Genomic DNA, 106627 nt, shown 5'->3' with positions numbered 1-106627 from the left:
TTATTGTGAACTCTTATTTTATTATTTTTTTTCATATCAATAAACTGTCGTCGAAGTACACAAATACACATTAAAATCGTTGTTAATTTTTTACTTACAATAGGTAATTTTCTGATTGGCCTGAATCTCCGATATTCTTCTAGAATTATCTTGTGTAATTTTTTACATTGTTATTTCTAGGCTTAATAATAAGTCTAGATACTATAGAAAGTTTGTTCTTTATTTATTATATATATATATATATACATATTTTTAATTAGAAATTCTCGATACAATTAGTGTGCAAACCATGGGCGCCGCGAGGGGGGTGCACTTGTACCCCCCTGGCTTTACAAAAAATTAAATTAAATTAAAAAAATCGAATGGTATTGAAAATATTTTATCTTGCATAATTATCTACATTATTTCTATTAATTATTATTATACTTATTTTACATAATTGTTTATATATAATATTATTTATATTATGTATTATAATACTTATTTTTTAAATAATAATTGTAAACGTCTAGGGTTTTTTCCAAATTCTTCAATTGAATTTTCAGTGAATTTGGTATTCTCTTCTAGTCTCTTTTTATGTACACTCATCATACACAATCCGGACAATCGGTCATCACTAGGGCCCGGGACTTAAAGCATTTGTTTATTTTTACTGATTGACTTAAAATGTAGCAAAATGCTATGGGAGTGTATGTCATGTTAAAACATGTTCAATTATAAAATTTGAAAGTGATTTTTTTTTTTTTTTGCTTTTTTCAACGATTTTCTATCATATATTGTCAATATATAGGACATTAGGACATGTCAGTTGTCACGTGTATATTTAATATATAAATCGGTCACTTTTATCGCATACGAGTTGTCGTGTAGGATAAAGGCTACTATTGTCATTATCGGGTTTTTTAATCATAGCCACTAGCCCGCGGTACATTGTAGCCGTTGAAAAAAACTAAAATAACTTTGTATTGTCATACAATTTGGAAAAATATTTTTACGTATTTAACTGTTATTATTATTATTATTATTATTATTACTACGTATATAAGCATTATTTAGAAATTAGCGTATACCTACTTGCACGATGCACCCCCCTGATAAAATTCATGGCGGCGCCTATGGTGCAAGCTATTCTTTTATTAAAATGTCAATCCATAAAACCTCCGTAGATTACTAGATTAAATTAATAATAGCCAAATTTATTCTATTAAATATTTAAATAGTTCATATTATGTCATGAATATAATTAATTTGTAATTATTATTTATTAATTTATTATATATAATATATTATAATTGTTATACATTTTTCGTAGGCAATCTTAGTTGTTGATTAATTTATTATCGTAAAGTCAAACCACAGTAAAAATGTATTTGAAAAGTAAAAAAAAAAATATGAAGCAACGTTTTAATACTAGATTAAAATAAACATTGGAATTTTGTTTTATATTGACGGCAGACTAAAGAAACTAAGAAACCGTTCTATAAAAAAAGGTGGGAATGTGTACATATTATTCTTCCACCACCAAACGAACACGTAGTTCTGCAGTGCCTGTTCTGCTGCACACGTCATAGTTTTGTTTTTCGTTATCGTTAGCATAAGATACTTAAGACGTCACGATTTTCTGTTATCACCGTAATAATAGTTGATACTTGATAGTATCCTTCACCCGTTAAAACGAAAAAGTGTATACGTATTTCTTTTTCGTTTATATTTCACGATGTTCGATTTAAACTAAGTGTTTTAGTATAGCCGCTGACGAATTGTATTGTAGACTATAGAAGAATCGCTCGTCCATCAAAATCAGCCAGCCATGCATTCTTTACTGTCCCGAGGCAACTCCGTGCTGGCGTACACGCTGAGCGTACTCGTCACTCTCACGTTCGCGTGTTTCCTTTCCACCATATTGGTTGACTACCGAACCGGTACCGAGATGAAGACTCTAAAAATCGAAGTGTAAGTATATTGATAAGTGACCGACCTAGTGTCTGGCTGCTTCCGTATACTTTTGTACGACAGTGATGTTAACCGATGGATTTGTTTTCAGAAAAAACTTACCGGAGTATGGTGTATCCAAAAAGATTAACGACTTGGGTCACATTACATTCAATCTCGATGCAGATATCCTTTTTTTAAATGTATATAATATTAACATATTGATTAAATCATGTTTTTCGGGTTTATTATGTAGCGCTTAATTCTTTTTAAAATGTGTAGTAGGCACACAATTTTTATTCAACATTTTCTCTTTCTAAACTGCATAGTATAAAAATGTTTTGATATACAATAAACCGATCATATTGTTTTGAAATCAACATAATGAATATATTCCACCATACATTTATACATTGCTCATATTTATCAATGAATTTAATCTTTAAAGAATGTATCAATTTATCCATTTTGCATTCAATATAGATTACAAATTCTACTATTTTGTATTTTCTGGTTTATTTAATTAATTTTTTTCGTCTTATTAATAAATAACACGAATCTCCCTAAAAGTAAGTACAGAGGTGTTGATTTTTTTTAATATTTGAAAGTTATTAATTACATATTAACATAAATATAGTAACTATAATTATTATTTCAATATTTTACTATATTTCCAAATATTGTAAGGTATTATTTACTTAACCATATCTGTGCACATCTCACTAGCCTATTCAATTGGAATGTCAAGCAATTGTTTGTGTACATGACTGCAGAATATGAGACACCTACTAACGCCTTAAATCAAGTAAACCATTTATGTTCATAACTATGTAGCTATATTATTTATTAAATTACTTTCATATTTTGATTCATGTTCTAATATTTTATTTAGGTCATTTTGTGGGACAAGATTATTTTGAGAGGTGAGAATTCCAACTTGCGCCTTAAAAATATGCGAACAAAATATTACTTTTGGGATGATGGTAATGGTTTAAGGTAATTGAATAATATTATGATAATTTCTTACAAAAAAATACATTTGTAGGTATATATATATTTGTTTTTAACATAAAATACTTAGATCTAATTTAACTCTAACAAACAGATAACAAATACATTGTTAAGTATAATCATATTAATATATAATGTAATACGTATTAATCAAAATATAATATTAAATTATGAATTGAATAATACAGATTGGTTTAAAATACTTAATTTTTAGTGGATACAAGTTAATATCATGGAACAGTATGCTATTGTATAATTAAAACTAAAAAAATACATTATAATAGCATACATTACTGACAATAAATACAATTCTTCTTACTTCTTACACATATATTATGAAAGTCATTGCTTAAATTTAATTCATTATTTTTACTATTGTTAATTTATTTTGTTATTATTATTTCTACTAGAAAATGTTCATTTAGATTTGTTCTCTTTATTAATATTACACAAGAAAAAAAATAAAAATAGGTAATTCAGTTATTTTAATGTTTTACAGAGGGAATAAAAATGTGACTCTTACCCTGTCCTACAACATCATACCAAATGTGGGTCGACTGCCAAATGTAGGTGCCATCGGATCTCATACATTTAGTTTTCCTCCACACTATACACGATGATGACACGACATTGTTCCTGATTTGAATATATGAATATAATAATATTATGTAATATGTTAATGTATGTTTTTTTCTTCAAAATTATTTTATGATTATCTTAATTTAAGTCCAAATGATTGTGTTCATTATTTGTTTGTATTTTCTTAATTATTATAATGACACAATTATTAATGGCATTTGAATTTAATATTTCGGGAGTATTTTGACATAGCAATGGTAATGTATTAAGATTACGTAGATTCCAAAATCTTGTCTGGTCCTTTTTCTACAGATAGATCAGTGGATATTTTCAATAGTTTTCTAAGTGTCTGTAAAAAAAATATAAATACATATAATATAATACATATTATCCAACAACCAAACAAAAAGAATATTTAATTTATACAAGATTGTTTTAAATCAAAATTTCCTTTATCATTTCTCATGATTAGAGTTACAACAAAAACAGTATAAACATTTCTAAGTATTTAATTACATGAGATATACACCTTATTTATCTAATTAATTGAATTATAAATATCATTAAATAAAAAATATTTATCATTTCATAAATAACTGACTATTACAACTATAAAATACCCTATTATTTTTATATTTTTATAAAACAACTATAATTCTGATATTACAACTTGGAGAATTATATTTTTTTATATACAAAATTAATAAACATGCTCCATAATATAGTATATATATTTGGGATTATTTTATTTTCTTCAATATTAAAAATGAAAAGAGTGATAACATGTTTTTATTTTTCAAACATTTCAATTTGGTACTCGTCTAATATGCTACCTACCGTAGTTATTTTTATTTTATTACGGGAAAGTACATTTGAGTCATTACGATAAATAACATACAACAATTGTACAAAATTATAGCTTAATAGCCATTATAATAACTTTTAGATACATTATTTTAGTTTATGTTATGTCTGTGTTGTGTTTGGGTAGTTATTCTAAATTAAAAGATGGTGTTATTTGTGGAGGTACGTTGAAAGAATAACAAAAAAAATAATCGTAAAAGGGACTCAAACAGTGATTTATTAAAAACTACTTATTTACGATGTCAAAAAAAAAGGTTGCCAAACTTATCACTCTTTAAGAAAAAAATCCTTTTTTTACATATTACGATAAAAATGGTAAAAGTAATAGCAGTTTAGCATTAAATTAAATTGTTGAATTAGTTTGGTATTGGGTGTATCAAATACCAGTTTCAATGACCGAAAAATTTATAACAAAAACTTGTAATACAATTGTAGATTGGAATAATCTCTATAGAGATGTAGCCGTAGCAAAGTTTGATAAACCTAAAAAAAATGGGTGGTCCAGGGCAAATTTTTCAAATTGATGAGTCACTATTTTAAGGCAAGCATAAATATAATAGAGGATGATTGATGAATGGAGATATAATTAATCGATTTGTTAAATCGACAATTAAAAGAAGAATCGTGGCGGTCCATTAATACGCAACATGATTTATTAGAAGTTTTCTGGGATGATATAAAAATAATATTTAATATATAATGACGTATAAAAATATTATAAAAGTACTTGACAACGATAAATTAATAAATTATTATAATTATTATTTTTTTAGTTGGTATCGTTTAACGGTAGGTAGCATACTATACCAACAAAGTAACGGTAGGTAGTATATTAGACGAGTACTATCAATTTTTATATTCTAAAAATTATACTTGACAACGATAAATTAATAAATTATTATAATTATTATTTTTTTAGTTGGTATCGTTTAACGGTAGGTAGCATACTATACCAACAAAGTAACGGTAGGTAGTATATTAGACGAGTACTATCAATTTTTATATTCTAAAAATTATGATCTCTAATTTATTTTAATAAAAAACATTTGAGATATTTTCAAAAACAACTAGTGAGTATAATTCTTACATAATTTGATGTTATTGAAAGCATTGCAGAAAAGTTAAAGGTCATTTTCATAACTATGATTACATATTTATAATAATTATCACTGTGAATTTATTTTTATTAAACCTAGTACTTAAAAAAATTCCAGAAATAGTTTTGAAATTTAAAACACTATAAAGTTGTCAAACTTTAAATCAAAACTAGTTTAGTGTTGAATGTAAGGTAATATTTAAAATGTAGTATTTTAAATATTGTGTAAAATAATGTACTCATAACTATTTTCAAATTACACTAATAAATTGTAAGTGAAATTTATATTTACTAACAATTTTTACCTGAAAAAAACAATTCAAAAGTAAAAAAAATATAAAAAATTGAGTTAAGTCAAGCATGTTAATAAGAAATGTGTACAAAAATAGTTAAATGAGAAAGTATAAAACTAGTTATAATAGTTGTGGCGATAATTTAAAAATATAAAAAACAGTTGTAACATATTGCTAGCACATCTCTATTACATATGATAATTAAAGCTTGAATAAAGCTTTATTAACAAAGTAGATTTAGATAAAAAAAAAAAATAAGTAACACATACTTGGTTTTCAATTTGTAACCTGCCAATAGTTTCTTCCTTTTTACTTGCTTCTTCAGCCTCTAAACGAGAGGCGAGACTCATGACAGCCATCATTTCTTTGATACGTTCTTCCTGTTGAATGATCAAAACATTTTTCTCTTCTATTGTCTGAAAGACAAGAGAAATTCATTTAGTGAACCTGTTGCTTGAATGTAAAGTAATTTTACCTTAGCTGTGATATTATTAACAAGCTGGTCGGCGCTGCTTTGAGCAACGAGATGTGAAACCTGGGACCGATATTTGCTCATGATCATTTCTAGCGCAGTCTGGTGCTCAGCAACCATTGCTCTTAATATGCGGTTTTCGCGTACAATCTCTTGAAGCTGCCGGCTTTCAGTACGAATAGAGTTAACCAGTTCTTCATGTGGGAGACCTCCTTCTTCCATGTCGTTGAGTTCCGACAAATCGTCCGTATACTAAAAATAGCAACAGTGAAAACATTATAATTATCACTTGACTTGGACACAAAACAACGATTGGTACTCATAGGTGGACTTATTGAGATTTGGAATCTCTACAATGTCTAAACAGTATAATAGCTTTAGTGTGGGCTTATTCTAAATCTATTAAAATAATATTAACTTATGAATTATGAATTTTTATTTTGTACTCTCAGTAGGTAACTTAAGATTATGGGGGAGAAGAAGTTGAAGTTTAAAGCTCCCTCACCAACCCTAAGTCCACATAGGCATGCCTGAACCGATTGTTTGGTACCTATAAAATAATAATATTGTTATTATCTATTTACTTGTTTCATGGCGTCGATCTTCTTGTAGACGAACTGGGCTTGGGACAACAACGCATCGGCCGCTGTGTCGTGCTCTTTGAGTTTGGACGCCAATCGCTTGGCGTCGGACAAAATTTGCTGTACGGTGACGGACATTGCACAGAAGCACGATAGACGACAATACGAAAATAACTACAATATCGTATTGGTATTATGGTCTCGGCGATTGTCGATGGATGTCTACTACGAGACGACGACCAGACGTGCGTACGACAGCTTCTCGAAATGCCATTGACGACGATGTCCGCACTCCACGAAATACACGACTGTGATACAACGATTATGAGTTATGGCCGCGGGGACGTCTGAAACGGATTAGGCGATCGAACGTAGGCAGATCAGGTGGGTGCAGACCCTTAAGGTCTATATAGACCGGAGTGGGAAGGCGATCGGCGGTACCGAAATTTCTAGTCTTGACATAATATTGTTTTTTAATGCTCTCGTCGTGTGCAAACGGACAAACGGACACGAGAATTAATTACAAAATATTACTTGCACACCGAACACTGACGTCCGTACTATATACGTGAATACTACTCGGTATAGTCTGTGCTCGGCAAAGTGCAAATCTGTTACTCTGTTATCTCGTCGTTGTTTTTTTTTCAATATTATTATTACAATTTGCGCACTGCCATTGATAATACAATAACACTAAACATCAGTAGTTGCAGCTGCTGTAAAGTATAAAGATAATAAATATATATAAATAGGTCTTTCACTCTTACAGATGGGTAGCTGTTATCTGTCTTTTATTATCTATACACAATATACACTTATATATATATTTACATAATGAGGACAATCGAACACGCCGTACGGGCTAATGTACATACTATGGTCATATCTCATATATTATAGGGCTGGGGTTTTAATGCCTTAAAAAATCTCAAAAATGCAAAAATGACTCGAAAAATATATTATAAAAATGACTGAATTTATTAAAAAAATATATTACTAGTGATTTTTGTTTTTTTAAATAAGTTTTAGTAGGTAGTATTAGTATAAATTTAAAAAAAAAAATGTACAAAAAGCTAGATCTCATTTTTGGGTTGTAAATAAACCACGTTAGTTATACAGAAGACGTCATCATATAATATATTATTAAAGTTAAGCATGTAGGAGTAGGACACATTATTAATTCAATTATTTTAAATTGACTATACAGCAGAAGAAATTCTCAAATTTTTATAAATTTTTTTAAAAATAATAAGTTGGTTACCGTTCACGTAGAAATTTCAGGAAAATAGGAAATTTTTTAGTCAAAATATTTACTAATAATCTAATAAATTAAGAAAATCTATATGTACACAAGTACACTACAGTACTTTTTGCTAGATATCTTGAACAATATTCTTAAAGGAAAATAATAATATTATTATTTTTATTCATTTTTAGGGAGACTTGTAAAACTCTTGTGTGAAATGGCTCCTCCGCTCATTTCCGCCAATTTAGATCGTAGATAATTATTATTGCAATGTAAATTTATCCGATTCACCTTAGATTATAGTGATTAGGTATCAGTTTAATTATTTTAAATAATATTCTGGTCTGTTGTGATTATATATATATATAGAAAATATTAATAATAATGGGAACGGATTTAAATGCTCTAAAACAACAAGAAAAATGCCAAAAAAATACGATTTAATGCACTCAACAGCAATTTTTTTTAAAAATGCACTAAAAACATTCTCTTAAAATTATTTTTAACATTGAAAAAATTTGTTTAATTATATCAATTTATATTCTTAGGTATTAATTATTCTTACCATTTTCATCATCTTTTTACTCAGAAAATTATTTCCAAAAAATAAATACACAACTTATATAGATATATTCGTTACACATTTATCTTGTTCTTGTATATCATAAATATTCATAATAGCACTGTATAATTTGGTGCAGCTTAATTTTTTATCGAATTTTATCAATTCCTATATAAAAATGCACATAAATTACATTTTTTAATTCCTTGATGTATGAAATGAACCCTGTGCATGGAAAGCAATGTTTTCGGACATTCAGAAAACAATGCTTGAAAAAAAAATTACTGTTATTATGCCCTTTAATTAGTAGGTGAGTAAGATAAAAAAATACAAAATTGTAGGTATATAACTACTAATCAACTAAGGTATACATTCAGAGGGCTTAGATTTCAAAGCCTTCCCCTAGCTTTGTATATAATAATGTGTTTGGTTTATCTAATGAAATATTTTATTTATCTGACATAAGCTATTAAATATTTAATATTCACTTTTTAAGGGATTTAATATAGAAAATTTAAAGACACGTGGATAAAAATTTAAAATCTTGAAGTAGGTAAGTTACTAGTTGTCCTGTGTTAGTACAACTGTGTTTTTTTTGTGCAATCTATTACAATTAGCTTTGTTAAAAAAAAACACTGTTGTTAATCAATTTCGTTCTTAAGCATTACAATAAACAGATAATTGTAAACTTGTAAATATTTATAAATTATAATCATTTAATTGCGTAAATGTGACTATGTTGATTATATTAGAGCTTGATCGTTTATAATATATGGCATACATTGGAAAATTTTTTTTGCTTAACTAGTAATACTATAATTAAAATAATGATGTAAAACCATATAAAGGTATACGGTAAGTACACCTATATGATGTTTGGACAAGGTATGTGAAAAATTTTATACAAGTAAATTCAAAAAAAATAAATACATACCAAGGTACTTTTATTATGATATTATACTTTTTATTATTTGGTTTATTAATATACTGATTATAATAAAAATATGTTGATTATTTTGCTGCTAACATATTAGTTGTGTTGATGTAACTATGTATATTATATAAGATGCACAATATGTAATATATATTTTAACCAAGTTGTTGGCACTATATTATAATACTGTGATTACGATCAAATTTGACAGCGGAGTTGGTTAATCACTTTTTTAATTTACAGAGGCATTGCATTTATATTAAAGTAAAGCTATTAAATGCCTATCATTTAATATTTATGGACACAGCTTGAGCCTATATTATAACATTCCTTTGTCCTATATTGGAATGTTAAAATTGAGTGTTATAAAGTAATGAAATTGTTTTCGGAATGCAACAAAATATTCATTTGATGAGTGAACTTTTTGCTTTTGTGTACTGTTCCAATCTCATTTCTGCATATCTGAAAATGAAAAAGAAATATTAAAATGATGTTTTAAAAAAATTCAAATTAATAGATATATAACTTATGGGTTTTAACTAGTAGATAACATTGAATATGAAATACATAATAAATCATAACAAATTATAGATAAATATTTATATATTTAAACCGCATTTCACCCAGAAGACTTATTGATAATGGTTCCATGATAAACATATACATAACGGATTAAAAGTCAAAAATAGTATAAAAATTGTTAAGTATTGTTACATAAAATAAAGATCGTAATTTTTGTTAAAATATATGATTTTATAAAATGTTGAACTTTAAATATCTATTTCTCATCAATAATTCTGTAACCATGTTATTACCTTAAATAATCGAAATCGATAACCGATATTTCGGTTTGTACGAGTGACCAGAATATCCACAATAAATGCGACGCAATTGTAAACATGTCCACTTGATGCTTAAGCACAGCTATCTTTTGATCATTTTGGTCTAAAGATTCGCCGGTATATTCTTCTAAGTACGACTTCAGCCAGTCCATTTGCAAATCGACATTTGGATACAATGAGAAGTCCGGTTCTTGTACACCTGCGTAATAAAAATGTTAACGTAAATCGACGATAAGAAAAAAAAAATCCTATGTGTAAAATAATAATATTCCCCGGACGTTAGGCTAGGTTAGGAAATTAGCATCTTCAATATTTATATGTATTTTTGTATTGTGATTTCATACTTTATGGTTTATGGTATTATATAGGTTTATATAATACGAAAATTGTTATGCAAGTATATAAAATATTCAATGATGTGTAAATATTATCAGCTTGAAAAAAAATTGAAACACTATAGTTAAGACTGTTAAGAGTTTTAATAAAGCAGAAGAGGTTATTGACTGTATTGTCTGTATTAACCGATTTGTCAATATTTTGTACAATGCAAAATTCAATCAACAAGTTGTTAATATTTCAAACAACAAAATAAGAACCATTAAAATACTAAAGTAGTTTATGGATAGTTAAATCTTATTTTAAATTCTGAGCGAAATGATAAATATATTTGCTTTACAATTATAGTATGTCATCAAAATACAATATCAAATACGAATATACGATAATAGGAAAATCGACTTAGTAGAAAACATCGCTTTGTAGGTACAGTATTATTAATTCTTGTTCTATATTTTTGTAATTATTATTAATTATTATCACATTATCATAAGGTCTGTTTTTTTCAATTTAAACTTCCTAAAGTACCTATACCACATATAGATCCAATGATATTATATAATTTGCTACCTGTTTACAATTAATCTCAAAATTGAAGATTGAAACATTTTCTCTTCTAACACCCAAAAATAAACAAGTATTACTGTAAAATCATTAACCAATACTACATTAACCGCATCACTCAGAATCAAAAAAACTAAAGGCAATCCCCCCCCCTTCATGCCTCAAGTTGAGTTCTATTTCTTTATACCAGATATGTAAGTTTTACATTAAAATCGAAATATTAAATACGATTTAAGAACATGAAGTCTAAAAATAGTTTAGTGAGACACTATAGATAATTGAATTTGCCCCCTCCCCTCTGATTGGAATTCTAGCTACGCTCGTAAAATTCCGTGTACTTATTCTACACAAATGACTATAACATCTAAACTTTATTAATAATGTTTTTTAAATACCAGCAAATTCAATAAAATGATTAGCTATGTCGAACGCCTGATTGTTGAACATGGCGTACTCATAATCGATAAATGCTACGCTGACGGGACGACGACCACTCACAGTGTCATCACTCTGCAAAAGTATGTTGCCCAACAGCAAGTCGTTGTGACAGAAAACAACTGGACTTTCGATATTTTCCAACAATGCTTTCAGTGGTTCAATATCAGCTCGCAGGTTCTCGATGCCTTGGGTGAATATCTTTCGGAATCTATGTATATGAATATCATGCATTATAAATGGAATCAGATGCAGATGGTTTTAAATATAATATATATAATATATTATATATTATAAATAATATTATAGTCACGCGTAAAGAACATGCATCTATATGAAAAATAAAACTATAGCTAAATATTCAGCTATACCTACACAGTGTAAAATTAAAAATAATGGTTTACGTTTAAAAAATATTTTATTTCTTAATGTTATATTTTAGTGTAGTAAATGTAGAAAATAAATATTCCCAAATCTTTCTCTCGAAAATATAACTACTAAATTAGAGTTTTACGTTAAAATAATCAAATTATAGTGTGTATAAGATCGAATATAATAATTAATAAATAATAATTATTAATTAATATTGTATAATGAGTTGCTGTATGAACTAACCGAAGTTCATTAGACGGAGAGCTAAAACGTTTCGGGATGAGATTGGCGAACTGTTCCATTTTATTCCAAAGTTCGGATTTGATCGTTCCATCTCTTGCACTTATGCCATTTGTACCTAACCGGTGAAATCTCGCCATTGTTGTGGCCACTAGCCTGTAAATGCTTGGTTCCCGCACTGTAGAAGTGTTCAACGTTTCTCCTTTAATGTATTTGTACACCATGCCGTTATCGAACGTTGCGTACAAGTCAGGTGCAAGTCCAGCATGGTACAAAAACTGGAAAAACGTATATTATATTGTTGAAATGCTTATGAAATAAAAAATATAACTATATGCTCATCAATTAATTTATAAACATTTGATTATTTCATTTCATCAAATAAATAATAAGACACTTTAATCATATATTTTTCTTATGTTAGGAGAGATTGTAGCTATAGATACTAATTTTATCTCGACGAATATGATTAGGTAGGACGCCACGTGTGTGATGCTAAAATTCCCAGGTCGCCCATCCGGGAACTAGCAACGGAAATCTTATTATATTAATAATACTTACAATAAAATATAAATTAATGTTCTTAAAATGTGTAGTAATCGATTTTATTTGGTACGAGTATAATGGTGCAGTACAGTATATAAGTATACTAAAATTAGTAAAACAATTTTTCGTCTATCCAAAACAATAAATTATATTGAAATAGATAATAATAATAATAAAAAAACATACAATATTGTAATTAAATTTAAATATTTATATTTTTAAAATTATATTCATATATTATATATTTTCACGTTTATATAAATCTATAATATATTAAAAAAATTGCAGAATATGAATTTCAAGTTTCTGGGATTATTAAAAAGTTGTTTAATACCTATTAATGACAATAATGTATACCTAGCTACTATAATAATATTATGATAAAAATTCTTATTTTTTTTTTTTGAAAAAGCACTTAAGAATTTCTTTTCATATTAATGATGATTTGATTTCTTAAATAAATAAACAATCAGTAACTGAATACATTTTTAATGTATTTGTTGAGTTATATTTTAAAATTAAAAAAAAAGTATACTTATAATAAATACTGAAGAATTAAAACCACGTGAAAGAGATTGAAATTTACTAAGATAATAAAAGTTACAGTGTTTACTGTTAAAAAAAATCAATAATCATTTAATAGTACTTAACTACAAACTATTATTAATATAGGTTATAAAATGAATGGTACGTGTAATTAGCCTTGATATAAGTTATACGACTAATGGCAATACAAATTACAGTAATATAAGTTTGCTAGTAGATATGTAATCACCACAGCACTACACCAATACTAATCATTTTATAACTACCAATAATTTTCTACAATATAATGTAGTGTAAATTAATGTAAAATTGTGTGTGTATATATTAGACAGGGTGTAGTGCAAATGGCCGCACACCCAATAAGTTAAAATATAAAAGGTAGTTCAACAAATTCAAAGGCTGACATAAAAAAGTTAATTTAATATTGAGATAGATAAGTATGCGTAATCCTATAAACTACACTTAATATTATATATTTTGGAAATTTGAAAATAATAGTGAATCATGTTATATATGTTAATAAAAAATGAATATAGCATATTATAGCTCAACGAGTTTATAGTGCCTGTAGTAGGATAAAGTTTAATATTTTTAGATAATATAAATGTGCCTATTAAATTTAACAAACAAAAGAAAATAATACTTTTATTATTATTTTTGTTAAAGTATAACTTCTATTAGCTCATAATTATTGGATATTGAACTTAAAAAAAAAATAATTTGTTGATAACTCGCATCGCACTAACACTACAAATCCACATAATAGAACAGTAAACATTCTATACACAAAAGTAGGTATGACTTAAAAATATATATTCAAATTGTTAATTAGATAGTTTTTTTAAAATTTTAAACGCATCTAAACCGAAATAAATTCATTATTAAAAGGAAATATTAATGTTGAGGTTGAATCACCAAGTGACCCAGTATACTATGGGAACAACGAACCTTAAAGTTTTCGAATTCTGCTTTTCTGTCAATGATTTGTTCCGTATTTTTGCCGTAGACACGTACCAGCACGCCATCATCTTCTGGACGCGAATCGTCGAACAAACCAACCAATTTATTAGTAATACCATCTGTGAACAACTAATGTTTTATGCACAATTTCGATGATTAGTTTGATTCCGGATTTTTTGTAAAACATTAAGATAAATAAAACTAAGATATAGCTTAGAATCTTATGATGAGCTTAAATATTTTTTGTGTAAAACATGCGATCTATACAAGCGTTATACAACAATATATATATATGTAAATAAATATGTTTATAACTTTCATTGGTATTTTCTGACCTTGTATCGGATTTTATCCAAATTCCAGTCTGGTCTTATCAGTTTCAATATGATTCGAGATCCTTGTTCGATACCGTCGTCTTCAAGAAAAATGGGCAAGTGAGGAATAGTAGACATTTTATGCGATCGAGAAGCAATTAAAATGTTATAAAATTATTTGCATGTCTAAATTATCGACACAAAACGCACGATGTAGAAGGCGGGACACATGTGATTCCAATCATAAACAAGGAATAAATTGGCTTTTGATTTTGCCGACCACTTTTTCCCTCTTTCAAATCAATATATGTAGTATTATTCGAGTATTATATATTGTTTATTGGCCCAGAGATAAGATAAAGTTACAAATTGTTTTACAGACACGTAATTTAATCTGTAAAATAAATAAAATTAACGTTATTAAATATAATTGATTACCTTATAATTAATTACATTTATAACCAATGGCAGGATTTAAGATTTAGTAGAGCTAGTAGATAATAATAATACTTATAAATATATTATAACATGCTTTATTTAAAAACAAATGCAGTTAAACATAAATATTTTGTATTCTGTGATTACTACGAGTTGTGAGTGACAATATATACCTACCTAATATAACCGAGTTTGTCTAAAAAGGCGAAATATGTGGTATACCGTAAAGTTGCCGAAGGTTGTTTACTAATAGCTACATAATAATGTTTATAGAATCTATGAGACCATCATTTCTGGGAAATTTTGGAATACTTCTATGGAATTTGTATACAAGTTCCAAGTACATTCCATTAACACAAAAATATACCACGCTGTTTGTGATACCTAAAACATAATGTACCTAACTCTTAGCAAGTTTATATTACCTGAATAGTTTTTTGTGCACATTACTCGAGTTGAATAAATATATTATAAATGTGTTCAAATAACACTTATTTTAGTATTGTTTATAAATTATTATGAATATTATGATATTATTCATATAATATATAAATATTAAATCCGTTATTGAGCGTCCAAGCACATTAATGTATTTATCATTTATACGAAATTATAACATTGCATTTTATATATATTATATAATTAATTTACAGTTAATATATTTGGAAATACAATATTTAATACACAATTATATAATAATTATATTGGCAATGTGTACAATGTATATAAAAATATATATATTATCTATAATCGAATAGACTATATTCAAGAGTATATGCAGAATAAGTATGTATTGCCGGTTTTAAAATAAGTTATAGTAATTACAATAACAGTGTTCTACGGCAAGTTAGTTACTTATAAAGTTAAAACTTTATAACTTTATAAGTCAATAACAATAAAATATGATATAAATAAAAAAAACTTGTTTTTAATCTTTTTTTGACTAAAATTAATTCAACCTAGTATACTAATAGAAAAATAAATTGGAAAGTCAAAAGTTTTTAATGGTGTCTTCAATGTTAGTAATACTTTTTTAAATAAAAAAATTTCATCACGATACACTATATTAAAATAATCTATATAATAGTACGACTAAACCTAATATATTATGTAGAAATTATAGGTAGATACTAGATGATACTATAATAGCTTATATACAACTTCAGTACTCAGTAGTTAGCAATTGTAATACAATTATATATGGTGATGTATAACTATATATGGTAGTTCAATTTATGTCATTGCTCTAGTTTAGCTCAATTATTAAAACTGAAAAATTGAAAACATATTGTTTAACATTTTTTAGTAATTTAAGGTTTATGATTTGAGTTCCAAACAATTTTAAATAAACACATAACGTATGAGCTGTCTATCAATCGAAACATAAGCTTTGATTTATAAATTGATATAAAAAATTTCACAGTAAAAATACGTATATATAATTGTTCATAAAATAAATACAATTTATTTAATAATAATCGAATTGCATTATCAATCCGAAATAATAAGTCATCTTTTATACTAAATGATTCTCTTAATATTTAACACTCATATTATGTCCAATTAATGTAAAAAGATATTTTTTAAATGACAATGGGAATTTTAGTTTTATATACGAAAATAAAATTTTGAAAAAGTGATTAAATAATAAATAGTTATATCAACTTAAGTATTTAAGTATTGATGAGCTGAGTTGTAGCAAAACATTATGTGAGATACCTTTATGCAGTGTCATTACAAACTATGCAGATCTTAAATTCTTAACTTTAAATACAGCAAAAAATATTTAGAGATAAATCTTAACTATATAACTATTAAAACTAATAATTCAAAATTCATAAAAATTAAAAACCTTAAAATACGACAAGGAGACAAATATAATTAACTAATATTTGAGGTTAGTATAAGTAGGTAGTTACTATACCGGCTATAGATAGTAAATTTGTTTTTCAAACGTTTATGAGTAATTAATTCAGGTTTAATAAAAATTAATACTAACACATATTATAGGTAGGTACATATTCTTATACCCATACATATATAATAATGAAATAAGTTTAATAAAATTGTGAAAAGTAAAGTTTATAGTTAACTCTTAAGAATAAGAATCAGTTTTATAATTTTTAGGTTAAAACTATCTACATATATTTTTGTTATTTGGTTTTATCTATAGACACAATTTTATTACGTTGATTAGTTTTCTTCTTCAATGATTGTGTATTTTTAGTTGAAGTAATTTTTATTTTTTTTATAACATCTTGTTTAACATTCGAAGACTTTTTAGCATTTTTATTAATTTCTTGGGAGTCAATTTGATTAGTTTTCTCAATATTTGACGGTTTATTGAATTTTTGTATATCTGCGTTATCATTTCTAACAGATTTTATATCGTTTTCTGTCGACTTGATATTCTGATTTTCATTCGATGATATACCTGCATTGATTAATTAACGTAAAGTACTAATAATAAGTTTATTTATTGTAACTTATTATAGAACTTTCCGCTCTGTGTATACTTACTATTAATGTTATTTTCTTTATCTAAAATCGAGGCTAAAATGGAAAACGAGTCCTTATTAATAACATTTTTGTATACTTCATGCAAAGGTGCATTATTCATAGGTCGCCTTAAGGGGGAGAGGTTTTTTTTTAATTTATCACTCACATCCACTCTTGATCTTACGATTTCTAATTTTTTCTTCAGTATTCCTAACTTTTCATTTGGATATAGTAACTCTTCATTGTAATAATCATCAGCAAATAATGTATATTGTAAAGTTGGTGTTTGATTTTTTAATTTCTCTTCTGGAGTGTTTGATTCGGCCATTGTGTTAAAAGTTGTAATATTATTAATACTGTTTGTGTTTAACATATTGTATAAATCAACAAATCAACGTTGCCATGCCCATAAATTCTAATCAAATTAAGAAGTTAAAGAACATATACATATACATGTAATTTAAATATATTTGTTAGAAATTAGGGGAAAACATAATTACTCTTCAATATACATGTTATATGTCCAGGTGACTATAAGTTATGATAGAAGATATTGTATAATATTATATTAAAATATTAATATACCTATCAAGTAATTCGAATAGATACAAAAAAAAATATCTTTTCATGTAGTAAATATATACTTTCTAATAGTTTATATAATTTAGATACTATCATTAAATAATAATAAAGAATAATCGAATAAATAATGTACAGAGTATATAGAGATATTTGGTTTATCAATACTTACATATAATTAATCGCGACTTTAATTTTCGAATTTTTAATCGCGTTTTAATAAGTAAACTTATTAAAATTAACTGGTGACTAACGTAATTTTATTATCAACTCTTTCTTGAGCTCTACAACGAAAAAATTAAGAGATTCGTCCTAATGATTAATAGTTGTAAAATAGACTTCGTATAATTTAACTATAATGGATGACATTGTGTCATTCACTTTAACTGTATTTTCAAAGGGTTTTATCCCGTTTATATATATATATATATATATATATAAACAAATAAATAAATATATTAAATTATTTAAATTTGAATTCAATGATTAATCGTACCATATGAAAAATGATTCTGAATGTAAAGGGTCTAGCCTATATATTTCTAAAATTATATTTTATTATTATGTATTTTTAAATTTGTTATTGCTATTGCCTATCATTAATAGTAAGGTAGGTCGAATGCTAGGTATTATTATATAATACAAAATAATTGTTGATATTATGTTATTTCATGTAATATTACAATTTGTTATTAATTTATATAAATCAATACCGGCGTACTGTTGAAATGTTGATCGTTGAAGACTGAAGTATGTAAACAATAGGTTCATGGTTTGAATAATTTAAAATTTTAAAATTAATCAAAATATATTGAAAATGTAATTGTTTATATAGCAAATATAATAATAATATATTTATTTTCTATTAGAGGCAAAAAGTTTCAAGTTCATACGAATAGTTTTTATTTAAATTACAATAAAAAACTATAATATAATCATATTGTTTTTCGTTTAATTATCGAATTTTATAAACATTTGAACTTAAAAATCCTAAAAAAATATATTGTGTGATAATATAAGACAACATTAAAATCTGTGTTGACTATGGAAAATCGATTTTTATTTTAAAAAATCAACTGAAAAAAAAAATATAATAATAATAAAATATCAAGTATACTATATATCAAGTATCAGAATAAAGCCTTATTACGTCTAGAACGTGTTGTCAAATACGGAGTGGTATGACTATTAAATCAAGGAAACTTGTAGAGTTGTAAAGTGGCTGGTAAAAAATTAAAGGAAAATAAAAACACCTCATTCTGTTAACATAGACATAGAAGAGAGCGGTAAGGAAGCCTTATAGTGTGTTATATTAATGTTTAAAAAATTATAAACAGTTGACGTCCTAGAGCCATGATGTGCGAACCTATATGTTGCGGAAAATAAATGCTCACTGCTCAGTGTACTATAATATTGTGTTTTAAATTATGTTGATGAGGTTTAAGAATTGTTGTTTTCTTTTCTCTAATTAACGATTCAATAAATTCAGTTTTTAAAAAGTTGATAATTTATACAGTTTTATAACATCAAAAGATTGAAGAATTCGCTATGTCGTAGTAGATGATGTCAAGTATACCTCATCAATACATATAAACTGAAGTTACTGTAATAAATGTCATTAACTTAAATTTAAAGATAAATCATTGCATAAGAAAAACAATTCTGAGAAAATGTGCCTAAAGTGTGGCTATTTTTGAATTTTTATATTAGTATTATAATATACTTAATTATATTAAGTATAACTATTATGTTTATACCTGCATAATACGATAGTTTAAATTACATTTGCCAAAAATGTTTTTAATTAATAAATATACAACAATTTTGTTATATAACATAATTTCATATAATACATTAAAAATAATTACATAACTAAAAGAACCAACATACTTAAAGTAAAATGGAGTAATAGATTCGTGGTATTTATAGCTTGAAATTAACCTAAATATTTTGAAAATTTAATTACTTATATATGTAAAGTAAATATAAATTTCTAAGAACAATATTTTTTGAATTACAACAAAAATAATTAAAATTGTTATTCTTCGTTTAAATTTCTAATTTTGTAAATATTTAAATTTGGAGAAATTTTTGTACGTATTTTTGAGATTAAATTAATTTTTATATTATTGATTAAAATATTAATAATTCCTAATAATCGCGATGATTTTAATACAAATTAAAACAGGAACTTGTACACATATAGAATATAAAATAATATTATAATTTTATTTTTATTTAATTTAAGTCGTTCTAGTAAAATGAAATTTAAAAGATAATTAAAAATAAATAATTAATACTTGTTTTATAAGCATAGAATATAAATATTACATATTGTGTGACTACAGAACCTCTACTTATTTAATACTCGCAAAATATAAGAATAATTGAAATTTAAAATGTTAATATTAATATATTTGTAATAGAAAAAGTTTATAAATTTCAAAAATGCAAATAATACAATATATACCTTTGTATCTTGTTATGATATATCCACCCCTGCATCAGTTACGCTACAAATACAATCTTTGTTTCTAAAATGCAAATGTTTATTATAATAAATTTATAACATGTATTAACATTTCAGTATATACTTATCGGTTATCGCGACTACCTACTATCTCAAGTACCAATATTTTTAAATAGTGTACTTATTGTAAAATTGTTAAAATTACAAATACACATATTTTATAGAGCGCAATCGTTAAAATAGTGTTGCGTATTTTTCATATAAAAAGTTAAAGTGGGCGGATTCGTGCTGCATCGATCTTGTCATCTTGATAGTAACATATTATAATTTATAATACTTTTATACCGATATTTTGATAAAAATCAAATTTATTAATTCTAGTACGCTTATTGGTAGAATAAATAACGTTGTTGACACGAAAATACATTTCTTATGTTAAAATCCAATTTTACAGCACACAAAAAAAGTTGAAAAAAACATATTGTCAGTGATCTAAATGATCTGTAAAGAATTAAAGTTTAAAATTTTAGCTTTGTTAAATTTTATTTTGAAAAAAAAACTTAGAATCAAAATTCAATAATTGGCATTCAAGAATTAAGAAGTTGTATCAACTACGTTACACAGGTACGGAAAAGGAGAAGGGAGGCACGTGCAGTCAAAGTAGTTGTAGGCAAATGACACAAACGTTGCAGTGCTGTAAATCGTAATAATATTTATTATAATAAGAGGACGCCACACCCACATGCGTTTTTTCCGTCGTAAAAAACCGTTAAAATACCACTTGAGAAAGCACGGATAATGCCCTTACTTTTAAGTTTGATAATAGTTCAATATTATTAAAGTTTATATATACAGCCATAGGCGGAGATTTGATTGAATTTTAAGGGGGGGGGGCTTAAATCTTTCTTTGCAAAATAATAAACAGTTTTGGTTAAAATTTAGAAATAAATTAGTTTTTAAAAATTACATATCTTTTTTGGGTTATTTCTGGTTTCAATTCATGTTTTTTAATGTGTGTATTTACAACAAATTTTATCGCATTTCACATTTTTTGCAATTATCGTTATTGTAATATGAGTACGATAAATATATTTTCGAAATATTAATACTCAAAACAAACTAAAATTACAAATTTTTTTCATAAATAATAAATATGTCATACATCTTTTATAATTTTTTATTAATATGTAATAATTTTTATAATATGTGTATGTATTATAGCTTATAAAAAATTAAAATTACCTATAGATGAAAGTTCTCCAAAATCATTTGACCAATTAGTTTATTACCATTTTTCGCAAAAGTGCTAGAAAGACTTATACTCAATCGAATACTTCCCATAATTAGTGAAAAAAATATTTTACCTAACTATCAATTCGGTTTTCGTGCACAATATTCAAAAATCCATCAAGCACATAGACTAGTTGACTCGATTTCTTTCGCACTGGAAAAAAAAACGTATTGTTCCTGTGTATTTCTTGACATTCAACAGGCCTTTGACCGTGTATGGCACGAAGGGCTGCTCTACAAGATAAAGACATTTTTGCCCCCAACCTACTATACGCTACTTAAGTCGTAACTAACTGATCGCTATTTTCAAGTTCCTTTTAAATCTGCCTACTCTAATATAGCAAACATCAAAGCTGGTGTTCCACAGGGGAGCAGCATCCTTTCCCTTATACTGTATAACTTATATGCTTCTGATCAACCAACCTCCGCCAACACCATTGTGGCAGACTATGCAGATGACAAACTTATCATATCTATAAATGAAAATCCTATTGTAGCATCGCTTAATCTACAACATCATCTATCTCTTATGGAAACATGGTATAAAAATTGGAGGTTTAAGGTAAACCAAACCAAATCTAACCACACAACTTTTACCCTTAAGCTAGGACACTGTCCACCAGTCACTCTCTATGGCACTCAAATTCCATCTACTCCAAAAGTAAAATATCTTGGCTTAACCCTTGACCGTAGACTAACCTGGGCCCAGCATACACGGGTAAAAAGACTTCAACTAAATCTCCGACTTCGTATGCTTAAATCATTACTAGTCAATAACAAACACACCAACTTTAATATAAAACTGCTAATGTATAAATCCCTTATCAAACTCATTTGGACCTACGGTCTCCAACTCTGGGGAAATGCAAAAACAATCAAATACAAAACGTAATTCAGGCTTTTCAAAATATTGCACTAAAAAAATTAACGAACTCCCCCTCTTATGTTTCTAATCATACTCTTCACACGGACCTGAAAATAAAAACTGTTAAAGAAGAAGCTGTCACTTATTATAAAAAAATCCATAATCGGCTTGTATCTCATCCTTTAATTAAAGCTCTATCAGCAAATATTATTCCGGGTAATTCTCCAAGGCGTTTAAAACGCAACTGGTGTAGAGATATGCTAACTTAATATATATATATATATATAAAAAAAAACTGATATATAAATATATATCCTCTCAATATTAAGCCCCCCCCAATCTCCGCTTATGTAATACAGCACAAAGTTAGAACCGCCGAATACAAATTTGCTACGTATTGTAACTTGTCTTATTTGTCTTAATGTTAAAATAACCGCGATAATAATTAATAATTTCTCAAATTCGTGGTACATTTTACACATGAATTTAACCCCGACGTTGATGTCAATTCAACTACAAGACAGCCTTAACTTAAAATTGACGTTCAAACGTGCATAACATTGACAATAGTTGTAGTTAAATCAATTCTTAATTTCTATGCGTGATAGGTAGTATATAGGTAGTATGATAAAGACAACATAATATACGGGTGTACCAGCGGTGTAGCCAGGGGGTGGCTGAGGGGGCTGCAACTCCCCCCAGAAATATCAAGAAAATTTAAAAAGTATTTTAATTTTTAATGATCTATGTCTCTATGAAAATAGCTACAAAAATCTTAAATTGTACTTTACAAAAATTGATCAACCCTCCCCGAAAAAAAATCCTGGCTACGCCACTGGGGGTGACCGTCCTTATAATTTATAATATAAAATATATTAGGAAGATATTTAATATTTATGTAATTAAATTATAATATATCGTAATATAATGGCTATAGGTAATGATAACGTGCTTACGTGTCGGGTGATCCGTTTCACGGCGGTTCTGCACGTGTCTAATCGGTTTACTCGACCGGCTGCTCAAGCAGAGGTCGCATCCGAACCGTCCAATCGTGTTTACCTTGGTCGTCCCTGAGCGCAGAAAATTTAAATGGTTATAATGAAAAACGGAACACGTAATCGCGTCTCAACGGTTACTGACATACTGACCAATGACCATTACTATATTGACCTAAACTAAATAACTCGATGGTAATGAGTAATGACTAAAGAATGATGTGTAATGTGTATTAACAAATACGTCATATTATCATTGATTAAATAACAAATACTTTAATTAACTCGAATGTTGTATATTAATATTATTGTACGAAACGTTCAATAATTTACTATCATCAATAATCAACAATTTCAACATATTTTATCTTCGCGGCATGTTTATAAATAATGTTATCAATTTATCATTATCATAAACACGGAGAAAACTGATAAGAAGATGAACCTCGTCCAAGCACCGAGAGCTTAATTTAAAAACGTACCAAGAAAAACCACACGCGGCACGCGCTTAGGTCGTATGCGTGGTTCTTGGCCACTTTCTACGGCCGACCATTAAAACGCGTCGAAACGCGGATATTTTGTACGGCCGAGTAAAAATTGAGATGGCAAAACGCGAATACTTGTACGGCACGTAAAACTTTACACTGCAGAACGTGGACACTTTTATAAAGTAAGCTATAAAAAAACTTGTAAATAAACATTATAAAAATAAAAACAAGTCGTTTTAGCATCTGTTCGAAACGAAACTGCCCTTAAGAACAAAAATCCAATGTTGATAACAATAATAAACTATTAAATTTATGTAAAAAAAGAAATAGCTCAAATAACAAAATTTCGAATTTTTAAATTTTTAAATTCCCTATATAATATTATTATACATGATATGTAGTTTTTAAAGATTCTTTTCAATATTATTATTTATTTATATTTATGTAATTGTACACATTTTTAATTTGCTTTAATATAACTTTTGATAATTTGATAATAAATTTGTAATAAATTAAAAAACTGATTATTTTGACACTATACTATGTTTTTTAACGTTTATAATATTGATTTTTTATTTAATTTTTACATTTTAATAATTGACATTATATATACTTACTACTTAGGTATATAACTTTAGTTTATAATATATGCTTGATGTATATAATGGATAGACAATAGTACAAAGTGTCCGCGTCATGCAACGCAGTTTAAGCAACAATATACAGTACAAAGTGACCGTTTTCCCATATGCATAGAAACTCTAAGGTGACCAAATATTTTTGTGGTGAAAATGGGATAAAAAAATTGTGATAAACAAAATTACATACATACTTACATTAGTTTGTTTATACTAAAATTTATTGTTGGAAAAAATTAATTTTAATAAATCAGACAGTGACTTCAGGAACGAGTAAAATTCTGGACAAACCTTAGGTAAAAGATATAATAAAAACAATAATCGGTCAACAAAAATTAATTTTTGTTATATTTTCTTTGCCTACCATATGAAAACGGGAATGTTTCATTCAAAACCATAGTTATACTAGCAACTAGCAAGTAAACCGCACACACTGCAAATGTGCATAAAGGCATTATATATTATATTATATGACACAGGAGTAAATTATATAGTGAGTTTCGCTTAATGTAATCACATTGGTTCAGATTATTTTGATTATATTAACCGGTTGATTCCATGAACATTTTTTTTTATATGATTTTTTTAATTTATACATATTTTGTTGAATATTAAATAAAATTAAAATAAAATAAAGCAAAGAAACTCTATTTTTGATTGTTATTGAGAATTCACTAATTTCATTTTCATATTAGCCTGAAATTAAAATCCACATTCAATTAATATATACACATAATTTTTAATTATTTAAAATTAAATAAATAATAATGAATGTAAATTGTACCTATAACCATTGGAAAAACTGAAAGGTATCGTTTTCGTTATATGTTTGAATAGCTCCTTTTAACTTTTTTAAAACAATTGTTATTTCTTTTAAGTGAAACTTTGAAATACCATTAAAACAATAAGAATGTTCTTAAAAATGATTCAATTATCCGGTACTTTGCGATTTTAATAAAAGTTTAATTTAACATTAGTAACATAAGATTTTCAATTTTGATTCCAATAAAAAGTTGATTCTATAAATCAGTGATTACAGGAATTCACTGTGTCATGTTATTTGTATTTATGAAATTAATTTAAAATATTTTTAATCAAGAATACTGAAGACCCATTGCACATTTGTTGAGCGGTAAAATATCAAATGTATACATTTTGCATACGTGCATCAATGAACCTTATGTACCTATCGTTATTATAAAAAAATGTGTTGTATAATTAAGAAACTGCGTTTGTATTATGATAGGCTGTTGAATTTATATTTATCGTATTTGTTACGATTTCTTCCTGTATAACTCAGATACTACTGTATTAAAATGAATAATTTATTTTAATCATTATCTAGGAATTAGATCTGTTCTGAACTCAATATTTATTGATTTATTGAAGTCTCACTGCAATTTAGTCATTTAAGCAGATATTATTTGTAGACATCTTTGGAAATACTTTTTTGTATGAGATTACAAAAAAATAATGATATGGGATTTTTTTAATTATAAAAATTTAAATAAATTTTAAAGTATAAATGTATTGCAGTGTGTTTTTATTTTATTTAGCAACCATCAGCAATCATGAATGTAAATGGAAAATAAATTGATGATAGCTTATCAAAAATTGGATCTAAATTATTTTTTGAAGTTCTATTTGAATAGGTAATTACATAATATAATTATTAAAATGTTAACAGTTGGTTTAAAAATTGCTATACCTATGTATATATATTTATGAAAGAAAACTTCTATCTATATTACGTATATTAATAAATTTAAATTATTTGAGTAGATTTATTTTTAAGTAGATATCTATAAAACTACTGAATCGTATATTTTTTTTTATATTACCTACCCCTTATTACCATTATTATATTAATCTATTAATATTTATTTTGAAGTACTTAAGAACTCCTTAGATGTAGTATAAGTTGACTGAAAAAGTGAAAAGTATAAGAGTAGAGTTAATATACAATACAAGTACATACAGTTGAACATAGGAAAATAATAAATTATAGCATAGTCATTTAAAAATGTATTATCCAACACTTTATTTTGTTTTAGTGGAACTCTTAATGATTAAAACTTACACATAAAAACAATATATATAATATATAAAATTATATTGGTATAATTTAGTGACATTTTAAATATAAGTAATTTTTGTTGCTTTTACGTATATTATATAAAAACGCTTTACAAATTTGAAAAAAAAAGAAAAAACAAAAAAAAAATATATATAAAAACATAAAACGCACCATTTTTTTACAAAAAAAAAAAAAACAGTAACCAGTATACTTTGATAATACATAAATAAATATATAAGATTATTTACATTAATAACAGTTGTTTTTGCTTAAATTAAAATAATATAAAATTTAAATGCTCGGTATATTATCCGTGTACTAAAATTAAAATAAATAATAATGTGATAGTTACTGTGAAAATTAATTTTTAAAGAATAATTACTGAAATAAAAATTCATTAAATATAATATTTATATTGTATATGTATGTCAGTGGTAATGTGACAAAATAATAATAAAAAAAGTGAAAAAAAAAATTAAATATAATAGTACTTTTTTTACAATATTTCTACCTCAATGTAGTCACAATTTTATTGCACCATTTTTATTTCATCAAAACAATATTGTCAAGAAATTTTAAATATATATTTAATACTTAAAAAAAATTATACCTTTATCATCAAGATTATAAAACAATGTTGATATTTAAAAACATACCAAACTTTTAAAGCATAATAGGGTAATTGACAACCTAGAAATGATAGGGATGAGCACAAGTTTTGAATGATGAAAACATGGGGGGGGGTATATGAGCACATTTAAGCGATAGGACAAATGAGATCAAAACAATTTTTAAAGAAAATACATTTACTGTCAAACGTGTGATTCAAGAGGTACATTCAACAGTTTAGACACAAAGTTTGGGTCGGCCATACTCCTAGGTCTAATACCTCTTTCTTTTATACCATCCACAACACGAGCCCAACTCAAGTCTGGTGAACTGGTTCTTCTATCTTTGCAGCTTTTCTCTAATTCTTCTCTTTCCTTATTGTCCAACCATGTGATTTTATCAAAGTCCTTTGTACCACCCACTGTATGCCGCCTCTTGATGCTGCGATCAGTTGTAACACCGTTTTTACGTTTTTGGCGCGCTTCCTTATCGCGCAATGAACTACAGCGTCTAGACAATCCTTGTTTTCGCTTGTTCATGTTGCACTCGGTCTTCTCCATCTTGGTGAGGGAGTCAGATCGCCGGTGTTTGGAAGCATCACCGTTTTTTGTCAGCATCATTGCCTCAAACTTAGTGTATTTAGAAATATATCTTTCATGTTTATTCAGTGACTCACAGCGGCGTAGTTTTACATGATTCCCATAGTCTGGACGGTTTTCTTTTTGTTTCAATGATTCAGAACGACGCAGACGCACATTTGGGTTGGTGTTAATGTCTTGAAGACACTCAAAATTATCAGTTTTTGAAGAATCTTTTATTGATTCACTGGTTGAATCTTTCATGGTTTCAATTTCCTGTAATTAACAATGATAACATTTATAATTAGGTTATTACAATTATCTTTAACATCAACATACATGTTTTTCAGTTATATGCTGGCTGCGTCTTTCCAAAGATCTATGTAAACTTGGGTCCCTGTAAGTTTGCACATCTGTATGATCATCATTTGATTTAGCCACTGGCTGATTTTCTTCAACATCCACTGAGTCACTGGGTATTGAAAGAGATTTAAGTTTTTTGTCAAAGGCGGAAGTCAGGCTCACCAATAAATCCCCTCCTAGAAAATCAAACACAAAACTTTTGTCATGTAACACAAGAATAATGCTCAATACATATCATGTTCAACAAACCATCCAATTAGAATGTTAGATATTCTATAACATTTTGGTAACACACAATTAAAATAATTATACATAACACTGAAAAAACCATTGGTCAGCCATTATCATAGTTAATATCAAAACCATAAGCTATTAAATAGTTAACATTTTTTTTTTTTTAATATACTCAAATGTTAGAAAATAAACTAAATTTAAAATTAATCTTGAAAATAATTTTAGTTAATTTGTAAATGTGTAAAAATAGAAATCAAACCAAAATTATTTTTATACAGTCAACATATAATAATAATTTATAATAACCACTTAGTACTATAATAGAAGCCATTTCATTGAGAAGAAAAAAATTGAGTGAATATAAATTATAAATTAAGTCATGAATGCAGTTCAAACATAATACGTACTAATACTCAAAACTGGATATTAACAAGCTAAAAAATAATAGTATAGTAATTTTACTTATTTTTTTAAAATAACTTCTAATTTAATTAATTTAATTTTTTTTATGATAAGTAGTTAGCTAACTAAATACTTAATAATTAATTAATTTTAAAGACGTTACGTTAATTTTTTTTTTGTTATAAGCCCTGAAAATTATAAATATAATATTTTGATTATACAATAATTATTTGATTACATTTATTATTTATAAATTCCGATAAGGATCAAAATAAAGTTTATGTATATTTTTTAACAGCGGTGATAATAATTAGGCACTATTTTTATTATTAATAAATGCTACTAAGATTTATAAAAAATTGATTATTACCTGAGCATTATGATCTTTATAAGATGTTCTTTAGATAATGTGATAATAATAGGACAATTTTTAATACAAATTTAATTACAACTGAATTAATCATCATTAAAATTTATTTCCTTATGGTAAACTTAACTATGGCTATAAATACTTGTAAATTATCTTGTTAAGAAAATAATATTGAACATTGGTCTTATCTAAACAAATCTCAGAACAATAATAATATTAGATAAAACTTTTTCAAGTTTAAAAAACTATAGGTGGCTGGTGCTGTGATCTCTTAAAAAATCAACTAACTAAAAATTAACCTAAATAATTTATAACTTATAGTAATAGAGTTCTATTATTGGATAGATACTTCCATTTATGTAAATTTTGTTTAATCAATTACTCTAATATTATTATGTACACATTTTAACATATATTTTTATCTTAAATGTTTAATGTTTATTGTGGTTTGATTTAATATAGATGGTAAATTTAGTTATTATTAGTAAAAAAAAATGTAACAGAGAACAAAAAGAAAAAGAATGAGAAGTGAATTTAATAAAATTAGTTAGCTTTCTTAGCTATTGATTTATATAAAATCTAAATGTTTTTTCTATGTAAATTAATAAATTATATTAGCCCTAATTTTTAAAATTAATAAAATGGGAAGGCCTATTTAAAAGTATTAATAATTGGAAAATTGGTAAATATTAGCAAAATCAAGTGATTTTTGAAACATAGCAAGTAAATAGAAGCAGAAAATTAGTAGGAAAAAAGCAAAACCATGTTAATTGATCAAAAGACATTTGAGCTAAATGTATAAGAACCTTTCAGGTTGGTAGTAGTAGTAATGCGGATACTGGTTAAGGGACGTGCCAAAAACCCATCCTTGTCGTTTGTTACTTAAGTGCTGGTGTATGTTACCATTTGCTGTAAATTTTGCTAATGAATCTCAAACAAAAATGATTGAGCCGGACGTGCAGTGCACGCGATCGGTAAATTAATTTAAGATTACGCAATAGTAAACCTATTACAGAGTATACAAAGCACAACACTTTTTTTTACATAATTTTATTAACTATAATTATTCCCATTTTACTTTTATCAACATACTTTAGTAATAGAATAAAATTTTAAAATACATATTATATGCAATATGAAAACTGCTAATCTTAAACATCTATTTTATAATTATAATTACTATTGCGAACTCTTTAATACTTATCTAATAAAAATTTATTTTTACCTTCGTCTGATGCATGACTTATAGGACGTTCATTGGATATTCTTAAGCCATCACTAATTGAATCTACTGACCATTCATCAGCACTCTCAATACTTGTTTTTAATCGTTTCTGATTATTTTTTAAGTCCGAGTCATTTGATTGTTCAGTAGTCCCATTAGTTGTTCCTTTGGATACTTTGACCATGACTTATGGTAAAAAAATATAAATTCAATAAAATAATAATCAAATATTACTAAAAGACATTTACCTGGAGAATAATCTTTAGCTAGCATTAATGCTTCACTTGATTGAGTTACAGGCTCGTCAAGTCCAAAATACTCTCTTCTTCTTTGACCTCTATTAATTTCTCTTTGAAGCATTGCTTTTGTTTCCTGTTCAAAACGTCGTATTCTTTCTTGAGTAGTTTCAGCTAAATTGACATAAGTCTTAATTGGGGGAGCACCATCGGTATTTTGTGAGGTTGAATCTAAACTTTGATCATTAGTTGTTAAATGTTCAAGACTGTCTTCAGATTCATTAAGACTAGTACTTGAAACAGTCTCTGAACTGGCTTTTGAGCTGTTCAATTTATCTTTGTTAGACACATCCTACCATGGAAAATTACATATTAATAACAATTTTATAAAATTTATTATTTAATTGCCATACATGTTTAATATCAGTTGCACTTGGTAGTATACTAATATTAGGAACTATATTATTGGTTACGTTGGTACGAGACTTTCGTGATACATTTGAATTTTTGCCAGTAGCTCGATGCATTTTACGATTAGCTGCAGCAACAATATTAGTCACAAGATCTTTGGCCATAAATGGTGTGTACTGATTGCCAGAAACTTTGTTAATGTTATCCAAAAGATTTTGATTAGGAGCAGATTGTTCAATTTCTGGAACTTGTCCACAATTTTCAGGTATGGATGCCGTAAGATCTACCACATCACCGTTTCCAAAACACCAATCAGCCTGTTGTATGAAAAAAAAATTATAATAATAACAATAATAATAGGAAATAATAATTCATATTATAGGATATTACTTGTAATATTAGCGATTCCACAATGCGGCACTGATGACTCATATCTGTGACCATAGTTACCATGTTATCATCAGCAGAATGAACTAAGGTAGGGCCAAACACAATAGCCAAGTTACGTGCTTCCATTTTGTTAACCCCACTATGTTGTACAATTTTCTTTAGGTGCATCAGCAAATATCTTAAAGTCTCAAAATGGTGGTCTGGCAGTTTATGAACCTAGAAAAAAAATAAAAATGACTAAATTTTGTTGTAAAATGAAAACACTCTTTTTTACGTACTAGTTCTCGTAATTTCACCATTCGCTGAACAGGATCTTCAATTTTGTCAGCCTCAATGAAATGTGGATACATTTCAGTTGTTAGTAATGCATCGGGAAGTCGCCTAAAGAACGATTTTAATAGGCTAGAGATTACATTCACATCTGTCCACCGGGGATCTCGCTGTAGAAGTTTAATGGCCATATCTGGGGTTTCCATACCACCAGTGTTAACCGCTTCAGTTAATGAAGTAATAGCAGCTGTATTACCAGGTACTCTAAAAGTTAAGACATAATAAAATATTAATAAATGTGCATTCAAATTTTTTTGAGAAAAAAAAATTTCATACCTATAAATGCCAATGATATCCAACCCTTTGTCTTCAACTATTGATGTACATACTTCTACTATTAAAGGCACATACTCAGATTGTGTTGACTGCAGAAAAAACAATTATTAGAAATGTATAATAACATTTTTTCAAAGCATAAAATTACTGGTGCATCTTACCGGTGGGCAAAGTTCCAAAGGTATGCCGATTGCAGTACCCGGCGGTGGTGGTAGTGTGGGCATAATTGGCGATACCGGCGATCCCGATCCTTGTTGTATTTTTTTTAATTGTTTTGCCATTCGATTTTTCCAAGTGTTAGTAGATTTAGGTGATTGTGGCTGTGATCCTTGGCACGGGCTGCGGTCTGGTTTTCGTGTTTTTGTGATTGGAGAATCACCGGTGGGTGAACGATTTCTGAACGCAGCTAACTTACGCATGCCCTTAGTATTGCCAGGTGATATGCTCAAACACTGAAAACAAAATCAATTGGATAAATTTTAGTATATTTGGAAGTCACTAGTATTTTAAATATTAGATGTGAATTGGTATTTAGTAAATACTATTAAATATACTAATAGTATAAGTATTAGCATAGTGGTGACGAAAGTTGACATTGGAGATTACGCTCGTAACGTATTTATCGATATAAGTAAAATTTAAACACTGCCAATTTCAATAATAATATACAATAAAAAAATAAAAAAAAAATCATTTTTTTAAACTATTTAACAACCAGCGAGACTGGCATGGGCGACACTGCACTGCAAGTTTCGAAATCGACTTACTTCTTCTGCGGATAAAGGTGCTTGAGCCTCGAGTGCTTGTTCCTGCAATGCTTTCAACCAACGCACCATCGACGAAGTGTCGTCGGCTTGGAGCAGTAGTTCAGTGCATCCCATGTCGGCGACGCTGGAGCAAAGTCGCATCACGTGCTTCCTCTTGGTGTAGTCGTGAGCCACATCCGTAGTGGACGTTCTTAGGTTGATACGATCACAGGACATGTTCACATCATCCGACTTTTCTAGCGTTGCGGGTGTCTAAAAAAAAAAATAAAAAATAAATTGAAAAAAAATCAAATGTACCTTATTTATAGAAAACATTTTTTTAAATTCTTATACAGTAATAGAACTACGTAATGAAATTCAATGAGAATTATAAGTTCTCATAAATATATATAAGCTTATAGGTGTAAAACGTATGGACATACCCAAGAACCGGTAGACGACCACCGTTTTAATCGAGGATGTTTTGATGCCCGGAACCACATGGGCATACAAGAATACCTAAGACGCCGGTCTGGAGAACAGAATCGACTCATTTTTAATTTTAGAAAAAGCGCGGTATAAGATAATAATTATGTCATGCGCTATATGAAGTACTGTAAGCCACGATGCAACTGTTCAACGTTTGGACGTATAATGTTACCGGTCGGCGGTCAGATCGCGGATGTGGAGGTACTATGGCAGGCGCGTGCCCCTATTGTCATGGGTAGTTGGATACATAATAATGTAATATATTATTCGTGACGACGCGTGTGCACGAACCGCACAAAAAACCGAAAATGCGATGACTGTATCTCTGCTGTTTGACGTTATGAAAGCTCTCACTTAAACAATAACATTCGAAATTTTTGAGAAAGCTTAAGACAAAAATCAAAAGATAAGATCGCGTTATACGTAAATTATTATGTTATATAACACACAATACATCATATGAAGCTGAGAGACGTAGACGTCGAGTTTTCTTCGATTGAGTAAAAAATTCGTAACAATGAGTTCCGCAATAAAAAGTCAAGGTTTTTATGTATACTCACATCGACCGAAATGTTAGGAATTGACTCTCGTTTTTCTTTGTATAGACACAACGTCTGTCCGCGTACAACGGCCCACACCGGTTTCCACGATCGATCGCATGCTTTCTATAAACAGTATAAACACAATATAATATAATATACGACATATTATATACACTATAGCTGTATAATATTATACACATCCTGAATGAACAAAAAAGTATTTTTATATTTTATTTATCGTCTCATCGATTGTAGTATATTTAAAAAATACGTAGACACTTAGTTATAATAATATTTTACAAGACAATATTACCTTGCCGTCGATCTGAATCACTTTGCAAAGCAGCGATCCTTCTTTAACTATGCGGCTGTTGCCAAGATCCTGAAACGGTGGACCATTTTTCTTCGTCCCCAGTATGCTGCTGCTGCTAAACAATTAATGTTTAGTAAATAAATTAGTAAATATAATATGCGGTTTATGTAATAGTTAAATAATATAATACATATGCTTCGTATACGGTCAAAAAAACATTCATAAAAGTAAAAGCAATTAAAATTGTTTTATACAATAACTGCACATACTATATTATTATATCTAGTAATTAACACAAATACATGATTATTGTTATACAATATTATATTACATATTAATATTAAATAATACACACATACTAGTTGATGAACATCATGGTATAATGCAGAAGTATATCGATGTATCATATAATATATATATATATATGTGCATAAATGCACATCCGTTAATTCTTTACTTTTATAGATTCTGTGCATAATAAATTTCATTTTCTAAACATGAAATATATTTTTATTATAATTTATATCGTTTTGAACTATTTTATAAAAATTTGAAATTGTTCACTTTTTTAGATTTATGTTGATACCATTTTTTATAAGTTAAAAAGCTGGCAAATTTAATATAAAGTTGTTCTAGCAACTAAAAAATATCGAAAGTATATACATACATAATATGCATAATTTTTTTTTATAGACATTATTTAAGTTCAATTTTAGACGAAATCCTGTGTTTATAAACAAAAAAGAAAATTAACCGTAGGGTCTTGAAACTTTTCGCCATTACCTACGAAAGTAGGTATATTTTTTCTATAGGTACTCGATTTAATTTTCAAAATATTTAGATTCATTTTAAGACAAGAATTTATTCAAACCGTTATCTATTGTATACACGCTGGTATTAGTTTTATCAAGTTAATAACAAATATGTATATGATATAATATAATACACGTCTTATTATTTATGACAAAAAATAGTGCAATACAGTATTATTACTAATAGACAGAATAAATTCCCAATAGTAAAATAAATATACATATTAAGATATCCTTAGAAATAGTGGCTGACATGCAATGTCTTCGCTCAGAAATGTTTTTCGTATGTAATGATTTATTAATGAATTAAATTTTATCCCATATATTAAAGTCACCTATTCAATGATGGAGGTACACTTGAAACATACTGTAAGTGCCGAAGAGTTTTTCGTTTCTTTTTTTTTTAGTTTACCGTATATACATAATATTATGATACCAAAGGTTAGACACGTTATTAAATATTAATATTCGTTATTAAAACAGCAATTTTAGTGAGGGGTATTTGTTTTTATTGAAAAACATTATAGTTGATATTAAAGTGCAAATATCGCGCTGTCGAGTGTACACGTTTTATATTGCACGTCGTTGTTTACATGTATTAAAAAAAAAAACATGCATGTCGGATGGAAAACAACAAATTGAAAAAATACGTTATTATTCATGAACCAAGTAACAGATGCATAAATAATGATGAAAGTAGTAATACATAATTCATGTAAAATAAATACGGGCTTCTGAACACTACTATCCAATGATAGTCGGTCGCGTGCCCAACATAGGTCATAGGTCATAAGCATAACTATTAATCTAAACATCAATTAAAAATTGGGGGTGGGGCATACATATGCGCGTCAACAGTTTTTAACGCGTTCTGCGGGTACGTACATGCATCTATAATGGCATATTCAGTTTTTAGTTACTTAATTTTAACCGTGCATTAAGATTATTTTTAATTAGGTATATTTTATATTATTTTTATATGGATTTAAATAAAATATTTCAAATTTCTATGCTATATATTTATTGAGTAACACTGCTCTATTGATTTGTTTATTAGTATTTGTGTTTCAATTTCGTTTTTCAATAAAAAATACTGCATACAACTTTCCGAATAACATTTTTTTGGCAATGCGTACCAAAAAAACTAATAAAAGTGATTCAGAAGTGAGTAATTCAGTAGTAGTTTGAAAAAATCGGATTCGGAGTAAGAAAAAATTATTGGCAATGAGTCGGTGACAAACAACTTGTATACATTTTAAACACACAGCACAAGAACATAAAGAAAGAACATTACCAGAGATAATAGCCCATAATGGTTAATACATTAATAGCATATATCTAATATATTATTTATTATTTTTTTTCAACTATCACAGAAGAGTTGAAATAATAATAATAATAATAATGTATTGAATTACACCAATAAGAGCAGAGCTCTTAACATACTGAAAAAATATCCAAAAAATAATAGCTACATGACAAGTCGGTCAAATTCAAAAGGTTTTGAAATACCATGACTACCTGTCTCATACATCGCGTGTTAATAAGACACAAAAATAAAATGTTTATCGATAGAATTCTCTGAATTACATAGGTATAATCTATTATTTATATTTTAGGACTTAAAATTAAGGTTAGGGTAAGTTTTTAATAATATATACGCAAAGAATATTTATGTATCGTACTTATAAGTTATATGGATCGACAAATTTTATAACGACGAAATAATTCATAACAGCTACCTATGAGCATAGGATGAGACTAGGATATAACTTCCAAGTGTACCTACTTCTTAGTTTGTCATTGTAAGGAATGTATTGAATTCGAATTCAACGCTAAACTTTTTTTTTTGTTGGCGTAAAAACAACTAAGATACCTTGTATCGATTATTAAAAAACGTAATTAATTAATTGAAGTCGAAAAGTAATGCTTATAAATAAAAGAGCAAAATTATTTTAAAAATTTCAAGTATCTATATAGAAATTTATTTTATTTTAGTCTATCTTGATTATTTTGAAAAATGTTGGGAATTTTTTATTAAAAAGTTAAAAATTACATCAAATTTGCTAACAGAAACCATCTTCAACATAGAAAATCGAAGCATTTTTTCTGCAGCTATAAAAATTGTCTTTAAAATTTAGGTTCAGTTATACAAACAAAACTATATAATTGTATAACCAATACATTTATTGATTTATTCAAGAGTTCAAAATGTAAATAATACTAAATATAATTATAGTTTAGCCAGTTTAGGAAAATATCTGAAATTATGTAGTATTATGTTAATTCTGTTACATAAACTAGATTTGTCGACTTGAAAACATACAAAATCGATCATGCGTTTTTTTTTGTCAAGGGGGCCCAACAACAAATATGGGATTTATCGTACAATAATATAAATACCAAAACTAATAGAAACCAAGGACTAGCGAATATTAATTACTGTAGTCCTTGACGATGCGTGATTTAAAAAAACTAGGACACTATTATGGTTTTTGTTCTATTTATATAAATTTATATATCAACGTCGACTTACGAAAAATCGAAATATACAATATCTTTGGTTAATGCGCACTGATAGCGATACGAGTCGTCTTTACAATAAAAAAATGTTAAAAAACACATTTTGGCCAGATTTTATAACAATGACTCGATATTCTGATTCTTCTAGAAATATATTTGATGTCTTGTGCAAATAGGATTTCTTTAAAGGCGGTAGTAGATTCTGATGTTGTGTGTTCATGGTAAACGACGAGAATGAAACGTAATAGTTTTAGAAAACTGCAGCTATGACGAATTTAATAGTGGTCGGCGAAGACTCGAGGGTACCAAAACTAACAAAATGGATCGTGTTTCAACAAGCCGGTTTTTGTTACTTATAAAAAAAAAAAAAAAAATTATTTACCAAAAAATTAATTTTTTAACGAAACACAAACGACGATTTATTAGAATCTTTTGTCGAGACAAGTATACAAAACTATATGAATATATAAAATATGTTTATATAAGAGTGTAATAATAATAGATATTTTCATTAAGAAATTCAGAATTATATTAAGGAGAAAATAATTGGGGTGGTAATTGGACCACATTTTATCTATCTGCTTTACATAAAATATTTGCGGTGAAACTCAAAAGCGCAAAAATATTTGCTTACCTTTAATTACTCGGAGATTGGGCCATATATGTATAACACAAAAAACTACAATTATTTTTTTAAATCATATGATACAGATTTTACAAATTCAAATCTATCTTTTTTTCCTTTCTTCGTATTTTTTAATTTCGTTAAGATTATAATTTTTGTAAATTAAAGTTAATTTCCTGGCTTTTAATGTTCCTACGAGCTATGCTTCTAATTTTAATATAAACTGATTGAGCTCACAGTAAAACGTATATTAAATATTATTTTATAAAATTGTTATGGTGATTCCGGTAGATACAATAATAAAAGTCGTTGAAAATAGTGGCCCAATTACCTATATCTTTTTGAAAAAAGGTTAATTGTGGTCCAATTCCCGGGCGTACAAAAATTGTTTTACATAAACCGGCGGGTTATCCAATTCTCTATAAAGATAGTCCTGAACACATTTCAACAATAATTAAACGTGTACGTACACGATAGTTGATGATAATAAACTGATGTAATCATGCAGCCATGCAGGGATTTGAAAATATGAAAACATAATGTAACATACATAATAATAATATAATATAATACTTTCAAGTATCTATACTATATGAATAAGTTTCGTTATTCTGAATACCGCCATCCTAATTAATTGATTTATGCTTTCATGCACGAGTACATAAAACCATGTATTTTATATACATTATTTTTTTTTTGTATAAACAGAAAACAAATAATTTTTTCTGAAAGTAGTCTTATTATGTGGGAAATACTCAAACAATTAAAAAAATATATACAGGAAGTAAAAAAAAAAAATTAAACGTCAAAACCACTGTTATGTCTGAGTGCTTGTACAATTCTAGAAGCAAATATTTTTAATAGATACCTATCAATAATAAACGATAAATTGTATATAGGAATATTCAACACAAGTTAGGTTTAACAATAACTTAATTATATATCTACTAAATTGATTATACAATATTCCCAAAGTATATAGGTAATTCACTAGGAATTATCACCACCATATTTTAAAATGATGAATAATTTCAAATTTTAATTTTTGGAATTTTTAATTATACCTACTTAAAGATCATTTTTTCAAATACTTATATTTTTGTTTTATTTAAGAAACGTTCTGTAGAGGTAGTTTTTATTTAAAAAATGTATGTATATAAATTAGAGTTTAAAAGAGTAATGTTTAAATTATTAAACTATAATTTGTATTATGATTTTATAATTGGTTAAACTAAGAATAAGAAGCACTATACTAAATATTAGTACATAAAATTTAATTACTTTGAAATTAATCGATCAGTTAGATTTAAATCCAACGTTATTTTCAAAAATATTATTTGTTTTACAATTTATGTTAAATGGTATAAAAATCCAAGTATCTGAAATTATGATCTTTAGTTATACTAAAAAATGGTAAACATTATAATTTAATCTAATACTAAAGGATAAAAGGCGGGCGAGCAATATATATATATATACATGATTGATGAATTATCTTATATATAATATTATTAGAAGTTTTGTAAAAATTACGCTATTAAAATAATAATATTATTACAAGCGCACACAAAACAAGTTCTAATATATTACAATACAATAATATTATAAATAATAACAACAATTGTTATACAAATGACATATGGTCAGGTCTGACGACACTGATACCGAAATACTATCTATATACAAGGAAATCTATATAATATGTGCAATCAAAAAAAAAATAATTAAAAAAACAGTAGGTAATTTAATTATCAATGAAGAGTCTACTGGTAGATATATGAATATATGACACAATATATGCACATATATAGATATTAGATAGATAGACTGCAAATAGTCCAGGAGAAACGTATTTTCGGCAAAAACAGAGTTATTATAACAGTGGTCACACAGAAACAAAAATATAATGAATAAGTCACAATATAATAGACGAACCCGCGGTCACAACTTGCGGCGGCATCTTCAAAAAGTCGCCGTAACCTTTGTATGTCACCAGGAAATAACGGCGCGCGCCATTTTTTTTGCACTCTGCACAGTACATTGTTACGTATTACACACCATTATAATTTATAATATAATATGTATTTCGACTTGGTGTTTTGTAAGCAACAGTAATATAAAAAATAAATGTAATACATTTCAAGAACATAAATTTAATCACCTATAGGTATTATACAATATACATATTATATTCTAATATATATAAAACTGTAAAACCTCTAGTATATAATATTGTATATTGGGGTGAATCGAACTCGTTATGCTGCTTTTGTGTGAAATTATTGAAAACATATTATATACCTAAGTTACATATTATCTGATATAGACATTTGTATAATTATTGGTCTAACTCACTTCTGCTGGGCGACGATAATCGAGGTGGGCTCAGATTCAGATTCGGTGGTAGTGAGGTCGTCGACGCTCATACGATCGCCCCAAGCCGTCGCTTTCAGGTACGATATCCGCCTGGTGGTTCTTTCTTCTTCTATACATAACAAAAGTTTATAACTATTAAATATTATATTGGTTATAATATGTATTTCATGCGTAAGGTTAGGTCAGGTACCGAACAGAGGGGTACCGAACAGAGATTTGTGAATCAAAAATCTATTTTGTGATTTTCCAACTCGATTTCAAAATCCCACTAGATTTACAATTTGTATCATAAATTTGATTTCAACACAATGTTCGGATTTCTGAAATGTCCCACGCTGAATTTACATAAACGATTTTAGAGAAAACTCAATGCAAACGACTTTTGAGATCGAAATTAGAAAAACCACAAAACATAGATTTTATTTGGTCAGTTGATCTAAATTCTTGATCTTAAAACCTTAAAGCAAAGTATCATGCCATGAAACTCGAAAGAGTAAATTTCAAAAGGATAGTGGTAAAATGTAGAGTTCCCCTCACCATTATCAAGACTTGAGTTAGCCGGTCTCAACGTAATCATTTCACACGGTTTTTGAAGCTCGGTGGCTCCGGCCACAGTTTCCGTATCGTCTGAAGACACTAAAAAAATTCGTCCGCGTTAGCATTCAATTTGGAAACAGAGTATTGTATATTATTATAGGAACATATACTTCAACGTATGGTATATATATTATATAGTACTCTGAACCAAAAAGCAGTGTTATTGCGAATTTGCAGTGTTATTAATATTAAAATGGCGTACAACATATATACGTTACGTATACATAGTATGTGTAGATGTCAATTGTCAAGTGTAAAATAAATCTCGGAAAACACTACATAACTGCAGCAGTAGTGTGCATGCAAAATAGAATAACATACATATTATATTATGTGTATTACACGTTAAAGCAGTAGCAATAAGCTTAATATTTTGTGCATTATGTTTTTTTAATAATATATTATAGGTATTGTGAGCGCGGGCGCACCGATTTATCAGTGTAGCTGCAGTTTAACATATGGTTATTTTTTTATATAGCGTAATTTATGTACGTGACAACCAGTTGACAATGAGTATAAATACATATTATGATATTTTAAATACAAATGACGTATAGGGATCGATCATTGCTGGTGGGCCAAAGGTGTTAATAATATTATAGGTACTAATATTTTTTTTTCATTTCTTAAACGATTCAATATTAACATGATCGTGTACAACGAAACGGATGAGAGAATACATCTTTTTGTAATGATAATTTATAAACACTAAATAAAGTTTTTGTTTATATAGATACAGATGCTTTTTAATCGAGGTGTACATTGACATTTGAGAGATTTTAGGCACTGTATAAAAACTAATTATTATAATAAATCTTGTATTGGAGGGCAAAAAAGAGTAAAAGAAAATTTGAATTGTTCAATAAAGACATCCAGTACTCAATTCATATTACTGCAAGGACTATACATAAATCCCTATATATTATAATGGTTGAAAATGTCTATGATTATGATGTAGGTATATTATGAAATGTTATTATTTATTAATGCATGCCGTTGAGAAGTCAACAGTTCTGCGATAAATCTTCCGTGCATTTTGTTAATTTGGTGAAATTTTAATCATTTTTATCGTTATATACATTTCATTATATTATAGCTTTCCCATCACAATAATATAATAGGTATATGTCGTATATTACACTATACATAATACAGTGGTTAGTATATTTTAGTAAATTATCTTACAATAATGGTGTATTATACGTGGTACGTGCTGTGTGAATATCAGCGGATCTAATCGATTACTGTTATATGCGTTTCCATGTTGTTTAAATCGATTGTAAATTAATTAAAAGTGTTAAGGCCTCTCTAGTTTCAAGTAGAAAGAAGAAGAAAACAAGGAGAATTTTCGTTTTATTATTATTATTATTATTATTGATGTCATATCTTCTCTCTCTATCTCACTCTCTTTTTCTATTTTTTTCAATCATCACTCTCCATTTCTGTGTAATACACAACAGGCTAACCTTGGCTGGAGCCAGTGGACTGCGCGGCAAAATCGACAGGCCTATCCTTGGGCAGCTCGAGGCGCGTCGGTCGCGCGTTCCGCCGACGGGTTTTTGACTTTTCCGCTCCGTTTTCCATCGGCTTCTGGTTTCGTCGCTCTTCACACAATTATTTTCGTATTATTGACAAATATATTATTATATTATAATAACAATATCACATAAATAAAATCATTATATTTTGGTTGACCAAGTCGTTATGAAATTGGCACAATAAAATGTATATATATATATATATATATATATATATATATATATACCTATACATGAACCCTGTACCGTGAACAGGACATAACCTAAATCGAATTTTAATTATTATTATTATGACTCACATAACTGTATGAGTATATATTTAAACTACGCAAATGTCTTTTACCAACATAGGTACACAGTACACCCGAAAACATAAAACGTCTGGACCTAAATATATAGGTACACATAACTGGGATTAGGATTTTGTGACAACTTTCTCTTTACCAAACACAAGAAATATAAAGGCAAAAAAAAAAACAACCGATGTACAAAAACGATTTACGGCCGATTTTCAGATGACGTGTGCATAATGTCTTTAGTATTTTTTTCTCAAAAAAAAAAAAAACAAATTCAATGCAAATAATATATTATGTACTGTATACTGGCGTAACGTTGGAAAGCAGGTCGAACCAAAAATTATTTTCAAACGTTTTTATTTAGACAACTTCGTTCACAATTGTTTTGTCTAAAACAAAATAGGTACTATCGTTCACAATATAGTATACGAAATATAGTTATACCATATATGTATAAAATATATACAATATACATACTCATACGTATTATACAAGTCTTGGATTGGATAGAAAAAAAAAGAATAATAAAATGTATGTATATTATACTATAATAGGAAATATGTGAAATTTGAAGTGACCTATAATCAAATACCCATAGTTGAAATATATCAACATAAATTATTAAGACGGGATTTGTGGTTATTATTATTATAAATAATCAATCAAGTTTAGGTATTATTATTAAACGACACGAACAAGATTATTTTCCGGTAGATGACGGAGAGTATGAAAATATTTTAATGACAAAAAATTATATTAATTTTGTAATGCCATAAGACTTAATTTTGCTTTTTGAAACACGCGGCTATGTACGTATGTCCCAAGGGAGAATAAAAAATCGATTTATTTACGAGCACCCGGCCACCGAGTTATTTTTATCCTTGACGTAGGTTTTGAAAAGTTTAAGAGAATAATCTTATGTTATCGCAACTGACTTAGAAGTTTGAATTTGAGAGGGCAACTCTATAACGACTATAATACAATGACATCGTTATCTAAAAATCAAAAATGATTTTTTTTTTATGGAAACAAAATAGTTATTAACTATAATAAATAATTCAGTTTTATAGTTTACAAGTTCTATTTTGACGAGGAAACTTATATTAACAACTATTACTTGTTTCCGGACACAAACATTAGGTACAAGAATTCTCGCTAATAAAGTCCTATAAATTTGGGTTTGTACGAAAAATATATCAATGCTCATCAATACAATTTGTATAGACAAATTGAAAAAGAAATATATATTTGATACAACTGTAGGAGTTTTAATGCAAATCGATTAATCTATAGAAATTATAAAAGTTGTGTACACTGTAAGTATGAATGAATTTATTTATTAAGTAAACAAAAATATTCAAAATTATGTCTGTAAATATTTCATCAAAAACTAAAGTTCATTTTCTTTTTCTTATTAGATAATACGTTTAAAATTGAATTTTTAAGGATGATCAACTTATAGATGGTAAAGTCACTGTTGAACGCTTTTACAGTTTCCTATAATCATTATAATCCATAACGATTTTGTTATCACGAGCATAATATTATCCATACCTACACATAATATATTATACACATTTTATATAGAAACCGCTACGATAACAACAAAATAAAAGCATCAACAGAAGCATCTTGCGTGTTTTTACGTTCATTGGAAAAAGCAACAAATAATTATGTAGATTATATAATTAACAACTAAAAACAATTAATAATAATGATATTGTTATCGTTTTATCATATGCAAAATAAAATAATAAAAATAATAATTATATTTTAATGTAATACATTATGAAATCATATTTGGACGCAAAATCTTTTAGTAACAATGTAATAATAATTTTATAATAATAAAATAATATGGTGATAGGAACTACGTCGGTGCTATTTTTATTTTACATTTCGGTTAGTGGTTCGTTTCTCATCTACCTACTTGAAGAGTGCGTGTAATGTGCCGTACGGAGAGAGCTATTTTAAAATACTTAAAAAAAACGCATAAGCAAGCCTTATACCAGTTACCCGGTTTAAAACAGAATTTCATTAATTATTATTATCTTTATTATCAACATCAATTTATCAAAAATCATCGTGTTCGCAACCACGAAATTTTCTCTCACCGATTCATCTAACTACAGACATACTGCGACGTCGTAACAGCACTCTAAACTAATACCAAGGCCGTAATTTATCTACTGTAAACGTTACTGAAACGGAACGAAAACCATACGATTTGACAGTGGCATTTTAATAACAAAGCCTGTATTCAAAAAACAGTAATTACACTCCGCATTCTACTATAAATAAATATAGAACTATTTAAGTATTAAAAAAAAAACTAATCTACAACACAAAATATTATATATACTACTAAATCGATTGTGTAAAACCATTCTGCTACTGGATAATCAACTATAATAATATTTTATATTATAATATAGATATAAGTAATAATGCTTAAAAATATAATATATATATATAGTAAGTATAGTGTCAAAGGAAAATCGAATCACCGGACGGCGGATAGTCGATGATCACGATAGAAAATAGTTTTGAAGAATGAATAGATACATGAAAATGAAAATTAGATTGAAAACCAGAATGCGGTTTATAGGATTAAGATAAGTGCCTTAAATAAAAATAAAAACTCAGCACTTGGTGCAAGGTACTTTGGTACATGATGTGTATGATATAATACAGCAGTCATATAATACATCAAATTAATCATGTAATATTATACACGATTGTATACTATAAGTCTATAATCTATCTGGAATAATATAGTTGTTACTAGCTCACCTATGATAGTGGGCTTTTTACATGCGGCCAGGTAGGAATCTTGACGCACCACCGGTTTGAAGCGATACGATTCATCTTTAGAAATAGACTCGTCTAAAAAAATTAACCCCTTTTTTGTCAAATACTCCAATTGTGGTTAGGTTAAGTAAGTAAACACATAAATAATAATAATAAATATTGCATGACAGTACACCCATCTCATGCAAGTCTGAACTCGTATTGTTGTCCGTCTAGCACGATTTTAACCGACGCAGTACATGACAAAAGCTCAGAACTAGACAATTATACTCGTTTAGTATAAAAATAGCTAAATATTTATAAATATCGTTTGTACGGCCTTACCTTTTTGTGGTTCATATTCTTTGGGAGGATCGCAGTGTATTTTGTTGCTACCAATCGGTACGATTAGATTTCCGGAATGATATCCCACGGAAGGACTGGTGAAAGAGATTGATTTATCAGAAGAACCTGCGTGCAAGAGAAAAGTTAAAAACAAAAATATTTCTTAACGTTTAATATTGTAAATTTTTCTAAATTATCTGAATACGAAACTGTCTCAGTGATTAACTATACCGGAACGACTTTAATTCTACCTGAAGGGTATATGTAAATTATTTTAAGATTCAGATCAACATCTTTTCTACATACATACATAGTACCGTAAACTTATTAGTCTCAAAAAGGTACATTACATAGGGAATGATTCTTTTATAAAACACTCATAATTTTAAAATCAACTAACGGTTTTTTAAATATTTTTTTCGTTAAGCTTTTTACGTTTTTGAATGATAAATACATTTTTAATTTCAAATTGTTTTTAGTAGAATATGAGATTATAAATGTAAGTTCTCATCCGAAAAAGCGAGGGACTTAAAAAATTATAACATTAAAAATATTAAAAAATATATTTTTTAAATAAATTGTATTATTTCAACTAGAATTGTCTAAAAAAATATTTTCAAAAACATTAATAGATTTTGAATAATGAGTGTTGTTTGATAAAATAATACTATACAACGATATTTATATAAAATTATATGAAAAATGAAAACATAAGGAAAAAGGAGTTAAATAATTGAATATATTAATTAAAAGAATTAATACATTGTTGTAACATAAATAAAAATTATTAAAAATCTAATAATAATCGTACATATTATGATTAAAACAACCTACGTTGATAATGCTTATAATTATTTAATTGTTAAATTAATAATTTTTTTTCATTTAGTTAAAATATTTTTTGAAAATTGACATATGTCCTTCAGGTAAAGCAAACCTCATGTTTTGCGCACGTTAGTCAGAAACATATAACTTATTATTATTTGTTGTTACACTCACTACTGTAGCTAGTAATCGAATCGTCAGTAATCTCTTGTTGCTCTGTGGTGGAGGGATGTTTCTTATCGGTGTATAGTTTTTGTTCATATTCCATTTTCCTCACAGCCACATTAGGAACATTGTGTTTAGACGTTAATCGGGCCAATTCGCTCTTGTAAAAGTCTGTTTTGTCGTCGATTTTGCCGCTTTCGAACTGTTTGGCTCGCATGGAAACCACTTGCAGCATGCCTGTCTGTTTCGGGTGATGATGGTCCGCAGTATCGGCGCCCGCCATCGGTGATTTAGTGACACCACTGTTCCCATCTTCGTGTATTTTTCCTAAAGTGTTAACAAACTGTTTGCCTTTTGGCTTGGATGTAATCGGTGGTGGTTGAGTGGGAGATGGGGTTTCCTGTACTGATGGAGAGCTACACTCCGCGAATTGCTTCGGTTGGTTAATTGACGACGACGAGAGTGAGGGCGGCCACATGGGCGGCAAAAGTTTTTGCGGCTTAGCATAGAACTCTTTGGTTGGTTGCTGTTGCTGCTGCTGTTGATGCTGAACTACGGGTCGGCGGAGAAACTCTTCCTTCTGTTCAAGACTTTTTTTTATCCGGGACATGATGACAGGATCAACGGGGGGCGGTGGCTGCGATGCACCACTGTATTGCATTTGACGATGCAGCCGGTAATGGGTCGCCGAGTTGTCGGTCGCCACTTGCAACTGTAGTGCGTCACGACACGCCACCCCTATGTCCATACTGTGTCGGGCGTTAGGGTTGTTAGATTGCGTCGTAGCTGGCTTGTTTCGGTGGTGCGGGTAACCGCCGCCACTGCCGTTCGTATCAGCGACAGACGACCGCCGGACGCCAGACGTTCGGTGCGGCGATACGAATCGAGCCGCGGCTGACGATGGTTTTGCGTCACTGACACTAACACTGCCAATTCCACCGACGCTGCTGCGATGTTGGGGGTAATCCCAGACGGTCTGATAGATGGGACTGGAATCGCGACCACGGTGATGATGGAAACGTAGTTCGCTACCAGATGTCATAGCCGTTTTTAGGCGGCCAGGCCTTTGATTTGTTTCGGGATTGTGAGCCGTTTCGCTGAAATACTGCGACACACGTCAAATTCACGGTTAATATATTATAACACTATCAATTAGTAATCATATTATAATTAATATACTAGGGGACTCTATCCTCTATCACCAACTCAGTTATCCCGCCATCTCTTAGGGTGAGTCAAAACACTCTGTTAACTCACACCAATCCTCCCTTGTGACTTTGCCCGCTTTGAATCTTGAAATTTAAAATATTTAAATAACAAAAAAAAAATACGTATCAACGAAAATAAAATGTATAACATGTTTTAAATAATTAAGACTTTTAATGACTTTAAAGTATTTAATTAATAATAATAATTATTAATTTATGATTATGTGACCATGGAAATTAAATTATGTGGAAGAAAAATTTACAAAGCATTTTTATATAACAGGCAGAGAGAAGATATAATATATAAACATTATATTATAAGTTGTAGCACGTAACTAAAATTCTACAATTATATGGATGAAAGTCGACTATCATCGACTATCTACCGATCAAGCATAGTTTAAAAAACGCAATAATAAATATAATAATATATGTATATATATATATGTGTGTAGGTAGTTGGCTGCAGTATACACCACATGATATTATTCACGCTATACGCTAAAGTAACTCGTATTTATTACGTATTACTCTTGCACCTTTTCTAGTACATACAATAATTAAATTAGAGAATCGTGCGTGTGTCATAATAATATAGGTTGGCAACAGTAGACAGACTTTATATTATATACTCACCAACTGTAGAATATCATTTTCCATGGGCACCACGAGCAAATAGAGATAGCATTGCGTTTGCTGGATGACCTGCACGACATGTGCGTACGACTTACCGGCCACCGTTTCACCGTTGACGCTGATTATGCGGTCGCCAGTACTGAGACCTGCTACACTAGCCGGACCGTGTTCCCTGACGTGTTTTACAAATATTGTGTCCATCGGTTCATCAGAAAAGGCGCCAGCACCCTGTCGCAAACCCAACCGTTCATCTCCGGCCAAAACCTGTAGATCGACATAACACATTATTGAGGGCAAATAATTATTAGTCATCACTGTTAGATTTAATAAAAACAAACCGCAGAAGTATATGCAATGTGTGCCACAAGGAAAAATATAATTTAATGTGTAGGTACTTATAATTAAGTATAGGTACATGTACAACAAATGTATTATTACCTATACAAAAAAAAAAACAAAATACCGAGAAATTGATTAGTATACCTACCTATATTTAGTATAAGTCACTGTAATAGATGTGTTACATATTAATTCAATGGTAAATCATTGTATACCTTGAAAAACGATTCTCAGCGGAGATAGTTTGTTGTCAGCCTACATTTTTAAGGATATTTTTATATTAGTAATACCATATATAAAACAAATTTTGACAAAAACAAATTTTTTATATTTTATAATAATTATCATATTAGTAATATTACTATAGCTAATAAGTGTTATTAATTTAAAAGTAAATAATTACATAAGTTCCACTACGTAGAACGATGTTCTTATAAGTTCATCGAATAATAGCTTGAAATGTATTTAAATATTTTTGAAATATTAATTTTGTACAGTAAATAACAATTCTATTACCCACATTTTTATTATTTTACAAAATATAATTAAAATTATCATTTTTCGTTAACACATCGAACATCGTCAAAATTTTAATTTGGAAATGTCTATAAAAAAATTTTACACATGTATTTTAGAAATATTTATGTAAAATTAATTTTAATAATAATACTATAATAATAAAAACATATAATTTCTAAATACCAACTACTCTAATGGAAATGTGAAAACTAAGAAGTTTAAAATAATTTATATCTAAATAAATTTTATAAAATAGTAATAGTTGATTCATACACATTATATACAGAGTTATGTGAAATAAGAAAATAGTCAAATCCATAATGAAAACTAAAAAGGGTATATTTTATGTATAAACGAAAAATACATTAATGATTTAAATAACTGACTAAAATAGTAAATTCAAACTATAGGATAATGGAACATTGTGGGGGGTTTTAGTAGATGACAAAGATATTTTTGTGTACACGCTTCAAAGTGTAATAATTCTAATAACAAATCGATGAATCCCATAAAGTAAGTTATAAGCCACTTAGTAATATCCAATATACATAGATGTTAGTTTTATAATTATTGTATAACGCTGCTTCGTGTAAAATAAAATAAATCCACTACCTAGCTATACGCATTCGATATAAATTTTTATGATACTCATTTAAATTTAGTTTATAAAACACAGGTTCTAAATTCTCAAACAAAATAATTTAATCCAAACAAATATAATTGCGTTGAAACATAATACTATAAGTACTAACTACACTTTTAGAGCTGTTAATGATTTATTACGAAAAAAAGCTTTTAGTATTTTTTTTAATGCACTTCCAAATAAAAATATACATATTATAAATGGTTTAGATGAATTCATTTTTATTTAGTTTGACCTGGACGTATGCACTATCCGTTAATTTTTCAGCATTAACAACAGAGAAGCGTTCCAAAAAAAACAAACAGTAATATATGCTATATACCTATAAGCAGTAGGTGTATTTAGTTCTTACGTTTTATTTTGGCTACAGGTGGCGAGAGCTCATACATTCCGTAGAACACACACACACACACACACACAAGAGAATAATAAGCAATTCTGACAAAGTCAAAAATACATTTTGTAACCAAAAATAATTGGCAACCAGGTGAAGTATCTCACAAGACATTACAGATAGATAAAATAATATGCAGTGAGATAATGTATAAAAACACAGCGGTGACAATAGATTAGTCAACAATAAAAAAAAAAAAGATGCCTAGCAAAACATAAAATATATAGCGTAAAATGTGTATATTCAGGCGCTCAAATTGAATAACTGTGATTGTTATTTTTCTATAATTTAAAATACTGTGCATATATCATTATAGACAAAGTTTAAAAGTTTAAATAAAACGATGAATTTTTCTTATAAACTAATACTTGAATGTTTTTTTTTATTATTTTAATTGTAACATTTATAACTTTATAGTCCATACAATTTTTATCTGAAAACTTGGCACAAAAGTTATATTATATATATATAATGTTTATTAATATACAAACATACGTAGGTATATTCTAATACACAATTTAAAAATTATTGAACGTTTCTTAAAAAAAAAGGTTTACTCTAAAAATTTTTTTTTCATCATATTGAAAATTATATGAAACATTAAAGATCTGAATTTTCATGGTAAAATATTTTTATAATGTTTATTAGAATGTATATTGTATACAATTGTACAACATGAAAAATCTTCAAAAAAATCTGATGCAAAAATATTAAAGAAAAACAGTTATTAATATAATATCGTTATTATACATCAAGATTATAATATGGTTGTTACTAAAAAAGTACAAATCCTTATTGACTTACGATACTAATATATAATTTGATTTTTCAATACTAAATAAGTACATTAAGTTAGTCTTGTGATATATTGTCTGTTTAAAGAAACAGCTATATCAATATAAATGACTAGAATTATTATATTTTATAAGCTCTCTTGTTGTGTACATAGTTCAAATGTAATACTCTCATCATACATGACACATGAGTGTATTTTATAAAATGATATCCTTAGAGTTTAAATGAATTACTTTTTTTTTGAATGACAAAGAAAAACTACTGACTTTATGATACCAATATTACTGATTATGTGGTAAATATATTTTACACATGTGTATACAATACCAAAATGTTCGAAATTATCTAATACTGGAATTCAGTAATTAGTTAAAATTACTAAACTTAACGTATCCGATGGATCCAAAGATATTACATATCATAATAATATAAACTTATGTTGCGTGGTTATATTTAATACATATACTATTAACCAACATAAACTTAAGGATACTGCGGCAAAAAAATAATTAGTTATACTATTTCTTGTATACACAGTAGTAAAAATATCAGTAGCTAATTTTTAACTGTACACTGAATTATCTTGTTTATGTTACTACTGGATGTGAGTATCTGATCTGGTCAAGGTTAAATGTGTAATTACTTAGAGTTTATACTATAAAAAGGCCAACGAAGGCAATTTATAAAAAAAAGAAAAATTATTCAAAAAAAAAAAATCCAATGAGATTCATATTATAATGCTCACGGTAAATATGTTTTCTATATAAACGTTATAATATACCTATAGGAAAAATTTAATAGAATTGGCGATTTTACTGATTATTTAGGTAAATATACCCAACGCGCTTACCAGATATGATTCAGGTGGATAAACGATGAAATGGCGCAACGTGAAACCGAATCCATTTTCTGAACGGCGTATAAATAGTGACCTGGGACCACTAGCTCTAGGTTCTCCACGGTTTTGGCTCTGTAAAATTTAAATTAAAATATTTCAAAATCTTAATCGATTCAATAGTACATACAAAATACTATCTATACAATATCCGTATTTTATAAATATTAGATAAATACATTACCTATAAATATTATTAATAAAAATATTAATTTAAAATGTTCATCTAAAAGACTACATAGCTTTTATTCAATATAAAAAATATTTTACGTGGGTCCTTGAAATGTCATAATGGCACAGTGTTCAGGTACAATATATAATACGTACATAGGAATAAAATATTAGCAATAATAAGTCGTAGTTGCTTTATCTTGGTGTCTGCGAGATGTATACATATGAACGGGGTCATTCGTGATCGTTTAACAAATAAATAATATTAATTCAAGTTGGATTAAAAAATACTAAATAGATATTCTTACTGTATTTAAAACTGTCAGGTTGAATTTATTTATTTATATATATATATATATATAGTAATATATTATAATATTATTATCATGGCATTTCCAAAACTCTAAAGAGTATACGTGGCAATTTCATTAGGTTTTTATAAAATTGCACGCTGCACATGCAATTGTTTATGCAACAGATACCATAATATAATATCTATAAATACTATATAGGTATACACTATACGTACATAGTTAATGTATTTTAAAACTAAATCTAATAAATTATCTTATTGAACACTGTGTTCTTATACATAACAACTTATTGACAAAATAAAAAAAATAAAAAAACTTATTATTTTGTTCTTACACATACGTTCAGACCACATATTTTATAAAATAACAAATTATTTTACATTTTAAATATGTCATTAACTAGCATTATATTGATCGATAGCGATCGATGTATAACAAATACAACATTTATTTTATTACAGCGAAGGTGTGCGATAGAATCCTATCCTTTTATGGACGAATATGAATATAAGTCGAAACCAGATTCTCGTACAAAATATAATACCTACCCAATCGAATGATACTGAAACAGTCAAACCACTATATAGATCTCATTATTCGCCATGTAAGGTACCATGTCTCAGCAGTGAACAACATTTGTATTTCAAACGCACTAATGCGAAGTGAATGTTGAAAATAATAAAAACAGAAGATTTTTTTGATTTTTTTTTTTTTTAAATTAAATTAATAAAATATCAATATAGCGATGTTAAATATTCAATGCGTGTCTGACAGAAAATAAAAAAACACCGGTAAACAAATAAATGTAGTAAATGAATTTTTATGTCACCACACTCATACTGAAAACCACTTTTGTGTTGGTGTTATTATGTTAAATATTTAATTTTTCGAAGATAGAAATGAATTTTTAGTTTCTTACCATAAATAAAAAGTAACCGTTGAGTTACAATATTGTTATACACGAAATTGACGTGTATAGTAAACATTATTTTTCAAACGCTATTCATATTATCATATGGTATATGCTGCAATTTTTAACGGATCTTTGTGATCGCAAGTTATGTACACGCATCAAATTAAAAGAATTTGGATTTATTTTAAATCTATAATATGGTAATTTAATTAGATCACTTAAATTTAATATTTACCAACAATATATTTTTTATTAGAATTTATATATAGTTTTTGTAAAATTTTAACGACTTTCACCAGAGTTCATCCTTTTTGGATGCCTCTGCCTCTAGGAACAGATTTATTTCTACGACGATAAGCACAGTGGCATCACATCGATTAACAACACTATGTCACTATTGTCGACGATAGATCGAAAAATATTAATATTCAGTTGTAGGACCATGGACAATTTATGTTTTTCTTTTTTATCACATCATGGTCAATTGGTCTGCAGACAATACTGAACACCCGTATACGTGAATTTTAATTGCATCGTTCACGCGATAATATACATTTATCCGGGGTTTGGTAAGCTCCACGCGGTATTGCATTACTCTCTGAACTATACAAGTGTATAACGTATAAATATATAATACTATAATAACATATATTATACAAAATTATAAATTTATAACATAATCTCAACTAGGTAGGTTATACTGCCTAACTATATTACTAGGTAGTTATTATCTTATTGTTTTTTTATAAATACAATCAATGTAACTTTTTTCTATAAATAATAGGCTAAATTCAATTATGAATTGGAATGACTCTGTGATGCAACACAAAAACAAACAAACTTTAACCACATCAACTATTTAAGTTATTAGTCCCGAGTCTGAATAATGAGGGTGGGGAATTTGTATTCGTTATAGTTTTTATTCGTGTATAAACACTATATATCCATACGCATATACCCATTACAATACTACATGGATGATTTGTACCAATTATCTCATGTAGGAATTTACATTCAAATACTTTTTTTTCAACTTACTCTGTAATATATGTTTAGTCTATCGCTTTAAATCCTCTTTTTTTCTATTGCAATAGTATGATAGTACGATGATCATTAACAGTCTTTTCTACCTCACCAGGAAACAGGATATTCTATCCACTAGAAGATCTATATAATACGATAAACATAGTAATATATAGATAAAGATCTATATAGAAGTGTATAGCAAGGACAAAAACCTGAGAATACTCATAATTAGATTATAAAATAAAGAATATTATTACAACTATTTTATTGGCCGTCTTTTCCTACACTATACTCGTATCTTACCCCAGCTACAATAATAAAACTAAGGGACTATTTAATTATTAGTATGAGTTATGAGCGCATGCGTACAAATGCATACCCTGACGTCTGAAACACGTAGGTATATTGTAGTAGTTGTCATAAATATAACTCTGGCAGTCTAGCTAAAGCAACTCGCGTGTCCTCGCACTCAGCCGACATCGTTCGATATATAACATAATACATACAGAGTGATTCACTAAAATGCTCGTCTTCATTTTTCCTTTAATAATGTATTTGTTCAAATGAAATTAAAATTTTTTTAGTAAGTCTACTTAAAAACCATATTTCCTGATACTTATAATATTTGTATACAATCTAAGGAGGCTATACCAACATTTTTTTCTTACGAGAATGAACTTTGTACTCTAAAATTTAAATAATTTAAAAATAAAATAAAATTTTGGATTATCCAAATCAGAATTTAAACTATAGAAATGACTCGTTTACATAATCTCCTAAACAATTTACAGAAAAAGATTGGTTCTCATTTGAAAAATAGAAATTTGGATCATCTCATTGAGACGCTTATTATAATTAATGATATCGATAAATCGAAATACTTGAATAATTGAATCTTATGTAAGTATATTTAAAAATTACAAAAATCAGAATTTGAATAATTTGTTTAAGGAAAAAAGGGGGCGAGTATGTTTGGTAAAATCATCTTATACACATCTATTTGTTATATTGGCGCATGAATATGTAGAAAATACATAATATTATGTTGTCACGCGGTTGTTTTCACAATTTTATAATTATCACATAGCAGCGACGGTGGAGGATACTTGATTTGCACACGTAGTTTATGCACTCAAACGTACGCGTGTATAATAATATTATATTATATGCAGCTTAATGCCGACTAGCACCGCTGCGCCAGATACGCGTTACTTCCTCGTCTGATGACTAGCCAAATAATCACACGGGATTTCCATTATTATTTTTACTGTAATATAAAATTAAGAATTTCGTTTGTCAATTTTCGGCCAAATCACTCTCTCCAGTTTCCACCAGTTCACCGCCAATGACAATCGACAACACGTTCGCATCACGTTTACCCCAGCGGAGAAAATCATGTACAAAATAATATTATACTACATGGTGATAATAAAATAATGATAATATAAAATATATATATATATATATTACATATTATAATTTATAATAATAATATAATTATGGTTTACGAAACCGCGACCACAACAGCCAACAGGTACACGTTATCATTATGTCTGGCTGTAACAAAATATATTTTACAGCGTACACTACGATATAACCAAATTTGCTCCGATATTTTACTCAAAACATGAAATTACAGCCTATAAAAAATAATATACGTATTAAATTGTTTACCACAAGATTTTAATACTTTTTATGTGTACGTAGGTACCTATACAAGAAAAAATAGCAATACGATAGGCAATAATAATAAAATACCACCAATAATCGAAACACCAAACAACATACAATCAAGTCGAGCTTTATTTAAATACATTATACGTAAAACGTAATATGCTATGCATCAATGATTACCACAATGATGATGATAGTAAGGTGAGGTAGGTTTAAGGTAAAAACAATAGACATGACACTTAAATCAAATTTTTGATTTTGGCTTTATTTTTTTAGGTAATTATATTGTGTCTTTTTATATTAAAAATAAATAATTACGAACATTTGGTGAAAAAAACTGTATAACATGATGAAAGGTGACAAATTACTCCGAATTGTTAACTTTATATAAACATAATATAGTCCTTAATCCTTATAGAGACTAAATGGTTTGGAATGTATTTTGGTTTTGACGTCACGTATAACCGGGGAGTGTAATACAATATCGTAACTATCCACAAAACACGGAAGAAAAATAGTTGACGTCGATGCAATTAGATTAATTAATAGGCCGTGGTACTTAACGCGTATATATATGTAGTATATAAATCGGGACAGATCCTATAGGAGTGTCACTACGGAAGACAAATGAGTCAGATGAAAGTGAACAAAGATGATGTATTTAAATCATGGTTACACACCCAGGCCCAAAGCAGTATCGGAATGAAAAGTATAATATACGTTTATAGAGTGAGTACTACGAAAATCGATATGTATATATTGTAGTAAACAGCAGTATTCTACAGTGAATAAATAAAAACAAACATTTAATTCATAATGAAAAAGAAGTACGGTTTTAGTTGGTTACATTCAATTTTGACATAAATGAAATTTAACTGTGAAAATATTGTACATGAGACTTAAACAAGTATTATTTATTTAAATTTTCAATCTGATTATATAATATTCATCTATCCAATGAATATTTTACAAATCACATGGAATGATGCAAAGAAGTAAAACCGAGTTACTGTAGGTACACATAAATCACCAAAGAATAAATATTTTGTTAATAGTACTTATATCTAATTAAAACGACCTATTTTTTTGAATGATACATAAAAATAATTAATGTACAGAATATTAAATGTATATTAATGAACACGTTTATGATCAATATAAATTTATAACTGGGTAAATATAATTGAAATAATTGTACATTACATAATATATTAAAATAAATATTCATATACAATCTTCGCTAAATTTTAAATGATAATGTAAGACGCGCACATTTTACTAGAGTCAATATCTTAAAAATATATTTTCCTTTATGTTTAAAAAATATTAACATAAAACATATAGAATATGGATTACTAATTAAACATGATATACTTTAGTTTGTATAAGTATTGTAAGCAGCACGAACCTAACTTGAATACTCCTGAGTTTTAAATAAAAAATAAGCTGGCACACATCGTCATAATATAATATCTAAATGCGTAAAACAACAACTATATATATAATAATAATATTATTATTATATTATAATGAACACGATTTGCACGATTGCGGATGGTGCAAGGTGGTATGGTGACTTGAACGCGCGTTCTCTGGACATAATATTATTATATAGATACATAAGCGCGTGGCTATATACACAATAATAATATTCAACTACACGCAGAATATCCCGAGGTGTGCGATATAATCGTATAAAATAAAGGGACTTTTGAAATGTGACCTAGTTAAAGAATATATTATGTACCTATAAAAATATATTTTTTAAAATTACTTTCATTGAATAACCTCGCGAATTCCTGCACGTCAATTATTGTTTTACAAAACGTTCGAAAATTATATAATAATATAATAATAATTTTTAAAATGATTTTGAAATTGTTATTTTTTATTTTATCGCAAATAATATAAGAACTAATAATATAATATTATAATTTCGTAAAATGAATTTTTGAGGGGGGAGGCGGTGGTTATTATATAGCAAGTACGACACTTAGAAAACATTACTTATGATGCTTGCTACCGGGTTTTAAAGCGGATGGGTTTGACACACACACACCTACATAAATGTTTTTTTTTTTTTTTTGGCAGCCATTTTACAGTTGTTCATAATAAATCGGCTACTGGCCAGGCGGTGGTTAAAGATGATTTTTGACATATGGAAAAAAATCAACGTTTAACCAGCTATAACTCGTCGATGGTGAACAGTAGTAAATTTGGTCTTGTCGAGCAGCGTTACATATTATTACATTATAATATGAACGTAAAAAAAAAACAATAATAAATTATATATTTTTTTTAATTGGTATTTTGTCTTTGCAAATAACTACACAGCGGCATCAACATGCAGTCTGTTAGTCACAAAAAAAAAACACAAGCACAATAGAATATATATATATATATAACGAATTTCTCTTTTCCCACCGATAGATAATACCCAATTATAACTATATATTTCTACATGTAAATAAAAACCAGTGCCCGTCTGCAGTGGTGTATCGTATATACAGTGTATCTTTGAAATTTATTATATCAGATCGCTATTCAAAACAAAAATATTATCCGTCGATACATGTTATATAATCATAACAGTGAAGTTTATCTTTAAATTTAATTTATTGCTTAAACGTAGTATGTTATATTTTATTTATTTTTGATATGAAATAATTTATAGTATACGGTTACAATATTATCTTCGTCAGGTAACTATAAGAGTTTCTGAGCAATGACGAACTGAATCTTTTTTAAACAGTTTAATTATACAATTATGCTATTCAATTGTACTATAAAATCTTATGAGTTATGTACCTGCTATAAACTATATGCGTGAAGTATTTTAAACGATTGTTAACCAATATTTATAATGAATTAATCAATTGGACCTGATAAAAATTAAAATTAATTAATTAATATGCATGTGTTATAATGTATTATGTTTATATATTTATATCAAATATACCTATAGGCCATAAGTCTTACTAAATTCTCTATACTTTGTTCGCTTGTATATATTAAAAATAAATTAACTTATTAAAAGTAAAATTTAGGTTGTAATTTGGTGCTTCAGTATACTTTTAAGTTATATAATAAACAACACATATTCTATATTATAGTATGTAAAAAAGTAAATACTAGGTACTCAAATAAAAAAGTGACTTTTACCACAAAAAATCATTGTGTGACTCAAAATAAACAATTTTTAAGTCTCTATATACTATATAGTATATAAGTTCTGAAAGTACGACATTTAATAAAAATTAGTTTTCATACAATTTTTGAAATAAAAATTGTTATTTGTATATTTATAAGTAATTTTCCTGTTTCGTGGTCATGAATGGGATACAAGCCTATACTCTCCTATATTAAAAACAAAACTGCGTCCTTTCTACTTATGATTATGTTTATACTTCGTTTGAGAAATAAAATATACAACGACCTACTACGTAACACGTAACGGTGATATAATTAACGAATAAAAAATTAATTAATGAATTACATAGCCGAAACATAAAATTATATATTATGATTACTATGCAATATATATATATATATATATATATACCTACACATATGAGTATATATTATGTAGTTCGCGAAACTAGCATTAACATATATTTTAATATATTATATTGTTGTTACTCTAGTGTACATTAAGATGATATATATATATATATATATATATATATATAGGTATGCTCCACGAAAAAAAAATTTACGTATTCGTTTTTTTGTCTTGTACACATACACACACACACACACACACAAAATAAAACCAGAATTGAATCAATACTATACACGCCACGATGATTGACAAGTATACGACTCGAAGGTCAGACACGACATTACCATATTATATTATTTTTGGGACAATGACGTGATGGTGGTGGCCACACGCGCACATTCGCTTGAATTACGATGTATTTGGACTAGATGTATTATACGCTCAATGTGTTCGAACGTAATAATTTGAGCGAGTTGTAATAACTGAAAGGAGGGCGCCAGGTGCAGGTTAAGTGATAGCTAAATTTGAATGATATTTTTTAGAGTCTGAATGCATATACTGGTATATAATTGACAAAATACGTTTTCTGGAGTATTTTTATAACGGTAGGTGATAGTCGACGGAAACTTTTTATACATAAAAAAAATAAAACAATTCCAGATCGAAAAGTAAGAAAGAGAGAAACAGTTACGTTTTTGTTTCAAGTTTTTTTTTTTGCTAGACAACTATGGGAGGTTTTGACAGATATTGCGAAAATGAGGACACAGATTTTCGGCCTATAATCAAAGAGCGCGTATAACGGAAGACTACGAAATCATGTCAAATAATATCGTATTATAATTTATAATATTATACATATTTTGTTGAAATAGCGTATCCGACACATGTAATATCGACGGAACGTATTAAAACAAAAACGGGACATAACTTATCAAAAATAACTAGTATAAATAGCAAATATTCTACACACACACATATATACATATAGCTTACAGTAGGTAATAAAAACGCAACCGATAAAGATGAATAATTAAGACTGGGGTAATACTTAATAGTTTAGCTATGCAAGAAAACTGTTATATCATTATGTTGTATAGATACATGTGTATAAATAATAATATCAACTGCAACGGCAGTATAGTCAGTATATACAAATCTGTGCAGGCGATGTGACCCGTGTCACTGCAATGATACGAACGGTACCGCGTGGCGCGTATTAAAATAATAGACTTCCGCTGTGAATAAAATTGCAATGTTCCGGCACCATCGTTTCTGCGCTCCGATTGATTTTCGCGCAAAAATGAGCGAACCCCGTTGTTTCGCGCTTGTTAATTATTTCTGATTAACACAAATACAGTACAGGCGCACGCATACACACGAATTTTATGGTAATGTATTTGTGTTTTTAACGAGAAAACTCTGCTGTCACGGTGCTGTGGCTTGGCGGTAGCGCATCGCCTACTAAAGTCGCGGTCGTATCGAAACTATGTCAAGATGAAAATAACGGCAGGAAGCTTTATTTTTTAAATATTTTATATATTATAGGTATAGTATGCACGAATGGTTTTCGTTCGGTTTTCACGCACGCACGCACGTATGCATGTATATACATCAAGGTGAATCCTGACTGTGGCGCACACACTCTAACATCCGGCCGCCCACTACACGGTTTTATCCAATACATGGTATTGTACATAAGTAGGCACTCAGCTAAATGTACACATCATTTTATTTAGACGCTATTGTCGGAATATTAGGTACATGAATTAAGAAAAAAATGTCTGTTTGCTATTTTATGATAATTATATTTAAAAACGAGATTTGAGACTTTCCCAATTATAATATTTTACATATAGGTACTCACAATTCGTATACAATTATATATATATAAATACATATAAACCTAAAGGCGTTTGATGTTTATTGATAATGTGTGCCCCTTCCCTTCAACTCTTTAATAAATTAACTAAAAAGTTAGTAAAAATTATGTAAAAATAAGTTAATTCTAGTAAATCATTATTATACATTTTTGTTACTGTTACTGTGAATGCAAACACTGTGATTTATAACTGTATAAAAGGGCTTAGCCTGTTTAATATTAATAAATAAATAACTTGCATAAAAATTGAAATATCATAAAGAGTTTAACAAACAAACACAGATTATGATCTCAACTTTAACTTTAATAATATGTTGATTCATTATATATAATACTGGATACTATAATAACATATTATAAGAGAAAAACCAGGCAAGTCGCTGTATAAGAGATGTCAATGTATTTTTGGTCGTTGAGTAGGTCAGTTTATATAGACGCTTTAAATTTGAATTCAATGATAAATCATGGTATACAAGAAACTATTACGAGGAGAGACGACCTGTCAACCTATATATATTTCTAATGATATTTTTATAATTTATTAATTAATTTATATTACTATTAGTAGTAATATAATACTGTATATTATATTGTATACAGTAGGTTGAAATAAACAAAAATATGGCATAATATATTATTTAATATTAATTATAATAATTCTTTCATTCATCACATCACAAATAAAATATAATACGTGTAAGTTCGTTTTAAGATACACCTTTTATAATGGTATATTGGAGGGAGTATTTGTAATTATAAAAATGTTAAACTTACTAATCTAACCTTTTGTAGAGAGTAATAATCAATTATTAACACAATAATAAACATTTTTTCATTCATGAACGTACCTGATTAAAATTAAAATTAATATTGTATCTTATTTATTTAATTTGCATATATGTATTTATTATGTTTTTACTAAAACGTGTTTAAATAAATATTAAATATTTTAATAAAATTCACATTAAAAGAGAAAAATTTCAAGTAAAAATATATTCAATATTATTTGTTAACGATTGTAGGTAGTATGTGATTATTGCGTGCATCAATTTATCTTTTCCAAAAGTGATACTCAAAATATTTTCAATGTTGACTATACAAATAACATTAATGTGAGAAAAAATCTTTTAAAACCGTTAGAACTGCGCTAGTATACATTTACAAGAAAATTGTTGTAAAAATGTAAAATAATAACATTGTACATAGGCCTCAGTCCGATGACAATATCATTAGAGAAGATCAATTATTTTCGAATTTGTTATATTTGCGCAACACTAACTTTATCGCCACCGCTACCGACTCTTGTTTAATACCTCGTTTAGTAGTGTCCGAAAACAGTCACCGTGGTTTGTAACTATGTGATTTATGCGCTAAACTCTGACTACACGTTTAGTCGTTTAAAATAACACATCGTCCGTGTTAAATGTGCGTAATGATGACACGTACAAGTCGTGGGATGATAACACTATACCATCAAATAATATAATATTATTGTGCGAGCTTTAATAATTCTACAGTAAACATGTAATATATTCATGGTATATATTATACATATATTGTGGATATTTTTCGAACAAAATTTTCTTAATCGGTCTACGCGATCAAATATTCCATCGTTGACACTTTTTTTTTAAATGTATATCATTTTTCTCAACTATTCAGAGATAGTAATAATATAAGTATATTATTTTTATAAAAACTATGTATATAATAATATCCTATTACAATACTATAATACTATATTATAATACCTGGAATATAGGAAGTTAAAAATACGCGAGAGATTCTAGAATTGTATAATATATAGTTGGCCTTAAAACAATAACTTTATTAACGCTAAACTGAGATAAATAGAAAATAAAAAAATAAAAAAACAGCAATGGGCACAAAATTTTCTAGTTACAAAAATGCTGACTAGAAATGGAAAAATATTAATAACCCAAGGAGTTCTAAAATCTATATTTTATAATGTTAGGATAAAATAAAAATTCCCAAAAAAATAAAGAAGGCTTTTCGGTTGTTCATAATATGTAAAAAGTACCTATATAATATTAAGCAAAATACGTTTACGTTATGCTGAAATAGTTGTCCGTAGTATTTATGACTTAGCTCCGAGGACTATATTATTATGGTGACTATAGGTTAAGTACTGGAACTTTATATATATTAACACATTTGAAGAGGAGGATATTTTTGAAATAATGACAAATAATTTTAATGAAATATTATATAACCAAGGGGCAAGGATTTACCACATTTTAAGTTTTATTAACGTACTAGCTAACAGGTTCCTATTTATTATATATATATTAATTCCGTACAATATAATTTTACAAAAACGTGAAATATTATTTAAAAATACTTTATTCTTAAAATTTTTTAATGACCTTATAACCTCTCATATTAATCTAGACTGTATTAGTCCCACGATTTAAATTCGTGAAATTTTTTTATATGGCCCGCTGAATAAACGGATTTTCAATATAAAATATATTTATTTAATATTATGTATACTAATTACTAACATAAGCCATCAAACAAGTTACACGAAATGTAATTATAAGTAATAAAGATGCATAAGAATTATTTTATTTTTAAAATTCATATTTTACATAAGCACACGAAAAAATTACTTCGATGATATACAAATGTGCATGTATAGTTTATGTATATTTAAATATAATGCACACTACGCTTTTTTATTACGAACGACTGTGAATGATAAAAATCGGTTTCAAACACTGCACACGAAAATATACATTCTAATCTACATCATTTTGGAGGTTTATAAAAATACTATCTATAGTTATGACCAGGGACGTATGCAGAAAAAAGTTTTGGTGAATGTTTTTGAAAATTAGGTATACTTATAATAGTTTTTTTTTAAATATAAACATTGATATAACAAAATTAATATTAAAATTGAATAAGTAAATAACCATATAACCCCAAATATTTCCTGGGTGGGGGGAATGTTTAAGCACATAAATCCCCCCCTGTGTACATGGCTAGTTATGAAGTAAAAATAATGTTAATTATTTACGATTTCATTTATGTTATATTCATGTTATAACTATACAAATTATATACATCATGTCTATATGAACATGACATACAGTTCAAAACTAAATTAGATAGTTTACGAAAAATTCCAAAAAACAATTGTTAAAGATTTAGCAAATGTTATAATTAAAATAATTGTGATTTAAAAAAGAAAAATTATTATTATTGTCAATAGTAAAATATTCTCTTAACAGAAAACGAATAATTAATAACTAATTTCACACTACATTAAATGCCAAAATAATTTTCTTGAATTCAATGGAACAAAACGTACGGTTTTTTTTTGTATATACGTGATCCAAATCTATACTACCTAATTTTGTTAAAAAGTTATTTTATGCATAATAATCTTAGTTCATAGAATCTTATATTATATACTACTACGCAGTCAACACGTTTTCATCACGATGATTCATACTTTTTCATAAAAAAATTTAAATCAGTCAATAATATCGTTTAAATTCTACACATGTATTCAGAAAATTTACACGGGAAAAAATTCAGGCGTCTTTAGCAAACTACTAAAACTAACCAGCCGGATTTAGCCCGCGGCCCGTAGTTGATCACCAGTACTCTATATAACATATACACAAATCAAGCAATTCTTTCAGAAACGTAATAATCCTATCAAATTTAATTAGGGTTAGGAAAATACCTAATGATATATAAGATGATTAATGTTTATAAGAATTGTATCTACACTGCAATTCATAGATTATAAAATTCAATAGATACACTTTTCCAATTCTTCAATATGTATATTATTTTATGAAATACATAAAAAAATACATTTTATGACAATAAATTACATTTTTAATCAAAGAGTATTTATTAAGTTTAGTTTTTTACATATAGTATGTATATTTATTGAAATTCAAATTTGATAATTTTTAATTATAACTAACCTTCACCGAAGAAAGGCATTAAACAAACTGCACCTACTTTAAAAACTATATTCTTATAAAAAGATACAAATATTATTGTACCCATTTTAATATATTTCACGAAAACATCATAAACCGTTGTTTCACAGATTAAGTGCAATCAGAGTTCGGACCAACTTCATAAACTAATTATAATATAGACATCTGAAAAGGAATTAAAGTAAGGGCCAAACTCATGAAAGACTCTGTGAAAATTGACTCAATCTAAGATGTCATAAGAATGACGTGTATTCCCTAATAATATTTGATACATTTTATTTATTACATTTAATACTATGGTATTAGAATCCTACATAGTATCTATATTATACCAAAAATGGTCTTTTGTACAAAAAAAAATGTAGTATAATTTATTGTAAAATTGTCGTCATGTTAGACGACTTATAATAATATGTCTCACGTATATGATCTTACGTATATACCAATCTATTAAGCAATCGATATTTTTGGATGCCAATATTATAACATAGATCAGGTTTCAACATGTATCTAATTACTGATAGCTTAAATTCTTCTTCTATGGGTTGATGACCATGAACTTGTATTTTAATTCACTCTAATATAGGGTAAAACTATATAAAAACAATCACTATAGCCTTAAAATGAAATCTAATTATTAATTATTTTTTGTAAAAATAATTCACACACAATTATATTTGTAAGTAAGAAAGCCTCGTAATTTATTGAAAAATAATAATAACAATAAAATGAATAATTTTCCTGGTTTAACACTTAATTTAAAAAAAAATATATCGTTACAATACTTAAAAGGTAATTATACTATTATGCAATACAAAATATAATATACAATATAACGGCAATTATAAAAAACGTTACACAAAAACATGTGGATTGTATTTATAAAATATAGCCAAATTTTACTTGAAAAACATAAGCACTCAAATATTATATTTGATAGACACTTTTACGTAATTTCCTGTATTTTTATATTATAAATAAATAATAACACCTTTATCAAATTAAGTGACATACATATTAAAGAATACGATAATAAACATTAATATTCGAGTCAAGTTTAATTAATCAACATTTTATTTTTAGAGGTGAAATTCAAACATTTAATTAATATTCTGTAATGGTGCATTTACAATCATTATGTTCATCACGACATTGGCGTATAAACACTCAACAACTCATTTCAAATTTGAAATAATGAAGTTTGTTTTCGCTTAAGCTTTAAGTGAAAATAGAATCTTAAGCTTATTGATCAGTTGGCACATTTGTAATTAATAAAGCATAACTTATATTACATGGATAGGTACTATATCTGCAACATCAGATACCTTTTTAAAAAAATAAAAAAATAGGAAAACAATTGGAATAAAAGTGACTGGCATAATATTTTAAATTATGTAGGTTACAATATACTTTCTAGATTAAAAAAAATGTTTGACAATACTTGTTCAATCAATATTAACTATACAAGTGTATGTTTATGTTAGCTAAAAAGAAATTTGGCTTTACTTTACATTTATATTTTCGATAATATCAGATACAGAGACAAACGGCATATTTAAACATACATAATAATAAAAATATAAAAAAAAACCTGTCCAATATAATATATTACATCTATTTTATTGCAGTCGTGTGCTGCACCACTTTCTACATAAGATTTTCAAATAAGATTTTAACATTTTATGATTCAACATCAATTGCCCCTTGACCGACAACGTGTAATAATTCTTATATGCAAATAAAAATAATAAACATTATATGTTGCGAATGTATGTATGTATCTATATCCGGATCAGGTGTTTAAGAAACTATAGCTACCGAATCACATTCAGCATATGTATATAACATATTAAACGCAGTATAGACATCAAACTCGCAAATAAAAATTAATATCACAAATATAATTTAGTACCCAACGGCTAGCAGTTTAATGAAATAAGATCCGATATAAATTAATTGGGTTAATATATTATAACACGTATGTAATCATTGTGTGCTTATTTAAATAAAAAAATTTACAACATATTTATCTATATTATCCAACTTTAGTACTCGTAAACAAACTCAATTTAAAGGAAGCTCTAAATTATTGGTTAATACATAGTTATAATTTAACTGTTTTGTCCAAGCAAGATCAATTCCGATTTTAATCCTAAAATTCAAAATATATCTAGCATAAAAAACAAAAGTGCTGTAATACTGTAATTATTTTATCTATATCCATAACATATGAAAAATAAAAACGATTTTGCAAAATCAAATATTATATTATATAATATTTGTGGCAAAAATTTGGTTTCTTATAATCTTATCTATAATCTATAATTACTGAAACCTTAATTCTCGGTTTTTCTGTGTTAAACCGTTTTTATATATAATTGTCTTATTACGCAACAGCAAATAATATGGTACAATGGGACGAATATAAGTTACATTGAAATAGCATTAAAAAAATTTTAAGGTTTTCTTAAATTTTTTTTTATAAATCTAATAAAACTAGGAGTGTAGCATTCCCTTCAATAAAGACGTACCTTATGTTATGACATTCCGAGACAACAGCGGCGTCTACTATCGGTTTATTTATCTATATTGGGGTACAACACAGTATTTGTATATATTCAGAAAGTATCGGTCTTATGAAACAGAAAACAACGCATTTAAAAAGATGTGTAAAATCGCCAAATCCAAAAACGATAACGATTTTAACGAGCATAATAAACAATGTTAAAGCTACAAGCAAAATGCATTAGGTTATTTATACCTTCTATATACACTATACAAGATGTTTAACCTCTTTTTTCTTTAATAATGCAGTTTTTCAAAGTATGATTTTTTTGAATTTTTAAATAACATACTTAAAAACCATTTTTTCAAATTGTATAATTAGTACTGCTTAAGAAGCGTCTAGTGATTATACAAGCTTCAATTTTTCAAATACTTTTACAATAAATTATTTACAAAATCAAATTTTGAATGAGTTTTTATGTTATTTAACTTTGTGCATTAAAAATAATGGCTCATAATAAAGCTTTAAATCCTAGGATTGATATTAATCTAAAAGCATTTATAATTTGTAAAAATGGTCAAAGTATAATAAATACTAGATCTAATTATATCACATGTATTATTATTTTTTTTTAGACTAGTATCCTTAGTATAACAATTTTGATTGATGAAAAATTGCTTGTTTGAGTTTTGAATAAAGTAGGTACCTGAACATTTTCAAATATGATCCGTTAAATAATTTACGGTAAAAATAAAGGTTCTCGTGTGAAATTTAGAAGTTTATATCGCCACAAGACTATCACAAGACTACTCCTCAAAAATTCGAAAATATGGTTTAAGTAAATTTAAAAATGTCAAAAATAAGAATTTTAGTAAATTCTTTATTAAAGAAAAAATTTGGTTGAGTTTGAATCATTCTGTATCTATACAATATCATACATTGTATATAAACCTTATTTATTATAGCTTTTAAGTTATACATTTATAACCAATACAAATCACATATAAAACAGTTTTACACAAAATTTAAATATATAATAAATTCTATAAGTACATGCATAAAGTAAATTTTACCGACAAAATAAGTGGACTTCTTACATCATAATTCAATTGTTCAACAGATTTCTGGAAACTATACTATGTATAACCGATGATATTATAATGGTTAAACTAAATATGTATTTAATATTTTTCTAAGTATTATCTATACTTAACACTAAAACGATTGTATTTTTCTATACTATTTTATTACATTATTCATAATACTATATCATGCCAGGCGGCATACGTTATAAACAATTTTTAAGAATAAACTATTTCATATACGCATAAGGTGCAAGTAAAAATTTAAAAATAAAATCAAAATTTGTAAGTTTAGATAATGAAACTATAGAAAGATGTATAGTTTGAGTAAATACCTAATTCTTTTTTTTTCTAATAAAAAACATGTTCATGAAAAACACACGATGATGACTTTTTAATGTAATTTCAGAGTGAAAACACGTGTTATATTTTTAAGTAGACCTCTTACACGTTTTAAATATTATTTATTAAAAAAAGATTTACAAGGTTTAAGAACAGAAAAATAAATTGCTTTATTGTATTTATCAAATAGAACTAAATTTTATTTTAGGAACCAAATGTCAATACATTGGTACACATAGCAACATCGTCGGTTTTTTTCCAAATAAATGAAATACATACCTTAAAAAATGTAATGTGGTGATATTATTCTCATAACATATTATACACCACCATTATATTATAAACTGTAGCCATTAGCTGAAATATAAATAATATAAATTGATGTCTTTGATTGGTTGAAAAGAAAAGGCGACAGAATAATAAACTACCATATGAGAATAAAAAAAGCGATCGAGATGAAATTCAAAAACAACAGGAGAACAACAGTTACGTACGATACGATCAATAGCAAAATATCATCGAAATAATGTTCAGACTGCACAACAGAAAAGACGAGGTGCGATATTACTTATATTGTATCGCGACGACGACGACGACGACGCAACCGCGACGAGCGTTACGAGTATGACGATAGCTCGCTGACTGATGATGAGCTCCTCGACACACGCATACACGGTTTCGCCTTTGCCTCTGCCGCCGTAAACCACTTCCACGAGCACACTCTATATATAATATAACATAATAATAATATACAGCCGCCTACATCGGCGCGATTCGGTGCACCGCCACCGCTGCTGATGACAACGACGACAGTGGTCATTAACGCTCAACAATTTATAATACATACATATTATATATGGATCGGGAGTAGTCTGAAAAATGACGAGGTTCCGGGCCGAAATATGGCGGCGTCAAATTCATTTCTAACATTCAATTTTCAAAAATTATATCACATTTTATTTTTGTTTGTAGGGATTTGATAATAATATTTTTTTAAACTCATAACACGTCTTATGAGCCCGTAATCATAGTACAAATGGAGTCAGTGCTGCCTCTCGATAATGATTATCGTTAATAATCACTATAATATGATATAAACAAAAATTAAACATCAAGAGAAACATTTCTAAATTTTAAGTACAAATATCATAACAACTAACAGTCTTAATAACTTTGAAATGAAAAATAAATTATGTAATTATATTCATTAATAATTACTTAATTGATATTACTCCGTAAGTCATCAAGTTTAAGGTGAATTTTATACTTAAAAATTTAGATGGTCAGTTACTAACTTATTAGTAAATTTCAAATTTTTAACTATATTTCGCTAAAATAAATGTACCTATTTAGATATCTATAAATTCTACTATTAAAAAAACAGTGTATGCACATTTTTTAATGTCCTTTAATGTACGAACCATAACTATTTAAGTGTATTACCATATTATGGTATATTTAAATGTCTTGAAAAAATAATTTATATTATATTTTTTTATATTAATTGTGTAAGTATTAAATTGTAAAATGTTTTCGGACAATTGCCAGCCACCGTTAAAATATATATTTTCAAAACCGGAATCGACCAATTAACACGTTGAAAATGGCAGTTAGAAAAATGAGAAGGGGAAATAAAACAAATCTTTTATTCTGGGAATAGATTTTAGTGCAGCCAAATAGACTGCAAAAGACAGAACAACGTCTGCGTGGTAACTATATTTTTCTGCAGACGTATATGGAGTAATAGAAACAAAATATACCAATCACGGTCGCAATTTATATTTTCCATCGATTCATATAACTGCTCTGTGAATCCGAGAAGCCATTCTATCATAAAATGTTATAACACTTATCAGTTAAAACTATTGCAGACATATCATATTATAAATATAATAATAAATTGCTATATAAAAATTTAAAAAATATCACTATTAAAGTAAATACTTATTTATTAAAAGATAACAACGATTATTCTAAAACTAATATTTTAAGCATGTTTTATGACGATTCATTTATTCATGGTAATTTTCTAAAATTAAATAAATCATGTATAATTTCACACCACGAATAAAAATATCGATTTATAATTATCGATAAAAAATTCTCAAAAAATGTGAATATTCTTCAATGTTAGATTTATTATACAATATGAAATGAAGATTTTTCTCTCATTTTAACATGTTTTTTTTTATTGCGCATTGCACATATTTACTAGTTTTCGTCCACATCCTTAACAATTAATAAAATGTTATATAATTAATAATTATACACAAATTTATGCAAGACACATAATATGAGCATAGATGTTCTAGGTGTTTTGTAATATACATGTATACATATATATGTTTGTTGTAGCTCTCCATGCTTCACTATCGTAATACAATTCTTTCAGTATATTTTTTTAATTTCTTACAATTTTAATATGTATTATATTAAAACAATTGGATCTATATTTCTTTACACTTAAGTGATACATCATAATAATTTAGAAATATAAATTAGTTCATTTGTAAAAATACTAATTAAGGTTGGAAGGATAATATTTTATTTATGTTATTTATTTAGTAGTTGAAAATTCATAGTGATTAATAATATTATATTTGTTACAATAATATTTTATTTTTTATATTTAGATAAATGAAATATTTTTAATGATAATAAAATGTATATGAAATACAATTACAAATACATATTAAAAATATAATAAGACATAATATATTAAATTATAATGTTGATAACTCATGAGTACATACCTAATATATTAGATTAATTTATTCGATAAAAAAAAACGATTTACAGCTACACATAATATTTTAAAATTTGCTAAATATGTTAATAGAAAATTTATACTTAATTATTAGAACAATTTTTCTTTTATCATAATTGATAAGTATAAACATACTTTTTGTATTACAAAATTAGGTTAATTGATATGATAGAAAATACAGTAATAATAGATTATCTACTTATATTTTACCAGATTCTTTTTATGCGATCTTGAAACTATGTATAAAAATTAATAATCAATAAATATTTTATGTTGCATAATTCAAATACAATTATTGATATGATATTCATCATGTTTTCAATCATTCATAGTCTGCCAAAATAAAAATAAAATTATACTACATACAACTCAAATCATGATAACTATCCAATTATTATTGTTTAATTATTAAAGAGGACGTCGCACCCGCATGTGTGTCTCCGTCTTACACTCGTACGACATAGACAAAACGCATTTACGCAGTTTGTGTAGAACTCACTCAATTTTGGGTCTAGGATAAATGTACATATTATAAAATTAAAAGATGACAATATTTTGGAGGGCAAGACGATGAGATTTTTTTTTAAAAATTAAAATTTTGAAAAGTTAAAGGTTATTTAAAAATTTTGAAATTTTCGTTATTTCTATAATATAATGGGAATAATGAAAAAAACTCAGCGTCTTGCCCTCCAAAATATTGTCATATTTTAATTTTATAATACTATAAGTTTATTTACACTAGAACTAAAATTGAGCGAACTGCTACTCAGACTGCGTAAACGCGTTTTCGTATGTGTAAGACGGAGACAACACATGCGGACGCGACGTCCTCTTAAACGCTGATAATACCATAATGATCTACAGATATAATAAAAAGGTTTTTAACATATTGTTGAATATTGTGTAAGTAAATTGTAAAATTTTGTTATGCATAATGTAGAATTTAATTTCTTATAAAAACAATTATACCACTACCATTACTCGCACGTAAAGTAAAAAATAAAATTATTTATTCATAAAATAATATAAAAAGACCAATAGATATTTTGATTACCTATACTTATTTTTTCTAGTGCTAAATATAAACAAAATAATGTTTTAAAATGCAATACACGAAAATTACCACAAACGGATCTGTTAACCATTGTAGTTAACTCAGGAAATACTTTGATTTGTGAAAAATTCGATCAAGTGCTCGTAGAGTTGGGTGTCTATTGAAGTTACAAGTGATTAATACAATCTATACAAACTATACTACACTACAGTTCTACACCGACTACACTATCAATTTAAACAATAAATCTTAAAAGGTTTCAATGTCAGCTAAATTGTAGTATTACATATATTATACGTTTGATGAAATAAAATATAATTGAAGAGAAGAGAGAGGCGTTTTTAGCATTTAAAATTGAATTGCCTAACCTCCTAAACGCCACCCAAGGCTCCAAGAGACTATACCGACGTGGCGATGAAACGGACAAAAAAACAACGTGTACACTGTACGCTGTGTCAAAGTACAATAATCGCATTGATCATTGGGCATCAGGCATTGACATTGGAATATTGAAGATCCTTCCCCTCCCCACAAGGCATACACCAAAACATGCTATTCACGGGTCGGTCCACGGGTGTGGTCAATTACAGTTAATCAAAGGGAATAATAATGACCCATTCGCGGAGAAGGCACGTGACCCGGTGGAATTGTTACTAATTGATGACGAGTATAGTGGATATTTTATTTAGTATTATAAACTATAATAGTAGTTTAATAAAATACAATAAGGTATTATAATATAGTAGTCCGTGTGTGATGTACCTACTGTAAATCATGTATATTATGTTTCCGTAATGTTATGTTACGTATAATATAGCGACACAGTGGCATGGATATTTTATATTCTTTTCAACACCATCTAGTCACAATTATCACGACCACGAGTCTGAATATTCAGCAACGGCTAACAGCAAACAGCAACATAACTTAGATAACCAAAAGTGGTTTTTAAAAAAAGCAACGGTCATTGTTATATTATAATCTGATATACGTGATTTAAGAAACCAAAACACTCGATACTCACTTCGATTGCTAGACCCATGAACAAAAAATGTAGAGGTGACTCGAGACTTAAATTCAAAAAAAAAAAATTATCATATACAAAGTAGTTGAGAGCACGATGCCGTCTCAGCAAAGACTAATTCAACCGCGCGACTGGGTAACTACTCTGATGGTTTCAACTCGGGGAAACGAGGATTAAAGAGGAAGAGAGAAAATACAGTCAAAATAAAGGGGTCTTAAGAAAACACCAAGCAACTAGTTCATGCTGATTTAGAAAATGTATAACACCCTGTAAAAAATATTTATTTTGAAATATTTGGGTGAATACGTTTAAACAAACATAATATTGATGCATACATTTTGTCGCACATCAATTGAATATTTTCATTTTATTTAATTTATAAGTTACTTTATACAAGTATTTTTAACCAAATTTAAAAATTGTCAATAATTCATAATAGGTAAGTACTATAATAGAGTATAACTTGCCAAAAAAATATTATTATATTTTGTTTTTAATCTCCAAGCTTATAGGAAAAATACACATTTACAATGTAATAATAAACAAAAACCATGCCTAACCACAATTTAAAAAATAAATGCGAATTTTATAGCTTAAATTAGGTTATTCTATTAAGCTAATCAAGCCCAATTTAGTTGAAGCGGATTTTAAAAATTTGCCAAATATTCTGTACGTAGTATATCTCAAGGTATTTCGTTATTTTGGGAATTGAGTATATTATGACTTATAACCATAAATATTTTTAGATTTGTTGCAACATACATTTTTATAAATGTTTACTTAATTAAAAATAGTTATAAAAAAAATATAGGTAAATAGATGTATTTTTTGATTTTTAAATAAAATGTATAATAAAAAATATAATCATATAAATGCCTAACTAAATTGTGTATTTATACATAAGAACTATATAGGTAGTACAAAAAAAAAAATAAACCCTATCTTTTACAAATAATAACATAATTATTTTCCATGATTTTAAAAAGTGCTTAAATGATAACTAATTGATAAAAATGATTAGACTGATTAGAGACTACTAATATAACTTAAACAGGTCAAAGAAATAAATAATAATTCTTAAAAGTTAATAAACAAAAAGAATAATTTATTGAAGATGTTAATTGGAGTCAATTAAATTAACATAAACACAACACGCTAGAATAAGCAATATAATAATTATTATATTTACAGAACTTATTAACTATTCAGCGATTAATCTGTTTAGATGAGAAAATAAAATATTACACAAAAATAGAATCAGAAAAATAGTTTACGTATATATGTAAATTTATGTTTATATATATAATTCCCGAATTGGATTATTATCCTAATGCAGCGAATACGCATAATATTCCTCAAAAAACGATAAATTGATGCTCGAAACACTATTACCACATTGTAATATATATATTGTGAAAATCTAAAAACGAGTAAAAACATAAACAATTTTTAAGCATATATTGTACGGTACATAGAATCATATAATAAAAATATATAGTTGGTAGGTATTTAATAAAATATAATTTATTCGAAACTTAGTCGGTGTATGTAAGCAGGTTGAACTTGATTGAAGGAGGTTAAATTAACTACCTAACAGCTTTAAAGAGTACTACTTTAGTCCAGCCAGTAAAAATATATGTTATACATACCGTTTACTTTTGTCTAAAAAAAATGGAACCCGTTAGAGGTCCGGTGATGCCTATAGTGCTTATGTAATTTTTTCCTCGCAAATATATCGTCATTCTTATACAGAAATAATGATCTTGTTTTTTAGAATCAAACAATTATCTTTTTAATAGAGAAAAACATTCTACAGTCTGCACTTAACTTCGTTTTTTAATATTTTAATCTAAAACTTTATAATATGAGTATGTCTTTAAAAAAAAAAATTTAAGCTTCTTAAAAAATATATATTTTATCATTTTCATAAATAAAATAAAAATTAGTTGAATATGAGTTGTAAAAAGTCTTTTTTATTTTAGGTAAAAAAACAGTCATGAAAATCTCACAATTCTACTAGAACTATACCAAAGAGTTTTTTCTATGAAGTCATTTTTGTTAATATATATAGTACACCGTACCAACTCTTCATAGATAGGCATAGATTGGTGGCAACTAAAATGTAAAGTTTAATTTTCAAATTTTATAGAACTGCGAAAAAACAACATAGGATTCCTTTAAAATGTGTTATTATAATATACACACTATAAGAACGATTTGTAACTATAAAGTATGGGGGTATACTAATAAGTAATAACTAATAGGTACAGTATAAAATATACATAGTAGCTATATGCCATGCATCCATGCAGATGGTATATTGCCGTCCGGTTAACCGCGGATAGGTCTTCTTCGACGTCTCTCGTCCAACGCGACCACAACACGACGATATAAAGTGGCGAAAAGGGAAACCACACGACCGGCGAGTTTTTTGTATGGTCTATAATTATTGTACGTCGTTGGGCATCGATGGAATTACGTCACCGTCTACCTCACACCTGACAAGATATACACAAATACGCACGCATGTAAAACATAATATACTAAATAGTATATACTATATACACTTACTGTCTACTACTACTACTACTACTACTACACTACATTATAATATGATATATTGTATGCAATACGCCGTATGGCTTCTTATTGCTATATGTATAATACATAGAGTAGCAATAATAAACGGCAACGTATGACACAAAACTACGTTTCAAAATTTCTCGGAAATCGCACTCACATAACCATAATAAATAATAATATATTTTTATTATAATTATTATCAGAATACGGATACGTATAGATACCTATAAAATATATACTACCTTTATTCGTATTATTCAAAATGTATACTTGGGAATTTAATGCAATAAAAAAAACCGTTCTTCAACATTTAAAAAGGAGGAAATAATAACGGGGTACAAAATAATAGGGTGAAAAATACGTTACAGTCGTTGGGGGGAATACTAGACTATAGTATACGCGAATAACATGAATATCTACACTATATATACACGCTACGGTTCGTTGACTCGGCGAAATACTCAACCAGCAGGGTTAAAGGAAAGGGGAGGAGGGATATATATTTTGTGCATAAACATAAATATAATATATTGGATACAAATATTAAAGATAAAGAATTAAGTTTTTTTATGCTGCCGGCATATTATTCTATTCAATATTTTTGGACTAATTAAAATTTTGAGTTTGACATGATGCCTGGAATTAAATCTGTAATAATTGTTTATATTTCTATCAGATGTATTGGTGTAATGAAAACCACAATTCTGAAATCTAGACTAAAAGACGCGAGTATTAAGTAGATATAAAAAATTATAGTTAAGTTCCACACAACACTACAACTAGTCTGCGCGCATAAATTGAAATAGTCGCGTATAATTAGACGGGTCTTGTGTAACTCGTACGTAGTACATACACTGGTAGCCAGAAATAAAACCAACTGTCCCACTCCCCCCTCTAAATTGTACTAACCTTATAAATCATCCTGTTTCTCGGGAATTAAAGTCATATAAATATTATACATAATAACAAAAAAAAAGATTGGATCCAAAAGAGCAAACGAGCCAGAATTGGTGAAGCGCACAGTGTACTCGCACACACTAATACGCAATGTACCTAAAATAATAATATTCCACTTCAAAATAAGTTGAGGACACCAACCTGCATACTATGTCTTCATCTTATAAACGAACATCATAAAAAATTTACGGTCAATAGAACCAATTTTGAGTAACTTTATGATAAAACTTAAAGGAAATATTACCTTGGGTATCTCAATGGTTTTATTTAATATATTAATTTTGAAGTGAGCCATTAACATTTTAAAATTGCAACATTTTACATTGTTATAAATCACTTTAAAATTAAACTATCAATAAAATCCAACGAGATACGACCCTAGATACTATTTTTATACATTTAAATTTTATAATACAAGTCAATTCACTCTAATATTATAGCTAAACACATATGATTGTTACATATTGAACACAAATTTGCCATGTTGATCATTGTTTTCAAAACAAAGACAACACAGCGGAGATGACTTTTTAAGAAATAACTGCAGTTTTAGATAATGTTGAAACTTATAAAATAACTTAAATACGTATATAAGAAATAAGTAGATTTTGTTTTAATTTTAAAATTCATAAAATTAAATTGTTTATTATTTATTAGTAAAAAAAAAACCTGATTTAATTTATTTTTGTATCAATATTATATTACAGTTTAGACGGAGTGATTACTATTCGAATGTCGTACATTAAATCAACAATTTCATATAAACATAAGTTAAATTATAATAATTATTTTTTAGTCGTTAATCGTTAACAATTATAAAATACAATACATAAATTATATGTTCATATGAGTTCATGACATTGCACACCAACTATTCTCGCGTTATCTATTTACACATTTTATTTGTTTTATAATTAATAATAAAATTTAATACCTAATAATAACAATTAATCTAAAACAAATATAAATATAATATGTTATATGACTTATAGGTTATGAATATATATGTACTTATAAACAATACAAATACCAGAAAAATCAACAACACATTACAAACGTTTAAACTACAAATTAAAAATAAATAAAGATCAATAATAATTGAAATCTTTATAAATATTTTAAACTAGTGGGTGTTACCTGGTCATTAACGTACTCAGATTGCGATTCAATTTTTTTCTTCTTTTTCTTCAATAGAAAAAAAATTCTAATTGCTTGTTAATTAAATTTCAAGAAAAATACTTAAATTGTATTACTACTGTAGAAACTAGAAATAAATTTAAACAGTTTAATTCAATATCAAGATTTTTAATAATAATAATGGTCTAGTCTAGTATTCTTTAATCATAAGCTTTGCTTTCTCGCATTTCAAAATGGATAGTATAAAATCCTTATTTGCATGAACTATACACAAATACAACGACAAAAAAAACTGTTTCCAACAGTAAAAACATAACCAATAGGCAATAATGAAAAAAATAAAAATAAAAGTAGTATTATTAAAATGCTGCTTTAAAAATTGTTTACATTAAATTCCCATTTGAACAAATAATTCTGTTTATGAAAAAATCCGAAGAGTTTTATCAGGACTCCTGGTGATCTAGGAAGTCACCTGCGGGTGATGTAAATATGTTACGATTCAGCTAAAATCCATGAATCAAAAGTCAAATGAATCGATTAGAATGGTTAGATATCTAGTTAAAGATAATTCTTCCTTCTATGAAAAAACGAACGATAAATTGTATTTCAACATAAATTAATACAATACAGTACGCACAATTTATTATAGTAAAAAACAGAACAATACATTAAATTCTGAGTAGAACTGAGAGAGGAGTATTATATTGGTTTTACAGTATCTTTGCGCCAAACATCAGTCCAATTTAAGTATAACAAATTATATGGTCATTTTTCATTTTTCCCTCAAATACCTTAACATTTCTAGGTTAATATATTTTCTTATATAACTTGATTTAAACGAATAACACTTTTAAATATCAATAATTTACGAAAAAAAAATATTGACGAGTTGGGTTATTAGGTTAGGTTAAATTGATTGGTCGATCTTTCTAGGAATTCGTCGGGCATTCATAAAAAAAAATGTTGGGAGAGAGGGTTACAAAATTTAGCAATACAAATTGTGCCACAACATAGTAAAACATTTTTTTTCGTTACTCGAAAATATTTTGGAGAGGGTGGGTGAACTCCAAACCCCCCTGTATACGTGCCTGTCCATCGTTATAAAAATTAATTTTACCATTATCGGTCAGATAACGTGGAAAATTCTCAAATAATAATTCTTTGAAGCTTAGACTAGAATAAATTCATTTTTTTTTTTGCTGAACAAACAAATCTCTTACTAAAGAAAGCTAAATTCTCCTGGATGTCAATTACCAGGGACTTGAAATTTCGAATGAGGCTCACTTATTTGTAAAGGTTGGCAATCCCTGGGTTAGAAAATAAATTAGGTACATTTTAATATAGGCTGTCAATGCTTTAATATAAGTATATGATACCTATCATTAACCTATAGTTAAGTGAAATTCAAATTCTAAACATTTAAAAATCATTAATTAACTATATTTAAACAAATAAACAATCATAATTGTTTATAATATTCAACTTTCGCTAGCATACACTTTCTATAATTACACAACGCATGACTTATGACGAAGACTTTTATTATAATAGAAATAGTATTGTACATAAAACTTTTTTATTGTTTGTTCCAGAGTTTGTTTTATTTAATAAATGTTTAAAATAATTTTTACACTACAGCAGTTCTTCCTTAAACAATATACATATAATGTATTACCAACACAATTATAATGTTATTTTAAGAGGAAAATTGTACCAACACCATATTTTTACAGTCGATTCGACATCATAATACACCGATGTTGTCGATTTATGATTGACGTATAATAGTCATTAATCACTTACGTACCGAGTAAAAGGTGCAAATTGCGTTTAGAGGAACTCGTGTATGCTCGACTGCTCGAGACAGAATGTTACATTGTATAATAGTCGAGACTCGCTAAATATAAATGTTTCTCTTCTACATTCTAATTTATTATTATACAGTATTGGAAATCATCATAATTATAAAGTTTTCATTGTGAGGATGACTAAACTAAAAAGATAAAACTAACGTTTTTCAAAACCTTAAGTATTTTAATGTATACAATTCACTATAAAACATGCGTTGTATATTAGATTACAGAAAAGACACATAACTACATAAGTATTAAGTATAGTTTTATAGTCTATAGTCTATACATTATATTGTATTTTGTAATAGTCACTTGATAAAGGGAAACTATATGTGTTCGTAAATATTTACAGTTAAAAAATATTAATTATTTCCTTCGACATTTTAAATTATATACGCATATTATTATAACAAAAGTATAAAGGTATTTATTTATACTATAATTTAAATCACATTTCATGTTTAATTATTATCAAAAGTGTAAGCTCAAGATTAATTTACATTAATAAAATGAGAGGTAAAAACTCGTAAACATCTCAACTGTATAATATTATTTAATAAATTATTATTATACATATTTTTATTATTATTAATTATTGATAGTTTAAAATAGGTATTTATAATTATTTATTCACGCAAAATTGATATTTCATTGTCTCATTAGTAGATAATTCTTTCAGCATATAATTGTTAAAACTTAAAATGTATGGTTAGATATATGTTGATGGATGATGTTTATAAGTTATAATATATAAGCCAGAGACTAAGTACAAATAACAAATTAATTTAATTTAAATTATTCAAGTACAATTTAAAACAAGACACGTGTTTAGATTATAATTTACAGCACTGCAAATTCTAATCACAAACACCATATACGTGTTATATTATAATGTGTCATACGACATGAGCACATGGTTTCCAAAAGGCATAATATATCTATTATAAGCAATCATGTTGCATTATTTAAATCCAAGTATAGTTGTAGTTGGTCATGATAGATTAAGATAGAAAAATGATTTTTTACTTTTTTTATGCTAGTCTTATAAGTTGTTAGAGGCTGGTCACTTTCCTTCAACACTATTGGATGATGTAACCCATATGTGCGTACGGACGTATGTGATAAAACCTATGTCTGCAGGATTAAAGTATATGAACCCCTGTTTGAATTACATCGCTTTTTACACTACTTTGAATTGTATAAATGTATTTATTTATTGTATACGTGTACTTCTTTCCCATACACATTACAGTCTAAAAGCCACAGGTTCTCCCGTCATCAATGACGTTCCACCCAAAACCCGATTACCCGAACATAATTCGCGATTTATTTCTGTTCCTAACCACACTGCCGACAACGACAAACATGGTGTTAAGATATTGTTCGATGAGATAAACTTATTGCCTGCTGTTTTTTTATCGGTTTCATTGAATTTATATTGAAAAAGCTAATATTTCTAATGTCGGATGTGTACAATTGAGTATATAATTTTAATATCCATCCAAAAGAATAATTATTTACATAAATGTACATTTAAATTTGCAATTTAAACAATTTGATCTTTATTTCGATTTCGTGATTTTGGCACTACACGACTTAATGAAGATACTAAAATAATGCATTATGTAATATACTGATACCTACTTATTAAAACTAAAATAAACTTCTAAAACTTAACTGTTTTATACATTTATATATTTAAAATTACAAATATTATTTTATCCACTTGTAATAAAATATTTTAATTTCGGTTTAGGATTTTTTGTATTTATAATTTATATTAATAGTTGTGACTGAAATATTATTTGTAAAATGGTTTATAACAATTTAGTAACTATTTCGATATTCAAAAAGTAACAAATAGTAGTTTATTACATAAGTCAAAACCTACTATATAAAAATACTTAATCTACTTATTTTATTTAATAAATCCGTATCTATAAATTTTACAGTCTATAAACAACAAAAGTTGATATTTTTATTAATTTAATTTACTTTTATTTTTGGTGATATAATTTATTATAATAAACAATAGATACACTATATAATTGTTATTAAAATTGAAACTATACTTGGCTAACTATTAACATTTGTTTAATAAAAAACATCAAGTAAAAATATACCTAAATTATTATTTGGCAAAATGTATTAATAAGTGAATAAGTGTTATATACCCAAAATCCATTTACTTAAGACACTCAATATTTTCAAAAACGTTACTGTTTTTTGAAATAATTAGTATCTTAAGTTAAATTGATCACACCGTATATACAAAACTTATTGTAAAGTACGTGTTTTCATATCAGAATACAAAATGATATAATAACTATGTCTCTACACAGAATAAAAAAAATATTGTTTATTTTTATCAAATTAATTCAATTTTGGTTATCATGACATACATTATTAATATTTTATTAATGTATTTTTTTTTCTATTCAAACACGTTTTCAGACTAAAATTAAATGCGTGAGTCTTTAAACATTCATTTTAACTGACTACAGACATTGTTATTTAAAACCAATTGCATAACATAGTTTTAGAGGTACTATAAACTACAACTTAGAATGTAGGAAGTACGAACCACAACGTCACAAGTACAATTTATCCCACCATTGAAAATTTAAACTCCGGTATTGAAAATGTCCTCAAATTCATCAAAAATACAGATCTCCACTTAAAAATCTAGCAATATACTGATAATTTATAATGTATTAACATTAATTGTATATATATGTATGTATGTATTTATTTTATTTTGTGTCTTACATTCTAGTTTTTTCTTCCCCCCCAACTTAATGTAACAATACACCCCTAAACTTAAAAATAAAAATAAATATACTTTAGTCAATGGTCCTAGTTGCCGAAGCAGTTACTACAATAATAATAATAAAAAAAAAAAAACTATAACTTATTATATATTATAGACTAAACGATTCATAATGTATATCAGTAACTATTTATTTTCAAATATTAATTAATTAAGAATGTTAATGATATTATTTATCACATTATACATGATTATTAATACCTACCAAATGGAATTCACGTAATTAATACTTATTAAGTATATAAAATCTAATTACATTATCTTCAACAATTCCTTCTAACATAATACTCTAATTATTAGCATTTTTTCACCATATTGATGTTTTCCGTAATAAGATATGCAAGATGATTCGTTTATTTAGCATTTATCTTCATAAAATAAAATTGTCGATGCCATATTTCATATAATACTGTTAAATAATAAAGCAATAACATTTGACCATCAACACTGATTTTACCAATCATTGGAATATGAGCGCTTCGATTATTCTTGCTATGTAAAATATTCAATCATTTTCACATTTGAATAACAAAAATAACCCCAAATAATCGATCTAGTTTAAAACTAATTTTTGTGTAAGAATTTCAACTTTTCACAATTATTTTAAAAAGTTCTGGATAATTTTTACTTTTGACTCCCAGTTAGTGTATCAGATCTATTTAATAAAATTAATTTACCTACCTAAACATTTTTGTAAAACTAATACATTTATAGTTCCGATAAGAATCTAGAGGTTTTTAGCGCCACAAAACACTCCTTAAATGGTAAAAATATCTCAAAATGTAAAATTATAGTTTTTAAATAGGTACTTACAAAATGAATAAATGTATTATTAAAATAAAAAAAATGGGGTAAGCATACATGATGAGTCACCCAACAGTTCAAAATATTACAATAAAAAAGATACAATTAAAAATAATTTATATGTTAAATTATTGGTATCGTGATTATTAAGTGGTCAATATTGCTTGCGTATTATGAGAAAACGATGATACTTTTGATTTTATTTTATGGCTAGGTACTAGGTAGTCTTTATATTTGTTTGTAGGCCTCAACTATAATAATAAATACATCAACAATTTACGTCAGACAATTCGTACTCTCAAGAAAAAAAAGAAAGCCTGACAAATTATAGTAATATGAACGTGACTTCTAACTTATAATCTCTTATGTATTAGAAATATTATGATGTGGCGTGATGTCACTATTAGTGACAGTCAGAAAGAGAAAAAATCTTTACACTTCGCTATTGTATAATATGAATGATAAATCGATTACAATCAATATTAATTCATTCTTCATACAAGTATAGTTATATAAGTTATTTGCTATTTAATATATTATAATTATTATTTGCGCCTTAGATGTATTGTTGATAAAAGCAATAAAAACGGTATTTATAATAATCAGAATAAGTTACAGCTAACAACAGATTAATAACAGTTTGAATAAAACAAGAATAATATATTTTAAGAGGACGTCGTACCTATATGACGTATTGTCTTTGTCTTAATACTTACATACCAAATTTTACATCTAGAAGAATACATTATACTGTGTTCTTTTTTATATTAGAGTTAAATTATTAGATTTAAAGATAAATATATTATTCTGGGTCTTGCGTAGTATTTATTTAATTTTAAATTTTAAAACAATTTATCAGCATTTTAAAATCCTCATAATTTGATTGGAAATAATTGTTTTCTCAGCGTATAACCATTTAACCAAGGACTTATGGAATTTAAGAAATAACATATAGAAACTATAATGACGTTATGTTTGAAAGAAATATTATATACTCAATAATATATCCCGAATATTATCTTCTTAAATTGTATTATAAGACAGATATTTGTATATCTATAAATTATATATAATAATAGCCTAATGCTTGGAAATAACACTGAACTTAGATTATAATATAATATTGTTAAAATATAATTTAGACAAAGACAACTCTAGCAGCCTCTTAAAAATACAACCATAAATAATTTAATCCTAATAATTTAAAAATAAATCTGACATAATATACATATTATGGACAGGAAATTATTGAATAACTAAAAATGAAGGTTCCTATTAGGAGATTACTGATATGAGTAATATTTAGTAATTAGTACTCTAGTATCTACAATTTATTTGTTTTTGTTCCGTGTAAAAAATATAATATATTACTCTATTACTCTATAAAATGTACATGTGTAATGTATACCTAAATATAAAAGGAATAATTCTCAAATACTTAATAGGTATAATATATTACATGTCATATATTAATGATATATGAAAACTATAAAATCTATTGTGATATGAAATTGGTTTGATTATGACAAAATAATCATAGTTAACTTTATTATTATTTATTTATTTATTTTTTTTTTTTTTTGGTAGTTGACATAGGCTATAGTATGTCAATTGACAGGAAACATGCATTGTGACCACATAATATAACTTCTGATCTCGTTTGTTCAGCTATTATTATTTTAAGTGCGATATCCAGGAAGTGGCCACTGTGAGTGAGACTTTCTAAACCGATGCAATTATTTGTTACCTCTAACTCTATGTGTACAATTTGTATTATTATTAATATTATCATTTAAGATTATGACATTATAGATAAGCCACATTGTATTTAATTTAAAAACTATGAATAATTATATAGCAGATAATTAAGTAGGTAGTACAATTTCCTTATAATGGGTAAATGGGAAATTCTGTCAACAAAATCTGATGATCCAGTATATACAATTTAAGAAATCTACCTGCCAACTGGAGATTTATTTGATCAAAACCATCAAGGTCATCTGCTTGTCAATAGACGTTAATATAACCAAAGACATACTAGTTTTTTATACTTTGATTTCTCAAATGAATTCAAATACTTATACTTACACAGAGTTTGTTTTTTATTTCTTTTCTAAAGGCAACTACCTCAATATACCTTTATAAGAAAATAAGTATAGATATATGTTATGATTCATTTCTCTACATACACATGTGCTCAAACTTATAAAACATTGTTATACCACCAAGTTTAGTGTCTAGAATAAAAACACATTATCAATCTTTTTTTATATATATAAATTTATTGCATCGGGTATTCAATTTTAATTCATATCAAAATGTTAGCATGATTTAAAATTTTTGGATATGGCTAAACAGCATTAAACAAATAATAGTATAACATAAATAAATGGATAAAAATATCTTAAACAAAGTAATTTAAGGATTAACTGGTATACATTACTAAGACAGTAGTTTATAGTATTCATAAATCTCGAACAATAAGTATTTTATTATATTTGTTTTTTTTTTTAAATAATAAGCAAAAGTAAATAACTTTTTAATGCAACATCATAACAAAAATTACTATTTTTTTGATTACTCACTTAACTAGATATTTGATAAAACAAAATTATAATTTTAGGATTCAGCAATAAGTACACAGTATACGAAATTAATACTTCGGACTAATTTTTAGAAGCTTGTAACATTTTTACTCCACAAGAGATATTTAAAAAACACTGAGAAAATGTTCTGAAAACTGGTAGTGTCTCCGGAAAATTAGGATGAATGACAACCCTAAATTACTAATTAAGTTTTTATTACACATATTATGATAGTATTTATACTTTGATACATTTTTTACTTAAAAATACAGTCTATTTTAATGATTTCATTAAAAAGAGAAGTTCCCAGGGACAATAATACACAAATATTAATAATTGTTCATAATTTTAAAACTTTATCGAAGTTTTAATCAAAGATAATATAATGATAGATGATTTTCTTTAAGACCTAATTATAAAGTTTATAAAATACTAGATATTTTTTATAAAAATGAAAATAAGTATTATTCACATTGCAATTCATTTGACATTCAATTTTTTTTTAATAACTTTCATAATATAGGTATGGTACAAATAAAAAAAATCAATATTGATGTTTGCTAAATGTTTAGTGAAAATATGTGTGATTAGAAATCTAAATTTTAACAGAAAAATTAAAAAGTATAGGTACATCTTTGAATGATAACATTTTTAAAAAATAAACAGAAATTATATAATAAATATTGAAACCATAACAGGCATTAATTATTAATCTAAATTTAGATGAATAAATTAAAAAATATTTCCACTTAAATAGGTAATCAAGAGTTAATAATAGTATTTAGCTTAAAATCTTGCTTATAATATAGGTGACTATTATAAGAATGAAATTTACACAAAATTTGACTTATACCTAACATGTATTTAATTGATGAAATAGTATTAACAGACATCATCTTCACTCAAGTCATATTGTATTTCAATCATTTTTATTTTATATATTGCGTATTGTTTTAACTACCTAAAGTTATAGTGGTTTTTTTAAATTTAATTTCTTTACAGAGAAATATTGGTCTTTAATAAGAAAAATTTGTTATCCTTCATTTTGTCCATATTTTTGAGTATATTATAAGAGACGCATGTGTTATAAACTAGCACTTGTACTTATACAAGAGGTACTATTTATTTGAAAAAATTAAACAAAATATCTAGTATTTAAAACCCAATTAAATTAAACTTGTGACCAAGGCCAATATTGATACAAGTAGATAGATGATGATTGTTTATTACATGAAACACACGACAACCTACATAATTTTGTAGACAAAATAAATGATTAATGGAGATGCTATAATTACATTATCTTCAAGGATAAATCTCATCCCTATGGTAAGGTGGCAGATTGGTACTTAGCACTTTAGCAGTGACATACCAGCTGGGAACTATGTATAACCAAGCTTAATATCTAACACGGTACAACGAATAATTATATTTGACTTACCGATGTCGAAGGTGACCATTCTCTATTTTCCGAAACATCTTCAGCCATATTCACCCTGCAAGACACAGTACAACAAGGATGGTGATAGGTACGTTCGGTAGAGCTTGTCTGCTTGGTAGTGTTTACCTGGGATGTTATCGTCGTCGGACCATCTGTAGCCACGGGTATTGTGTTAAGCACCACCACCGCCGGCAATGGTGTCGCGAAACTCCGTCCACTACAGCGGTCGCAACGACGGTCGCACGGTGACCTGCTGCATTTTATTCAACCGCACGATACGCGTCGTTGCGATGGTCGGACCATCGGAACGTTCACAACACGAAAATCGACACACCACGACCCCACGGAAAGAAAATATTTATTATGAAAACGCCAACAATTTCGCTCCAACAGTTGTAGTCCAACGGCTATACTCTCCTACGACGACGGCAACAAGAGTGTGTATCAACTATCAAGTATCAACGACGAAGGAATCGAATTAAAAAAAAAGAAATGTGAATAAATATAATATGATAGGTAGAGTTGTAGATACTGGTGCGTTTTCCAATCAGTGGTACAGGAGTTGCAGTGCGGCCAAACACGAACGCACAAAATACCGTTATACCGCACGTGTACAGCCATTTGTATAGTATCTATTGAATACCGATAATGTTATAATATTCGTATTAAATTAAATATTTATAATAATTATATCGGCCTATTATGAGTACTTTAATATTATAACTATACTGTGTGTACGTAATTTCTTTAAAGTTTAATCGTGGTCATAGAATAATTATTATTTGGAACCAGAACACGCATATTATCAAAACATCTTGATAGTTCAAGACTCGTTTAATTGTTCGAATACGAGATTTTTTTTCTTGTTACATATTTTGCTCTATATTTTTTATTTTTTATATTTTCCGTACAAATATGTGTAAAAATCTATTTCTATTATTACATATCTCAATATCTGCAATCTTTTTCGTTCTAATAAAACTATTATTTTATTATTTATACATTGTACACACCACAAAAACAGACGGCAATACAGTGGGCAACTAGATGGCACTATACGTTACATTATACGTTATATTATACAAAAATGTACTGTATTTAAATCCTATCCTGTTGCTTTTAGGTCACTTAAATGTCTCGTATGGTCGTATCTCATATCCTTAGAAATGTTGTACAAAAATAAAAAATAAATGTTATTTGCATTAATATTACATATTGTCAGTGATACTAATATTTGAATAATTTTTATTAATTAGGTACATTATTTAATTTTAAAAATCAATTCTCAAAACACAAAGGTACGACTAAAAATGAAATTTAACTCAACAATTTTATTTAAAAACAAATGCAACTCAAAATAGTATAATTCCTGAAAATATTATCAGAGTAGCATATTATTTAGTGAATAAACCATTATTGACCAAATTTTATGGTGTTCCACGAATTAATTTAAAAAATAAAAAAAAAATTCTTATACAAAATAATTTGAGCAGGTAAATACCATAAAATTAATAAAAACTGTTATTAGGTAATCTAATACTTTAATTTAAAATTAAATATTAAATTAAGTTAGATTAACGGTTTTATAGTTTTTTTATTATACTTAATTTAATAATACTGTTCTTGGAGACTTTAACTTTACCTACCTATAATAGGTATATTATATTTTACGTACAATGACAATTTAAAAATATTTTAATCAATCAAGGCATTATATATTTATATACCACCACTAACCAACGAGCCTATTCCCATCGATAGTTAGTATTGACTCAAACGAATGAAAATACATAAATAGGTACATAATATTATATGATATAGATGTTATAATATATACTATATACTATTGATTATTTGATATTAAAATAATTAATCCCTCCCCCCCATATATACGTACCTGTACTTAAATCGTAAATACTTTTTTTTTAATATTTTAAGTCAAATAATTATACATAATATAAAGGTCAATAATGATAGTTCTAAAATACATGTTTGGTGTATGAATTTTAGAATTTAAAAATCTTTGTTTTCAAATTTCGAAGAAGTAATAATAAAACTCAAACATAGGACACAATTGTGTTTTTATTGTCATTTTTTGGATTTCGAATGCAGCAATGAATATAATAGTTTTCTAATGATATTTTTATTTTATTTTTGTATGAATAGTAAAAAAAGTTTTGATTTTCAATTTTAAGGGTGGTTTCTGATAGCATTTTGGGTCTAATAGCAGTACTTTTGAGAAAAAAAAATTAAAAATTCTCAGTATTTTTTAAAATAACCGGAATAAATGGAGAAAAAAAGTAAAGAGATTCGGAAATTGTTATACAAAACCAGTTTTTGACATAATAAGTTTTGTTTATTTTTTTGGTTGAACTCTACTAAAAACAATGTTGTAGTTGTATGTTTAGTTTATATAGATTAATATTTGATTAATTTAAATGGGCTGAAATATCAGTTAAGTAAGTAAGATCCTACATCTATTTTTCGTTTTCAAATTCTTCTACTGATTTCTTTTTCTTCTATCATAATATAAATTTAAATTTCCTAGAAAAGATCAAAAAATCGTTTTAATACTTTTTCTCAACTTAATCATTGAATCTGGTTATGATACAATATACTTTTATATATTCTGATTCAATTTTATTTAAAAATTCTATAAATTGTTTATGTTTTAATCCGTGAGATTTAATAAAGTTAAATGTTTTTGTAACATGTGAGTGTTTTAAATTCATAACTATAATAAAGGTCAAAAACACTATACGTGAAGAAAGATAATATTATATTTCCTTTATTTATCAAAATGAACGAAAAACTGTAAAGTTTATACGGCCCGCAGTATAAATATAAATTTTGAATGTAGCCCGTAAGTTGATAAGAGTTGAGCACACTTGTCAGCTACTGTATCTACAGCAGATTTTCACAATACCTATGTTTAAACATTTTTACAAATGATATAATTTTCATAATATTTTGACTATTTTGACATATAAATTTTTTTTTATTTATAGTTTTTTCTACAAATATCAATTATTTAAAAAAAAACCATAATTTTAAATTTTTAAATTTTTATAGTTACCAAGAAAATAAACATGTAGATGATAGTGATATACCTTATATATCATAGTATATGATATATAATAGTAGCCTATTTACGACGTAGTGCAACTATCATTATTTGAATAAACTATATTGAAAAAAAATAGGTACATATATAATTATTATGTTATTAGTTACAAGGGAAATGGGTAAACAACAGTAATGTATTTTATTTGTAAGTAAGGTTCACCTGATCTAAGATAACCGGAAATTGTATGATATAAAATAATATAATAATATACCTTATATAAAAGTACACCAAACATAAAAATTACACGATCTGTTTATCATATATTTCTTAGTGGAAAACATGTTACCACTAACCAACGCAGTAGCATTACTACGTATTATATTCTCTTTTTAAAATAGTGTATTATATTTATATATAAGAAATACCTATATAGACTATATACTATATTTGATGTACCGTAATGTTTAAAATTGTAAAAGAAGTATGTATAGGATTGCTGCACTGTGCACATATATGTGTTATCTCCATCTTAAAAAAAGCAAATTTACATTCGGTAGAACTGATTTTGTGTTATTAACTCTAATTGAACGATTTAACCAATTATAAGATTTAATGGTAAGAACATTATATATTATCTCTTGTAGATATTTTTATAATATTATAATTTTTAAGCGAGTAATTAAAATTTTTATATTTTAGTATTTTACATACTCAATATACTTAGCGAGTCTAAATATAATTAATATTAAAATTAATAAATCAATGAGAGATGTCATATAATGTTCAATTATATTCAATAAGTTATAACAACAAAAAAATCAATTCTATTGAACGTAATTTTGGTATTTTGTACGTTAGTGAGACACTAAGACGAAGACAACACAAACGGGTGCTTTCATATTTTCTCAACGGTTTAAGGGTCCCCAGTCCGCTACACTAACTTTGATTTCTCTGTCTATCTCCCACGTGGTCACATAATATAGGAACAAAGGTATTCCGTTTTTCCAAGATTACGACTGTCTGGTTCAGTCTAGGGCAAAAGCACCTATTATATATTTTATAAAGAAGAATATTTTCTGTACAGACCAGATTAATTTTTAATATTTATACATTTTATAAATAGAAGTATGTTTTAATTTAAAATAATTTTGCTTATTTTTCTATTACAATAATGTTAATAACTTATTAAAAAATGTAAATATTAAAAATCTATCCACAATGTACAGAAAATATTCTTCTTTATAAAATATATAATTGGTGTATTTACCCTAAACTGAACCAGATAGTCGTAACCGTAGAAATACGGAATACCTTTGTTCCTATTTATATTATATGTGGGAGATAGACAGAAAAATCAAATTTTAGTGTAGCGGCCCTTAAATTGTCAAGAATATTCTGACGGACAAGTAAATATAGGTATTTATAAATTATTTGTAACTACAGATAGGTGATAGGTTATTCTTTATTTAGATAATAAACAATAAACTGATAATAAACCTATACTATATTTAAATATTAATTGCCTACCTAATTATTATGTACCATCATTTTCTGAAATTTAGGTGTTTTTTGTAATTAAATTACGTATTATAATGACGGCATTGATTAATATTGACTATCTAATCGTTATATTTAATAACTTCAGTTTGGAAGAAAGAAGAGATGAAGATTATGTTAAATACATAATATGGGAGAGGAGTTTTCCATAAGGAAATAAAGTACTAAAGTACATAATTATGATTATCATTATATAATTAATTAATTATTAATAACTAATAAGTTATACTTTTAAAAGCTGATCATACCGATTTTCTAATAAATTTAAATTTAAATTTTTGAGCTGACCCTAATGCACTATCTAATACATTCGTTATTTTATTATTGGATTTTCAAATTAATTAATCACGTATAATATAAATATACACACTAAATTATTGTAATTTAATATCATTATTATTATTATTTTAGTTTATTCGTAAACGAAAGTTACTGCAGAGGATATTGTAGGTAAGCCGCCACGCAAGAAATTTGGTTTGATCGATGTAACGTTGGTTTTGTATTTGTTACGTTAGCACCGTCGGAGAAAAGATTGATTTTGAACGGTTTGGGGAGGAGTAAAAAATGTTGAAATTCAGATTAAAAATGTGTACAAATTGAATAACAATCATTGGTACCATTTTGGAGTCGATAAATTGATTGTTTAAAAAGCGGGCACAATTTTCTAATGATATTTTTTATCATGATTTGCGGTGTTAATAACTATAGTATAAGAACTAGTATTTAAGTCGATCTCATATTCTTCATTTAAATTATATAGGTTTTATCACTTAAATTGTCTTCTTGAATTTTTTTAAAATATGTAAGTCTGGTTATTTGCACATTATATAGAGTTTTCACATTAAAGAATTCTTCACAACTAGCACTTTCAGAAAATTTAATAACTAACTTAACTATAAGAGCAAATCGCACTAAAACAGCAACTAATTGCAAATAGCAAATTCGCAAATAGCGAAATGTTCGTACAGTAAGGTTAAATTATAGCCCTTTTTCTGTCACATTATTGAAAACATATTCTCTAATGGATCTTAAGTTATAATTTGTTTGTCATCAAAAAATATTCTTTATTTGGTATATGTTGATTCATTATTTGTTTTTTCTGATTTTTAAAAACCAATAATAGCTGTTCATATCCATTTAAGTCAAATAAAATACAGAGGTGTATTTATTATTTTTAAATTTATTTTTACAGCTTTATTAAAAAGTGCACACATTATTTTTTAAATTTTAAAGGGCTTGAGAATTACGTTCGCTAAGAGATCGTTTATTCAGATTAGTATTTATAATCAATGTATTAACTTATGAATAATCTTGTTTTAAATTTTCAAGCAGTTTCAATCCGCCAAGTTAGGTTAGGTTGGTGGTGCAGGTAAGGTGCAGATGCGCCAGATCGGCAGCTTTCGGATACAGACATCACCGACATGGGGCAATATTATTATATACCTAGCATAAACTATCGGCGACGATCCGCTGACTACCACTTTTACACCTTGGAATCGTAGTCACGCTGTCGGTTGCCATCGATTCCCCAGCACTTTACTAGTGTAATCGTCATCGAGTATACAATATCGCGTGTTAATGTGTTATATCCAGTCGTAGGTCACTATGATTACAAATTTTATGCGCAGATTAAATGCACTTGCTAATTCTTTCACCATAATTCACAAACGGTCAACGAGATTATATATGGATATTATTATTTTATTTATGTATATAAGATAAAAAAAATCACTAATTTACCAGAAAAACAATTGCGATCGAGATGAGATTCAAAAACAACTGGAGAACAAAAGTTATGTACGATAAGATCAATAGCAAAATATTAACTAAATAGCGTTTAGATAGGGCCACAAAAAATCCAAGGTGCGGTATCGTTTAATATATTGTTTTTTGACGTTGCAACTGTGACAAACATCATGAGTATGACGATAGCTTGCTGGACGGTGACTGTTGAATGCTGATTGATGATGAGTTCCTCTGCTTTTCGACACATGTACACACGCACACATGGTTTCGCCTTTGCCTTCGCCACCGTAAACCACTTCCACACTCTATGTTATACAATATAACATAATAATAATAAATCTACAGCTGCCTACAATAGCTTAACTCGGTACATCGTTAGTCGCCACTGATGCTGATCACAACTACGACAGTAGTAGTTAACGCTCAACGATTTATAATACATTATACATTTATGCATAGGTCGAGAGTTGTAATTGTCTAAAAAAATACTAAGTTCCGAACCGAATGATGGCAGCATCAAATTGATTGTTAACATTTAATTTTCAAAAATTATATTATTTATTTATAAATATATTTGATACGTTTATTAAACACACCCCCCACCATTATAAAATCTTTCACGCAGACTTATAGCTATTAACCTTGATTATTGAATAGATTATTCCTTTAATCAATATTATAATATGATCAAAAATCAAAAGAAAAAGAAAAATTTTTAAATTTTAAGTAGGTAAGTATAAATAGTAACAATCAAAAACCCTAATTATCTTAACATGTAAAATAAATTATGTAATTATACTCATTAATTACTTAATTGTTATCAATTTTGAGCTAGATTTTATACTTAATTATTTTGATGGTTATAGTTACTAATTTATTAGTAAATTTCAAATTTTTAACTATACTTCACTAGAATAACTGCTAAATTTATATAATATCTTTAAATTCTGTAATTTTAAATTGTATATTCAAGTATTAAAAAAAAAAAAAAATTATATTATAAATCTCGTAAGTATTAAATTATAATTGTTTTTCGGATAATTTTCAGTTACCGTTAAAAAGATCAGTTAGAAAAATGGGGATAAGATTAATCTTTTACTCTCGAAATAGATTGCAGAACGACGTCTGCGGTGACTATGTTTTATGCAGACGTACAGAGTTTGTAGAAACAAAACACACCGTTCAAGGTCGACAATTTCAATTTTTATCGACTTGTACAACTGTTCTGTAAATCCGAAATACCATCGACTACGATCAAAGAGGAGAATATTCTACAGCCCACATTAAACTTTGTTTTTCAATATTTAAATCTTAAACTTTATAATATGTCTTTAAAAAGACAATCTTTAGCTTATTCTTAAAAAAATATTTTATACCATTATCAGAAATTTAATTACAAGTTCAATGAGAGCTGAAGAAGGTCTTTTTTTATAGATAAATAAGATCATCAAATTTGACAAACAAGACCAACAAGTTTTTTCTATAAAGTCATTTTTTAAAAATATGTAATACACCCACTAACCTTTTCTAAAAAGGCATAGATAGCAAAGATGGTAAATTTATAGGTGGCACCTAACGGCTAAAATATAAAATATAATTTTAAAATTGTATAAAATCGCGGAAAATCAGCACCGGACTCCTTTAAAGATTTATTATTATAATAAAATAAATTATACACACTATAGGCATTATATTATTGGCATATTTCCGTCCAGTTTACCGCGGATAAGTTTTCTTCGACGTTTCTTATCTACCGCTACCACAACGACGAAATAAGTAGCGAAAAGGAAAACCACACGACCAGCGAATTTTTTGTATGGTCTATAATTATTGCAGTACATCGTTGTCCGTTAAATATAATGTTGGATAGCATTACAGTGATAAAATTACGTCACTGTCTACCTCACATCTGACAATATAATATACACTATCACGCAAGTACGTAAAAAATAATCATATATTAAATAGTATATTATACACTTACTGTCCACTGTCCACTACTACTACATTATAATATAATGTATTTACGCAATTCATCGTATGGCTTCTTATTGATATATGTGCAATGCATAATAGTAATAGAAATAATAATAAATGGCTAAATATGACACTAAACTATTTTTAAAAATTTCTCATAAATCGCAAATTCACGGTGACCATAATAATATATTTTTAATATAATTATCGACGCGATCAACAGAAAATGGATATACCATATACGTAGATATATATAAATAATAAATATACCTTTATTCGTAATATTTACAGTATATATTATATGGAGAATCATTTAATGCAATGAAAAAAACCGTTTTGCAACATTTAAAAAGGATGAAATAATAACGGGTATAAACTATAAAGTAATAGTTGCGAAAAATACGTTACAGTCATCGGATGGAAGATTAAATTATGGTATGCCTTAAACGCGATCTACACTATTGAATTCTGATTTGAACTAAAAGCCGCGAGTAATGAGTATTATAGTTGAAAATTATAAATTATATTTTATTACTTATAGGTTAGGTTCTAATTATTAATTAATAGATACTTTCAAATTTATGATATACATTTCAATTTATAAAAAAATTTATAACTGTCTTATTATATCATAGAGGATTTCTGGGTTTAGCTACATAAATCGATTTGAACTATTTGAAGTGATTCGTGATTTCTTACTTTTTATTTTAGCACATCTCTAACAATGAAAACGTGCAATAAACATTTCAGAGATATCATTTTACCTTAAAACGAGTTTTATTTTTATTTTCGTAAAAAAAAATGAACAATGGGTATAATTTTAAATCAATACCTAATTTGAAAAATCTAAGTAAATTATGATAATACATGTTAGAGCATTATTGTAGTGGTACCTGTTGCTTTTAATATATTATATTAGCTCACCCTATTTAGATTTTATACAATAAAAATAAAACGTAAGTTCCACACAACACTATCATTCCACGCTCTTAAATTGAAATAGTCGCGTATCATTAAACGGGTCTTGTGTAACGCGTATACATAATTTATAGTAAGTACACTATAGTAACCAGAAATAAAACTAACAGTACCCTTTCTCCTCTAAACTGTACTAACCTTATAAATCACTCTGTTTCTTGGGAATTAATGTTATATAAATATTATGCATAATAACAAAAAGAGATTGGGTCCAAATGAGCATACGCAAATAAGCCAGAATTAGTGAAGTACTCAGTGAATTCGCACACACTAAATATATTATTAATTACATCAGTTATTATGAGTAGTATAATATTAAACCCTACCGTGTATACGTGTATATTTTTATAATTTAATAATCATGGTCATAAAATGATAATTATTTGTTTGAACGCATACTAAAACATACTTCAACACTCGCTAGTTGTTAGAATACGAGACATTTTTCGTGTTACCTACATATTTTGCTTTTTATTTTTTATTTCACAGTTTTTATTTTTATTTTGCACTTGATTTTCCTCATAGTCCATAGATGTCTATTTAAATTATTGATGTATTATTTATGTATTGTACACGCGACAAATAACGAATGACAATACAATGAACAGCTAGATGGCACTGTACGTTATATTTACGTTATATTATATCTACACAACAGCTTTCAGAACACTTAATTGTTTTGTATGGTCGTATCACTCGTATCCTTAGAAATGTTGTACGAAAATAAAAAATAAATGTTATTTTCATTGATATTACATATTATTACTGTTATTTAAATAGTTTTAATTAAATACATTAAGTCTTAAAAATTACTTCATAAGGCTGAAGAAAAATTAAATTTAACTTAACAATTTAATTTAGAGACAAATGTAAATAAAAATAGTATAATTACTGAAAATTTGTATGTAAACAATATAAACAGTGTGAACAAGATTTAAGGTACCACTAAATATCTCAGCGGGATGACTTTGTATTGAAGTGAATATTTTGGAGAGCCCAGGGGTACTTACTATTTAAATACAAATTTATTTATGATTTTCTAATTTTTAACACTTTTACAACTTTAATACAACTTACATTTTTTTTTAAAACGTTTTTTGTATAAAAAGTTTTTTCTATTTACAAAACTGACCAAGTTAAAGAAGTCAACATTTGAGTTAATGCATAATTCGTGTTCAACGAAATTTTCATTTATAACCACTGGAAATAATAAAATAAGTGCCAATTAATAAATGTTTAATTTACCTTATCTGTATTCAAATAATAATTTAATAATATAGTGATTGGAGTTTCATATGATAATCTGCAAATAATTCTAAAAAACATAAAATGCACTCATATAAAATCGATTTTGACATTTGCGCGGAGGAGATACTACTCGTAGGTTGGAATTGATAGCTTGGTTCAATATTCAATTTCATAATAATCCTTTGATTATCTTATCGGTATTAGAACTATTGAAAAATAAAATGAAATTTCACTATAAAAATAGTTAAAATTGTAATTGTATTATAAGCAGTTAACTAAATAAAAATGATCACATATTCAAGATATCTATTCAGACTTCCGTACGATATATTAAATTATTATTTGTAAACAGATAAGGTAAATTAAACATTTATTTGGAACTTATTATTTTATTATTTCCAATGATTATAGTGGAAATTTCTTTAAACTCGAATTATTATGTATTAACTCAAATGTTGACTTCTTTAACTTGGTCAGTATTGTAAAAAGAAAACAATTTTTTATACGAAAAACGTTTAAAAAAAATAACCTATCCGAATATGTAGAAAAAAATTAGTCTCCCATTTAAAAAAATGTAAGTTGTATTACGTATGAGCACATCAAGTGTTAAAAAAATTTGAAAATCCTAAATAATTGTATATTTAAGGCACTCCAAAATATTCACTTGAATACAAAGTCATCCAGCAGAGATATTTAGTGGTATCTTAATCGTGAACACACCATATAGTAGACAAAGCTTTGATTTTCAATTTTAAAGAAGTTTTCTGATAGCGTTTTGGATTTACTTGATACTTTTGTGAGATAAAAATTGAAAATTCACCGTATTTACTTTTGAAAATAGTCGAGATAAAATGGAAAAAAAAATCTGAAATTGTAACGCAAAACTAGTTTTTGACATTCGTTTTTTTTTATAAAACGAATAACTATAATTTACAGTTTTTTAAGATTAAAATTTAAATAATTTAAATGGAGTAAAATATCAGTAAAATAATAATATTCCACGTCACTTTTCGTTTTTGCAAGATCAAAAAAATCGTTTTCATACTTTTTCTTGACTTAACAACCGAATCCGATTATGATACAACACATCATATTTATGTTTCGATTCAATTTAATTTAAAAATTCTATAAGTTGTCTATGTTTGAATCTGTGAGGTTTAATAAAGTTGACTGTTTTTGTGACAGTTTTAATAACATGTGAATGTTTCAAATTCATCACTTTACTATATAGAGATTAATGATGAATAATATAATGTAAAAATGTGTGTTTCATGTATTTTTAATGAAGGTCGTAAATTTGATAAGTGAAGAAAGATAATATTATAATTTTGTATTAGAACGAACGAAAAAATCATGAAGTATTTACAGCCCACAATATAAATATAAATTTCGAAAAGGTCCGTATTTTATAAAGGTTGGGCACACTTACTGGTTGCTGTGGATACTTAAGATTATCACCAAATTTTTATAGAATCATTTTTTAGAAATACTTTAATTTTAATAATATCTTGACTGTTTTGATTTTTTTTTTTTGGAATTTAGGGATATATATTTAAAATTGTTTTTGTTTATAGATTTTTTTTCTTTTTATAAATATCGATAAAAATACTTCATTTGTCTAAAATTTGAAATCTAAGTATTTATAATTATTTAAAAATATTAAACATACATAGACACGATTTTTTTTTTTATAAGCATAATATATATTAATATATTTATATATTATATTTGTATAAGTTTAATAAATTTCAACAAAATTAGTCAAAATCACAAAATAACATTTTTAAAACATTTAGATTGATTTTATGCTATTACCTATTTTTAGCATACCTATTTCGTATTTTAATAGTAAAAATTACTATAACAATTAATAGAAACATACTTATTATGCTAATTGCTAATAGGCTAACAGACAATCTCCGCTTAGAATCGTTTATCGTACGCAACCATTATTAATTTATCATTGAATTCAAACTTATAAATTATTTCATCATTATTTTATACATCACTTACAAAGATTTGTATACCCACCTCCGTAAAAGGTATAATATCTGTATACATATTATATTTAATATACATTGATGATGTACCTATTATTATTTATATACAATATAGGTACATTAATTTGGTTGCAATTTACCATAGGGTAGTTTATCACCTAATAAATAATAATAATAATAATCTGTTTAAATAACAGATCATAAAAGTAAATATATTAATTAGAAACATAAATTCGAATTCTCAGCAAACGGCTTATGTAAATAACACAAAAATAAAAATCCTTCGGGAGTTAGTTATGAGTTATGACCGAGGTATATTCCTATTCGATATTTACTCTTGATTTTAATTACAGTATTTTTCAAGCAATTATTTTATGTATTAGTATGTATAAAATCGCTTACTCCAGTGAAATAGTAATCGTTAAGAGTAATTTAATCAATAACATGTAATTTATTTTTTAAATATACGTATTTATATCTGATTTTCGATACTAAGCGGAAACATTAATGTATTATAGTTTTATAATTATGTGTGCATATATATTTGTGTACACATTTATGTAGAAAAAATGCTTTTATCAACAATATTAATATAGGAAGGAATATCATCAAAAAGTTTAATTTATCGCTTTTTAATTCAAACTTGATTTTAGGTTATGGTACTTTCAAATTTTCGCTTTTATTATTTCTTAATATTTTTCCTAAGCAGGAAAACAAAATTCTATTTCAAATAAACTATAATATATATATATATATATAATGTTTATGAAGAAGTATTAACAAGCATGTTTTTTTGTAGGTATTGTATACTTTTGAATGAGATTATTTTATTTATTTATTTTTTTTTTTTATTGAAATATGTAAAACAGTTTATACTATTCTACTCCGAGTTAATCAAAGTGAGCCGAGTATTTACTTGTGCATATTTGATACATTACATACGTATCATTGTGTGATCCAAAGGGACAAAAGGTGGTTATACAATCATAAATTTTAGTTGAATTGAATTTGGGTTTAAAAAAGGTAATGGTCGGGTAAAAAGCAGATAGGTAGTGGTCGAACTGCACTTGGGCTCAAAAAAGTATCTCAATAAAATTATCATGAAGAAGTAATCGTTTTCCGAGGTAAATTAAGCGGTTCTTCGTGGTTATGTATTAACTCACACCGAAAAAACTGTAGAACACTCATCTATGTATAGTTTTGAAAGACGACCACGATGAGTACAACGCCATATTAACACCATCATTTGCATGTTTTTCTTTGTAAAATGTATAACTTTAATACACAATTAAGTCACGGCCTCATTCTCTTTTAATGATTTTTAAATTATTCATATTTACACAGCGGCATAAAAGTGTGTATTAATTGTAGTTTACATAGGTCTAAACAGTACACGATATAAAATATAAGTATTAATCGTATATGTTTATTGATAACTATTCATTATTCAGTTAGGTTAGATTCTTTTATCGATTTTTGGCGACAAAAATTATCTGTGTGACTGGGTTATTTAAATAGTATTAATGAACTAATAAATAATGCTCTTAAATAGGTAGCCCGTAGCGTTTGTAAACATAAGACTCGTAATATTTTTAATGGGTTTTCACTATACACGTTTGACTCGTAACAAATTTCCACGATTTTTCCATTTTAACTCTTTTTTTGAACGAGTGCAGTTCAATCACTACCTGATTTTTACCCGAGTGCAGTTCGATCATTACCCCTTTTTTCAATCCTAGTGTAGGTAATTCGACCATTTATTTGTAGGTAATAAGTTTAATTCGACTATCCCGTACGTAAAATACTAAAATATCTAATAAACAAATTGAAAAGCATTTGAGTGAATTTGGAAAATTAGTTAAAGGCTCTGATTTAGTGATATTATAACTTATAACTTTATAAGCAACTTTTGTAATTATCTGACTTCCACATTCTATAATACTGTGTTAAAATTATGACAGATTTTAAGCATAGGTGTTGCAAAACTGTGTAAAATTATACAGTTAATTACCACTGTTGATATAGACATATACCACTATGATGTTTTTTGTGAGGTAAAATAATGATCATAATTAGTTTAAATATTATGACTCTCGAGCGTATATAAACTTAAATTACTATAGTCATTACTCATTAGGTTTATTATATGACTTTTTTGAAAGTTTAAATTAAGGGTTCACCGAAGTCTTTAAGAGTTGTAATACTATATTATTAGTATTGAGGGTATTATATGATCAAAGGCATAATATGAAAAGTTAGGTTTTAATAGTGGCGTCATTTGAAGGGTGGGGATAGCAAAGTGGGAATTTCTTGTTATCTAGTCTGATTTTAAAAACGTGGGGTTTAGTGTAAGCGGAATGTGTGAATTTGTTGTGTAAAGAGACTATAGGTACATTCATACCTACCTATATTATGTATTTTTAAATACAAGCTGTTACTGTTTATTCTTCTGCTTTTTCTCCTATTGTCGAACAGAAAATCACGGAGATTATATAGTCGGCCATGGACCAATTGTGTCTAAAACAACATTTTTTTTAGGTTTAGTATACCAATTGCACTTGTATAACACATGCTAAAATGTTTGAAATTAAAACTTATTTATTGATCAATTAATTACTGATTAAAGTGACTGGGTATAATATTATAATATTTTATAACAGTATCGGGAATTTTATGAAACGTATTATAATATAATGTTACTGCCTTACTGGTATTTAATTTTGAATAATTGACGATAAAAAAACCAACTCGGAAAATACGAAAAAAAAATTATTGATTTATTTATATTATATTACATTATATATTATGAATTAATAATCACAAAAAAATCGATTAGTGTTTTCATTTATCATTTAATAATTATAGCTAACTAACAGATTTTCCTTAGGTTTAGGTATGATAAATTGCCATATAGTCATATAAGAATACTTTTACAAAGACTTGTATGCAGAAAATGGGCATGTACAACTACTGCAATACCATTATAATCCAAAACAATTTATTTGCCAAAAAAAAATTTCACATTCTAAGTGATGCGATGAATGATTTGATTTTATAATGAAGAGTGATTTAGTGGATAGATGCTTCAATTTTCAACTTTAAAGATTGTTTTGAATAGAAAATTGGATCTAGATCAGGGGTTGGGAACCTGCGGTTCCGGAGCCGCATGCGGCTCTTTGGATAATTATCAATCGAGATCCGTAAATTATAAATTATATTATACCTGCGTTATTATAGTGATAAATAAAGTTTTTCTATATTTTATAAATTTAAGACGTATTATTATGTTTTCTCAATGAAATACTATCTTTATTCTAATATATATATATTAATAAAGTAATAATTTATTCATCACAATTAAAAAAAAAGTTTGTTCAAACCTGTGCGGCTCCCTGGATATCATAGTTTTGTAATTTTTTGAAAAAATGGCTCTTTCTTACAAAAAAGGTTCCCAACCCGTGATCTAAATTGTACTCTTAAGTGGTCAAAATTAAGAATTTCCAGTATTTTTTTAATAATCGGGAAAACAGGAATTTTTACATTAAAGCAATTTTTGAATAAATTTATTTTTTCATTTTAATAATAACCGCAAAAATTTTAAATTGTTATTCATTTGAAGTTTAATTTTTAACAAAATTGGATGCTCCCACCCCCCCAAAAAAAAATGTTGTAGTTAGAAATTCATCTTTTTTTTTTATATCAAGTCTTGAAAATATAATATAAGATTCATCATATAAGTAGTTCATATTGGAACCATAAAATCTAAAAAAAAATATCTAGGTAAAGACAATTATTTTTATAGAAATTTTAAGTTCGAATTTGGATGGAATTACTTATTTAAATCATAGAAATAACGATCTTAATTATGATTTTGTTATAATTTTCGGTTATATAGTGACTTCCTTTACATCTAATATACAGCAGAGCGGTGCTTACTTGACTACGTTTTTTTAATTCCAAAAATAGTATATTATTTAATATACTGACTTAATAAAAATCTTAAAAAACAAAACAATCACTCTTAAACGTATTCTTGTTTTTAATAAACTTCTGATAGTATTTATATTTTAGAAAATGAATTTATTGATTTTATAATGATATGCTTATATATATATAATATGTATATAAATACAAGTAATTAAAAAAATGTTTTGATTTTCAACACAGAGTTGTTTCAGATGGAAAATTGAATCTAATTTGTACTTTTAAGTGATCATGATAAAAATTATCAGTATTTTTTAAAATAATCGGGAAAAAAATTAAAGAAAATTGAGACTTTTTGACAAATTTGATTTTGTTTTTATTAGGTATACCTCGAAAACAATAAATAACCTTAGATATACGAAATTTACACATAATTTTCTATACATTATTATTTTTTTTTTAATTATTTAAACAAATTATAATCTGCAGTATTATTATGATATACAAAAAGTAAATTTGTTAACTTAACTGAATAATAACAACTTCAAATAACGTGAGAAGGGTGGCCCACCCCGAAAACCTTCGGACTTGGGGGGGGGAATTTTCTGTACATAATATGATTTTTCAAATGTTTTGATATATTTAAAGATATTTGAAACATTTTATTAGTTTTCTTTTTTTATAAAATATCAATAAATATATTTACATTGTTTGGTTCTACTTATATTTGTGAACAAACGTTTTTCCGCTTGAATTTTGCAAAATGTTTAAAAATATCTCGTTTTACACTTAAATTTTAAA

The 106627-nt window shown here is 27.0% G+C and overlaps 5 protein-coding genes across 17 annotated transcripts; 1 reads left to right on the top strand and 4 right to left on the bottom strand.

Moving 5' to 3' along the window:
• Positions 1 to 1561: 1561 nt before the first annotated feature.
• LOC113556957 (signal peptidase complex subunit 3) lies at positions 1562 to 3677 on the top strand. The gene is made up of 5 exons (XM_026962204.2): positions 1562 to 1953; positions 2045 to 2118; positions 2649 to 2737; positions 2825 to 2928; positions 3443 to 3677. Exons 1-5 carry the CDS (start codon positions 1811 to 1813, stop codon positions 3561 to 3563), a joined length of 531 nt encoding a protein of 176 aa, XP_026818005.1. The 5' UTR covers positions 1562 to 1810; the 3' UTR covers positions 3564 to 3677.
• A 56-nt stretch (positions 3678 to 3733) lies between these two features.
• LOC113556956 (FGFR1 oncogene partner 2 homolog) lies at positions 3734 to 7485 on the bottom strand. The gene is made up of 4 exons (XM_026962203.2): positions 6832 to 7485; positions 6251 to 6499; positions 6045 to 6191; positions 3734 to 3871 (listed from the first exon to the last, which is right to left on the bottom strand). The coding sequence occupies exons 1-4, from the start codon at positions 6964 to 6966 to the stop codon at positions 3794 to 3796; spliced, it is 609 nt and encodes a 202-aa protein (XP_026818004.1). The 5' UTR covers positions 6967 to 7485; the 3' UTR covers positions 3734 to 3793.
• Positions 7486 to 9575: 2090 nt separating this feature from the next.
• On the bottom strand, positions 9576 to 24168 carry LOC113558735 (ethanolamine kinase). Of its 3 annotated transcripts, none has more exons than XM_026964261.1 (8): positions 24015 to 24168; positions 23823 to 23936; positions 14747 to 15119; positions 14400 to 14540; positions 12363 to 12637; positions 11708 to 11958; positions 10386 to 10611; positions 9576 to 10032 (listed from the first exon to the last, which is right to left on the bottom strand). In XM_026964261.1, the coding sequence occupies exons 3-8, from the start codon at positions 14861 to 14863 to the stop codon at positions 9975 to 9977; spliced, it is 1068 nt and encodes a 355-aa protein (XP_026820062.1). In that variant the 5' UTR covers positions 14864 to 15119; positions 23823 to 23936; positions 24015 to 24168; the 3' UTR covers positions 9576 to 9974. The 3 variants fall into 3 exon arrangements, with proteins under 3 accessions (XP_026820062.1, XP_026820063.1, XP_028044386.1); XM_026964262.2 differs by having other exon boundaries at positions 24007 to 24156; XM_028188585.1 differs by lacking the exons at positions 23823 to 23936; positions 24015 to 24168 and adding an exon at positions 20712 to 20726.
• LOC113557739 (uncharacterized protein DDB_G0273453/DDB_G0273565-like) lies at positions 17269 to 17990 on the bottom strand. Its single transcript, XM_026963295.1, has 2 exons — positions 17684 to 17990; positions 17269 to 17597 (listed from the first exon to the last, which is right to left on the bottom strand). The coding sequence occupies exons 1-2, from the start codon at positions 17988 to 17990 to the stop codon at positions 17317 to 17319; spliced, it is 588 nt and encodes a 195-aa protein (XP_026819096.1). The 3' UTR covers positions 17269 to 17316.
• A 3329-nt stretch (positions 24169 to 27497) lies between the features above and the next one.
• Positions 27498 to 89820, bottom strand: LOC113555524 (rho GTPase-activating protein 21-B). 11 transcript variants are annotated; one of them, XM_026959895.1, is made up of 23 exons: positions 89456 to 89820; positions 89330 to 89384; positions 52855 to 52974; positions 49315 to 49578; positions 47480 to 48575; positions 46481 to 46606; positions 46139 to 46231; positions 42978 to 43115; positions 41452 to 41550; positions 40894 to 41023; positions 40474 to 40566; positions 34579 to 34693; positions 34284 to 34388; positions 33256 to 33507; positions 32650 to 32940; positions 32489 to 32577; positions 32161 to 32416; positions 31883 to 32098; positions 31495 to 31809; positions 31094 to 31433; positions 30846 to 31031; positions 28591 to 28790; positions 27498 to 28527 (listed from the first exon to the last, which is right to left on the bottom strand). In XM_026959895.1, exons 2-23 carry the CDS (start codon positions 89375 to 89377, stop codon positions 27877 to 27879), a joined length of 5223 nt encoding a protein of 1740 aa, XP_026815696.1. In that variant the 5' UTR covers positions 89378 to 89384; positions 89456 to 89820; the 3' UTR covers positions 27498 to 27876. The 11 variants fall into 11 exon arrangements, with proteins under 11 accessions (XP_026815696.1, XP_026815703.1, XP_026815695.1 ...); XM_026959902.1 differs by lacking the exons at positions 89330 to 89384; positions 89456 to 89820 and adding exons at positions 70574 to 70651; positions 70723 to 70923; XM_026959894.1 differs by having other exon boundaries at positions 89330 to 89820.
• Between the last annotated feature and the right edge of the window lie 16807 nt (positions 89821 to 106627).

This window comes from Rhopalosiphum maidis, chromosome 1, assembly GCF_003676215.2.
Source record: "Rhopalosiphum maidis isolate BTI-1 chromosome 1, ASM367621v3, whole genome shotgun sequence".
NCBI lineage: Eukaryota > Metazoa > Arthropoda > Insecta > Hemiptera > Aphididae > Rhopalosiphum > Rhopalosiphum maidis.
The sequence above is the reverse complement of the archived record's forward strand: the minus strand, read 5'-3'. Positions and strand labels throughout refer to the sequence as shown.

What these genes read in the sequence shown, in the direction of transcription:
- LOC113556957 (XM_026962204.2), top strand. Translation starts at nt 1,811, where the DNA reads ATGCATTCTTTACTGTCCCGAGGCAACTCCGTGCTGGCGTACACGCTG. An exon ending in AAGACTCTAAAAATCGAAGT is followed by an intron (nt 1,954 to 2,044) that starts GTAAGTATATTG and finishes ATTTGTTTTCAG; the next exon opens with AAAAAACTTACCGGAGTATG. An exon ending in TACATTCAATCTCGATGCAG is followed by an intron (nt 2,119 to 2,648) that starts ATATCCTTTTTT and finishes ATATCTGTGCAC; the next exon opens with ATCTCACTAGCCTATTCAAT.
- LOC113556956 (XM_026962203.2), bottom strand. Translation starts at nt 6,966, where the DNA reads ATGTCCGTCACCGTACAGCAAATTTTGTCCGACGCCAAGCGATTGGCG. An exon ending in AGATCGACGCCATGAAACAA is followed by an intron (nt 6,500 to 6,831) that starts GTAAATAGATAA and finishes TGCTATTTTTAG; the next exon opens with TATACGGACGATTTGTCGGA. An exon ending in GGTTACAAATTGAAAACCAA is followed by an intron (nt 3,872 to 6,044) that starts GTATGTGTTACT and finishes TTTTTTTTACAG; the next exon opens with ACACTTAGAAAACTATTGAA.
- LOC113558735 (XM_026964261.1), bottom strand. Translation starts at nt 14,863, where the DNA reads ATGTCTACTATTCCTCACTTGCCCATTTTTCTTGAAGACGACGGTATC. An exon ending in TCTCCGTCTAATGAACTTCG is followed by an intron (nt 11,959 to 12,362) that starts GTTAGTTCATAC and finishes TCATATACATAG; the next exon opens with ATTCCGAAAGATATTCACCC. An exon ending in ATCGATTTCGATTATTTAAG is followed by an intron (nt 10,033 to 10,385) that starts GTAATAACATGG and finishes TTTCATTTTCAG; the next exon opens with ATATGCAGAAATGAGATTGG.
- LOC113557739 (XM_026963295.1), bottom strand. Translation starts at nt 17,990, where the DNA reads ATGGCCGAATCAAACACTCCAGAAGAGAAATTAAAAAATCAAACACCA. An exon ending in TAAAGAAAATAACATTAATA is followed by an intron (nt 17,598 to 17,683) that starts GTAAGTATACAC and finishes TAATCAATGCAG; the next exon opens with GTATATCATCGAATGAAAAT.
- LOC113555524 (XM_026959894.1), bottom strand. Translation starts at nt 89,377, where the DNA reads ATGGCTGAAGATGTTTCGGAAAATAGAGAATGGTCACCTTCGACATCG. An exon ending in TTCGATTACTAGCTACAGTA is followed by an intron (nt 46,607 to 47,479) that starts GTGAGTGTAACA and finishes TCTTGCACGCAG; the next exon opens with GTTCTTCTGATAAATCAATC. An exon ending in TAAAAAGCCCACTATCATAG is followed by an intron (nt 43,116 to 46,138) that starts GTGAGCTAGTAA and finishes AATTGTGTGAAG; the next exon opens with AGCGACGAAACCAGAAGCCG.